This window comes from Carya illinoinensis, chromosome 7, assembly GCF_018687715.1.
Source record: "Carya illinoinensis cultivar Pawnee chromosome 7, C.illinoinensisPawnee_v1, whole genome shotgun sequence".
Taxonomy (NCBI): Eukaryota; Viridiplantae; Streptophyta; class Magnoliopsida; order Fagales; family Juglandaceae; genus Carya; species Carya illinoinensis.
In genome coordinates, this window is record NC_056758.1 from 1,774,230 (window position 1) to 1,894,154 (window position 119,925).

The 119,925-nt window shown below is 35.6% G+C and overlaps 10 protein-coding genes and 2 non-coding genes across 16 annotated transcripts; 7 read left to right on the top strand and 5 right to left on the bottom strand.

Annotated features, from left to right (window-relative positions):
- Positions 1–2,255: 2,255 nt before the first annotated feature.
- Positions 2,256–2,362, bottom strand: LOC122317574. Its single transcript, XR_006244503.1, has one exon. It is a non-coding gene; the product is annotated as a small nucleolar RNA R71 (small nucleolar RNA).
- An 8,879-nt stretch (positions 2,363–11,241) lies between these two features.
- On the top strand, positions 11,242–17,149 carry LOC122316050 (sugar transporter ERD6-like 5). 2 transcript variants are annotated; one of them, XM_043132535.1, is made up of 18 exons: positions 11,245–11,537; positions 11,890–11,952; positions 13,362–13,451; positions 13,566–13,625; positions 14,099–14,164; positions 14,250–14,315; positions 14,397–14,472; positions 14,568–14,632; positions 14,859–14,951; positions 15,047–15,127; positions 15,205–15,289; positions 15,373–15,416; positions 15,497–15,559; positions 15,643–15,705; positions 15,799–15,843; positions 16,429–16,488; positions 16,598–16,712; positions 16,829–17,149. In XM_043132535.1, the coding sequence occupies exons 1-18, from the start codon at positions 11,355–11,357 to the stop codon at positions 16,954–16,956; spliced, it is 1,446 nt and encodes a 481-aa protein (XP_042988469.1). In that variant the 5' UTR covers positions 11,245–11,354; the 3' UTR covers positions 16,957–17,149. The 2 variants fall into 2 exon arrangements, with proteins under 2 accessions (XP_042988470.1, XP_042988469.1); XM_043132536.1 differs by lacking the exon at positions 14,099–14,164 and having other exon boundaries at positions 11,242–11,537.
- A 1,484-nt stretch (positions 17,150–18,633) lies between these two features.
- Positions 18,634–19,230, top strand: LOC122315433 (protein DMP2-like). Its single transcript, XM_043131311.1, has one exon. It carries the CDS (start codon positions 18,634–18,636, stop codon positions 19,228–19,230), a length of 597 nt encoding a protein of 198 aa, XP_042987245.1.
- Positions 19,231–21,778: 2,548 nt separating this feature from the next.
- LOC122317094 (pollen-specific leucine-rich repeat extensin-like protein 3) lies at positions 21,779–23,546 on the top strand. Its single transcript, XM_043134012.1, has one exon. It carries the CDS (start codon positions 21,818–21,820, stop codon positions 23,258–23,260), a length of 1,443 nt encoding a protein of 480 aa, XP_042989946.1. The 5' UTR covers positions 21,779–21,817; the 3' UTR covers positions 23,261–23,546.
- A 15,254-nt stretch (positions 23,547–38,800) lies between these two features.
- On the top strand, positions 38,801–40,323 carry LOC122314824 (protein FANTASTIC FOUR 3-like). The gene has a single exon (XM_043130437.1). The coding sequence runs from the start codon at positions 38,990–38,992 to the stop codon at positions 39,941–39,943; it is 954 nt and encodes a 317-aa protein (XP_042986371.1). The 5' UTR covers positions 38,801–38,989; the 3' UTR covers positions 39,944–40,323.
- A 799-nt stretch (positions 40,324–41,122) lies between these two features.
- On the bottom strand, positions 41,123–41,204 carry TRNAS-UGA. The gene has a single exon. It is a non-coding gene; the product is annotated as a tRNA-Ser (tRNA).
- A 13,199-nt stretch (positions 41,205–54,403) lies between these two features.
- Positions 54,404–57,637, top strand: LOC122317375 (phosphoglycerate mutase-like protein AT74). Its single transcript, XM_043134441.1, has 2 exons — positions 54,404–55,019; positions 57,076–57,637. The coding sequence occupies exons 1-2, from the start codon at positions 54,536–54,538 to the stop codon at positions 57,510–57,512; spliced, it is 921 nt and encodes a 306-aa protein (XP_042990375.1). The 5' UTR covers positions 54,404–54,535; the 3' UTR covers positions 57,513–57,637.
- A 996-nt stretch (positions 57,638–58,633) lies between these two features.
- LOC122317378 lies at positions 58,634–61,338 on the top strand. Its single transcript, XM_043134444.1, has 3 exons — positions 58,634–59,302; positions 60,029–60,052; positions 60,890–61,338. Exons 1-3 carry the CDS (start codon positions 59,104–59,106, stop codon positions 61,180–61,182), a joined length of 516 nt encoding a protein of 171 aa, XP_042990378.1. The 5' UTR covers positions 58,634–59,103; the 3' UTR covers positions 61,183–61,338.
- Positions 61,339–65,088: 3,750 nt separating this feature from the next.
- LOC122316016 (sodium/hydrogen exchanger 1-like) lies at positions 65,089–72,297 on the bottom strand. The gene is made up of 14 exons (XM_043132433.1): positions 71,925–72,297; positions 71,712–71,830; positions 71,295–71,392; positions 71,073–71,132; positions 70,936–70,982; positions 70,654–70,848; positions 69,520–69,566; positions 68,631–68,697; positions 67,726–67,826; positions 66,941–67,042; positions 66,450–66,588; positions 66,307–66,369; positions 66,144–66,224; positions 65,089–65,664 (listed from the first exon to the last, which is right to left on the bottom strand). Exons 1-14 carry the CDS (start codon positions 72,108–72,110, stop codon positions 65,344–65,346), a joined length of 1,626 nt encoding a protein of 541 aa, XP_042988367.1. The 5' UTR covers positions 72,111–72,297; the 3' UTR covers positions 65,089–65,343.
- Positions 72,298–74,453: 2,156 nt separating this feature from the next.
- Positions 74,454–79,375, bottom strand: LOC122317446 (GDSL esterase/lipase At1g54790-like). 3 transcript variants are annotated; one of them, XM_043134552.1, is made up of 6 exons: positions 78,736–79,375; positions 76,753–76,978; positions 76,369–76,569; positions 76,068–76,234; positions 75,664–75,934; positions 74,454–74,981 (listed from the first exon to the last, which is right to left on the bottom strand). In XM_043134552.1, the coding sequence occupies exons 1-6, from the start codon at positions 79,024–79,026 to the stop codon at positions 74,713–74,715; spliced, it is 1,425 nt and encodes a 474-aa protein (XP_042990486.1). In that variant the 5' UTR covers positions 79,027–79,375; the 3' UTR covers positions 74,454–74,712. The 3 variants fall into 3 exon arrangements, with proteins under 3 accessions (XP_042990486.1, XP_042990483.1, XP_042990484.1); XM_043134549.1 differs by lacking the exon at positions 76,753–76,978 and having other exon boundaries at positions 78,768–79,365; XM_043134550.1 differs by lacking the exon at positions 78,736–79,375 and having other exon boundaries at positions 76,753–77,128.
- Positions 79,376–80,585: 1,210 nt separating this feature from the next.
- On the bottom strand, positions 80,586–86,108 carry LOC122315303 (kinesin-like protein KIN-1). 2 transcript variants are annotated; one of them, XM_043131146.1, is made up of 16 exons: positions 86,087–86,108; positions 85,488–85,640; positions 85,234–85,336; positions 84,925–84,968; positions 84,810–84,839; positions 84,604–84,726; positions 84,470–84,495; positions 84,201–84,282; positions 83,893–83,934; positions 83,785–83,818; positions 83,232–83,307; positions 82,943–83,159; positions 82,770–82,861; positions 81,575–81,689; positions 81,314–81,493; positions 80,586–81,023 (listed from the first exon to the last, which is right to left on the bottom strand). In XM_043131146.1, exons 2-16 carry the CDS (start codon positions 85,599–85,601, stop codon positions 80,856–80,858), a joined length of 1,446 nt encoding a protein of 481 aa, XP_042987080.1. In that variant the 5' UTR covers positions 85,602–85,640; positions 86,087–86,108; the 3' UTR covers positions 80,586–80,855. The 2 variants fall into 2 exon arrangements, with proteins under 2 accessions (XP_042987080.1, XP_042987079.1); XM_043131145.1 differs by lacking the exon at positions 86,087–86,108 and adding an exon at positions 85,745–86,068.
- A 6,938-nt stretch (positions 86,109–93,046) lies between these two features.
- On the top strand, positions 93,047–116,261 carry LOC122315566 (branched-chain-amino-acid aminotransferase-like protein 1). Its single transcript, XM_043131545.1, has 30 exons — positions 93,047–93,231; positions 93,489–93,558; positions 94,099–94,227; positions 94,337–94,400; positions 94,486–94,573; positions 97,502–97,586; positions 97,917–97,973; positions 98,170–98,286; positions 98,385–98,455; positions 98,677–99,173; positions 100,935–101,032; positions 102,176–102,274; positions 102,891–102,962; positions 104,497–104,589; positions 105,566–105,703; positions 106,916–106,974; positions 107,668–107,770; positions 108,067–108,255; positions 108,361–108,461; positions 109,189–109,243; positions 109,395–109,481; positions 110,145–110,196; positions 111,248–111,333; positions 112,557–112,610; positions 113,075–113,158; positions 113,569–113,640; positions 114,313–114,393; positions 115,032–115,067; positions 115,547–115,699; positions 115,972–116,261. The coding sequence occupies exons 1-29, from the start codon at positions 93,131–93,133 to the stop codon at positions 115,676–115,678; spliced, it is 2,970 nt and encodes a 989-aa protein (XP_042987479.1). The 5' UTR covers positions 93,047–93,130; the 3' UTR covers positions 115,679–115,699; positions 115,972–116,261.
- The last annotated feature ends 3,664 nt before the right edge of the window (positions 116,262–119,925 follow it).

A 119,925-nucleotide genomic window follows, 5' to 3' on the forward strand; every position in this document is an offset into this window, starting at 1 on the left:
CTCTTGAGTGGTGTTGGGATTCATGGTAATGGCTACATAAGTAGATTTTACTAAGAACCTCTCAGAAGAATGATGAATCCATTTCAGTTTATTATTTAATCTATGGAAGTCAGTTTGGGCTAGTGGTATTTTCAAAATCTTGGTCACAAAGTCTTGATGGAACAATGCTTGCAATAAGATAGTGTTCTATCTTCTAGACTCTTCCATAGTAAGCCCAGAGACAATAAGAGACAAATCCATGGAAGTGTTCTTTGAAATAGGTTGGAATGTGGGTTAAGTGGGAATCTAAGGGTCACACCAAACTTTTATGCTTATGCCATTGTTAATTTGGAAATACACTATTTTTTAGAAAGTACCTCTACTTTAATATGCATTTTGATGACTTGCAAAATTTCATATTGCAGATTTTACAAGTTCGCTCGAGCGGAGGCTTTTGGCTGCTCGAGCGAATTCAAACAGATTCAAACGCTCGACTGCCGCTCGATAGGGAGCTCGAGCGGGTTGCTGAAAAACGAAGATCGCTCGAGCAGAGACATTGGCCACTAGAGCGAAATCAGGCAGAGTCGAACGCTCGACGCGCGCTCGACACCCCGCTCGAGCGAACATCGTATTTTGACAGATTTTAGGTTTTCCGCCGTGGGACCATATAAAAGCCATTTTTCACTCTAGAGCCGCGAGTTTTGACTGGAGAACACTCTTTGGGACAGAAAAACACAGCTAGAAGGATTCAATTCATTTGTTTTGGAGACGGGATTCCAATTATTGCACGTACGTTGGAATCATACACGAGCACAGACGAGAGAAAAGCGTTGAATCGTTCCCCTGAGATTTTGACGACGAGTTGAGGCTGCAACGAGGATTTTTCAGTGTTTATTTTCTTCTTCCCATCTTCTCAGAACAATTATGGTGAATTCGTTTATGTTGAATTCCATTTCTAGCATGAGCTAAATTTTCTTCATTCTAGGAAACCGATGTAACCTATTTCCGAACTATTCTTGATTGTCTATGCTAATTTAATGCAATTCTCTCTTTGTTTATCTGATTTATCCTGAATTTATTGCTTCTAATTAACTGGGCATTGATTAGATGATACGTAATCTTGTGATTTGCTATCGAAAGAGGGAATCATAGGGTAGATCTTGGATATTTCAGCATAGGTAAGTATAGAGATCGAAAGACTTGTATGAACCTATGTAGTCATTAAATCATTGATCTCATTGCATTATTGATTATTGAATTTGCATATTCTTGTGTGAATTGATAACCAAGAGTAAATTTCAATTGACTATCGAAAGAGGCTTTTGGATTAATTAGAGAATTGCTAATAGACAAAAGAGGTTTAAGTTAAATTAGCTGGATGATAAAAGCATAGTGAAGAATTAGGTGAAATCGATTTCCTAGAAGTTTTCTTCCCTATTGAATTTGATCTTTGAAAGTCAGTTTTATTTTCTTTGCTTATTTCTCTTTGAGTTGATCTAGTTTTAATTGCAACTACAAAAACCTTAGCGATTCCTCTAGATAAAATTGAGATTAGTATAATTTTGGTATTTGGCAAGAGTAAGGTACCAATCCCTGAGGACGATACTCTTCTTATTACTTTACTATAAAACTACGATACTGTGCACTTGCAGTTTTGCACCGATCAAGTTTTTGGCGCCGTTGCCGGGGATTGGTTTATTCTTATTCTTTTTGTCAATATTGATACAAAGTAATCTTGGTTTTAATTTAGAATTTTGTTTTAATTTGTTCTACAGGTGTGTTCTTGACATTGGATGCGCCGTGCTAGATCTCGTGATATTATTCCTGTTGATCCGGAGATTGAAAGAACTCTTAGATCACTAAGAAGAAATAAGATACTAGCCATGGCTGAAGAAGATCGTGAGGTACTACCACGCACCTTGAAGGACTATGTACGGCCAGTTGTGAATGGAAATTACTCGAGCATAATGCGCCAGCCAATCAATGCCAACAACTTTGAGCTCAAACCAGCTTTGATTAGCATGGTGCAGCAGGCTCAATTCAGCGGATCGCCACTGGATGATCCCAATATTCATTTGGCTATGTTCTTGGAGATTTGTGACACTGTGAAGATCAATGGTGTTACTGAAGACACCATTAGATTGAGATTGTTTCCTTTCTCTTTGAGGGACAAGGCTAGAGGTTGGCTACAATCTCTACAACCGGGAAGCATCGTTAGTTGGCAAGACATGGCTGAGAGGTTTCTTGCTAAATTCTTTCCTCCTGCAAAAACAGCCCAACTCAGGAGTGAGATTGGCCAGTTCAAGCAAAATGATTTTGAGTCACTCTATGAAGCGTGGGAGAGGTATAAAGACTTGGTTCGACGTTGCCCACAACATGGATTGCCAGATTGGTTACAAGTTCAGATGTTCTATAATGGGTTAAATGGGCAAACTCGAACTATAGTTGATGCTGCTTCTGGTGGAACATTGATGTCGAAGACAGCTGAAGGTGCTACTGCACTTTTGGAAGAAATGGCCTCAAACAACTATCAATGGCCAACTGAGAGGACTTTGGCTAAGAAGGTTGCTGGAATTCATGACTTGGAGCCGATAGCAGCCCTTTCAGCTCAAGTAGCTACTCTATCTCATCAGATTTCAGCCTTGACAACACAAAGGATACCACAAAGTACAGAATATGTTGCATCTACAAGTATGATAGTTCCAAGCAATGAGGCGAGTCAAGAACAAGTTCAATATGTCAACAATCGGAACTACAACTATCGTGGTAATCCTATGCCAAATTACTATCATCCAGGGCTTAGAAATCATGAGAATTTTTCATATGGAAATACGAAGAATGTGTTGCAACCTCAACATCCTCCAGGATTTGATAGCCAACCAAGCGAGAGGAAGATGTCACTTAAGGATGCCATGGTTTCCTTTGTTCAGGAGACCAATGCAAGGTTTAAAAAGACTGATTCACGGTTGGACAACATTGAGACTCATTGTAGCAATATGGGAGCTGCTATAAAGAATATTGAAGTGCAAATTGGGCAACTAGCCACTACCATCAATGCCCAACAAAGAGGAGCTTTTCCCAGCAACACTGAAGTGAATCCAAAGGAACAATGCAAGGTCATCACACTTAGGAGTGGAAAAAAAATAGAGAGGTCACCATTGAAGAAGAGCAAGTCCACCCCTACAGCTGTGAACATTGGCCAAAGTAAGAATAAAGTAGAAGAAGATGAGATTGTCAATGATACACTAGAGGAGACCGACTTGCCTCCCACAATTTCATTTCCTGACAATCCTCCTATTCTTACTCCTCCACTTCCTTACCCTCAGCGTTTTCAAAAGCAAAAACTAGATAAGCAATTTTCTAAGTTTTTGGATATTTTTAAGAAAATTCACATTAATATTCCTTTTGCAGATGCCTTGGAACAAATGCCAAATTATGTCAAATTTCTGAAGGACATCATTTCCAAGAAGAGAAGGTTGGAGGAGTTTGAAACAGTGAAACTTTCTGAAGAATGCAGTGCCATTCTTCAAAAGAAATTACCTCAAAAATTGAAAGATCCGGGGAGTTTCACTTTGCCTTGCACTATTGGAGATTCATTTTTTGATAGAGTCTTATGTGATCTTGGTGCTAGCATTAATCTTATGCCACTTTCTGTTTGCAGGAAATTAGGACTTGAAGAGATGAAGCCTACAACAATTTCTTTGCAACTAGCGGATCGGTCCATCAAGTATCCACGTGGAATCATAGAAGACGTATTGGTAAAAGTGGATAAATTTATCCTCCCTGTTGATTTTGTGGTGTTAGACATGGAAGAAGATGAAGAAGTCCCACTAATTCTTGGCCGACCATTCTTGGCTACGGGAAGAGTTTTGATTGATGTTCAAAAGGGTGAGTTAACATTGAGAGTGAACAAGGAAGAAGTTATGTTCAACATTTACCAAGCCATGAGAATTCCAGAAGAGCCAAGCACTTGTTTTCGGATTGATAACATTAAGCAATGTGAAGAAAAGGCCTTTAAAGAAGATGCACTAGCCAATCACCTAGAACGAGCCCTGCAGCAGGATACATCACTTAGCAATGAAGTGGAGAGGAACTGTACTCTTATTCCTTTTGGAGATCCCGATTGATGAAGATTGAAAAGTTTGGTTGTAGACTTTAAAACAAGCGCTTATGGGAGGCAACCCATAGATCTACCTTCTTTCTTTCATTTATTTTATTATCTTGATTTATTTAAGTTTTAATAAATTGGTTTTTGATGCAGGTTTATTTAGCAAGAATAAAGAGCTGAAAAATTCTAATCTACGGAAGATTCATGAAACCAGGGAAGTTCTTTTATTTCTTCAATCCTTTTTACTTTTGCATCACAATGAGGACATTGTTTAGTTTAAGTTTGGGGGTGTAGACTCCTATAATCATTTGATCCTCTTGTTTTCTAAGTCTTGGGTTGTTGATGGGTTGTTTGAGTCTCTTACCAAGCATGCATTGGAGTAAGATTGAATTCTCTATGACTCTGAAATTTGTGATTGAAGATGGTTTTGAGAAAAATTTTCAAAAATTTCTTTTATGTCAAGTGAAGTTTTGTGGGTACTTTGGTTTAAATCTTTGACCTTGAACACAATTGAGCACATAGTCGTTTTTCTCTTATTCCATTTTGCTTATGAAGAGAAGAAGTTGAATTAATTGAAAGAGGGAGGTTCGATTTTACTTTGCTCTAGAATCCGTTGATGGGTCCTTGAGGCGAAATCCTAGTTGAGACCAAATATTAGAGAAATGATCTAGGCATTTCTTTGGCATAACCAAAAAGCTTTCCCAGCCGTCCTAAATGTCATGCCATCATTACATGGTGTGTTTCCATAGTCAACCCCCTTGAGCCTTCATGAGCCTTTATTGATTCTTTAAACTACATAAACCATGCCCGTTCTAAGCCTGAAAAACAATGAATCTACCGTTGATAGTTTGAGAAAATACTTTGGTGGAGAGTTACATTTAAAAGAGAAAATTGGTTTCATGATGAAACGTATTATGTTTGCTCTGTTTGATCAAAGAAAAAGAAGAAGAAGAAAGGAAGTGATTAGAAAGAAAAAAGAAAAAAAAAAAGAAAAAGAAAAAGAAAAGAAAAGAAAAAGAAGTCGCCAAGCGGAAAGTGAATTACCTCAAATTTTGTTAAGGGAAGTGTTGGTATTACATCAGTGATTACAGCAATAATAATGCCACAAGTATGAGCATATTGCCAAGAAAGAGCTATGATTTGAATCATGTGAGTTTCTCTTTTAATGTTCTTTTCACTAAGTATTTTCCCAGTTTGATTTAATTTCCCATATCCAGTTCTTTCTTAACCCTCACCTTGTGGCCTATCATTACAACCTTAATAAAGACCTTTTGATCTTTGATTTTGGTGTTGACTACATTAGTGGAGAGGATTTCTGAAAATTGGACTTATGGGGTTAAGTTTTAAGAGAATTCTTCTGATTTTGGTTGTTCTACTTTTATTTGAGTTTGCAGGTGGTTTGAGGTTAAATTGACTATATCACACACACACTCAAGGTCTTAGCTTTAGGTTGAAGTAAACGCCTAACTCTTGCTTGACAAATTGCAAAATTTTTTATTGATTTTCTTGCTATCTTTGATGTTAAAAGAGTAAGATACTAGAGATGAAATCTAAATTCATAAAAGCTTGGTGAGTGATGATACTTCTCTTTGGGGTCGAGTTGATATTGCCTAAACTATCATTTGTTTTTCTTTTTGTTTGAGGACAAACAAAGTTGTAAATTTGGGGGTATTTGATGACTTGCAAAATTTCATATTGCAGATTTTACAAGTTCGCTCGAGCGGAGGCTTTTGGCCGCTCGAGTGAATTCAGGCAGATTCAAACGCTCAACTGCCGCTCGACAGGGAGCTCGAGCGGGTTGCTGAAAAACGAAGATCGCTCGAGCAGAGACATTGACCGCTCGAGCGAAATCAGGCAGAGTCGAACACTCGACGCGCGCTCGACACCCCGCTCGAGCGAACATCGTATTTTGACAGATTTTAGGTTTTCCGCCGTGGGACCATATAAAAGTCATTTTTCACTCTAGAGTCGTGAGTTTTGACTGGAGAACACTCTTTGGGACAGAAAAACACAGCTAGAAGGATTCAATTAATTTGTTTTGGAGACGGGATTCCAATTATTGCACGTACGTTGGAATCATACACGAGCACGGATGAGAGAAAAGCGTTGAATCGTTCCCCTGAGCTTTTGACGACGAGTTGAGGCTGCAAGGAGGATTTTTCAGTGTTTATTTTCTTCTTCCCATCTTCTCAGAACAATTATGGTGAATTCGTTTATGTTGAATTCCATTTTTAGCATGAGTTAAATTTTTTTCATTCTAGGAAACCGATGTAACCTATTTCTGAACTATGCTTGATTGTCTATGCTAATTTAATGCAATTCTCTCTTTGTTTATCTGATTTATCCTGAATTTATTGCTTCTAATTAACTGGGCATTGATTAGATGATACGTAATCTTGTGATTTGCTATCGAAAGAGGGAATCATAGGGTAGATCTTGGATATTTCAGCATAGGTAAGTATAGAGATCGAAAGACTTGTATGAACCTATGTAGTCATTAAATCATTGATCTCATTGCATTATTGATTATTGAATTTGCATATTCTTGTGTGAATTGATAACCAAGAGTAAATTCCAATTGACTATCGAAAGAGGCTTTTGGATTAATTAGAGAATTGCTAATAGACAAAAGAGGTTTAAGTTAAATTAGCTGGATGATAAAAGCATAGTGAAGAATTAGGTGAAATCGATTTCCTAGAAGTTTTCTTCCCTATTGAATTTGATCTTTGAAAGTCAGTTTTATTTTCTTTGCTTATTTCTCTTTGAGTTGATCTAGTTTTAATTGCAACTACAAAAACCTTAGCGATTCCTCTAGATAAAATTGAGATTAGTATAATTTTGGTATTTGGCAAGAGTAAGGTACCAATCCCTGAGGACGATACTCTTCTTATTACTTTACTATAAAACTACGATACTGTGCACTTGCAGTTTTGCACCGGTCACATTTCCAGATCCATCAATAAGAGGCTTTAGGATGTGTAGCAAGGAAATTTGAGTTTTTCAAGTACTTTTTAGAAAGAGCAGATTTCCATATGGCATCAATCCCATTTATCATATTCTAACCTAATTTGCATGTAAGAGCTTTGTTGAAGTCATAAGTTAGTACTCTTAGGCCTAGGCCACCTATAGATTTAGGCTTGCATATTGATTTTCAAGATTTTGGTATGAAGTTTTGAGATTTTTTAGATGGGACTCCCCACCAAAATCTCATGAAAGCTTTGTCAATTTTTTTGGTGACAGATTTTAGAATCAAGAGGGTAGACATGACATAGGAGAGGATGAAGCTTGCAACTAAACGAATTAAAGTGGTTCTACTAGCCTGAGATAGTAACTTTGCTTTCTAGCCTGTTAATTTCTCAAAATCTTTATCTTCAAGTGATTTTTTTTAGAAGCTTTAAATGAGAAGAAAAGGCCCAGATATTTTATCTTAAAAGAAGTACGTAGTTTTATAATTGAAGAGCTCTATCACCTTTTTCCTTTTCTGAGATAAAGTATTGTTACTGAATTGAATGGAGGATTTGCTAGAGTGAACTTTTTGGCCTGACCAGAAAGAGTACTTGTACAAACAATTAAGGAAGTTTTGGGCAATTTGATGAGAGGCTTTCTAAAAAAGAATGAAGTCATCTGCAAAACAGAATGTGAGAAATAGAAGGGTCATTTATGCTAATCTTGATATCTTTGAAATGACCTAGATTTGCCTCTCTAGAAATTAGTCTATTGAGAGGTTTAGTTCCCAAAATGGAAAGGAAAGGGGATAAGTGATTCCCTTGTCTGGGACCTCTAGTAGGATGGAAAAAGCCACATGGATTTCCATTTATAATCACAGAGTAGGAAACAATAGTAATGCATTCCTTGATCTAATTGATCCAATTCCTATGGAACCCAAGTTTCGATATTATATTGATAATGAAGTTCCATTCCATAAAGTCAAAAACTTTTTCCATGTCAATTTTCACATCCATAAGCCCCCTTTTTCCCTATTTTCTTTTTTAGGTGGTGAAGGACTTCTTGAGAAAGAATAGTGTTCTCTTGAATTACTCTACTAGGGACAAAAACAGTTTGGTGTGGAGAAACGATCCTATGGAGCATTTTTTTGAGTCCGTTTGCAAGGATCTTTGCTATAACTTTGTAGCAGACATTGGAGAGACTTATTGGCTTGTATTAATGCACAATATTTGGGTTGATGGTTTTAGGATGAGAGCTATATGGGTGTGATTCAATTCTTTTAACATCTTCCATTAATGAAGAAGTTTTTATGTCAACAATGAAGTCATTTTTTATGATTTTCAACATTGTTTATAGAACAGGCCAGTGATTTGGATTTGAGTATACAAACATGGTTATTATATTACTATTTATAAATACTGGTTCTACATTCATACCTTACATCCACATAAACAAAAGCCCATCCTATCTATTATTGGGTAGAATATTTACATACAAGTTAAAACCTAGTCTATTCACAATGTTTCTTGTATTTACATCTAGCAAAATTTTCTTTGAGAGGAAGATCGCATCAAGCTTAAGGGACCTAATATTTGCCTTTAAACTTCTTATTGCACGAGGTCAGACAAGGCCCTTGAAATTCCAACACAATAATTTCATTTTCGATTTGGTGGCAGTATTAGCCCTGCTACTTCGGCCTCATTAACAAGAGAAAAAATTTGAAATTTTGAGTCTAAGACGTGTTACTCAAGTGCTGTGTCTCTTTTTGGTATGGAGAGAAGCGTGGTTTCTTTGTCCTCTTGCTTGATGTGTCGCATCTCCTTGCCTTTGTTGTGATTCAATTGTTGTTTGAATTGCGTGACTCTTCTTTAGGAGTAGCTTACTCCCCTTGTCCCTCATGAGTGTCTCCAACTCCCCTTGTCCCTAATGAGTGTGCCTCTTCTTAGTTTCACTCCCAAGGTATTCGACAATGGGGGTTAAGGATGAGTTCTATAGTTTTTGTGATGTGTCTTGGGGAAGAAGAGGATGTTTGAAGGCTGATTGAGCTAGGTTGGGTTTGGGTTTGTTGGGCTTTATTGCAAAGCAAGACCTGCCCAATGGGCTGACCAAAAGGGAGATAGAATGAGCCTTTGGAATGATTTCAGTTGGGCTTTTGAGTTATTCGAACTGGACTATTATATTTTTAAAATTGTGGTTGCTTTAGAAGACACTGTCTGGTCTATTTGGTTTGTGTGTTTTCCAAAGTTTTGTGGCGACTTGATGGGTGTTAAAGAGGGTGGGCTGTGTTTAAATAAAGGAGGTGCAATACTCACACTTTGATCTGCACTAATCCCTACACTAATCTCATGAAGGGATTGGCTGTTCTTGGTCAAGTGAGAGGGGGACAAACTTGAATTTTCTAATTTTGCAGAGAGATTTTTCAAGCCATCGAATTTGGACTTTTTCTGCTCTCAATTAATAAATTCCTCTCTTCAGTCTACTGCTGTAAAAACTGCCACGTATCTCCCTCAGCATCTCAACTCTTTCTGCATGCATGCTGGGACGATCTCCGTGGATAATTTTCACTATTGCTCCAAAATGGTTGCAATACTCGTAATCCTTTTGGAAACTTGATTGCATCAAGCTGGTTGCATAGTCGATAGTGTCGTTTGCCTTTTCTTGATGCATTTTACTTTTCCCTTTGTTAGAGTTTTGTGGAAAAAATTGTCTGGTCTCATGTGCTACCTGCCTATTTGCAGAAGCCACCATATCTAAATGATTAAACCTATCTATTTGCTAATGACTTTTAGCTTGATCCAACTGTCTTGCAATAGTATTTTTCGCTCTCATCCATGAACCGAAGTTTGTAATTTTGGTTTGGGTTTGAAAGTAAGGACAAACTTGTTGAATAAGACCAAGACAGTCACAACAATAGCAAAAATCAAATAACCTTTCATATTAAAAACTTATCCATGTTGCTAGTCTTCTTGGTCGTGTGAGAGGGAAGTTGTCTGGAAGTGGGTTATTAGCATTGATTTTCACTTGAATACGCATGTATTTTCTTAGAACTATTCTCATGTGAGTAGCTTGTTCTACCTAAATGAAGTTGCCCAGCTTTCTTGCAATTCTTTCTGCGTTTGCCATTATCATGTATTCCAGCAGAAGTTGATGTATTTGCACCAAAAATATGGACATTTTGAGGTCGATTTCTTGTAGACTCAGTCCGATAGGCCACTCCCGAGCCAGCATGTGGAAGCCCCTTATATTCCAAGGGCGCTGCTCAAGTACCCTATTTTTTTCATTTTGCATTGGAAAGATGAAGAGGAAAGTATTCACACTTAGGTCTTCTATTGTGAGCCCTAGAACGAAACTCCAGGTTGCCTTGATTGTTGCATGTAGTGCATGCTTGTTGAGAGGTTTGGAAGAGATAATTTAACTGATGAGTGCATGCTCTGAGAGGTAAGTTGCGGTCTCAGTTTCTGGTTGTAGTTTTAGGTCGCCATTCCATATTAAGGCATTTACTGTTTAATTTGATGGTGTTTTCCATTTCTGGACAATCGTTGCAGTTGTTTTTTGGAAAGTAGTGGTTGAAATGTTTGGAGGTGATGAGAATTGTGGTTGAAATGTAAGTTGTTTTGAAGTGTAATTGGAATGGAGAATGTTGATATGGAGTGGTGTTTGTGATTTGTGTAATGAGGGTACTGATGAAAGGCTAACGAAGGGATAGTTTCCGGTTTAGTTGCGAGAACTGGAATTGGAACTAATTAAGAGGGGTTTAACTCACTAAGGAGGAAGGGACAACTCATCTTGGAGAGAGAGAGAGTTTTTGGATTGTATACCAGTATTTCAATATATAAGTTTGAAAGCATGAAACTTTACTGCAATATTAAAGCCACGACGTTATCCTTTCCAACTAACAAATTCTTAAAAGTCTATCTGTTGTGATCAGAACTTCAATCTTAGACTCCAACTGATAAATTCTGAAAACTTCTTGTTATTAATTATTTCTACTCTTAAAAAAAAAAAAAAATAATAATAATAATAATAATAATAATAATAATAAAATAAATTAAAAAAATTTAAAAAAAAAAAAAAAAAAAAAAAAAAAAAAAAAAAAAAGGTTATACACGTACGTGATTTCATGGCATAAATTTAAAAGAGCATTAATCAGAATCCCACCAGAAAGTCAATCTTTTCACCATTACTCCACCTCGACCTGTTTGGTCTCAACAAACTCTCTCCAACATCATTTCTCTTCATCTCTATTCCACGATGACTTTTAATTTGTCTCGTCAATTTTATTAACTGGCCATCATGTGCATGTTTTCCCCATATATCTTCCATGAGATCGAAAGGGATAGGAGAGAAAGTAATGGAAGAAGGACTACTGTTACCACGGTCTACCATCCTGGAACCCAAGCTCAATATTAATGCAGAAAGCAGTAGTAAAGGTGCTTCAGCCACACCTGTTGTTGTGCTCAGCACCATGGTCGCCCTCTGCGGTTCTTTCTGCACTGGCTGCGCTGTAAGTACCATCATTTACCGTACATACCTTTACACACACATTAACACTGACGACTGCAGTAATTTCTCTTTATGTATACGCGCAGATACCATGATCTTAAATAACCGTTTCTCTCTCATACCGTTCCTAACCCAGCAGTCATTTGATTACTAATGTTTTCTTTATTATTGTTTCGGGTCATTTTTCTTGAAAATTAATAAAAAGAAATTAAAACAATGAGAGGGTGAAGCTCGTAACAGAAGTTCAAACCTCACCCCAGAATAATATTTGTATCAAGTTTACTGATTACCGATGATCATCATGAGTTAGTACTGACTGGCCGAGCAATACAAATTGGCTATTTATTTTGAAGTCAGGATATTCATCATCTACCGAATCCGGACTTGTGGAAGATTTGGACCTCTCTGTGGCAGCAGTAAGTTCAACAACTTCGTCACTTGTGTTTATTAAATTTTAGTTCTTATATTTATGTATCATGGGGAAGATATTGCTAATTAGTACATTAGTCTCAGCATGCATTTGATCCGTTTTCCTCAGTCTAAAATATTATCAACGCACAACATTCTTGAGTTTTCAAGATTTCTTAAATTGATTATATTTAATTGCGCCCATTGCAATTAGTACAATGTTAGGGATCCCGCACTTGTCCTGCTGAACCCTTTTTTTTTTTTTTTTGAAATTTTTTTTACATAAAGATTAAGAAAATTATATTTAATTATATTGTGAATTTTATTCATTTTTTCAAAATATTTAAAAGTGTTAAAAAATGATATGAGAAAAAACACTTTTAAATATTTTTTTCGAATCATTTTTTTAATACTTTTAAATATTTTGAAAAAATGAATAAAATTTACAATATAATTAAACAACATTTTCTTAATTTTTCTATAAAAAATTTTCAAAAAAAAAAACAAGGTTGAGGGGACAAATGAACGGGATCCCTATCATTTTCCTTGCAATTAATCAAAAAATATAACAAGAATATTGCACCAGTACACTGTGTTTACAGTCACGTAAGACTTCCTATATTATAGACGCATCGTAACTCTACAAAATAAGAAAAAATTTAGTTGCAAATATAGTTATATATGCATTAATATGTATACTAATCTAATATGATTGGTCAAAATGTAGATTTTATTAAAAACAATGCTAATTTAATTTTGAATATGAAAGAATCAGTATTGGTACGCAGATTAGTATGTGACTCTGCTTATACGTAGCAAAATTCACAAAATAATATCTTTAAAGAACTGCTACAGACACAAAAAGATTATGCAAAATAAACCCACAAACTGATGTAATTTCCTAGAATTCGTTAAATCTGTTATGTAAAAAAAGTAACTTTACAATCTGATGCACCATATCAAATCACATAAGTTTGTGGATTTACTTTTGTGTAATCCTTTTGTGGGTAAAGTATTTTTCATATCTTTATATAATCTCTCTCTCTCTCTCTCTCTCTCTCTTTCTCTCTCTCTCTCTCTCTCTCTCTCTCTCTCTCTCTCTCTCTCTCTCTCTCTCTCTCTCTATATATATATATATATAACACATGCAGTATACATATATACATATACACACATGACAGGCATCATATGAGCAATAAAAAATAATTTTACACGTACCGATACGATTAATGTTGCCACTTGCCATGAGGTCCGGATGAATGTTTTTGTTCATCGCAAATATTTTTTAATTTTATTTGGATTTTACACCTTGAATGAAGTCTCTATATATAATTATCTATATTAATAGTACTGAGCCTCTTCTTTGACTGAACTTCAGTGGAATGAGATCATGTTTCGTCGTGTCTGCCTTTTGTAGTTTTCACTCTTTGGTTCTATAATAACCATTGGAGGAGTGATAGGTGCATTACTGAGCGGAAAGATAGCGGATATTATTGGGAGGAGAGGTGTAAGTTTACTTTGTCACCTCGTAGCTCAAGCCACCTTACTCTAAATTTTTATATGAAAATCAAAAGCTTAATTTCTTTGATTCCCTTTATTTCTTGTTGATATCATAATGCAGGCAATGTGGTTCTCTGAAATATTCAGCCTTGCAGGTTGGCTTGCTGTAGCATTTGCAAAGGTTTTTTTCCACTTCTTTCCTTCCCCTAAATCATGCTGCATTTGACTGCCAATAAGAACCAATAATATCAAACCATCTTGTCTTTACATTTCCTCTTTATAATTGCTGATTAGGGAGTTATGGAAGCAACTATGCATGGAATGAGTTCTGGTTTCCAGCTCTGAAGAGAGAGAGAGAGAGAGAGAGAGAGAGAGAGAGAGTTCTGATTTCCACCTAAGTTTTAGAACGGATGTCTCCGTTCATGAATTAATTTCTAATTTCAATTTTTCTTTTTCAGTTATATGGCTATTTCCTCACTAACTCGGACAATTTTCAAAACTAGGATATTAGAAAAGCCTCCCTGTGATACCTATGTTGATTATTTTATTTGATGTTGATGAAGGGGCAGGCGAGTGAAAAAATCAGTCAAGTGAAGTAAATTACTGATAATTTTTTCTCTCCTGGGTAATAACAGTAATTAATGCTTTATATAGAATGCTTGGTGTTTGGATCTCGGGAGACTTTCACTTGGTATTGGCGTTGGGATTATATGCTATGTGGTAATTTCTGAGTTGACATTTATAATTGGTTTACCCATTTTGGAAGACATTATATAATGATTAAATGCTTATAACCTTACTGCAGGTACCTGTCTATATTGCAGAAATAACACCAAAGGATATTAGGGGACAATTTACATCATCTAATCAGGTATATATAGCTCAGTCATTGTAGCTTTAAATTGAACAGCCAACTTGTTGTTCATGTATTTACATCTCGCCAAGTATGCAGCTGATGATATGTTGCGGCCTTTCACTGATGTATTTCATTGGAAATGCTGTCACTTGGCGCACCTTGGCTTTAATTGGTACCCTGTTTATTGCCCCTTCTATGTGCAGATTTAATTTCAAGATGAGTTCTTCTAGAAGAGTAAATTTCAATCCAAATTTGTTTTATTTTCAGGTGCTACTCCTTGTCTGGTACAAATTGTAGGTTTATTCTTTGTTCCAGAGTCTCCTAGATGGTTGGTGAGTACACATACTTTGTTTTAAAAGTTTTATGTATGGTGTTTGGTTGTAGGATGAAAAAGAATGCAATGTATGCTTTGATATGTTTACGTTGGCGTATTCAAGTATGCTCTGACGAGAAAACAACTTAAACTACAAAATTTTTACTTCTGATTTTTTGTTTTCCTGAAAAGAAAAAGAAAACATTGATTTAGATGCTGAAACGATGAGTACAACTGTTTTGAAGGCAAAAATTGGTAAAGAGGAAGAGCTTGAAGTTGCTCTGCAGCATCTTAGGGGGAAGAATGCTGATATCTCTCAAGAAGCAGCTGATATCAGAGTAACCTTAGGATTTTTTGTTTCTTCCACACTGTATCTCTTTGAAAAACTGCACTGGAGGAATATAATTTTCTTACCCGTCATTCCATTTTGCAGGACTTTACAGAAAACTTTCAACAGCAACAAGAAACGAAAATTATGGAATTGTTCCAGCTGAAATATGTCCATTCTCTCATTGTAAGCTCACCCATTGTCGTTCCTTCACTTTTCATAGATTGTCCAATCGTTTGTTGTTATTATTTAAATTGGTTTAGGTTGGACCCGGGTTAATGTTACTGCAACAATTTGGAGGACCTAATGCAATTGCAGCTTATGCAAGCTCTATATTCGTAGATGCTGGTAAGGTAGTAGCTTTAAGGATTGTTTTCATTAAGCCATTGAAAAATGGAGAAACGATCGTTAAGAATTTTGATTCATGGAAGGTTTTTCAAGTAGCATTGGGACGATATCAATGGCTATCATCCAGGTACTTGGCTCATTATATCTGTGAGTGGATGTAGGATTCCGCTTGATACATCTCCCAAATATCTAAACCTTCTTTTACAGATTCCATCTGCTGCTGTGGGGGCAATCTTGACAGATAAATCCGGAAGAAGACCACTTCTTATGGTGAGGATGGCGAAATTCAGCTATAACTCCATGGTGTAAATCATCAGTAAGTTAATAACAGTGAAGTGAACCGATTGTTGCAGGTCTCTGCTGCTGGAATGTGCTTGAGTTGCCTTCTTGTAGGCTTGTCATTTGGCTTTATTCAGGTTGATATCAAAACCAAGTCCAAAGCTTCTGTGTCTCTGGTTATATTCTTCAGTATATGATTGATCATATTTAAGTTCTCTAATTATGGGCAGGGCATCTACTGGTTAAAGGGCATATTGGTGCTGATTGGGATCCTGGTAATCTAATATACCAGAAAGATTATTTTTTGCCCTCTTTTAAAGTTTGACTCTAAAGATTATATTTTGCCCTCTTCTAAAGATTATTTGATGGGCTTTTGACACTTGAAATTCCGAGTTCAGTTTGGAAGGAGCTCACTCCAGTGATAGTGCTACTAGGCACATTGGTTGTACAAACATCCAAAAGGCATTTTTCCCCTTCACAAGAAAAGAGCTAGAGATTCCTATATTGAAATCTCACATTTTTATCTGATTTATGCTTCAGCAACAAATAGGAATGTGGAAAAATATTACCTAAAAGAATTTAAGCTATTCTAAGCTCTGAGCTTATTTTCCATGGAAATGACATAATGGTTGCCCTACATATCATACGTAGTCCTGGGGATCAAAGCCTTCTGATCACCTATTGCTTTTCAAATACTAATATGGCCAACTTTGCACTTTCTGAAGTTGCTGAAGTTCAAATCCTCAAAAGAACAAGGGAGGTGTTTGTTGTTCTTTTATACTTTCAGTTCTGGAATAAGGCTTGCATATTCACATATCAAATTGAGATGAAAGTGATTGACTGGCCTATAATCCACGCAGGGGTATAGTGTGGCTTACTCAATAGGCATGGCAGGATTACCATGGGTTATAATGTCAGAGGTACTTTGAACCCTTTTACCAACCTTTCAGTGGCTAGAATCATGATTACTAAGAAGCTCAAAGCTTAAGAATCATATAGCTTTAATTCAAGGATGACTTTATATTCCAGATATTCCCTATAAACGTCAAGGGTACGGGTGGAAGCCTTGTGACTTTAGTGAACTGGTCCAGCTCTTGGATTGTTTTATACACATTCAATTTTATGATGGAATGGAGTGCAGCAGGTAACTGTTTCTATTGACACTCTCACTTCTAGTAAACTGCTGCTTTTTTTGTTTGCTGTTTCTTGCTTCATCTTCTGCAATTATACATGCTGCATGTTTTGGCCATGCTCTATCAGGAACATTTCTCATATTCTCTGGGATCAGTGGTTTGAGTGTTGTATTCGTGGCAAAACTGGTTCCAGAGACCAAAGGGCGAGCTCTGGAAGAAGTACAAGCATCAATTACCCATTCTGCAATAAGATGAAGTCCAAGAAATACTAGGGAATATTTTTTTCCTGATACATTTAAAATATATATGTTGTAATCATATTTCCATTATTGCGTATTTATGAAACTTCTTGAGACGGCAGTACTTCTCGTCTTTGCTAATTCATAATTAAACTGTCTGTACAAACTTCATTAGTAACAAAAGTACTTGCGGATTTATCACTTGTTAATGCTGGTGAATCATTTAACAATCTGCAGAATGCAGGTACGTTAATTTAATGCTTTTTTAATGAAAAATAATACCAGATCAGACAAAGGGCCAAACACTAGAAGAAATACATGCAACCATTAATCCATTTTCAGCACAAAGATAAATTTTGCATGCCCGGTATTACTGCAGCCATTATGATCTGTCTTTGAATGAACAAAATGACTGGGAAAAAAAAAAGGGAAGAAAAAGAAAAGAAACAACCATTGTGGCATGGTAAAGAGAAATAGGGCCTGGTTATTCCATCAAGTATGGTTCTTAAGGGGATATTTCATGTTCAACTTTTCCTCTCATCTCATCCCATCCCATCCCATCTCATCTCATTTCTTTCATAAACATCATTTAAACACAAACACTACTTTCAAACTAATCATTACAATTTTTTCAAATTTTTAAATAAAAAATAATTTAACTTTTTCAAATTTTAAAACAAAATTATATTAAAAAATTATATTCTAACAATATTTTAACTTTATCATATATTTTTTTTTTAACTTTTTCTCTTTCTTTTTTCAAAACCCAATAAATACTTAATTCAAACTATCTCACTACTATTCACAAACCATCTTATTTCTATTTACAAAATTCTCACTTCATCTTATTTCTCAAGCATCCAATTTAATCTAGTAAAGTTTGGAGACATCAAAATTTGTTTGTGGCTTAGACCCCTAACTTCGAGAATATTATTATTATTAGTGCAATTATTTTCTAAAGATTTTTGTGGGATTGATGATCTGATCCCAAAAAAATTTGTTGCCATTTTTTAATAGATTTTCAATGAAACTTGGGCCATAAAATGGACAAGCCGGAACACCATATTAAGCTTACTTATTACTTATTATATACCCTTCTACAACCAACATACCCTTATTTTCATCGTTTGAAATTTAATTATCTACAGCTCTGTAGGTGTAGATATATTGTCGAACTACGTAAATGTTGTATTGTGTATGATTAATTTTTCTTTTTCATTTTTCTTCTCATCATTCCTAACATCTTTGCCAAAGGGTCAAAAAATTATTAATTTGATGGCTTTCTCCGATTTATGATGTAAATTAGGTGAGAAATTAATGAAACCCTGATCAAGGAACCTCAGTCATTGCAGATTGAGAAGAAAACTAAATAGAATGAAGAAGTGTCCACATAGAGAAAACAGTTCCAACAAGCAAACAATTAGCTTTTCCTTTGTGATCCAAAGTTTATATATCAAGTAGCTTATGTAATTGATGAAAAGTATGTCATTTCGTAAGGCACACAAATTTAAGCAAAAAGTAGAAGTCCCTGACGCTATCCCTCTAAGTAAAAGGCCCCTAAACACCACACAATCCACATGCTTATGCCAATTAGGCACATCCGCGGCTCCGCCCAATCTCCAGTCCTAATTGATTTTCTATAAAGAATGACCCGAAATCATGTCTCTCTACCTCTCTTTAATTCTCTCCCTCCATGGCTGAACCATCTGTTTCACAACCACATGACCCGCAGCCAGTACAACCGCCTAGCCGTGGCACAAACCATCCGGTCAACAACACCCTAGCCAGTGTGGCCAATCTTGCTAACCTTTTACCCACTGGCACTGTCCTTACGTTTCAAGTACTCACACCTACATTCTCCAACAATGGCTCCTGCAATCTTTTCAACAAGTGCCTCACCGCAAGCATCATCGTATTCTGCGCCATCTGTTGCTTGTTATCGTCGTTTACCGATAGCTTTGCAGACAAGGATGGAAAGGTTTACCATGGGATCGCCACGACCAAAGGCCTGTACATATTTAACGCAGACAACTACTCAAGCTGCGAGGACACGAAAAATCTGGACAAGTTTAAACTCAGTTTTATAGATTTTGTTCACGCATTTGTCTCATTGTTCGTGTTCATGATCTTCGCTGTTAGCGACTCAAGTGTGCAAAGTTGTTTCTTTCCTGGAGCAGGAGCTAATGAGAAAGTACTGATAATGAATCTGCCATTAATAGCCGGGGTATTGTCGAGCTTTGTGTTCACTATTTTTCCAACTAGACGTAAAGGCATAGGATTTTCGCACTAATAATGCAAAATATAGGTTTATAATATAAAAATAATTATCATAGTACGAAATTTACTTATTTTCTCAAGAGAGTTGCACCAAATTTGCGCACTCTAGTGCATGACAATACATGAGTTATAGCTAGTGCGCTTCTCACACAATTAATGTATTTGAAAGTTGAATTCATGAAAGCTATTGGAAGGGATATTTCGTCCCCACGTATTAATGGGCAATTAATGCATGTGAAAGTTGAATTTATGAAAGCTATTGGAAGGGATATTTAGTCCCACGTATTAATGGGCCCAGTTTAATGAAAGCTCAATAGCTGAGTGCGAGTTCAAGCATGGGTCTTGTTAAAATACATTGTAAATAACAGATAACGGATTCTCTGATTGATCAATAAGGTAACTACTCTTATTAATATAGAGAGTCTTGATCAAGATATATTTTAGAGATTGGTCGTCATCATTATTATCACATTGGTCTCTATAAATAATACTTAAAGGTAACACATTTACATATTTATTCACATATTTATATTGAGATTACTTATCTAATTTAGGTATTGGAGTTAGATCCACTGGGCAGTCTGTGCTGTCCTCTCATTTCATTGTAGGTTATATGTACAGTTAATTGTATAAAACAAGTCCTTAACAGCTATGTATGCATGCATGTATCCTCGTTAAGGAATTTATATCCTAATATTTTTTCATAAAAAAAAAAGAAGGAAAAGAAAAAGTTTCTTAGATTTTTATACTATTTTGAACTTTTTTTAAGTTCTCAATTTTTTTTTACTGATGTATTGATGACACGATGCACATAAACAGTATATACAAAAGTTAATTAATATTTAATCAATTAAAGGTTAATACACAGATTGAGTTTAATCATCAAAGTGGAACCCATAATGAATAAATAGTAGAAAATAAAGGTATTTGAGTGAATCTGTCTTAAAATAAAACAAGAGATCAAGGTACTATTTTAGCATATAACCCGAAAAGAATACTAGAAAGATGATGAATCGAGTTCTTTGCACGATTATATGTACTTTATTCTCAGTCCATTAAATAGCATTTAACTATGACAATATGCTTAAAAAAAAAAAACAAAAAACACTGTGACAATATACGATCGAGGAGGATCAGTTCTCCCCATGTTGTATGGCTAACTAATTGTCTTAATCTGATAAATATTTTTTGAGATTCTGGAGTAGTGATATATGACAGAAACAAGCTCATGGAGCACCAGCTTGTAATTTAGTGGTTGACATGATATTGAATGATGATGGAATTAGTATATATACTTTCCCTCATGATCATGTGCATGTACATGATTTAGATTGAATTAACAACCATGGCTCCAAATCAAGACAACTTTTTAAAAATAGTAATATAATTTTTAGCAAGGTAATTAAAGAATTAGCAACTCTTCAATAAATTTTTTAAAAACCAAATAAGAAATTTTTAGGGAGAATGAATTTGAATCAAAGTGGAAATAAATGTTTATTCTCTATATAAAATATATAACTAGGTTTAAAAGAAAGTATTAATTGATCGAGAATCTTCCATAATTAATGTCACTTTTCTGAAACATAAAATAATGGAGTCTAATACTTATAACAATTAGTTCATTAATTAAGGGCCATCTTTTATATAACTCCAAATTAATGTAAATGCTTTATTGCATGATTAGCCCTTAACTCCAAATTAAGGGCCATTTGCTGACGCTGCACCTGGATGCATGAGGCTCAACGTCACAATGGAATGGAACTTTTGTTTTAATACGAGCAGTATGCATTTTATTTTTTTATTTTTCTTTTTGTACACATTTTTTTAATCATAATAAACATTTTTTAAAAAATAAAAAAATTACAACATTATTTAAAAAGATTTCCTTCATCATTAAGTACTAAAAAAAAAAAAAATTGGAGAGACACATTCGGGATACTAGGATTTCTCTTTTAATATAAAAAAAAAAAAATGAATTACACGTGCATTTTGTTAAAAGTAAATTGATAAATTTATATAATTTGAATTGGTAATTTATAAAGTTACGGTTGATTTATAAATTTATTTTTATGATATCACTTTGTTGTTGTAGAACTTCTCTTCCCCTAATTAACAAGTATTAAATCATTTTTAAATTTTTAGTCGAATTTGATAACTTTAAACATGGAGAAAGATAGACATCAAATAAAATAAAATAAATATTATAGAATTCAATACTTTATATATGGATCTATTTTTCTTTGTTTTAAACCTATTAAATTTGAACAAAAACTTTACCTTGTGTGTTGAGAGAAAATAAACAAAAATGTTAAAAATTAAGTCTCGCTCCCTCCTAATTTTCTATATAAGTTTTGCTACGTATAAATAAAATTACGTATTAATCTGTATATTAATACTGATTTTTTATATTTAAAATTTAAATTAATATTATTTTTAATAAAATCTACTTTTTGACCAACCATATTAAATTGATACATATATTAATATACAGTTATACTTACAACTAGATTTTTCTTTTTATATATAAAGCTTTCACCCATGCCAAGACACTTACTCAAAACTCAACCCTCTCTCTCTCTCTCTCTCCCTCGATCTCTCCAATGGCTGATTCAAGTACTCCTCTCAATCAACCAATTACGGTGCCATCTGAGTCAACTCATAACAATCAACCCCTGCAAAACCAGGGCTCCAGCCCCCAGCTGCCGCCGCAAGACCTTATCCATCAACTCTCAGGCGCAGCTGAGTCTATCATCAAACAACTAATCGCATCGCTGCCACCTGAGCCTAACTCGGCCCTTTTCCTGGCTAAAGTATTATCTCTGGCGTTGACACAATCAAACCCATCACCACCAAAACACGACGCCTCCGCAATCAACTTCAGGCCTGAACTTCCTTCATTGTCAGGCAGCCTTGGCTTGATTAATGACTTGTTGATGATATTGAACCAGAGCTCCAGTTCCCAGCCGGCGGCGGCAAACGTTAACAATCAATTAGTTCAAGCGTTGCTGCCGCGGCCTGCTTATAATTACCCCAATAGGGTTCTGCCACCAGCGCCTGCGGACGGCCAAACTTTGAACCAGGACAACAACCAGGAGCGGAATGTACCCCACTTCGCCATCGACATAGTTGAACCAGTACCTCTGTCACAACCAGACTCATCAACTGTTAATGCAGCGCCTAATTATCCGCCACCTCCTTCCGTATCCCCACCTACTCAGTACCAAGTCTCAAACCCCATGGTTGCAGCACCATCTTTTGGAAATCTACCGAACCCAGTTGCGACTGTAGTACAGCCACAAATATTACAAGATATGAAAGAAACCCAACAAAGCCCTGTTCCTCCTCAACCATCGGCACAACCACCGCCACCACCATCACCGAAACAGAGCCCAGAGCATCATCAAGAGAACCCAAACCCACCGTTACCTAGCCCGCATGAACCAATGCCAGTGCAAACAGTCCCGCAACAAGGACCACTAATAACCCGGCCTGGCTTCCGCAAAAAAAACGTAGCTAAGACAGCATCCAACCTGGCAAACCTTTTACCCACCGGCACAGTCCTTGCATTTCAATCCCTAGTACCATCTCTTTCCAACAGTGGAAAATGCAGTATCTTCCACAGGTACCTCATTGGATTCGTCATTGCAGTTTGTGCTGCCACTTGTTTTCTCTCTTCTTTCACTGATAGTTTCGAACATAACGAAAAATTATACTATGGTTTCGCCACATGCAATGGCCTTTGCGTCTTTAACTACGAAAATCGTGTCGAAGAAGAATTAAACATCAGCAAGGAGTTGGAGAAGTATAAAATGGAACCCTTAGACTTTATTCATGCATTTGGTTCCCTCTTTGTGTTCTTGATCTTTGCTATTAGCAGTTCCGATGTGCTAGCTTGTTTCTTCCCCGAAGCAGGTGAAAACGACAAGTACTCTGTTGTCGTGTATTTGCCACTGGTGGCCGGAGTTTTGTCCAGCTTCTTGTTCTCCATTTTTCCGACTAAACGTAAAGGGTTTGGGTACTCTGATCAGGGACGCCGCCCGTGATGGTATGTTCCTGCTTGCTTAAGATCAACATGATATTTGTGGTGCTTCAAGAAACAATATGCATGATTTTATATATATATATATATATAATGACGATATTGTAATAATTTCTTATATATCCATTAGTTGGGTTGTATGCATGTGGTAATTAATAGTGTTCTCAAGGATGCAATTCTATTATATAGTGAAATAATTTTTATAATTATCAGATAGATAAATTTTGTATAAAATTCTGTAAAAACAAATGGGTATATATATATATATGTATATATAAGTGGGATTTCAAAAAAAAGGGTATGAAATAGATTTTTTTTTTTTTTTTTCACCGGGGCATGATATGGAATTGAGTGTTATTTTACCCATTACAAACTAAAATCTTTCTTATCATGATGACATCTTGATTGATGAAAAATAAAATAAAAAAATCATGACAATGCACGTACGGTACTACTGAACCCTCGATGCTAGTTATTTTACGTAGGGGTGAGGCTACTCTGCCGCTCACCCTTACCGTTGGGCTTACCATCTAATCTAAAGTGCTTTTTTTTTTTTTTTAAACATTTTTTTAATTACTTTTTTAATCATTAAATAAAAAAAAAATACATCAATACATTTAAAATCACTTTCTTAATCACTAAATAAAAAAAAAATATTTTTTACCCAACAGTCAACCCGGGCGGTCAACCTCAGGCGGCAAAATAGCTTTTTCCTTTTACATAGGCAAATCCTAAACCCACCTAGCTCGATAGTGTGTCCCGTAACATTTTTATTTTTTTTTATTCTTTTTTTTTACTTAATAATTAAATAAAAATTTTTAAGTGATATTATGAATTTTTTAAAAAAATTAAAATTAAAAAAAATTAAACATTCTTGGGACCAAGCTCATCCAAGTATGTAGAACTACTTTTTTACATATGAGTAATGCTAGTATGCAGCCAACCAGCGCAGAATTAGAATTTGGTGTCTCAGGAGAGTGATTGGTAAAGTATGCGGTACGTGCCAGCATAAATGATATATATTTTTTGTACGTGATTATATAAAAAAATAATCATACGTTATAAAATTATATAGTTAGATAAATTTGCTGCCTCCCATGTGCAAGAATCTTCCAGATTTGTTTTAACTATTAGATAAACTCTAGAAACTTCTAGCTAGTTAACTGATTAATATGTGATTAAGAACATTTCAAATATTGTAAAGAAAGATTATATACAGGTGATAGACAAGAAATTTAATAAAGTCGAGAATGACCCAAATGAAAAAAAAAAAAAAAAAAAAAAAAAATCATGTAACTATATTATATGTAAGCTCAAAAAGACAAGAAAAACTTATATATATCATTGATGTGAAACTAAACAAACGGCATAATACACATCAAAAACAAATAAAGAGAGATAGAGATATCAAATCAAGACTATTATATTAATGCACTTAAAGATATTTGAGTGATATACTATATGTTTAAGTGTTGGGGACCAATATTAAATATTTTAAGAATATTTATATTGAAAATTATAATTATATAATATATAAGACTGATTTTTAAAATTTTTGGGGGGCCGTAGCCCCATCAACCTACAACATAGTTCTGCCCCTGCAGCCTACCTTTAACCGTTGGGTATTCTTACGAGCATAAATTTATTATCTTAATTTTCTTTTCTCTTCTTTTTTATATATTTTTAATATAGTTAAATATTTTAAAAAAATAAAAATATATATTAATATACTAAAAATTACTTTATTAATTATTAAGTAAAGAAAAAAATTAAAAAATAAATAAATACATGAGCAGTCAAAACGATGAGACAAACTTAGGCAGCGAACTAACATTTTCTTTTTATATATATATTTATATACTAGAGAACGGCTCCAGGTGCGTTAGCCCTAAAGTACACCTAACATAATGATTTAAATAAAAAAAATAACAAAATTCAGTAGCATATTTGTCTGGAAAATAAAAATACAGAGTTAAATAAAGGCAAAAAATAATGATAAAAAAAATCTAAATTTCAACAAAATATGAGTATTGATCTACATCCATATTGGATTATCTATTTACTCTCTATATAATAATAATTTTTTTTTTATTTTTATCAAATTTAATAGTTCTACTAATTACAATATTAATAATAATTATATTCTAATCAAATTAATAATATTAAATATTAATATTAATAATTATTATATTATAATTAAATTAATAATTAATATTATATATTGTGTGTTTTAAGTATTTTATTAGTTAAGTTTATTTAAAATTGAATTTTATAATAAGAATACTCTAAAGTATTCCTGTTCTAAAGAGTAAAGTCATTTTTTTATTTAAAAAAATTGAAACAAAAAAAGAAAAGAAAAATGAGTACACTGTCAAAACAAAAGGGACATGAAAAAGATATGTCAATTCATGTGCGACGTCGGGCTATTAAGGGCCTTTTAGTAAAATATTATCATTTATTAAATTCTATAAGGGAGCTACACGTCAAATAGTCAATTGTCTTAAGGACCTTTTGGTAAAACAAAATATTTCATTAAATTCTATAAATAAGCTATACATCAAATGGTTAAGAGTTTTAAGGGTCTTTTGGTAAAATATAACTTAACGGACTTAATAGAAAAACAAAAAGAAAAATAACAAAAGTTAATATTCACAATTAGATGAATACTTATTATAATAGCATAGATATATATATATATATAGAACTTTTCTATTCATCATCTTCACACACTCATATACCATTTTTATTTTTATATTTTTTCTAGACTATACAAAGTCTCTTTAATTATTATCATTTTTAAAAGTAGTATATCAAATGACTAGTAGTTCCATGTGTCACGGATTTAGAATTTCTTCACTCGACCCGTGCGGCCTTAGGAGGCTTTCTCTCCACAAAGCTCCTAAGTAAGCCTTCTAAAGGACTCAAGACAATAGAGAACAAACTAGAGAGAGAAGATAGAGAGAGATGCTCTAGAGAACTTGTTAGCTCTATTGCTTGGTGATTTACACAAATGAGAGCCCCTCTATTTATAGGGAACTCTTAGTACAAAGAATAGTTAGTATTGTGACACTTGTCATCAATCTAAGGGTAAAGAACTTTCTAGATTTCTACTCTAGAATTGTCTATAACGCCCCTTCTAGATTACTACTCTAGAATTGTCTATAACGCCCCTTCTAGATCACTCTACACAATTCTACAAGATTACAAAGGACTAGGAAGTTTCTAGAACGTTAGGAAATTCTCTAAAAAAATCTAGCTGGTGACATTCTCCCCCACCAAGCTTCGCGACGTCCTCGACGCGGTGTCTTCATGAAACCTTCAGATGTGATCTTCAAACTGCCACAATGACTCCTTTGGTTCCCAAGTTGTCTCACTTTCGGGCAATCCCTTCCACTTGATCAAGTATTCTTGGCGTGGCATATGACTCTTTCGCCTGATGACACGGTCCGCCAAGATTTCTTCTACTTCTTTGTCGAAAGTGGTAGTTATGCCCAATGGTGCACGCTTGGACTCTCCTCTTGTTGGATCCTCTTCATCACCTTGGTAAGGCTTTAAGCAGCTGATATGGAAGACTGGATGAAGTTTGAACTTGGAGGGTAAGTCTAGCTTGTAGGAGACCTTCCCTATTTTCTTGATGATTGGGAATGGTCCCTCATAACAAGCCCCTTGTGTAGCTTTTTTGTGAACTTGTGTTGGCTCGACAAGACCTTTACTAACACCAAGTCGCCTATACGATATTCCGCGTGCCTCCTTTTCTAATCAGTCCACTTCTTCATCTTCTTGGTTGCTTTGTCTAAGTAGGAACGGGTCACATCCAATTGTTCGTTCCAAGACTTAGCAACCTTGAAAGCTGTTGGACAATTCCCCGCATAGTTTGTCTCCAATGACTGGGGAGTAAGTGGTTGATATCCCATTACAATCTCAAATGGGATTTTGTTTGTGGATTCACTCCTTTGTAAATTGTAGGAGAATTAAGCGACATCCAATAACTTGGCCCAATCGGATTGGTTGGCACTTACAAAGTGCCTCAAGTATAACTCTAACAAGGCATTCACCCTCTCAGTTTGCCCATCTATCTGTGGGTGAAAGCTGGTAGAGAAATGTAGGGCAGACCCCATAAGCTTGAATAGTCCTGACCAGAACTTTCCTGTGAAGCGAGGGTCTCGATCACTAATGATGCTCCATGGTAAGCCCCAATACTTCACCACATGCTTGAAGAATAACTTTGCAGTTTTTTCAGCTGAGCAATTCTTAAGAGCCGGGATGAACGTGGCATACTTGGAGAATCGATCCACCACTACAATGAGGGTACCGCACCCCTCGGATTTGGGTAGAGCCACTATAAAATCCATGCTCACATTTTCCCATGGGTAGTGGTTCTAGTAATCCTATAGGACTTTGATTCTCCACCTTGTCTTGTTGACACACAAGACAAGTCTTCACGTATAGTTCCACCTTATCTCTCAATTGGGGCCAATAGTATGAAGCTTCCAGCAAAGCTCGAGTACGTCGTTGGCCCGGATGTCCAGCCCGCAAGGAATCATGGCATTTCTTGATAAGGTTCCTCCGTAGGTTTCTCCACTTTGAAACATAGATTCACCGCCTGATGGTATAGAGAAGACCGTCCTCTACACAAAATCTCTTGGTTTTCCCTTTCTTAGCCATGTTTACTAAGTTCTTGGCTAAGGGATCATGCTCCATGCCTTCACGGATCACATCAAGTAGCTCCCCTTGAGCTTGAGTGATAGCAGAAAGTTCCCCCTTCCTACTTAGTGCATCAGCAACAAGGTTGGCCTTCCCGGGTTTGTACTCCAAGACAAAGTCAAATTCTGCCAAGAAGTCTTGCCACCTAGTTTGCTTTGGGCTTAGTTTCTTCTGACTTTGGAAGTAACTAGTGGCAGTATTGTCTGTCTTGACCACAAAACGGGAGCCAAGCAAATAGTGTCGCCAAACTCTGAGGCAGTGAATGATAGCCGTCATCTCCTTCTCTTGTACGGTGTATCTTCTTTCAGTCTCGTTGAGTTTGCGACTCTCATATGCAATGGGATGTCCTTCTTGCATGAGAACTCCCCCTATGGCAAAGTCTGATGCATCGGATTGTACCTCAAAAGGCTTGGTACAATCTGGTAGGGCTAAGACCGGTTCCTCCATGACAGCTGTCTTCAGATCGTCAAAGGCTTCCTGACACCTTGATGACCACTCCCATATCCTGTTCTTCTTGAGCAAGTCGGTGAGGGGGGATGCTCTTGTAGAGTATCCCTTTATAAATCTCCTGTAATAATTGACAAGCCCAAGGAAGGATCGGAGCTCGGTAACCTTAGTGGGAGGATCCCACTTCTTGATTGCCTCAATTTTCCCCTCTTCCATGCTGAGTTTTCCATCTTGGATTTTGTGGCCAAGGAAATGGACTTCGTTTAGTGCAAATGAGCACTTCTCCTTCTTGACATAGAGTTGGTTTTCCTTTAAGACACGGAAAACAACCCTTAAATGCTCCACATGTTCTTCAAGGGTAGAACTATAGATGACGATATCATCTAGATAAACTACCACAAATTGATCAAGATAGGGATGGAATATCTTGTTCATGAGTGTGCAGAAGGTGGCTGGAGCATTTGTGAGGCCAAAGGGCATCACTAGAACTCGTATGCTCCATAGCGAGTCACACAAGTTGTCTTCGCTTCATCTCCTTCCGAAATCCTCACTTGATAGTACCCCGATCTTAAATCAAGTTTAGAGAAGTACTTTGCATGGCCCAATTGATCAAACAAATCAGCAATTAAAGGAATAGGGTACTTGTTTTTTATGGTTACCTTGTTTAGAGCCCGATAGTCAATGCACAGCCGCAAAGACCCATCATGCTTCCTTTGAAACAACACGGGTGCCCCGTATGGTGCCTTGGAGGGTTGGATGAATCCGACATCAAGTAGCTCCTTAAGTTGCCTCCTTAGTTCTTCAAGCTCTGGAGGTGACATGCGATAAGGTGCTTTGGCCGGTGGTTTGGCGCCGGGTTCCATCTCGATCTGGTGGTCCACCTCTCTCCTAGGTGGTAGTTGCTTGGGCAACTCTGGCGGCATGACATCCTCATAGTCCCTGAGGACTTTTTGGATCTCCTTGGGTGGAGGGGAGGAAATCTTCACTTCATTTTCCTCCATAGAAGCCAAGTAAGACACCTCGCCCTTCTTCCATCCTTTCTTAAATTGCATGGCGGATAGAAGCTGGGTGGTGTTTGGCTTGGACACGGTGGGTATCATGCACGGACCGCCCTCTAAGATACACACCGAATTATAGTGGGGAAGAGACACTACATTGAACTGTCTCAAGAATTCCATCCCCAACACGATGTTGAAGTCATCCATAGGGGCGACTGAGAAATCCACCGTACCTTTCCAAGTGCCAAGTTGTAGCTCCACCCCGTGAGCTATGCCATCAAGGGGTTTGGCCTCAGAATTCACGGTTTTCAGCCATTCTTGACCCTTCTTAAGAGAAATCCCTAGCCGTGTGGCCTCTTCCTTCTTAATGAAGTTATGAGAAGCTCCTGAGTCGACCATGGCGTGACTCTTCTTCCCATTGACAAGCACCTCTACAAACATCAAGGATCCATCCTTAGTGGTTGGCTTTGTGCTTGCCTTGAGGGAGTTGAGAAGTTGTAGACACCCCAGGTGCGACTTCTCTTGAACTTCCTTCTCTTCCAACATAGCGTTGAGGGCCTTCCTCTTAGGACAATCTCTAGCCCAATGTGGTCCGTTACATAGGAAGCAAGCATCTTTTGGCTTCTTGTCTTGAGAGTGGTCCCTCTTGCCCTCCTTTGATGTTAAAGGCTTGTCTCTTCGGTCTTTGTACTGTGGGGGCTTGAACCCCTTCGCTCCCCCACCCTTAGAGTGATTATCCTTTGAAGACTTGGGTTTTGAAGAGTTGTCACTCTTATGATACTCAAATTCTTCTAAGGTTTCTGCCACGGTCAGGGTGGTGGAGATGTCGTTGACCCCACGACGCTTGAGTTCTTGAGCCACCCAAGACTTGAGACCATCGATGAAGTTGAAGAGGAGATCTTCTTCACTCATGTTTGTGATTTGAAGCATGAGGGCAAAAAATTCCTCAACATAGTTGCGGATGGAAGAGGTGTGCTTCAACTCCTTCATCCTCTTCCGCGCATTAATGGCCACATTCTCGGGATAGAATTGCCTCTTGAGTTCACGCTTGAACTCTTCCCAAGAATTAATAGTACAAGTACCATTCTCTATCTCACTATGCTTACGACGCCACCAAGTACCAGCAAGATTAGTAAGGTAGAGAGAGGCAGTACGTACCTTGACATGCTCATCTTGCATGTTCAAAGCTTCGAAGTAGCGCTCCATGTGCCACATATAGTTGTCTAGTTCTTTGGCATCCCGCTTGCCATCGAACTCCTTTGGTTTGGGGGTATCTACCCTTGGTGTCGCCATCATTCCAGCTCCGACGGCGCCCCCATTGGCCACTACCCGCTTGCATATAGCCCAATCCGCCTTGGTCTCCTCCAGACCGACGAGGTGTTCCTCCATTTGCTCTTGGAGTTTTGTTAGCTCCCCCAAGACCCGGTCTTGGAAAGTAACGTTCTCAACACGCTGTGCCTTGATGGTGGGGTTGATGGTGCTCAGAATGGACTCCTTGAGCGATTCGGATTGTCCCTCCAATCCTAGCTCCTCCAAACCTTTCTCCACGATGTCAAGTCGGTCCCTGACATCCGCTACCGCCACCTCCATCCTCGTCACAGTGTTGTCAAGGGTGCTCACCTCCCTGTGAGACTGATCCCATTCTTCGATCATGGCCAATATCTTGGCCATGGCCCTCTCGATGCCATCAAGACGAGACTCCATAGATGAGCTTGAGTCTTTCGACTTCTTGCTCTTTCGTGTCTCCTGGTGCTCCATGGTGATCTCGCTTGGATCTACCATCCCAACCTGGATAGCTCTGATACCAACTGTCACGGATTTAGAATTTCTTCACTCGACCCGTGCGGCCTTAGGAGGCTTTCTCTCCACAAAGCTCCTAAGTAAGCCTTCTAAAGGACTCAAGACAATAGAGAACAAACTAGAGAGAGAAGATAGAGAGAGATGCTCTAGAGAACTTGTTAGCTCTATTGCTTGGTGATTTACACAAATGAGAGCCCCTCTATTTATAGGGAACTTTTGGTACAAAGAATGGTTAGGATTGTGACACTTGTTATCAATCTAAGGGTAAAGAACTTTCTAGATTTCTACTCTAGAATTGTCTATAACGCCCCTTCTAGATTACTACTCTAGAATTGTCTATAACGTCCATTCTAGATCACTCTACACAATTCCACAAGATTACAAAAGACTATGAGGCTTCTAGAAGGTTAGGAAATTCTCTAGAAAAATCTAGGTGGTGACACATGTCTCCAGTTGTTTCCTTTTGTCCCTCGCGAGACCCATAATCTCAATATTGCTCAAGCGCTTCTCCTTGCCAGTTTGTTTGCTGGAGAGGAGGGAGATCAGCTCCTTCTTTTTATCTACCTCCTCCTTTTTCTCTACATCTACCTATCATGTGATCTGTAGAGTTATTTCCAAATTTTGAGTTGTTTTTGTTGTTCATTTTCCTCCAAGAGCGAAAAGACCAATCTGTAACTTTTTGACTATCTTTGAGACGCACATGCATGCCATACAAGACAGGAACTCCCAGGCCGTCAATCCTTCAAGCAGAATTGGCAGGGTGCGTCGAAATGATGTACGCGTATCTCTCATGGGCAACTAAAAGAGTCGCATGATGCCTACACACCTCTTTTCCTAAACACCAATGATCTACAACACACGTTCGAACCAAAAACTTCCACACCCTCAAATCTTCTAGATTCAACCATTGTGGCTACATCGTCGTCTGTGAGTGTGTCTCACTCATTGGCACATATTCCAATATCCCCCAAAATTCATCCAAACTACAATCCATCCATCTTCTTCCCATCTTACTGATTTTACTTAATTTAGTTACTAGGATAATACTCTTATATCCAAAAGGCAAAGTTAAGAATCTGAATCGTATTAGTATGCACTAGGACAGAATTTAGTTTAATTCTTACAGCTAGTTTTAACAAATAATCAAAATAAGGAAAATAAGAGATTCGTCCAAAACACCAATAAAATAACTCTATTTTCAATTGGAAATTATCAAAACTTCAAAATCGTCTAACCAAAACCATAAGTTGGACTGCAATAGTAGTAAGTCCGAAAATATCATAATTTTACCAAAAATAGAAAAATTTCAATAAACACACCAAAAATAAAATACATAATTAAAGAAGAAATTTGTCAAATATCTGACCAAAATCGTGTTCAAAATCACTTCCTAATTGAGAAACAAAATAACACCATAAAAAGTTTTAAAAAAATATCTAAAAGTAGGTATTTGAATGGGAAAATAGCTAATTTTAGACTCAAAAACGATGCACACCAAGCGTAGTTGGATGACCACGGCATGTGTACCGAAAAGAGTTTTTCAAATTGAGTTCATATGCATGAATCTGATACTCGTTGTCCAAATTATGGTCAAAATATCGACATATGCTCAAAACTACTTCAAGTCAAGAAAAATCACTGTTTCTTGTTGTTGTTGCGCTGATATATTGTCTCGAGATAGTTTAGCACCATTAGTGTGCAATTTGACAATTTAGTATCATCTGACTTAGATCCTTTGTATCACTAAATAATCACCACCACTTCTTTTGTCCTTGGAGGTTTTTTCCTGCCACAACTCACAAGTCCAACCTTTTTCACTTCTTCCCTCGGTTTGAAAATCACATCTTGTACTCTTTCGAAAGAGTGGGGTTTTGCGACAACGTATAATGTAATGGAATTTGGATTTTTAATGTGATTTTTTAATACAAGATTTGTACTACTTTGCCGCATGATTGTGAAGATAAGAAAAAAGTAGATCTCTAAAGTAGTCACTCTACAACAACAAATTGTAGCCATACCAACCACCATGGCCTTCGGCCCTAGTTAACAATCCGTGTATAAAAACTACCACTTTATGTGGCTCTCCCTTATTGAGGAAGGATATGGACAGTTTATTTGTTCCCAATGCCTTTTTTATTTTTCTCAAGTGTTGTACTAATTGTGAATGACTGTTTATAAAATCCTCCACCCTTTATTCATGTATTCCTTTATCTATTAAATATAATATGTCGAGCTAGAAAAAAGATGACTTGCAATTCAATATAATGCAATAAAGATATTCATAATTAATTATTTGATGATACATCAATAAATGATGAAAATATTAATATGCAACTTAAGCCAGCTATTAATTAGTCATTCGCAACTATTATTTTAAGAGAAATGATTTGCACAAATTTTAAATAGATAAATTTTGTGTAAGTTTTTATATAAAAAAAATGTACTCTACTTTAAGAAAGTGTAAAAAAAATTATTCTTTATAGGTGAGATCTATTTTTTTTTTTACAAATGATCTGTATGAAACTTGTCTAGAGGGACCATCACAACCAAAGGGCCTTGAAATGTATAACAAAGTCTATAGTACAACAAAAATCAAGAAGCCCAGAGGATGGACCAGGGGGTCATTGAGGGATAGTCAAGAAAATTTGAAAAGAGATATGGATGGCACCACCTTTAATGGAAGGATAAAAACAGCAAGGATGGATGCGATTATTCAAAATCCTAAGCCTTATTAATCCATTACGATAAATCCTAAATAAGATAAGTATAACAAACGAACCTATATATACAGATAATCTTTGATAATTAAAGAGGATTCGAATACAATCACCTCTTAACTAACTTAAGCATCAGAGTGTTTTGAAGAAGGAGTCACTCACGTTTCATTCACGAAGATCGACTGCACAGTGAAAAATTGGAAGTAAGATATATCCTTAACATTATCTATTTAGAATTTATACCTAACATTACTCTTATTTTAATTATAGTTATATTTTAAATAATTAATGTATAAAATAATCTAAAATGTATTTGATTAAAGAGGATACTACCAAACATGAATATCATTGTTTAAGCACATGTATATCATTGTTTAAACGAGCGCAGCCCAAGAGTCTGTCTTCCCATAATTAAATTAAAAATAAAAAAATAAAAAGTGTCCAACATTTTGCCAGGTGGCGCCAATTGAACTAGACACGTTGTTGTTTCTCTAGAGGATAAGACGTGCGTGGTGGTAATAAGGCAGTGAACGTATGTGTGCAAAATCCACGGATGTGGACTTTTCAATACCACGGCAGTACCGTTGGAATTATTTGTGTTGGAATTTTCGAATTTTAATTTAATAAAGAATTCTAATAATTATTTTAATATTATATTATATACATAATTCTTTATTTTTTATTTTTAAATCAATTATGTGATATATAAATAATGAGAAAAAGAATTTTAAAATTAAAAAAAATAAAAATAAATATAATATGTTGTGATGAGCAACAAAATTCTAATTTAATTAGAATCCCCACACTGATGTGGATTGTCACAGTAGACATGGCATGGACAACCTTAATTATTCCGTTGATTTTTCTTTGAAATGTTCTAACGCTAACAGGACTCACGATTTGATCACTATAAAGAATCAAAGAAATTAATGAAACGTCATTAATATTTAGAAAAGCTAACTATTTATATAGAAGTAGTTATTAAAAATAATTACAATCAGATATTAGTGTAACAGGACATGCACATGATTCACTTCGAAGTGTAAGTAGAACTTACACTAAAAACTCATAAAATAGTATTAATAATTAATAACTTAAAAAAAAAAGAATAATATAACGTATAAAGAGTTATAAAGAGTTTCTTTTCATACTTAAATAAAAAACTAAAACCAAATAGGAATTTGAGTAATTAAATGTTGGACATATAAAATTATAAAAGTATCTAGGTTATTAACTTATTAGGTAGTTCATGTGACTCATGAAGTTACGTTATTATGGGTACATAACTACATATGGCCTATCAAATTAAATATAATCGTCCCCCAAAATTATATTATTATAATCTTAAAAAATAATGATTTGTATAGTTTTAAGTCTCATTTAGTTACGCAGTTCAAATGAAATGAGATAAGATATTTTGAATAAAAGTAAAATTTTTGAGTTAAGATGAAATGAAATAGTTTGAAAAAAAGTGTGTTTAGATAGTGAGATGAAATGATATAATTTTTACATTTTGAGATTTGAAAAAGGTGTGAGTCCCATGATATTTATAGAGTACCCGAATCCTTCAGATTTTGCATTGTTCTTGTACTGTTCACGTCAGTTTTCATGCACTGTTCGTGTACTATCCAACACTGTTTACTATCAATTTTTAATATTTTATACTGTTTATTTAAGTAGATGTTTTCAAAACTTAGAGATGAAATAAACTATTTGGATAGGTAAAACATTTGTGACATACAACTTCAGATGAGATGAGTTCATCTGAACTAGCTAACCAAACCGGGCCTTAAGGTGTGCAAATTTCGTATTATTATTATTTTTTTAAAGTAGGATACAATATCTTAGATTCACATTAGTAATAAAAAAGCTCATTCTTTTTTATAGTCAGCTCTAAGAGAGAGAGAGAGAGAGAGAGAGAGAGAGAATCTATTCATCATCCTATTTTTCATCATCTTCTCATTATCCTATGATGTGACATAGGATAATAGGTTCACAAGTGAAATATTATAAATAATTTTTAATAATCTAATGCCACATCGTAGGATGATGAGAATTGGAATATTAATGAGTAGCATTACTCATATATAAATATATATATATATATATATATAAGTTGTACGTACTTAATAATTTTCCAACGTACGTCCTAGTCAATCATAAGCGTATTTATTACATGATTGTGCAGCCATGAATGTGCCATGGATGGCTTCTAGTTCTAGCTAGCTATTCGGCTAATAGATCAAAGGTGGAAGCGACCATGCAGTTGCATGCACGCTTGATTAATTTCATGGTTGTTGTAACGTCACAAGCTAGATCAATCTATATATATGAGCCGTTTACACAATTCTATAAATTATCTCGACCACGCTAGGAGATCAGGATTGAATCTCCTCGTGAAAGACCACGTTACCCTAAAGCAATGCAAAATATCGCATGATAATTAAAGCTGAAAGAAAAAGAAATGGAATGGGATGGGGAGAAAGAAGACCACCACAACAATATATAGTGATCAAGTCAGACTAGCCAATATTGTTTCTTAATTTAACTAAAAGGTCACTTCTATATATATATATATATATATATATATATATATAATAGAGAACGTTATCTACACGACTTGGGATATTGCCATTAAAGAATGAAGTGGACTATGAAGTTTGTATAATATCTAACAAATTCTGATACTTGAGCAAACTTGCATTGATTTTGTTATAATCTTCATCTTCTAGTACAGTTGGACGCGAAGGTACGTTGTTTGTGGCAAGAAGCATCAGCCATCTTTAGTGACGATGAACATCGTGCGCGCATGTATGCAGTCATATACTTCACAATCAAAAGAAAGCTAGCTAGCTACCAAGTTTGATCAATGGATGATCACGACCAATTATTTTTTGAAATACATTACTGGATCACGACATATCAGATGCTCATGAACTTCTATATGTTACATCCAATTTTACGCCTGGTGGCCAATCACCGGATCAATCCAAAGAGTACTGCATCATCATGTCAACCAAAAAAAGAAATATCAAATGAGTAGTAGTACTGCATGGTCTCGATCGTCCATTACTTGTTGGCTTTGAGACAATATTTATTTTCAAGGAAAATGTCGTTTTTTAAACAATTTTATCTATTTAATATGGAATGCAACTAATGTGCTGTGCTTGTGCGGGGGGTGTAGATTCAATTATTTTTATCATATTCTTAATATATATGGAGATAGGGTCTAAATCGACGGTGCATACACAAATTGACGTGGCGCCAAGTCCAATCAACATTATTTAGATAATGTAGGTTTATATATATGTGTGTGTGTGCGCGCTGACATTACATGAATATCTCTTTGTGTAGAAAGCATTTTCTTGTAATTAATTATGGTGGAGTTGCAAGTTAGGTTGAAACATTATGGTTAACGTTCTTCATACACCGTAAACATTATGTGTGTCACAAGGAAAGAATGAAAACCCTGTAAGAGTTCTTCTACTTATCATTCAGCTTACACCACATACGTACTTGTTAAAAAAATAAAAAGATAAAAAATAAAAGTAGGTGTGTTGTGCAAGCAAACAAGATTATATTGAAATATCTAGTTAGCTAACTGTTCAATATGACTAGGGAGCCTAGAGGTATATAAGGTTTGAAATATAAGTTCATGCATGTCTTAGCTAGCTGGTACCAGAAATTTACACCACCTCTTGTTCAATATTTTTATATATAAATGTGTCGTGCCAGAAATTCACTCAACCTCTTATTCTACAAAGAGCCTGCGTGGGTCATGTAACGGTCATAGATAGACCAAATTTGTTTGTTATATATATATATATATATATATATATATATGCATGCAGGATAGGTTTCCAATTAAGCCAAACATACAGCCGAGATTCTTCTTTTCTGCATGTTCCATGAATATCCTTCATACACCAGAAAAATATCAATAATCCAAACGTCCCCACCCAGAAGCAAACAAACAGCAGATCAAATGGTTTTAATCTTTCGAGGTATTTTCCCCATCTTTTTCCAGAAAACCCCATTTTCTTTTTTCTTTCTTAACTTTCTTATGGTTATAACTAAATCGTTGGCATTGATCTTGGTAGCAAATATATATATATATATATATCCTTGATGGATGTCATGTAGGTGTCTATATATTTATATATATTGGAACTGTCGTTTTCCACAATATTTGCATAGTGGTGTGGCAGCAAATAGAAGATTACATTTCCCTATTTTGGTTTTCTTTTCCAGGATCCGGAGCTAAGCGAGATGGCAATTCATGCTCTGGATCGATGAGATACCACCTTTACCTTTTTCTATCCTGAGCTATCTGGCCTCGAGGCGGGAGGTGATGCAATTGTATGGTGTTTGATTCTCTCTCTCTCTCTCTGGTTTATTTCCCAAGCATTTTTGTCTTCATGATTTCAACCATTTGGGAACTGCCTTTTACATAAGGCAAAAATATTTCCCATTAGTTCTACGGCCTCCACATGCCATATGAACCCATAAATTAACCATAGATAGCAATAATGCATTAATGCCAGCCCAAGCCAGACAACCTCAAAATCTTTCTATATCTGATCTCAATCCAAAGCTTGCCCCGATCTCCCTTATGACAACACACATGACAAAACTAAAAACCAGATAGAGATAGCAAAAGATGAGGATGTTTTAGCTAAGTTCATACCTAGCTAGAAAAAGATACCAAAAAAAAAAAAAAAGGTAGATGTGATTAGCGGTCTTAGGCCATCTTTCCAACGTGGGACCGGGCCGCACCGTTTCCTCTATCGCTCCAGCTCATTTCTCACAGAACTTTTCGTCTCGGTGGCATTTCCTTCACCATTCCATACCCACCCTCTGATCTCTCTCTCTCTCTCCCTCTCCCTATCTTTGGCATGCGGATATTATTAATACCCTCATCCCCTTCTCCCAACTTTCTCCACAAAAAAAATGACCAAACCAAACCATTTCCACAAGCCTTCCCTTCTTCTTTCTCTATACATAATGATTACCCTTCCATCTGTCTGACCTCATACTTTCTTTGTACCTTTCTTGTTAGTTTCAACCATGATGATGAGCTTTTGCAAGAAGAGCGTTCACTCTTTTCTAGGCCTCACTACCTCCATAGATACCACTTCTACTTCCTTAAACACCGACAAACTCCCTTATAGATTTTACGGCCACCATAACCACCAACACCATGTTGTTTCTTTGCTTTCAGGAGGCTTAGGTCTAGTCACTGCCACCGAAAGTGACGTCCAACGCTCACCCAACGTTCTTGAATCATCGTCGGTTAAGTCCACACAGTTTCCATCTCTGCCTCCGGCTCCTCCGAAAAAGAACCTTGGCATAATAGGTTTTATCGATGATATGGGAGGCGGAGTCGACGGGTTGATGTCGTGCACGGAGAGTCTAGGGTTTGAGAGCTCCGACGAGAGGCGCTTCGACGACAAGATTGCTGAGGGGATGGTTGAGAATGAGGGTAATTCATATAGTTTCCAATATCGGAGGAGCAAGCCAAGAATGAAATATTGGAGGAAGCAGGCCGGAGGCGAGGTGAAGAAGTTCCCGCCGCCGCTTTCTTCGTTGAGGCCCAACGGCCAGCGGAATTTCTTTCTCCGAGCTGTGAGGAAGGACGGGCGGCTCGAGCTCAACGAGGTGAGGATTGATCGGACAGAGGTTCTCCGGGCTTCGAGACAAGATGGACGGTTGAGATTGCACCTCATCAGAGAGAGCGATATCCAAGACTGTGCAGAAGAAGTAGAAGACGAGACTCAAGTAGTACAGCAAGAAGTAGAGCCAGAACATGAAGAGGAGGAGGAAGAAAAAGCAGTAGTAGTAGAAAATGAAGAAAAAGAAAATGTAAAAGGGATCGAAGAAGAGAAGGAAGAAGAGAAATTTGGGGAGTGGGAGTTTCCTGTGAGTGGGGAAGGATTCAGGTGGTGTCACGAGCTCGTGAGCCACCATGAACATCACCGCAACTTGCATGCGTGGAGGCAGCATTGTGTGACAACCGGGTGAGGTTAACTATCATTTTTCCTTGCATTTCTGGGAGCGCGATTGCAAAAGACATAAAGTTGCATGTCTTTTTGGACCCTGTCAGCAGTTTTCTGCAATGTGTTATCTTCTTGTTGAATTTGGCCGCCAGGTATGTTTGATATGTCCCAGCTGAAATTTGGTGCAAATAACAGTAGTATTAGAATCTCTGGGGTCGACAGCAACTGAAGGAGTCTGCATCGCTGGCGGAGGAGAGATCAGAGAGAGAGAGAGAGAGGGACAAGAGATGGTGCCAAATTTAGAATTTTTCTGTTACAGCAGAAGACAGTTTCACTTTCATCTGTCCAAAGCTCATCTTCAATATCAAATAAAAAAAAAAAATTAAAAATTAAAGAAAGAAAGAACAATATATATCATCCACCACGGAAACCACCACACCATGATCAATTTTCTTTGTAGAATGATTGTTTAATTAGTTTGATGATATATATGAGGTTTATAAGTGCTCAGAATTTGCAGCGGTGTACACAGTACTACTCAGGCCAGCCACTGATAGCCTTGTAGCAATTAACAACAAAAGTAAAACACATACCGTTTCAATTAAGAACAAGGAGTATAATTGGAGAGAGATTTGTTTTTAATTCCTATTTTTCGAATAGAAGTTGCATGAAGTTTTTATCTTGAATCCAAGAAGTTGGTAGGGTCATATTGAAATTCACGTGATTTTTAGGGAAGTTTGGTGGGGTGACATGGTTTTGGGTTGGCGTGATTTTTGTCAAAAAAGGGTGAGGCCAGAGAGGATTTTTAGTTGCCAAGAAAGTGGGGGTGCACATATTTTGATGATAAGATGAGCTTTTTGAGCTCAAGTCATGTGATTACTAGTCAACATAAAAAGGTTTGGAGAGGGACAGCTTGCTGTGAATTGACATATTAATCGCTACACTAGAAGCTGAGGATCGAACTTGGGAAAATAGCTTTGATTAAATAAATAGCTTTGCTATATATAAGTTTACACATTATATATTTTTTTATTTTTTAAATTTTTTTTGAGTTTATTATTCTTAAATTAATTAAATTTTTTTACTCATTATCTATATACTAAACATTTGATAAAACTAAAAAAATTAAAAAAAAAATGATATAAAGAAACGTGTCGTTTTAGCATATATACAATGAATATCATGGAAAAGAACGTGTAGTCATCGTCGACAGCAGGGATCGAACCTGCGCGGGCGCAGCCCAACAGATTTCAAGTCTGTCTCCTTAACCACTCGGACATATCGACTTTTGCTAGTTGAATTTGTTGTCACGATACTTGTAAGCCTTCTCCCACAGCCTACAATTTTTACTGCGCGTCCCATTCTTTTCAAGTTGCTGGATATTCCGCACGATTTGGAAAGCCCATTTTCCCGCTGGCCTGCATGAAAAGAAAAGGAAAGCTCGATGATCTAGAGCTCACAATCTGTGATAATCTGGCATGCAAAGTTGGGCTAAAGTACAACTGGCTTTGATGTGAGCTGGTTAATTCTTGCTTCAAGATTAATGATCGAAGGTGGATGTAAGTAACTTTATAAAAAGAACGGGACATGGTTCGCGTGACAGGTTGTACTGGGTCAAGCTTATAATTATATGCTTATATGCCTTTGATCACAAATAATAAATGAATGGATACATTTAATTCCTATCATGATTTTTAAAGATCTCGGTCGCTTGCAAAATTTGAATGGTTTATGTTACTGAGATAATTTCTAATAATCTGTAAATAATAATAATAAAACAATAAATAGTAATAAAAAGATAATTATTATATATGAATAATATTAAAGTAGTCTGAAACTACTTTCCGTGACAAACATAACTCTCTAGAAGATGACCGTCATAGCTAGATTTTTGTGAAATTTTCTAGCCAGCAAAGCCCGAACTAATGTATATATGGAGCTTTCAAGGCTGGAGGCTGGTAGTCTATTCGAACAAGACGGAAAGGTGATATATAAATCCACCATTTTCCGGTCAAAAGTGGAAATGAAATTTCTCTGTTTGTGGGCTTCGCAATTGGCTTTCCTTTGACCTTTCTCTAGCGGCTCGAAGGCAGGCGTACAGCCAGCTAGCTGCATCCACATTGCTTTCTGTGTTACTACATGCAAATCTGTATAAATCTTGAACAGAAACCGAGGAGATTAATTTACAGGTACTTTCCCGATATAAAAATAAGCATGCATTCTCTAATTAGTAAAAGAAATGCAAACGGACGAAAAGAAACATTACTATTCACTACAAGAGATATGATTTTTTGAGACAAAAAATTTTGTCTCAAAAAATGGAAATTTCGTCCCTAAAAGTTTTGGGAGACGAAAAAATTTCGTCTCTATTTTGTCTCAAAAAGGCTGTCTCAGAAAGTTTTCGGAGACGAAAATTGATTTTCGTCTCCGAAAAGTATTTTTAGGGACGAAATTGGGCGGAACCGGTCGAAACCGTTCGAACGGGAAATTTTTTCTGAGACAAAAGAATGTCGTCTCAGAATCTAGTTCGAACGGAAATATTTTTGTTCGAACAACATGAAATGTTAATTCGAACCAATAACCATATCTGAACAAGTTTGTTCGAAGAAAAATATTAACTGTTCGAACAAATAATCTATTTACAGAAATCTTCTGTTCGAACGGACTTTTAGAAATGAATTTATTCGAACGAGTATTTAGTTGTTCGAACGAACGCATGGATTGTATTTCCCGGTAAATTCGAATGGGTATATTTTTGTTCAAATGGGAATTTATTGGTTCGAATGGATATGTTTTTGTTCGAATGTATGCATAAATGGTAATTTACCATTCAAACGGCATTGATCAAACAAAATGAAATTGATACTAATACAAATTGTAATCTATATACATCAATTGTTCAAATGTTTACAAACATCGTAAATATAAAAGGCTATTAAAAAAAAAACAAATGAATTATGATTGTGGTGGTGGTGGTGGTATAGGGTTTTGGGACATCATTAATTGAAATTGTTCAAACATTTTTTGGTTATTTAATTGTAGCCTCTCTTCTAATCTTACTTCTAAATCTGCTGCTTGATCTAATCGGGTCAACAACTCTTTTTCCTTCGATCTCAATCGTTCTATCTCAAGTGCAGCTTCCTCTAATTTTTTAGTGTTGTCGTCATTCGATCTGGCTTTAGAAGATGATGAAGATGTTGAGGATGGCTTCACGCAACGTCCTAAGCCCCTCAAATATCCAGAACGTGATCCAAGAACTTGAGAAAAGATTTGAGCATCGTTGACAGATGATTCATCAGATGGATCCGCAACAGTGTCTTTAAGAGATTTCATCTTGTCCTGGAAAAAGAAAAACATTAAAATTAGTATATGTAACAAAAATATATTTAGACAATGAAATTAAATAAACTTAAACTTACATAATTTGCCTCTGCTTCAGGATTGCTCCAAACACCATCACGATTTTTATGTGCTTTAGCATACAATTGGGTCAGATCATAATCAGTAGGATTTTCTTCTTGCTGCAAAATGAAAATTAATATCATAATTTATACGAAAAAAGTGTATATATTAAGATTTATTGGAGACAATAAGAACTAACCATTTTTTTTGCCAAGCGATGAAAAGATCGAGAACCCGCGTGATGGTGTATCGTTAAATTTGATCTATTTGTTTTGTTCACTGTACTCCGTTTCTAAAAAAAAGAATTATAATTTTTATTTAATACATCTATTATATATTATTAAAAAAAAGATGGTAGCGAAATTACCTGATAAGCAGGATCTTCAAACAGATCACAAACTTTCTCCCATTCGTTTGGTGGCATTGCTTGGAATGGATTTTGACGCGCCTCTATCGTAGTACTGAACTTCTGGTAGTGTGCATGGCATCGACCTTTGTACCTCCGAAATGCATTCGACATGAGTTCTTCAATCGTTAGTCGATCCTCCCGCCGACCAAAATTTAGTTCAAACTCGTCCTTCAAAGAATTATAAACAATTAGTATAATTTCAAACATTCGCATTTAAGTAAAAATGTTATACAAAGTAACTTATTACCAGACAACGATTTTTGATGTGGTCTTTCACATCTTGGGGAACTTTAGCCCAGGATGATGTAGCCATCGGTGCATACGTGCGAGTAAGTGTACCAACATAAGAAGCAAGCCAAGCTGCCGAATCCCCAGAGCCACCGGTGTGATCATCAGATATATCAACTTTAATTTTACCCACTTTCCTTACTTTTTCTATGCAGACACCCCTCGTAATGCCTCTAACTCGGCGCTGGTTTACAACAGCTATATATACAAATGGCTTAGAATATATTTTAATTAAATTAATCTTATTTGAAAGATATACATTGAAAAAATACTTTGTTCTGGTTCTGTTGACGGTGGCCCACCATTGTTGGCAGGTGAAGCACAGGGGGATTCGCTAAGTGGTGGGGATGGCTCACGTGTTCTTTTGCGTTTAGGAGGCATATCTGTTTGAAATTACACAATATATTATTATTCGAACAAAATACATGAAATATTTTTATAAGAATTTTACCTACACAAATATCTGTTTGAAAATCATTCGGTATCAGTATTGCTGGACCAATCGCTCTCATCCTCAGTAGACATTTCAGTTGATTCATGTTCTTCCGACATGTCACCTTCAATTACTTCGGGTTGAACATCTTCTCTGCGCAATGGGACCATGTCATAATGGCTGAGATCAACAAATAGATTGATGCCTGATTCATTTTCTTGATATGCTTCTTCATGGTCTGGACTATCAACTTCTTCATGTGGTTTGTCTACCTCTGGAATATAATCATACACATTTCTCGGCGCAAATTTCTCGACTATTCTCCATGGATTTCCGAACTCCGGATCATCTAAATAAAAAACTTGATTTGCTTGGCATGCGAGAACAAATGGGTCGTCCTCATACCATTTGCGAGATGTATTGACACTTACAAAATATTCATCCTTACGCACTCCCAATCTAGGATTCGAGACATCCCACCAGTTACATTTAAATAACCAGACCATATATCCCCCCACATACTTTAATGCTATGATATTCTCCACAATTCCGTAAAAATCAATATTTTCATCCCCATGGCTTCCTTCGACAACAACCCCACAATTTTGAGTTTTCCTATATCGTTCTCTGTCTGCTGTGTGAAATCTATATCCACGCACCAAACATCCTGAATATTGGATAGCCCGCTTAGACGGACCACATGCCAAAGCATATACTTCTGGTGAGATTTCACCTGAATGTTCATTATATTTCGATGCAACCTACATAAATAAATTTTATTCTACTTATATCAATATCATATATAAATATGATGACACCTACAAATTAAATAAAGTTTAAAATACTTTCAAGCATAATTTTTTATACTATCAATACCGTATGTTCAAACCATGAGGCAAATTCTTCTTCATGCGTCTTTTCTACGTCAGTCACACCATTCGTGCGAAGTAGTTGTATATGTTCGCTGCATATGTTAATGTGAATTATTAATTTGTATCAATATATACTATATTATTAGAAATGCACTTAATACTACTACCAAATTAGATGATCATCACGAACCTCAAATACTGTTCAATCTCTTCACAATTATTTAAGACATACCATCGAGCTCTTTCAAACTCTCGCCCACATAGGTCATAGCCCCCTTGTGCACCTATAGGACGTACTTTCTGGGAAAACACGGTAAATGCTGACGAAACTCCCATTTGTCCACCTTCATAATTTCGATCCGGTCTCGTAAATCTAGTATCAACCCCACGAAAATACATTGAACAAAATGTATGCCACTCATTATGAATATATGACTCTGCGATCGATCCTTCCGGACGAGCCTTATTCCCCACAGATCGCTTAAGTTTTCCCAAAAACCGTTCAATAGGATACATCCATCTATACTGAACGGGGCCAGCAACTAAAGCCTCACGAGGGAGATGCACAGCCAAATGAACCATTACATCAAAGAATGAAGGCGGGTACAAACTCTCCAATTTACACAATATCAATGCAATGTCAGCTTCCATTTTTAATAAGGCATCAACTTTCAACGTTCTACTGCAAATATTTCTGAAAAATCGCCCTAATTCTGTGATAGCTGTACGAACATCTGGAGTAAGCTTTCCCCGCACACCAACTGGCAACAATCGCTGTAAAAATATATGGCAGTCGTGACTTTTTAGACCAGTTATCTTCCAATCATGAGGTCGGACACATCTTGACATGTTCGAAGCATAACCATCGGGTAATTTGATTGTCATAAACCAATCACAGAATTTCTTTCTCTCATCACTTGAAAGTGTATACCATCCAATGGGCATATAAGCTGATGACCCAGTATCTTGCAAATGCTACTCTGATCTGTATTCCCAACTCTTTCAAATCTTACGAGAGTTGACTGTATCTTTTGTTTTTCCTTGTATTGACATCAGGGTACCCAAATATTCTCACATATATTTTTTTCAATGTGCATTACGTCTAGATTGTGACGCAGTGTTAAGGTAGACCAGTATGGCAACTCAAAAAAAATACTTTTTTTGGTCCAATTCAATTCCACTGCTTGTCTTTTCCTCTTTCGGCATCTTGCATTCTTTCCAAATCTGTTGTCTGGGACATCTGCCAATTGAGTGAGGAATATCACTGCCAGAATACTCTGGTGGTGATGACCTACGATCAACCGTTCCATCAAACATTACCCTATTGTTTCGCCATCTATGATCATGAGGTAGATATCGACGGTGTCCCATGAAACATAATTTTCGGCCATTCGCTAACCACTGAGACTGTGTATCTTTGTTACAAACAGGACAAGCCATTTTTCCCTTTGTGCTCCACCCAGACAAGTTCTCGTATGCCGGAAAATCATTAATTGTCCAAAGTATTGCAGCATGCATTTTGAATTCACGCGAAGCGGCCACATCATATGTATTGACACCCTATTCCCACAACTCTTTCAACTCTTCCATCATTGGCTGCAAATATACATCTATTTCATTTCCTGGTGACCTTGGCCCTGGAATCAATAGAATCATCATAAAATAAGGATCCTTCATACACTTCCATGGTGGCAAATTATAAGGCATTACTATGACAGGCCAAGTGCTATGAGAAGTGCTCATGTTGCCAAATGGATTAAACCCATCAGTTGCTAAACCAAGACGTACATTGCGAGGTTCTTCAGCAAACCATGGATACTCGTCATCAAATTTCTTCCATTGTAAGGAATCTGCAGGATGAGTGAGAAATTGATCATTTTGAACTCTTTCTGTGTGATGCCAAGTCATATCTTTCGCAGTCATCCGGGAAGTAAATAATCTTTGAAGTCGAGGAATAAGCGGAAAATGTCTTAGCACTTTCTGGGGTACATTACGCTTATCTGATGTCCATCTTGACTCAAGACACACCGGACATGATTCACATTCTGCATATTGCTTCCAGAAGAGAACACAATCATTCTTACATGCATGGATGATATTATAATCAAATCCTAACCCTCGCTTCAATTTCTTCGCTTCATAAAAATTCCGAGGTACTACGTTATCCTCTGGCAGAGCCTCTTTAAATAATTCAAGCAGCATATCGATAGCCTTTGCAGAAATACGACAAATAGACTTTATATGGAGCAACCTGACAGTGAATGACAACTTGCTATGACGGGTACACCCTTCGTACAATTCTCGTTGTGCATCCTCCCACAATGATCCAAAGTCTTCATTTCCCCCAAATGACTGGGTAGATGTTCCTTCTCCAACCCTGGCACCAAATATGCCAGCGCCAAGATCTCCTAACATTTCAGTCATATCTTCTCCATTATCATAACCATCATCAGAAATATCAACATTTATGTCCTCCGTGTCGATCTCGTTACATTCACCCATCTGGTTGGTGTGACTGCCAAATCTAACTCCTTGGGGAAATGGTTCTCCATGTAAAACCCAATCTGAATATTTACCATCAATTCCATTTACGAATAAATGATCCTCCACAACCGTCATATTATAAGAACTAAGGTTTTTGCACTTCTTGCATGGGCATCTTATAAATCCTCGACTATCAACACTCCCACAAGCAAATTCTAAGAAAGACTTCACCCCTTGTGCATATTGTATATAGTCTCGACCAAGTCTATCTCCCAACAACATCCAACTTTTATCCATCTATAAAGGAAAACCACAATCATGGGATAAACACTATCATTCAACTATTACAATACATGTGTTTAATTACCATGTACTTTTAAGGTAGTTGGTCCTATCCCATTCGAGAGACTATCATCTATATCGCATATATACTCAGTCTAAAACTCGTATGTTAGTTTAAATTTCGGCAGCATTTCCCTACAATTCTCCAAGTATGCTAGTCACGATAAGTCGTCGACCCTATTCATGAGCCGAGAAACTTATGAACTACATACTCGAAGAATGTAGAAAAATGTTAAACCAAAATTTAAATTGACTAACACAGGAGTTATAACTAAGTATATATGCCATATAGATGATAGAATCCCAAACTGTCCACTTTGGACAATTCAAGAGTTATACCCAAATATTCTTTAAGAGAATATTTGGCCACAACTCTCGAACGGGTCTAAGGTTTAACTGCATGTAAAATAACTACAAAATCCAAACACTCAGTAATAAACATAACAAGCATATGTCACAAATACATGGGAAGATTACATTACAAGTATACATGATGGGCCTTGAAATATTTAATACTTGAGTACTCAAATATCTTCACATATTTAATTATAATTTTTTAATTAAATATCTTATTATTATATTTGGAGTATTAAGCTATTTAATTAGTGTACTTAGATATAATTAATTATACATTAGGTATTAATCATCTTATTACTTGAGTACTTACTTATGTTCAAATATGTAATTATAATTTTTTAATTAAATATCTTATTATTATATTTGGAGTATTAAGCTATTTAATTAGTGTACTTAGATATAATTAATTATACATTAAGTATTAATCATCTTATTACTTGAGTACTTACTTATGTTCAAATATGTAATTATAATTTTTTAATTAAATATCTTATTATTATATTTGGAGTATTAAGCTATTTAATTAGTGTACTTAGATATAATTAATTATACATTAAGTATTAATCATCTTATTACTTGAGTACTTACTTATGTTCAAATATGTAATTATAATTTTTTAATTAAATATCTTATTATTATATTTGGAGTATTAAGCTATTTAATTAGTGTACTTGGATATAATTAATTATACATTAAGTATTAATCATCTTATTACTTGAGTACTTACTTATGTTCAAATATGTAATTATAATTTTTTAATTAAATATCTTATTATTATATTTGGAGTATTAAGCTATTTAATTAGTGTACTTAGATATAATTAATTATACATTAAGTATTAATCATCTTATTACTTGAGTACTCAAATATCTTCACATATTTAATTATAATTTTTTAATTAAATATCTTATTATTATATTTGGAGTATTAAGCTATTTAATTATCACTGCAAATAATAAGTATTTAATTCTGTGATACTGTTCGAACAAACACTCTATAAGTTCGAATGGAACGCTGGTGAAGTTATATTCTGTTCGAACAAATAAAAATTAATTCGAACGGTATTCAGAGCGTTCGAATTAAACCAACCCAGAAACCAGTCACGAAACAGAGCACAAAACTGATAAACAAAACACAATTTCTGCATTCATGATGCCATATTTCAATACAACAAACTCAAAACATCATGAATATCTCTAAATATGATTATTAAAAAACTTAGAAAACTAATAAAACTTACCTCTTGTACTAGCAATTCAAACTTTAGTCAATCCACAATACCTATATATACATAAAACACATTAAACTGTTGTTCTATCCCAACAAATAAATGCAAAAACTCTATAGATATTTGTAAACGAAAATCGGAATGAAACATACAAAAAAACACAACTTACCTCTTGTCCTTCTCCTTTCTCTCTCAAGAATCTCTTCTCTCTCAACGCTTTCAAGCTCTCTCTCTCCACAACACTCTCTCACAGCCTCTGCCACGCTCTCTCTCCTTTTCTCAATCTTCAATCCGAGTGAAAAATGAAGTGAAAGGATCGGATTAATAATATGTGCATTTCAGTTCGAACTAAATTTTAATCAGTTCGAACGCGAAAGTCCAAATACCGCTAATTTTTCCCACAATTTTTTCGCGTTCGAATTAATATTTTTCCAGTTCGAACAGAAAAAGGAATATTCTCCAGCATATACTGATAACTTGGCGCGAATTTTCCCTCCAAACAAAAAAAATTCGTTCGAACATGAATTATCTCTATTCGAACTAACATTATATTAGTTCGAACAGATAATTAGATAAATATATAACTATACACATAATACACCCAATATTATTATGTGTATATGTAAAAATTATATAGACTATATAATACTAAGTGTCACTAATATCATAATACTAAGTTTCTTATCAATCTATAATATTAAGTATTTAAAATAGTATAATATTTTATTTACAATCACTAATAGTGTTATACTTATAAGTTAGTATCACTATAAGTATAATACTAAGTATCACTAATAGTATAATACTAAGTGATATTAAAGTATAGATACCATCAAAATATGAAAACTAATAATACTGTAATATTTTATAATATAGTCCAAGTACTTGGTTTATTATTAATATACAAACTAAACATATTAGAAATATGTTTTTTATACTAGTATAATTAATGCAATGTTTTACTATATACTTACTATATTTACTTTATAATGCAATACTTTAGACAATACTATTTTATACTCATCTAATCCATAATATATATACTATTACATATATATATACTAGATACTTACAATATATATAAGTAACTAGTATAAAACTCTATACTATCGATATATAGTTATCTAATATATATTATTATATATACTAGTGAGAAATTTGGCCATTAGTACTAGTATACTCTGTATTATATACTATTATTACTAATACTTCTCAATTGTTTTACCTCTTGTACTTATATATATATTTTTATGAAGTATTATATAATTCATTCGAACTTATACCCTTCTAGTTCGAACTTATACCTTTTTAGTTCGAACTAATTATACTTCCGTTCGAACGAAATCACGTTATTTAAGCCGCGAACCAGTTTCTTCCCCAGGAGATTTCGTGCCTCCTCTCATTCGAACTTTTCGATTTCCTCCGCCGTTAGCAGCCACAACGCCGCCACCAACTCCGACCAACTCCTCAAATCTCCTAGAACAAGAGGTATGGGTTAAATGTTAATTATTTTTATAATTTTTTTAGTTAGTTTTGGGGGGGTTGGATTTTGAATCAATCCGACCCCATTTTGTTGTTTTGGGGGCAAATGACACAACTATAATCGGTAGAAATGATAGGGATTTACTCCTAAATCATTTCTACCGATTAAAATATTGGATTCCTTCATAAAAATGAATGTGTCGGTTCGGTTCTGAGTCGACTCAGCCATGTCTGTTTGGCTCAGGTCCGTTCGAATGAATACAAATTTCATTCGAATTGAAGTCAAGTCCATTCGAATTAAATTTATGTTAATTCGAATGGAATATAATTTTATTCGAATGGATTTTAGGCTAATTCGAATGGACATATCTGAGGTCATTCGAATGAAAATTATGTTCATTCGAATGAATTTAAATTTCATTCGAATGAATATAATTTAATTCAAATGGAATTAAAGGTCATTCGAATAAGCAGTTGTCAACCATGATAGCACAATATCATCATTCCTCTAATTCACTTTAATTAGATCACATATATCTTTTATACATCAACAGTATACTAATGGCAAGCAGCAGCGGAAGAAAACGTTCCAGACCCCAGACAGTAGAAAGTACCTCCGCATCTCCTTCTCAGCCGGCCGTCAGGCCTATACTAGTTGAGCGGGAGATCATTTTAGGTGACTTCCGTGACCTCACTTGGGAGGGGCGGAGCATACATGACATCATCACCGATCGTGGATGGACCCCGATCTGTCAACAGAGGGGCACAGCATATCCTGAGATGGTCGGTGAGTTTTACCGTGCCATGGGTGAGCAGCCTGGTGATGCTCTATGCTATAACTTAGTAGTCCGGGGAGTGAGTATTATATTCTCTCCTCGCGTTATTGCTGAGTTCCTAGATTTGCGGCGAGAGCCCGGTGCCTATCCTGCAGCAGCAGCAGCGAGATCAGCGACTGCACCATCTGGAGAGGACACTACAGTCGCATCCTCATCGCCAGTGCCGGATAGACAGACCGCAGAGCTGGATGCTAGCTCGGATGATAGCGAGAGCGGTGATGAGGTACCTGATGATGGTCTCACAGACGATCAGGTTCGTGACCTAGTGCGAGACCCTGAGGCTCCTCCATATGATGGCGGTAAAGTGATCCGACAGGCCGACTGTATAGCATTTTTCAGAATGCTTAATTTGATTGTTGGGTATAACATTGATCCGAAAAAACACAAGACTGATTTCGGGATCGAGCGGGCCAGATTTTTGTTACGGTTAGCACAGGGGGAGCCGATTGATCTGGCATTATATTTCTTCCTCCGCATTCGCACAGAGTCACGCTATTCGGGTGGAGGTAGTCTACCATTTGCGCTTTTGATATCTAACCTCTTACTCCATTCAGGGGTTGCAGTGACTTTGACTGAGCGGAGGTCGCCACAGATGGGGCCCGTTAACAAGATCACATTCAGTAAGAGCAAGGGTCACTTGTCGAAGACTCGTCCAGTCCTACAGGATCAGCCTCCGCCTACTGATCCAGCTTCTACTGCTGCTGCCCCTATTGAGAGACACCCTGCTGGGGCTACTCCAGATGAGGTACGAGCTATATTGGCGGACCACCGCGACATTTTATTGAGGGACTTCATTCAGCCCATGATGGAGAAGCTTAAGGACCTAGAAGGACGGTTGCAAACTTTACAGGAGGATTTTGATTTATATAATAAATAAATATTGTTAGTAATTTTTTTACTTTTTTATATTGTATAGAACGTCTAACTCATTTTGGAATGTAATTAATGCAGTATAGTTTTTATTTTTAGTGTTTGCTAGCCTCTTTATTGTTAATAACACATTTCTTCTCATTATACTTAGTGTTCACGATAATTGAAAAAATGACACTATCTTTAAATTAATATTTAGTTAACTAAAATATTTTTAAATTAATTACATAAAATTAATTATTTATGAATTTGTAAATATTTTAATTCATTGTAAATCATAATATATAATATATAGAACTTTTTATTTACTTTGGAAATGATAAAAAATTAATAGAAAAAATATGTATTCTTACAATTTTAACAATATATCTTTTCAATTAAATAATACCGTTCGAACACGTTAATACTAATTCGAACAAATAATATTGCATTCGAATTAATTAATTTTCTGTTCGAATTAAATTTAATTAGTTCGAACGGCATAGATTTTTGGAGACGACCTAATTCGTCTCAGAATCTCAAGTTCGAACTAATTTTTTTTAGTTCGAACGGATTTATAAGGTTTTCCATGTTTTGAGACGAAATTAAAATTTCGTCTCAGAAAAGTACTTTTAGAGACGAAATTAATTTCGTCCCTAAGAAATTTCGTCCCTAAAAATTAAATTTCTTGTAGTGATTTATAGACATGTATATATATATATTAATCAAATGTAAATAATAATCTATGATCACGTTTTTCCTGATCAAGTTCTTGAATTCTATCCATGCATGCATGCATCCAGCTCTGTCGTCATGCACGTTCTTATAATAATCTATATATCGCGTAGATCATATGCATCCAACTTAATAATGTCGAGCTATTCATAATTATAAGTGACTTTATAAATCACCGTCTTAATTAAAACATCACTTATGACAAAATATAAGATGAATGCCATACTTAAAATAAAGGATATAAATTTTTGCTTCTCATCTTGGATTTTATTATTAAACTGATTTCTTATATTTTTATGTGACTCTATTGGTGAATACTTAAAATAAATAAATAAATATTTATTAAAAATATTAATATATAATAATATGAAGGAAAATGCTAAATATATTTAAGAAAAACTTATAAAAAAAATCTTATTTCTTTACATGTCAGCTATTGATATATTGAAAATTACGAAATTTAAAATTTAAAATTTTTTTAAATAACAAAATCTTGTTAATAAAAATATATATTTAGAGTAATGCAACATACAGTTATTTTTACGTATTTTTTACACATTTTATTGATATAATTAGTTATATTAATTTTTTTTAATATATAATTATTAATATTAATGAAATACATTAAAAATATATATAAAAACAATTACACATAATTTTGTGAGGTGTAAATACGTTGGCAATATAATAATATGAATAATGATATCCGCTTGCAAGATTACTTTGAACGTTGAATGATGGACCGAAAGGTCAAAGTTGTGATATATAAAGGAATGAGAAAAGCAAAAGTAAAACCCAAAACAATACATTACCAATCCATCACATCATCTCCCCCAAACCAGCCATAGCAACAAAAACAATCACTCCATTTCTGCAAATTTATCTCAGATAAGAGGAATCATGCAATACCAACATCAACAACATGACCATCAACAGCAGCACAAGAAGCAGTCAACAATCCTCCCCAAGCGCATAATCTTGATGCGTCACGGTGAGTCAGCCGGAAACCTCGACACTTCCGCCTACACCACCATCCCCGACCACCAAATCCCTCTTACCTCCGTTGGCCTGACCCAGGCCCACCGCGCCGGAGCCAACCTACGCGACCTTATCTCCGGCTCCTCCTCTTCCCACTGGCGCGTCTACTTCTACGTCTCCCCCTACGCACGCACCCGATCCACGCTCCGGGAGATCGGCCGCTCCTTCTCGAAGCGCCGGGTCATCGGGGTCAGAGAGGAATGCCGGGTACGAGAGCAGGATTTCGGGAACTTCCAAGTGGAGGAGAGGATGAAAATGATCAAAGAGACTCGGGAAAGATTTGGCAGATTCTTCTATCGCTTCCCCGAGGGCGAGTCCGCCGCCGATGTCTTCGACCGCGTTTCCAGTTATGTACTTTGCTTATTATTATATTTTTATCTTGCTTAAATTGTTTATTTTGCTTTTTATCTTTGTTTTCTAGTGTTTTTTTTTTCCCCTTTTCAATATCCCTTCAGTTTTTGTCCTTCTCTTGTTTAGTTAGTGATTTAGCATTTTGGATTTTTTTACTAGAGAGGGCGCTTGCTTCGGTTTTTTCCTTTTTCAAAATTTTCTAGTTTGGGACCTGATTTGGATTAAAAGTTGTTTCCTTGATAACTAGAATGGAACATGGAATGAAGGATCTGATTGAAAAAAGGGGAGCTAATTGAGAAAATGGGAAATCAAGAAACTATTTGAAAATGGACAAAGTACAATGTTAGTTATTTAGCATCTTTGTAAGACCACTTTCTATGATTTATTTTGGTCCCATGTTGTCATGCCCCTTCTTTTTTATGTGTTGTTTACTTGACGTAAAAATCTAGGGAAGGAGAAGAATCGTAGATGGAAAAATGTGGGAAAGGAGAAGAAAAGTCGGAGCATATAACTATCTTTTGGCTTCTAACCTTATTAGGAGGCAATTCAAGGGACCGACCACGTGTCTAGCATAGTGGGTTAGAAGTACTATAGACTGCCAGAGCTTGTTCAGAGTTCGGGGTCCAAACTCACAACTTTGAATCGAGGTTGACTAGCCAATCTTTATTGATTAATCTTGAATCTAAGGGTGCGAGAATGGTCCCCTTTAAAGCACTTTTGCATTAAGCAATTCCCTTTTAAGAAATGTAATTAGGTAAGGAATTTAGTCAACCAAGTTCATCTAGATGCACCATTGATGGAAGTTAGCTTGCACAGCACCAAGCATGTGTTCTCCTATCTTTTACTGCAGATGTGATTCAAAATTTTCTGTTGATCTCACCTAATCAAGCTACAATCTGCACAATCGTGGTTGCTTATGCATGTTATAGTAGGCAGGTTCTTTATCCCACGGTTCCATTTGCACATGCAGAACATATCTTGCCCATTCTTCTTGTATTAAAAATACTACTATACTAGGGCTATGCATTTGGCATATAAGTTAATTGACACGGAGCCTTATCGATGAAAGTTGCCTTCCTTGCGCATATCCATTGCTCAGTTAAGTGCTCACCAATTGCATGCTTGGTCGCTTGACATGACTTGTATTGTGGTAACTGTAGACTTACCAGGCAGGCATGCCTTTGAAATACTTGGTGAACATTTGAATGTCAAACTTTCCAAAATCTCTACGAAAAAACTTCTAGGATCCTCCATTAGAGAATTTTGATGACTTTGTAAAAAACAAAAATAAAAAATAAAAATAAAAATACAAACAAGCAATCAAAATTGGAAAGTTTCATAAATTATGAAACATTGTTAACTCTAGATTGCTTTGCTTGGGAATTTACATATTAAAAAAGACATTAACAATAGATCCACATTTTCCAATTTCCTATTCTGCAAATTATAGCTTTTGCTATAAAAATGATTGCTGAAAATTTAGAAAATGTCAATGTGCCTTCATTTGCAAAAATGTAAAATTCAATTATAAAAGGTTAAAAAAAAGGAGACTGGCATCTGTTGATAACTTTGTGCAAAGAAAGTTATCATGCATATCACATAGCAATTTTAATGGTTTTGCTACTACTTTAGAATTAGTGTCTTGTAACTACGATAATTACATGAAATCAATTTGCATATGCAATACTACTTTTATTTCTTAAGTAGGACTTAGTAGTTACAATTTGCATGTGCACTAGCTCTATACTTTCTAGGCATAGCATTAACTGGCCTGAACCATGGAGCAATGTAGAATCTGCAAATCGATCATAACCTGTATGCCTCTTGGTTTTATTTGGATTTCACGGATTGTCACATTTTGAAACATTTTTTTAGTAAAGGGGAAATTCAAGTCATAGCCTTTGCAATCAACAGAATCATTCCTCTGTTATGATGGTAGTTGGTGGATTGTGTGAGTCTGTCAATTGGAACTATACCTGAAAATGGGAACTTGTTTTTAAAATTTGTGTCATTGAAATGGAAATATTGAAGAGATAACTTGAATCTTGCAGGTTTCCTTGAATCTCTGTGGAGGGACATAGATATGAACAGGCTTCACCATGACCCTTCCCACGACCTGAATCTCATAATTATATCGCATGGGCTAACGTCACGTGTCTTCCTCATGAAGTGGTTCAAGTGGACTGTTGATCAATTTGAGCGCCTAAACAATCTCGGGAACTGTGGATTCCGAGTACTAGAGTTGGGGAGTGGTGGAGAATACAGCTTAGCCATCCATCATACAGAGGACGAACTGAGAGAATGGGGACTCGACTCTGAAATGATAGCTGACCAAAAATGGCGAGCCCATGCTAACAGGGGTGCTTGGAATGAAAATTGTCCCTGGTATCTTGATGCTTTCTTTGACCATCTAGCTGATTCGGATGAAAATGATGACGACCACAAAACTCCGAATGAAGCATATTTGCATAGGTTGTCCGATATTTAAGTTGACATTGTTTTTGTTCACTTGATCGTAGTTTGTGCATAGTGAATCTAAATAGTAAAAGAGAAATTTCAATGTTGATTTGGTGGTGAAGTCATATAGTAAAAGATCAAAAGTTAGGATTCCAATTTGAGAATAGGGAAGATGACAATCAGCCTTTTTTTTTTTTCGCCGAGTAGGGATGATGGGGCCCCAGGCTTCCATGTTACGGATTAACCAACAAAAGGAAAATTCTATGTGCAGTCATTTTTGCGGACTCTTTTGTGCACTCCAGTGATATGATTGGTTGTGTATTAAAAAAAATTAATCCAGCTAATCATATCAGTGGAGTGCGCAGGAAGTGCACAAAAATGACTGTATGTAGCATTACTCTAACTAAAAACAGATACTGCATCAGAGGATATTTTGATTTATAGTCATTCAAACTTGATTGTTGTGCTTTTTATCAGTAAATTTTGCTTCAAATGCATCATAATAACTCAAATGTACGAATGCAGAATAAGTTTATCTTGACAGGCGATGTTCTGTTCGTATCATACAAGTTCTTGAATATTTTGAGAGGATTGCATGCTAGAGACGCATTTGCACATGTGCAAGTTGGGCAGTTTCTTCCAACCTCATTATAAGGAAGTTATTCAAAATCGCATAATATATGCCAATATCATCAATGATCACATGGGAAAGAGATTGAGCAGGCAAAAACATGTCTTGAATATTCACATGGATTGTCTAAACCTTGAGTTTCCCAAATTTTCTCTTCCCCCCCCCCCCCCCCCCGGGGACAATCCCACCCCTTCTCTCTCTACCAAAACGTAATTATTTTATAAATAAATAAAATTTATTATTAAAAAATAATTTTTTACGTGAATCTTATATTTACTTATTCACTTTTAAAAAAAAAATATTACGCAACGATTACGTAATTAATACAAATATCATTTCTCAATATTTTTATTCTTGAGATCGGCTGTGTTTATTCAACTCATCTCAATTTAATGAGATATATTTATTTTTTTATAAAAATATTTAAATTTATCTTAAAATTATTTTATATATTTTAATTTATTTATATTTAAATTCATGTCAATAAATTTATAAAATATTATTATTCATAATAAAATACGGTGTCTAAATTCCAAAGCAGACTCCTCCTGGGTTGACACAAATCCCAGAGGAATCTCTCTCTTTTCCTCTTTACAGCTACGGACCCACGTAATTTTTGTGAATATACACTTTCTCGGATCTGGGACATATTAGATTCTGAAGTTAAGGCCCTTGAGTCATTAGTTTCAGTTCCTGGATCTTGAATGAAATGGGCGTCTGATATCTAATCGTGGGTATTTTCTATTTTCGCTGTAAAATTCAGACCCACTTCTAGAAGACACCGGGTTGGTTTAATAACTGTGTTGTGGAAATTTGATACCCAGATCTAGCATTGTATTCCTAGATTCTAATCTGGGGCTCTCTTTATTTTCTGTTTTTGGTGTAACATTCACTCGCTTTTAGTGGACATCAACGTCTGAGTCATGCTCACATTTTGAGTATGTGAAATCTTGGTGTTTTTTGTTTTGGGGATAAACTCACAGTAAGGTAGATGGCTTATTCCCCCGACCATGCATTCTACACTAAAGGTGTTTTGAGGTTGGTGCTGGTTTTGGTGGGTTTGAGTTTGGCTGGCTACATAGTTGGGCCGTCGCGGTACTGGCGTTCGAAGGGGAATTCAACTACCCAAGCTCCATGCCCTTTATGTGTTTGCGATTGTTCCTCTGAGGATTTCCTGCCCTTACATTTAGGTGAGTTTCAGTTTTCATTGCTCGTTAAAAGTATTTCTAAGTATTGTAACATTGGTCGTTTTGCATATTGAGGTCTTGACTCCTCCTGTCTGACTTTGAACATTTAGTACTCCATTACAAATAATGCCGCTTTGGTAGTTGTGCTTCAGATGATGACTTGCCTAGTGACTGGTGAATTTAGTTTTAAAATGTTATTTTTAAATCTTGGTCTTAGAATATGTCAACCCTGTATGATAATGATATTGATTATGCTCTGGATAAAATCGAAAAATCCAAAATCATAGACCTAATTGATACATCAAAATTTTAAAGAGAATATTAAGATTTACAACTCTGAGGAACAGATGGTTGAAGAAGACCACTTACGGTTGGTCTGCCAAGTGATTTACTCTATTCAGACATCTTTATTAATTTGTTTTTTTTTCTTCACATAAGTTTAGCGAACCCCCCACTAGGTCTTTTCTTTAATTAATCTAGGGGATGGTTAGAATTTTGAAATTTCTACTTCTCTATCGTGTTTAACTTCTGTGCGAGTGTACGGCAGGAGTTGAGGCCAGTAATACTTAGTTCCCTTTTAGGTGCAGATCCTTCTATTAATAACTTACAAAAAAAATAACTTATAGTTCGTCGCATTTTTCTTTTTCGTGTCTATCTTTGAACTTGCTGATATTAGTTATATTTTGATGCCACTTGAACTCATTGGTTTGTTCTTTATCCTTCTTGCAGAAATCATCAACAGTTCATTGCCAGGTCAGTTCATGCGTCTTATTTCTGTTTTATTTGTGAAGTGGTATTGTGAGCACTCCAGAGGGATCAAGTGGTTTTGGTAGTTGGAACTGCTAAAATTTGTGATCACGTTCTTGGCAGTTCGTGTATAACTTTTTGAAGCATTCAATAAAACGTAACATTTCCTTATCCAGAAAGTTCTTAAAACAAATCATACTACAAAGATACTCAAATAGGATTTTAAGTTGATAGTGTTTTTGAAGTATTCTTAGAAATACTTTTGACCTTAATCTTCATATTTTTAGCATATTAAGGTAAACTAGCCATCCCATCTTCTTCCATGGATAGTAATGCTTGACTGAGATATGGTTAAATCCTTTTCCAAGTCGGGATAAGATGGTTGGAAATTTGAGACATTTTTGCTAAAAGACGCTTATTGCCTTCAGAAACCCCTTGATGTTGAAATGGAATATATAGGTTCTTAAGAACTCAAGTCATTTTCTTTGAATATTAGTGTAGAGCTTAGTATCTGTTAGTGGAAAGTGAATATGGTAAGAAGGCTCCCATGGTCTAAGAAAGATTGGCGTTGCCATGAGACTGGAGGTGGGTTAATTGCAAGAGTATATCAATGAACCTGAAAAGCCCTGCATTAGGGAGCACATGGATAAATTAGTAAAAGGAATGAAGCTCACTGCTACAATTACACATGTTTGATGCATGCCCTCTTGGCCTCAGTTTTCAAGCAAACCCACAGCGGACTTGCTGCATAACTGTGAAAGAAAGTACAGGTCAATTTCCAACACGACCATTTAGCAATTCTCTTGCGCATGTTTGTCTAACTATTTTCTTCTCCATGTGCAGACTGTGGTAAAAATGATCCCGATATGAAGGAGGAAATGAAGAAGGATTTTGTAGCTTTACTGTCAGAGGAGCTAAATTTACGGAAAGCTGTTGCCAATGATACCATAGAACACACCAAAGCATTAGTGATAGATGCTAGGAAAACCTTTTCACACTATCGACGGGAGGCAGAAAAGTGCAGTACTGGAGTGGAAACTTGCGAGGAAGCCAGGGAGAGGGCTGAAAGAGAACTTGCAGAGGAGGTTAAGCTTTCGGAATTGTGGGAGAAACGAGCTCGTGAACACGGGTGGTAGGATAGCAGAAGAATATACTTCCTGAATCTAGTTATTACGTTTTTGTCTTATGCTAATGTTAGGTTTTAGATTATGACGTAGCTTCTACATGAACTAATGCTTAGAGGTCTCTCTTGTGAATATAGATTACCTGACGTTACCTTTGACCTTTTTTAACCTCTTAAGTGGTCTTCTGTCTGAGAACTAAGCATTTTCAGGCTGCTGCCTTCAAACCAAAATGAAAGTACTACAGTAATCAAATCAATCAATAACTTGTGAAAATGGAATTCAAAACCATATTTTATTCCTTGAAACCACCACGTACCCTTTTGTCACCAAACCATCTAAGTTATTACTTTGCTCTCAATATGAGACAAATTGCAACCGTTGTCATTAATATTTTTTAACGTTAAGATAGGATGAAAAATAGGTAGCACGATGATACAAAGTGCAAAAGGAACAACAAATTGGAGGTGGAGCGATAATTGTTGACCGAAGTTGCGAATAATCATATTAATTTGTAACTACACAATATATGCAATCAATGTCGTGCATATTCCATGACATGCATGAAGAACAGTACTCATCCATCGCCACAAGGATTCACAAACGAATCTGATTTCTCGTTTAGTTTAGACCCCACCTTCAGAATTGATCGCAAGGGCTTTGGATCCTCTTCACGTTCTAACGAAGTTGACTTTTTGGTCGTTTTATTCATCTTCTTGTTCTGTTTGGGTTTACTGCTCATCTCCTCGACCACGTCATGGAAGCTAACCGCTTTCTTTGGAGCTTTTGGTTGTGATGCCGCAGCAGATAATGTTTCTTCATCTTCCAGCTGCCTTTTAACAGAGTTCATCCGAGAATCATTATTGTCTTGAACTGGTTGGAGTTCCCTACCATGGGGATCACCAAAAGGCTCTAAAGTCTTTGAAGCGTTGTCTTGCTCGAGTTCAATCTTGGAGTCAGCCCCATCTTGTGCAGCACTGGGAATAGGCACTCGGGAAAAACCATGATTCATTAATGGAAGGGGCCCCAAAGTCGAGGGGATCTTGAGCGCTTGTGATGCTAGGCTTTTCAAGAAGTTGAAGAGCCTGATGCAGATGTTCGAATATTGGAGTTGGTGCTCCCTTTGATCCATCAGTTTAATTTTGTCCAAAGATGTATTGGGGGTCAAATGGGCATTGGTGGGAGGGTTTAAGTTGGAATCTGCTGCGGATAATGTGGGTACAAACTACAAACTTTGAATTAAGGGGAGTTGTTTGGGAGAGATCCTTTGCTTTTCTAGAGGAGAAGCTAACCCGGCCCTAAAGCTTTCTGCACTTTTAAAGTTGTGGTCATGATCAAAGTAAAGGAGCTTTAGAGAATATTGGTAGGCTTTGCCCTGAAAAATGGCATCATTTTATGGCGTTGAATGTGTGGCAAGATTGAACTTGCATGTATAGCATGGTTGTGTCTTTGGAGAAAAGTTAAAAAAAAAAAAAAAAAAAAAATGTAAATCTCAAAGCTCCCAAGTTCATCTCCACCTAAATGTCAATGCCTGCGGGTGAATAGATGATTGATGCCGCATGTTCAGAATTTGAAGTTCGAACTACAAAAATGAGATCCTTCTTGCGAACTGGCAGCCATAGTAATTGAACTCGGGCTTTGGGCGAAGACAGTAATTCAATCATAAATGGCGGCCTTTCTTGAAAGTAGTGTTAGAAATATTTTTAAAATAATTAATTATATATTATAATTATTAATAATATTTTTGGGTTGTTTTTAGAAGTAGTGAATTGTGAGAAGATATGGAAAGTTTCTAAGGTTTATTTTGTTTTGGGTCTATGTGCTTACCGTAAGTCTTTAGGTGGCTTGGTGGTTTCGTGGCTTCCAATTTAACCCCTGGGTTCAATCCACACCTCTATCAAAGGATAGATTTTTTATGATTTATGAGGAGGCTACTCCTAGGCGCCTCTCATGCACTGTGCAATGGTTGGGGCTCAAGGGGTGGGCTGCATGAAAAGCGCTGCAACGCATGGGCTAAGGGGGCACGATGCACTGCAACGCATGGGAAAAATTAATTTCCCAATGTGCACGCTGTGATTCGAACCAGTGCCAGCCGATTGGAAGAGAAACAAGGCAAACCATTGGACTAAGTTGTGGCGGCAGACATAATGTATATACCTGTTCCAAACAGTTCAGCAAAATAAAGAGTAATAACTTTTCATTCACATCTTTTGGTCATTTATAAATAGACTTATTGGCCCACCATTTGAGAATCATAGAATTTAATTTCAAATTCTCTCTCCCCCAAATATTTCATTTATTTAAAACTTGTTAGAATTTGTTTGTTTTCGAGAGAACAAATTTTTAATTTTTTGGTTGAATAGTAAAATTAGAGAGTATTTTGGGTCTAATTTTGTGTGTGCATAACGCAGTTAAACAAACAAACTTGTTTTAAGTTTCATTGTATCTTGGAAATAAATTCACTTGTAACTCGTGTGCATATCGTAATTGATGGGGACGAATATTGTCTTAATGAAAGTGACATTTATAACACAACTTGAAACAAACTTTCTCTCACTATTTTTGTTTTGCAACCCCTTTTGTTCCAACAAGTAGTGGCATGGTAAAATGCAGAACCAACCCAACCTCTATCTTTCCTCTAGAAGAAAGCAATGGTATCTTCTTCCATCTAGAGGAAATTCTAGTTTATTGCCGTTTGATGCTCTACACATATGTGTACAGGAAACACATGTATAAACCTAGCATCAGCACGACAACCTCGAATCTGAGATTCCATGGAAGCATATTGAGGACAAAAAAAGTAAAATTCTGCAGTTTAGTATCATGTATGATCATCACCACAATGTTTAATTCAAGGTTTTTCAAAGATTAAGGTCTCAATGATTTTTTGACTGAGTTGAAGATCAGACCCCGCACGTATTTGATATTATCCATATAGAACTTGAACCCTCGTACTATATTTTTCTCTTTTTAAATTTGACCATCCACACATAATTAGGGACACTTTTAATCCTTAATATTGTTAGGAGGTTTTTTCTTAGGCCCATTAGCAGCCCAATATCCAGAGCCTGTACCCACCGAGCCACTTGGTAACTCGCCCAAGGGCTCTCGACCCGTATAAATTGGATTCGGGGCTTCAGAGCAGAGGACAGTTAGCACAAGTAATTTGCCCTAATGAAAAGGGAATAAGAACATGTCATCTCAACGAGATTAAACTCTAGGACAAAACAGAGGATCACGCTGCATTAAATGTACTCTCCAAAGGATCATGTCGCATTAAATACATTCTTCAGAGGACCACGCAACATTAAATAGGTATGGCGAAAGGAATTTCGAAAGAACATCTCTAGCCTTAGCCGTAGAGCATGGACGCCTGACCCTTAAGCCAAGATATAAAAGGGAACCCCTAAGTATCGAAAGGGGGTTATGTTCTATACACTCATTATATTCACTGAGTCATCTATTTCTCTCTACTCTCCCACATACTTCCTGAGAGCATTACTAATTTAGACATTGAAGTCTCTCCCGACCGTCCAAAGACCAACACCTACCAATCTCTTTTTGTGTTTGCAAGCTACAAGCCCGAAGACTTGGACTACTGAGAGCTTCATAGGTGTACGAAACATGACGTCAACAAATATAATTAGTGATCGTGTTATGACATAAACAACCCACATGTTGATTTATGAATGTTGTGGATTGAATGAGCCAATAATCTTGATATATATAAAATAAATAAATAGAGAGAGAGAGAGAGAGAGAGAGAGAGAGAGAGAGAGAGAGAGAGAGAGAGAGAGAGAGAGAGAGAGAGAGAGAGAGAGAGAGAGAGAGAGAGAGAGAGAGAGACTCATAACAATACAAATCACAAAGCATACATTTAGACACTTTGAGAGATATAATTCATTCAATTAAATCCTATGATACAATTAAATCAGTAGCCACATTTCTGTTTTTATTATTGCAACAAAATTTGTGTACAGACACATACATTAATACACATACATAGATGTACATACATACATACATACATACATATATACGTGTATATAAAGAAGTCTTATGCAACTCTTCCTAGCAAATACCATCCACCCTTCTTTTTATGTTGCAGAATAATTATACATTTTATTATATAACAAAATTATAATAAAGAACAAATTCTAAAATGAACCATTGACTTCAAGATGCTTCGTCTCTTGCACCAGTTGGAGAGCTAGGAACAAATGGAACAAAACCCCGTCCTCCAAAAGCTGGTCTCATGAACCTGTCATCAAATTTTCTCCACCAGTAATGGACAGTGTGAGTGGGGTTACTTATCAGCAATCTTAAGCTGTTCTTGCGGGGGGGTGGATTGTTGCCCTGCTCACTTGGATCGTCATTTTCAATGAATAAAATGTTCAAGTCTTCTAGACTTGGAATGTCAGTTGCATCTGAGATTGCAGGTTTTGCATGGCGTAACAGCACTGCTTCAATTAGTGGCTTTGTTACGGAACCAAACACCTATTTTGAAAAAAAAAATAGTTTTAATAATAATAAGATAATCTCATATAATGTTGAAGAAAACGATTCGTATATGTTCTGTTTCGAGTCAAATATTTAGTGTAAAATAAAAGGAAAATGAGTGTGATAAAAGTTATTGGAAAAGGAGTATAGGGCGATATAAAACAACAAGACAGACCATTGCAAGAAAAATTTCTCTTTTTTTAGCACTGGAAAAGTGTACCAACTTTTCTAAATAACTTGCGCAATTTGAAAAGGCTGTCTTTTTTAATTTCATATCCTTGGTTCTCTTTCTGACAATTTTTTTTCCTTGATGAAAATCTTCTGGGATCCCAAACAGAAGCAGAGAATAAAAAACCGTTTAATTTGCCAAACAGAACCAAAGACTTACGGGTTCAATGGACGGCGCTAGTGTTACATGGCAGTCTACTTACAGTTACTTTAAAGCAATGATTTCACGGAAATACAAGAAAACATACCACGGTACTAAATAGAACAACAATTATGGTGCAAGTTATCATCAGTGCATATTCCGTCGATATGTCTTTAGAACTTGAAAACTGCATGTAATTTCACAAATCAATATCTGCCTAAAAACTAAACGATTTAAAATATTATAGACATGAAACGCCAGCAACTTACCTGATTATAGGACAATGCAATAGTTACTGCACCTCGCATTAGGCCTGCCCACCATATTATAAACTGAGATTTCAAATAGTTAGCACAGTTTCAACTAGACTCAAACAAGAATATCCATGCACCTAAGTGCCTGCCGTTGCTACCTGTTGTCGAAACTCAATCTTCGTATTGTTTCGTTTTTTCACACAATTTGTAATATTAGAAATAGGGAACACAAATGCTGCTCTTCCAATCAACACTAATGCAAACAATGTTGAACTGACAGCGATTGAAGTTCCTGCACTGAAGAAAACAGAATAATACCAGTTAGAGAGCAGTATATATCTCGTTTGCTTCCTGAGAAGATACATCTCTTTTTCTTGTTATCCATATATTAAAAAGAAAAAAAATAATAAAAAATAAAAAAAAGTGTGGTGTGTGGAGGTTGTGTAAATAGTAGGAGGTTGTGTAGCTTTTTGCGAATGGCAATTGTTAAAACTCACTTATTTGGTAGCAAAGTTTTATGGCAATGGCAGCATTCAGGATACCTTATATCTAAAAGTGGTAAGTGTCGTTTCATTTCACCTATAACGATATTTGAACTTTCAACAAACTATTAGGTATCAAAACTGAAGGAGAAAAGTTGTATAAATACCTTGCTTTGCTCTGTTTCCATTTGTCAATGTCCAAGGCATCCATACCAACATACAGAAATATAAAAGTTTCTGCAATAAAGGAAATTGTTGCAAATGCATGCCTGAAATCATAAAACCATTTGCAAGTTAGGATTTATCAACATAACTCAGTTGTTAAATGAAACTCACTCATGGTTATTGTCTTGACAACCCAACTCATTAATTTTTTTTATCTAACTCATAAGAACCTTAACTCATCCTAGTAAGAATCAGGACCAGGGAAACAAAATCAAAGTTTCCAAGCAATTACACTAACGAGCTTATCTATTCTATTTCAGACAGACAGATTACCTTCTTTGCCTGTCAAACTGCTCTTTGCAGGTGCACCCTAAATCTTTGTCTTTTGCAGTCTTCTGCACAATTTACAAACTGTGATTTTTTTGTGCCTACGGATTAGTTTGATCTGTTTTTATCATGGTTACTGAGTTTTACGAGCATTTATTACTCATCTTTCTCTAGGTTTTTAAGGGCCCTAATGAAGGATATTACAATTCTTAGTTGGAATAACAAAAGCAAAATCTATATATATTTTTCCATGTACAATGAGTATAAAGAACCATGGATTCCCAAATATGGGAACAGATCTTAGTAATATGTACTAGGAGGCCTCTCTCCTTGTAGGCATTTTTATGCTTCGTATCTTCACTAGAATATGATCCCTTTATAATTCAAATTTTCAGACAATCATCTTACATTTGATACAGATATCCAATGCATAAAACAGATTAAGGGATTATGTTCTTACTTGGTTGTTATCCGTGAGCTTTCTGTTACATTGTGCCATGTGTAGTGGGACATGACAATGCCGCAGAAGAATATTGTCAAGATCCCACTAAGATTTAAAAGCTGCAGGAAGAAATTAGGAATTTATTAATTTCAATGAAATTCACCACAAAGCAACGATCTGGCCTCAATTTTCCATTCTGCTCGTATCTGTAAACATCCTATTTCTGAAATTATCTCATATATTGTTATTACTTGGGTGGTCAAATTCAATATTTCTCACAAAATTGTATATTGAGTTATAGCTTTTTCAAGTATAAAACCTACGGCATGATGTGAAGACATAAGAGAGCAAACTGTCTACGCATGGGTTCTATAAGAACCTTCAGCAAGTGTAACTTATTTGGTTCCAATTGAAAGTCCAAGATGCCAGCCAAAAGTGATTAACCACTATAAATGCATCACAAGATATAACATCATTGACTGCTGAAGTGCTGCCAAACCTATCAATGGACATGGAACAATAAATTTAGCCCATTGTGTCAATGGGGACTAAACTTTCCCACACATTAATCGGAAATTTAGGTTCAGTTTGGCCACTCAGACGAGAATTCTAAGTTTTAAGATGAAATATTGAATTTTAATATTATTATTGTTTTGAGATTTAAAAAAGTGAAGAAAAAATTGAATTGTTTATTATATTTTATATGGAGACTTGAGAAAGTTGTAATGATGAGATGAAAATTTTGTGTTTGAGATGAGAAATCTTAGTGGCCAAACCGAACCTTATTTTTACGGTTCAATCACTTGCTAATTTTTCATTATTTTACTGGATATAAATTGCAGCTCTTTTTTAAGGGTATGGCAATCACAATAACTGAGGAAACAAAAAAGAAGTGACTTTAAAGAAATACAAGTAGATGGTACCTCAGCCAACATGTATGACAAATAAGCCATAAGCATCATGAGTGCAACTTCACGGTCTGTGGAATGCCTGTGGTGTAAGAACAATAACGTCAGGGTATACTCAGGCTTAAATAATTAGGGGTCATTTAACCTGTGATCTGGACTCCTTGTTTGCCATTCATCTCGTTCTAGAAAATGGATCCTAACTTTTAGCCTTGATGTCTTTTACACTACTCTTTAGCCACATTGTTTTGCCCGCTCATATTTCCTAGCAACTGTCTTCAATTTATCTAATTGTCCATTCTCCCTTTCCCCAACTAGTTCTGTGTCACTATCCAGGATTTGAACCTTAATATCTTCAAATGTGTGCAAGATCATGTAGCTTCTTCCTGGATGAATATAATTACAAGCTAATTTTTGTGTAAATGCCTAAATATGCAGTAAAACTCGTATGAGGATAGAGATCCAAGAATTGCCCAGGTTACAGACTGATATTGTGTAGTTCAGTTACAAGTTGGAAACTTATCCACATGCAGGGAAGATATGGTTTCATATTGCAATAAACTCTTCAGTTTCCTTTGCTTTCTATTATCAATCAGAATAAATGTTATTACTGTAGGTTATGCTACACTTTTCTTCTTTACAGACTCATTGTTTCAAACTTGATACTGACACCAATTATGAATCATAAGCCTAACTTAAAGTGCTGAGGCGGGGCTCCAAGTTCATCAATTTTACGTGACAGGAAGCCCACGCAAATATGATGGGGCCATGGGGTTATAGGTCGGCAAAGATGCGACCTATAACCCTGTGGAACAGTGTCAAAGTATCAGGGATGCAAAAACATTAAAAGAAATATGTAGAATAGGTAAATACTGTGAATGAAGAGCCGTAACGCATATGTTTGTACCTTCCAAAGTAAAGTGTCTTGATGATAAAAGCACTTACAAGACCCGCCTAAAACATGACCATAGAGAAAGTAAGAAGATATATAGATGGACAGCGAGTTTCCAATAAACAGTGTAATAAAATTTAGCAAGCCCACAACACACCAAAAATAAAACCGATTTGATGGCCAGTTGCTAACATATGAGCTCATAAGTCCAAGCAAGGATATACTTGAACGAGCTGCAATGCTGGTGAACCACCATAAGTGTTGTTGATTTAAACAAATGGCATAATTCTTCACCATTATGAGGAATATAATTGTGTTCATGTATGTGAAAATTAACTAGGATTAAAACAAATTATATCTGGACATTCACAAATACAGAAAGTTAAGTAAATTTGCATTAAGAATATCTGCAGAATTTGTTCTGCCTAATGTGACCCCAACAGAACTGTCAAAATCTCAAGTTGCTTCAGTGAAAGAAGAACAAAATATCTTTCCATATAAAATAAAATAGAACATCCAAGACATTGTTAAGATATAAAAGAAATAATAAAATTTACCTTTTCACATGAGCTTAAGTTTTTGGGACAAGTGGTGAGTTTACATGGTATTAGAGAAAAAGTCTTGAGTTCGAATTCTGACTCTACACTTTACCCCATTTAATTAAAAAGCAATGCTACGTATAGTCTCCATTTGGGGACTGCAATGCAGGCATAGACAATTTCATCTTTAAAAATTTTTAAAATTACTAAAATATCTCACTTAAAATGATGTTTTTTCTCTTTTAATAAAGAGCCTATACATGCAGTCTCCAAGTGGGGACTGCAAATAGAATTTTTCTTAATTAAATATTTCACGTGTCGGACCCACTCGTTCAGAGAGAGTCTGACCCACACGTGAGGGAGAGTGTTAAGATATAAAATAAATAATAAAATCTACCTCTTCCCATAAGCTTAAGCTTTTAGGACAAGTAGTGATTTTACCTACATGGCCTCAAGCATACTGCACAGGTTAACATTTTAGCTTGATACTTTACAATCCGTACAATGCAATTCCTCGCTATAACAGTCATGCTTGATTATCAGCAATGCACTCAATGTGCACCAACTAAACAACTTAAAAAAATAAAGAGGAAATGAAGAAACAACTTACTAATACACCAAGAGCAGTACTGCTGAAGAAGAGATAAAGGAAAGTCCACAACAATTTCAATGCCGTAAGAGCATCAATGTTGCTGAAATCAAGTGTTTGGACTGCATTGAAAAGCACAATAGAGGTGGCGTCATTCACCACTCCCTCACCGAATACAATACTGTAAAGTAAGGGTGTTTCATCTTGACTGAGAACCTTTAACATGAGAAAAAGATCATGGATTAATCACATATGTCAACAACCATATATTAATAAGTATGAGGGTCGAATTGTCAACTGCACCTGCAGAGTGCAAACTGAATCAGTTGCCGAGAATATCGCACCAATAGCTGCACATATAGGAAGACAAAATACTCAGTACTAAAGAATAATGGAAACCATCGCATGAAAAAATTGTTTCAACAGTAGTTATTAGTCACCTAGGAAATCTTCAATATTCAGGTTTGTCACGCCAATCCTCTTAAATAGCAAATAGGCACCTAGAGAGTCCAAAAAAAAAAAAAAAACTGATAGACTTAAGACTTATTATTGAGTAAAAATATAACATCGTATACCAAATATGAGTATATGGCAAAAGATCAGTATCATGCTTGAACAGGAAAAGCAAACAGTCGAAGTGGATGGAAGATTGCAGATCTTACCTAGTGATATTATGCAGAATGAAATTATTGTACCGAATACTCCGAACAAAAATATCGTTGTGAAATTCTTGAAAAATTGCTTTTTCTTGACCTGAAAACTGGAAACAGATCAAGAACTGATATGAATCTACGTTGATGTAAGAATCAATACACGTTTAAGAAAGAGGACATTTCGTGGAAATAAAAATAAAAATAAACTTAAAAACTAGTTTCCAGAAAAAGATTCCAATGAAACAGCATTTAAGAGTTTTCTCTGTTACTCTATAAGAAGAATTTTTAACCCCACATCACTATCTTCTCTTTTCTTGCGTTGCTTGGAATTTCGGACTCCAAAACAACCCAACCATATATATAGTAAAGGCACGGTTTTTCTATGAACCAATCACAAGGACATTGAGAGATGGGAAGAGATCATACCCGGCATTGAAAATGATTGGGGGAAGCAGATAAAGGAAGAACAAATCCTCACTAAAGACTAGTATTTGAGAACTCTGAAACTTGCTCACCAGCAACACCACCACTCCAGAGCACAACCCCTAGATCCAACCAATAGCAAAAAACAAGAAAACCCAAATTTGAGTTGATCATCTTTTACCAAAAAACCAATCATATAAACACAGTTCCAAGTACCAGCAGGAGGGCAGTGATGGATTCGTTGGCCCAGCGGTTCTCTTCCAGAAGATGACCGATAACGATGCAAGCGCAGAGGAGCGCAAAGAAGACGGTGAGTGCAATGATGGTGCTTGTGCTAAGAAACGAAGATGATGATTCTTGGAGTTCGGGGAGCAGAACCGGTAAGGTTTCGAGCACAGCCATTTATTGGATTCTGTAGCTGGATTTGGCATTCACAAGATGGGTTCGGTTCGTTTCGAGAAAGGAAGAGACACGCGGTGTGGGATTTGTAGGAGTTTGGAGCTAATGATTGGACGTTCAGACCAAAGTCCGACGTTGTTTATGACCTTGAGCTCTCCAGACTTCGATTCGTGGATGAAATGGAGGGAAGAATGGTAGTTGGTACGGGCTCGGATTATGTGCAATGAGATACAACCTTTATATCTGCATCTGCCAGATGTCACTGCCAGAATTTTTCTTGCTCTGCTACATTCTACGTATAAAGAATTTTGAAACAGAATCCTGCAGGGTACGAGGATTAGGATCTTAGGATTGTAAATTGTTTGTCCAGCAGAGACCTACTTTAAGGGCTTTTGAAATTTAGCTCAATTCAAATTAATCTAATTTTAAGTTAAACATAATATTTAAGTACTTAATTTTTAAGTTAATAAATTCATTTCAATTTAAAATTTCTTTCTTTACACGTCAAATTTATAATATTTTTCAACTCAACATATCTTTATATGGATGGCTTATAATCTTTTCAACTTTCTATAAATATATTTAAACTTATCTTAATATCTAAACACATTTAAGATGTTGAGAAGGGTTGTAAATAGTAGTAAAAAGTATATAAAAAGTAATGAATAGTAATAAAAATATGTGAAAAGTAATAATAAAGTAATGAATAGTAGTGAAAATTGTTGAGTACATAAAGTATTCTCAATACCCAAACGCAGCATTAAGCTCATCTTAAGTAGGCCACACAAAACTTATTTTATCATCTCAATTCAGCTTAACATCTAAATAAAGTCTAAGAAATCTTGTTTTGTAGAATGGATTTGGTGGAGAAAAAAAGAATAAAATGTTTTTGCAACAACAAAACTTACCCAAAATAAAAATGCTGAACTTGTAAATTTATAGGAGGGATGATGCTAGAGTCACAATGAGTGGCTCCCGCTAGGCTTAAAAAAATTTTGTTTTTTTTTTTTCAAATCATTTTTTAATATTTTTAAATATTTAAAAATATATAAATAATTTATAATAATATTAAATAATTTTTTCTTAATTATTAAGAAAAAAGGGACAGCGGTAACCCTAGCGGAACTAAAGCATTTCCTTTATAGGAGAGTTTGAACAGCAAGGCTAAATTTGGCAAGCACATTTTGCCCCATAGGTACGTTGAAACCTTACCTTTTTGAGAACCATTGAGACTAACCATCCATGGGATATAAACTACAATATTAATTAAAATATTGTCAGATCTGCGCATCATAACGATCTGTTTCATTATAAAATGACATTTATGAGCAAAGAATTATAAGAGATAATCAGATAAGAGTGCGGGCCGTTAGTTGGGGCCGGGTCACGTGTTCAAATTTACAGAACATTAATATTGGAAGTCTGTACGAGGACAAAACTCAAACACGTAGTGTGCGTTTCAGAAGGTGAGAATAAGGTAGAGAAACGTGGCTTTCACAACAAAAAACGAAAAGAGTGTACCCAGATCAGATGGATGCAACATGGCCTTCAATTAGTGAGTGTTGGATCGCACGATTGATTTTAGGTACACTGTCACACTCACGTCTACTGTTGTCTATTATATCAAAATCACATGTTTCATCACGTGTTTCCGTGGGTATAGATAAGTTCTGGATTTTATGATAAATATATATACATAAACTTCATTAAATATTGAGTTGGGAACTATAAATTAAATTAAATTAATGATCTAAAAAAATGGTTAAAAGGTCAAAACCTAATTTAGATCTGGCATGAATGTACGACGCTCGTGATAAACACGGGTCTCCTAGAAAGTTCATGAGAAATGTAGCTACCAATCTGACGCAATCTGAGGCAAGATGCCCGAGTTTGAAGATCATGAAAAAGGTTTTGAAAAAGTGGGGGTGAAAGTGATCATGTAAAATAAAGAATAATGTCCAAGTAGCTTTGACTTTGAAGTGGCCATGAATTCTCATTAGCCTTTTTATTTTTTAAATATATTTAAAATAAAATAAAAAAATATTTGCACCATTGTTCTCGATCATACCAAGGAATCTTGATAAGCCATGCAAGTTGGCAAGTTGCAAACATGGAACTGAAAATGACTGCTTTGACCGTATCAATTATTTCGTTGATGTGATATGTTAGCAGCCACTAGTGCTTCTACCCTTTCCCTCAAGTTGCCATAATGTTGCGTAGAGGGCTTTTATTGCCAGCTAAGCTAAGAGACCTTGAATTCCACATCTCATCATTTCTTACTTGAATTAAAAAGCACTTGAGCATAAGCACTTGGGCTCACTAGTTCTATCAGTATGGGTAAGCCCATTGCAACAGAACAAAGTTTTAAATAGGCTTGATGACAAATTACAAATCCAAAGTCCCCTCAATCAAACCACATAATTCAGACAAATTTTAATTTTTTTTTTCCCAACTCGTATCCACGTGGATATATCAAGATCATTCCAGTTACTAAATATACATATTGGTGGAAGTTTTGAATGATAGCTTAGAATTACATGTATGAGACAATATTTAAGGTAAACAAAAAGAATTAATAATTACAATAATAGGCTGTTTTGAACTTTTAAAACTTGAGCTTCAGAAGGAAAGGCATTTCATCTGAGAAAGGAGGATCAGCATATTTTCCGGTGAGTATCTGTGATGACACAAACTGATTTGCAGCCTCAGTGTAATGAATTCCATCCCAACTGATATATTCAGTACTGTCCGGGCACCCTTTGGCAGTGACCCAGGTTCCATTCAAGTTCTTCGTCTGCCCACATCTAATGCGGCTGTTGTAGTTCAATGGTGGACCTCCATACCCACAGCAAGCCATTATAGGTTGTTCAAATCCTGAAAATTAATATCCACCACCCAAAAAAAATGAACTTTTATTTTGGGAAGAAATTTTATCTGTGGGGACATGATACCAAACCACCTCGATTTATTTGACTAAATTTGGAATAACCACCCTAACTAACCAGTTTGATCATTTACAGGAAAGAAAGAGTTAAAAGTAGGTGTCTTTATCATGAAGACGAAGTAAAATAAATGGGTGAAGAGAATGAGTGTTTCTCAAGTATTTTGTGATGTAAGCATTCTCTCAAATTAAAAGGCGGTTCTTTTACAAACATGGACACAAGGCCCATCATCATGCCTACTGATGCTAGTTGCTGGGTTCTCAAGTATCAATGTGTACACCAAACAAGTGGATCTGAAGTTAAGGTACTGAAATGAAAAGAAGTAAAAGAAAAGAAAGCATGAGTAAGAAGAGCATAGGAGAATGCTTTCTCGAATCAAGCCTTGTAATTTGACTGGTGAGGAGCTTAATGTTTGAGTGAAAGGTGCCTCATGGTTAAGAGGAGAGAGGAAATTTTTTTTTTGAGTTACGGTCCATTTGCAGCCTCATTGACTGAATTGCTAGTTTTTAACAATGCTAAACTGAATGTGAACGATTGTAATATGCTGAAATTAGGAGAATATTCTGTCCTGGAATACTGAAGATAATACGAAAGTACTGAGACGTAGTACTTACCGTATCTGGAATAATCCGCAACGAGGTTCGATTTTATGGTAAAGATATCAATATAGGTGACATTTGCATCCAAATATTGGGCCCGGAAGTTTTTGCAGAGAGTATGAAGCTGCAGGTTGAAAAGTTTTGCAGCTTGGTTGTGCGAGCCTACACATCCTAGCTCATCAAGCTTTGATGTGTCAGTTCCAAATTTGGCAACATTCTGAGTCAAGCATCCAAGAGGACCCGTGTTGTGTATCCAAAAATTCCTGGCACCTTGATCATATAGTTTCTGAAAAACAAGCCAATGAATTGAAGGGGACTGTGAGAATTCGATATATGTTTCTTGATTTTGAATCGTGTTTGGTTGAACTTTCAGTATATAAAAAAAATCATTTGTTTAGTAAGAAATCGATGAACCTGACCTTTATTCCCTTTTCAAACTCAACTAAAATGGTCGGAATTGAAGCAAGAATTTCATCCAATGACTTGGAATAAAAAGCACCAGCAATATCGTTCTGGCCTATGTCAAACATGTAAAGTGCCTGCCCAAAATATTCTTCTTTCGGAAGGTACTTCTCAAGTTTCTTATCTGAAACAAAATTAAGAAGATTGGTGATCTGACAATATTTCTTATTTGTGGTTCTTGCCTTCCTCCTAGCAATTATCTCTAGCCACTGAACTTCCATAAATTGGAAGTTTAAATATGATAATGAATGTACTTACTTTTAGCTCGCAATTCGAGAGCTCGAGCTTTAAATCGGAGGAACTGAGCCACCTGAATCCCAAATGAGAATGGGCTGACAGATGTTGCAGTTGCTGGAAGTATAGTCGACCCTGCAGTCGCAAAATTGCACCCTTTTCGGAAAATTGGCACACCAACTGAATCCAGATAAGCATTTAGAAATGGCAGATCCATTGCATCCACTGTAAAATCGCACCCAGAAATGAGGAAATAGCATGAAAAAATAAAAAGCCTTCAAGCATAAGAATGAATGGAACGGTAATACTTGAAAACAGATCAAACAGGGGAATCAAGAGAACCAAAACAGAGTTTAGATGGATATAGAAGAACAAAGAAGCAAGTTTAATGGAACACAGGGAGATTACTGAGAAAATCAATGATGAGACGGCCATCACAGTATCTCCCAGATGGAGTTTTGAAGTAAATCTGTCCATTAGGAGGATCAAGGCTCTCAATCCCGGAGGCAATAAGCTCACCCGTGTCAGAATTTGAGTCACCAAAGTTGAAAACAGAAGGAAAGTTGAAGTGAATGGATTTGGAAAGAGGCAAGCAGATGAACATAATCAAGAAAAGAACATGGAGAAAGCATGTCTTGATGGCCATGGATGGACAATACAGGAAAGAGAAAGAGAGGGGGGAGTTCTGTTACTATGTAAGCCTTTTAGTAGAATTCTACTGTCCTGTAACAACCGGTTGCAATTGCAGATTAGTTTATGATATCTCTTGCAATGGAAGTTTGTTTGGTGTGCCATGATGGGTATGGTGGAAGTTTCCTTATAATTATAGGAAGCCAACAGGACCCACAAAAAATAAAGACAACTCATGAATATTTAAAGTTAATTTTGAAATCTAGTCATTATTTTACTAAAAAGATTTAGTGACGTCGACATGTTTACGTCCCATATTTATCACGCTTTAGCTTAATTTCAACGAGTGTCATGGGATTTCCACCCCACCATGCGGAGCCACCTTGACATTGCATGGGTTACGTACCTGTCAGTATTTTCCTTATCTCAACAAACGTAAACTCTCATGTTGTGTTGTAACTGTTGTTTTTCAGCGCTATGTCAAAACCGATCAATATTCGACACGTCACTTAAATAAAGAAAACTTAAAACTTACAATTTTTTGATAGATACCCTCCCTGTGCAGGGAGGGGCCAGTGGTTGGTGGGGAAGCGAGGACGGAACGGATCCTCTCCCACCTAGGCCACCGTGGAGGTCAGGTGGCTAGCGACAGGCCGGCCACTTGGCACTGGGCACTGGTGCATGGCTTCCATGTGTGGAGCGATTTTCTAAAACAATAAATTTAGTTTTTGTTTTTATTTTTTCAAGTTCTTGGTTTTTGAAGGTTTTTTAGTTTTTCTATTTAGGTCACAGGTGTCTAACAATATTGACCTAGTGCTTTTAATAGTTTATTTTATGAAAAATGATTAATATATATCACGTTTCACATCACTTTTCACAACAATATTTTAAAAGAAATTGTGTTTTTGTAAACTACCTTATAAAACTAACATTATTTTACAAATAAATAATGTTACATATAATCATAGAGTGTGCGAGCGTCGTGCATTCACTTTAAAAAAGAGTAGAGTCTACTATTAAAAAATTAATTTCTTTTTATGTAGGTATCATATTTATTCACTTTTTTCAAAAAGATTTCACTACACTTATGCACTTACGATTGCAACTATAATTTCTCTTTATAAAAACACTCTTATTTTATAATATGTGTTTTGAAATGTGTTGGGAAATAGATTGTGTAAATATCATTACTCTTATTTTATATGGATATTTGACAATGGGGATAAATTTGATCTTTATTAAAATCACAGTGAGTAAAAAGTTCAATAAAAACACTAAAGAGAGTAATTAGATTTTGGAGCAAATTAAGGGACTAGTTTTATATATAACCCTAATAAAGATGGTTATAATTAAAGTTTCTATTTTCTATTTCAATTTCATTATATTTTTAACTTCTATCATGGTAGCTAAGTGCTAAAACCATTTATTATATTTTTTTGTGAAAGTTTGATCCACAGTCTTAAATATAAAATTAATGATTAAATTTACCTTTAAAATCAGTCAAAATGTAAGATATCATCAACAAGTGCCAGAAAAAATGATTAAATATATGGGTGGCACTGTAGCAACCTAGTTATTTTTATTTTTGACTTTTTTTTACATGTAGTTTTTAATATTTTTAATTTTTTTTTTTAAAAAATCACAACATTATTGAAAAATACTTCCTTATTCTAAATATATATATATATATATATATATATAAAGAGCATAGTTAACCTTGTATATAGTGAAAAACATAAAAGGTGAAAATTGCAGCATTACAAGCGTTTGCAGATAATGAGTGAAGAAATTACCGAGGAAGTCTACGATGAGACGACCATTAGAAAATCTGCCTGTTGAAGAAGTTTTGAAGTACTTTTCTCCATTTGGGGGGCCAAGCAAGAGTCCAAGCCCAGAAGCAAGCCCGCCTGTGTCAGAATTTGAATCTCCAAAGTTGAAAACCGAGGGATAATGGAAATCGGTGGAATTTGCAAGAGAAAAAAGAAAGATGGAAAACAAGGCGAGAGTCGAGAGAATATTGATGGTTTTCGTAGCCATGGGTATGGCTTGCATGCAGCCTTTACTTCACTTTATGTGTGTTTAATGGTTCGTGGCACTTCACCATGAATCAGGTCGGTATTTATGCACGTAGTGAGAGTTTGCTTTAGATTTTGGGAAGGCAAAGAGAGCCAAAAGCAAAGGTTTATTTATTTTTATTTTTATTTTAACAACTCATCGGGAAATTATTGCTCTAAAAGCCCCTTTAACACATCAGTCTCAGGTGATGGAGTTCTTATGGGGACAAACAAGAGGCATGGAGTTTAGTGTTTACTGTTTATAGTTCACAGGGCCAATTTAGAAGATTGTGAAAAAAGCTTTCGAGTGAGTTCCAAAAGCCAGCCCACATGGAGGGAAGGGGCTTTACCGTTTTGTATTGAAACTGAAAGCAATAGGGGTTTGAGTTTTCCTTTCACGAATGGCATTAATGTTGCTTCTTCCTCCTGAATTCCAAACTAAAACCCACACGTCTCCAGAACGGATGTTTCTGTCTAACTTCATTCTTTCTTTTTTTAAATCAAACACTAATTCGCTTTGTTCTTTTCTCTGCCACGCACCCTGCACAGAACCATGATTTCTAAATCAAAAACAGCCTCAATTATAATTATCATTACTCTTATCTCTTCATCTTTCTACTTTGCGTGTTCGCCTGCCTTACCATCAGGGTGAAAAAAATAATCAGAACACATCATTATGAAATAATCGTTATAAAAAATTAGTTTTTCTTTAATAATTTCTAGAATATTTTATAGTGTAAATCTCTTCTAATATCAGTCATACTTTTAAACTAAATTGCCAAGATTTTATCGTACAAAAATTTTATATACAATCATTTTTTAAGTAATTTTTATGTATTTTATTAATGTAATTAATTTCATTATTTTTTTAATATAAAATATCTATTTTGATCAATCACATTAATAAAATGTATAAAAAATATAAAAAAGTAATTGTATGGAAGATAACTCTTTGACTAATTAGCAACTATTATTTATATTACCATACCCCTTATCATTTTTGTATTATTTATAGGAAAAGATCTCAACTGCTATAGTTTAAAGATAATATCCCTTATCATACTTCTTATCATTTATTTTTAGTATTATTTCAAAAAGAAAAAAAGATAATGCTTGAGTTTAAATATAATTTATATATATATATATATAATTTATACCATAGAACGGTAAAAAAGTATGAATTTTTACAGGAGAGTAGAGCTAAAAAGTTTGTACCCTCGCTTGACCCATGCAAGTAAGGCCGTATCGCACGCAGGGAAGCTTGGTTAGAGGATGATGAACATGATGATTCTGCAGTTCTATAACTCTAAGGAATTTGCGCAACTGCGCAATTGAAGCCCAACTTCACAGATAATTTTAGTAAGCTAGTTTCTTTGAGATAATCTAGAAATAAAAAGACATTATTTTGATGCTTAAAAAAAAAAAAAAAACCATTCGCATAACCAACGCAAAGCTTCTGGATTGGAACAAATAAGAATTGTATGGATGATTTGAGAGATGATCATCTAGTGGTATTTTTTTTATCAATAACAAATTAACAAGGATGGGAAAAGCATGAGCTGCTAAATCATACTTATTATCATTAAGCACGTACATTTTTACATAATACCTGTGTTTTTTCAGTTTTAGTATTGTTTTGTTTCTGTACTGCCTTGTTTTCCGGAGTCCGGACTTTTAAGGGAATGAAGAAATAAAATTCAGATTATGGAAGTCATCCGGTCATGTGGATATCACAAGTGCATGAATTATGCTATATGTACTTCCTTTACTTGTATGGCGTATACCTACTGTTTGTAATACAACCCCCATGGAATGGCAATGAAGTCTTCACTTCGGGACCTCTACAGAAGACAGTGAACCCCAGAAGAAGAAGAAACTGAAGATGCCTGAAATCTTGCGCAGAACATTTGAAATTATGGCATCTTCTTTGTGCAGCGTATCATGCTTTTCAGCGGCTGCCATTCTGGCTTTGAGAGCTCTGTTCTCCCTCTTAAGCTGTAAAAGTAATAAATATGAAAACGTATGTGTACGTTGTACCAAAACACACACACACACACACACACATACATATATATATATATATATATGCGATAGATTGTTAATCCAGCTTCTCAACTTTCTGAAATCTCTCTTGACAAGGAGTAAAAGGAATGCTCTCTCTCTCTCTCTCTCTCTCTCTCTCTCTCTCTCTCTCTCTCCCCTTTATAGAAAAAAACGCAACCAGAAGTTATTGAAATGATGCTTATCAGCCATTATTTCATAAACTTGTAAAAATTTAACACTACCTCTTTCACACTAGATACAAGTTCTTCCACGTGGTGTTGTAACGAGGAAATTGTCCGCGAAGTAACATCTTCATAGTCTGATTCCAGCTCTTCAACCGAATACGGATCAAAGAGAATTCCCTCCAGTATGAACAACTCTTCGAGTAATTTTACATCTTCAATATCCAATCTCTCCCTCAACTTTACGAACGAAAAGTGTTTTAGAAACTGTTGAATGCAATACTCTAGATCACATTTAGAGTTCCACAGTATACTTCTAACCTTGTTTAGAATTCTATCGCTCGACTCATCTTTATTCTCGAAAAGAGTTTCGTGCTTCTTGGCACATTTATCCTCATTGCAGCTAACACGTGGTGATGACTTGATATGCTTTGCCCTGCATCAATGTCCATTCCACAATCAGAGGAAAGGTCATTAGATGAAACCAAAAAATGTTGATAACTAGGAAAAAGTAACGTTTCGTTGGTGGCATGGTTTCAAGCTTGTCTGAAGAAACTACCGCACAACTTTCAGTTACCATGGTTATCATAAGTTTAACAAATACCATACGTTCAAAGAGTGGGTGCTCCTCACTTTATTGCTCTGGAATGAGCTGAAGACAAAGACACAACAATCTTCATATCCTTCTTTGCGTCTGCTCTAGTTCCTAGGTAAGAATACCACTAGGATCTCTTAGATCTTGTCCTCTCTTTCCGGCTGAAACTAAATGTGCTTTGGTGCTTTCGTTCCCTTCTCTTTTCTATATTTTCTTTCGTTCCCTTCTCTTTTCTATATTTTCTTTCAACAAGCTAGTAGGCTGCTCAGTCAGCAATCTTGGTTGCCATTGGTTATACTCACTCACTGTTTCGGAACCTAACTCTTTTATTTTTGAGTAATGCTACGTACAGTCATTTTTGCGTATTTTCTGCGCACTCCACTGATATGATTGGCTGGATTAATTTTTTTTTAACAAAAATTCTATGTGCAGTCATTTTTATGGATTCTTTTGTACACTCCAGTGATATGATTAGTTGTGTATTAAAAAAAAATTAATCCAGCCAATCATATCAGTGGAGTGCGCAGAGAATACGCAAAAATGACTGGAGTGCACTGGAGTGCACTGTAGCATTACTCTTTTTTTAATATACAACTAATCATATCATTGGAGTGCACAAAGGAGTCCGCGAAAATGACTGTATGTAGCATTACTCTTTTTTTAATATACAACTAATCATATCATTGGAGTGCACAAAGGAGTCCGCGAAAATGACTGCACATAAAATTTTTCTTTATTTTTCTATTTTCTTTTTTAAGGGGCACATCCCCCCAAACACCCGGTTTCGGAGATGCTTCCCCCGAACTCCCTCCGCACTGACCTAGTTACGTAAAACAAAAGAAGGCCATTTCTTGTACACCGTCAAGGGATTTTTTATTATTTATTTGACATAAACACATTAAATAGAATTTGAATTAGTACCTCCCACCAAAACGTAGGGTGGATAGGCTCTCCGATGCATTTGAAGGGCTCGGTGAGCAACAACATAATATGGCAGTTCTGGAGTTCCCACCCTGCAAGATGAGAAGCTGAAGATCATATCTTAACTACAATTTGATGCTGGAAAGATGAGAACAGAAGGGCAGGAAACCAACAAGTGCATCTTGTAGAATCCGAGTAAGCTTGGAATCGCGATATGGGATGTGGTTTGCTCTGCCCGAGCCACATGTCAAAGCATTTATCACATTCCCAAGAGCGGATAGGGACTTGTTGATCATTTTAGCTTCTTCAAGAACTCTCCCTTCAGCTCCAGTTTTCTCCACTTTCTCCGATCCTGCCAAGTCTACGAGGACTAGTTTTCCAGCTTTCATCCTGTCCACAATTTTAAAGTTTTAAATATTAATTCATTGGCGATACCGGTACCGACTCAATAAATACTACTACCTCTTATCTCCAAGGGATTCTTTCTGGATGGTAAACATGTACACTGAGTGACTTCTACTGCTGGCAAAGTTCATTTCTGCCTATATTAAGCTTTGTAAACATGATTAGGCCTTCTTTACTTAGGCAGATGAGAAATTTGTAAATAGTAATGAGATAATTTGTGAATGGTAGTGAAATAATTTGAGTTAAGATTTTTATGAGGTTTGAAAAATGAAAAAGAAAAAATTGAATAAAAAATTATAAAATTAAAAGAGTTAGAATATAATTTTTGTTTTAAGATTTGAAAAGTTAAATTGTTTTTTGTATTTTGTTTAGAAGTTTGAAAAAGTTGTAATAATTAGGCAACGATTAGATAAAAAATTTTAAAATTTGAAATTAAAAAATATTTTAATGGTGTTTGAATGTTGAGATGGGATGAGATGGTTTCAAAGGTTTGTGAAACCAAACCCGACCTTTGCCACAATAAATCCAATGATATTTACACCTAGAAAACAGGCTTCTTATATATCACTTAATAAATAAAGAATTGAAAAACAGTATTAAGGCAGGATACGGGTCTCTCCAACTGCTCTGTTAGCTATCCCTGTCTGCGCATTTCCAAAGTCAGCATTAAAGCTTAAAATAGAATGAGAAAAAAATTATCCAGCAGTTCTTGACTTACTGACAGGCTCTGTAATGCTTGAGAAGCGTCCGATACAGATATCTGGAATGGGAAGGTTCTTAAAATTGATGATACGATATCAAGGAAAACCCAATATTGAAGGACATAAACAAAAGAGATCTTATTTGACTTGGCATTTTTATCATAGTAAGATAACGAGCTTTAGTGATATAATGGTTTGGAGGGATCTTATTTGACTTGGCATTTTTATCATTGTAAGATAACGAGCATTAGTGATAAAATGGTTTAGAGACTCAGCGGAATATTAACACAACCAAAAGTAAGATTGTGAAAGAAGATAGGTTCACCTCTGTTGCGCCGGACAACAATATCCCCTGTACTTTGCTCTCCTTAATCTGTATAATGTCCTTGGATAAATCAAAAAGGTCCCTGAGTAGAGCGAGGTTGAGTTATGGTGAAATGAGTAGGAAAGGTCGGTAATCTGAGGTAACCTCCCAGATTTTACCACGTACAGTTAATAATCAAGTCTACTACTAAGGTGTATAGTAGGTAAGGGAATCAACCATCATGTTTAGAAGGACCATGTAAGTAAAAATGCCATTTGCGAGATAAGTACCTTACTTTTTCCATGTAGATCTCTACCTGTTCGAATCAATGTAGATTCATTCAGAAAAACGTATGAGGAGATACTGACATATTACAGCCAATGCAAGCGATAGCACAAGATAAAAGGAATGTGTTTCTCGATACCATTGACAACTTGATTGAATACTTCGTCATTTCATCAAAAGATTTAATATGCTCGAAAATTCCATCTACCACTCTTGGAAGTAACCCTTTCTTCTTCTCATCAACTTCCAGAACACTTGGCCCCTGATCCAAAATGGCATCATGTATGAGCTTAAAGTAATATCTATAACTGCCGTTCTAGAACTTTTTTCAGTTCATTGCATTACCTCCATACTATAAGTCTTTCCAGCTCCAGTCTGTCATCAATGGCACAAAAAGAGGCAAACACAGATAAGCAAGAATCGAGAACGGTTTTTAGAGAATTAACAAACTATATGTTACCTGTCCGTAAGTAATAATTGTCCCGTTAATTGCATTAACAGCATCTGTTTCAATCACATAAACATAAATACACTCAAAGGCACAGCATAAGAACAAGGTTTTATCTCAATCTGTATAGATTTGCTTTAAATAAACCAATCAATACCGACTCAGTTTAATCTTTTCCTCAATCTAATAACGATAAAGATGAGAACAATAAAGGATTATGGCAATGAAGTTTCAAAGTGACTAGATGCAAAGTACTTTTATGCTCTCTTATATTTTCTGAGAAGGCGAAACCAAACAAATAATGAAGTTTATGAGATATACCTCGAACGATAGGCAGGGCGAGAAATTCATAGACCTCGGCTTGATTAGATTCCTCATAGAATACCCTATCAAAGCTGAAAGTGAAATCTTCCTCCTTCTCATCCTACATCACATTTATACATATTTCTTAAACAATCAAACTTAAATGCGCGCACGCAAACACACATTAACTCCAATTTACTAAAGAAACAGATTGAAGCGCACAAATTCATATTGCTAAATTCCAGACAATATAAATTCAAGCCAAATGAAACCTTGAAAATGAAAGTTTCAGTGTCTATGCGTTGAATACAGATTCTGTCGCCATCATCTCTTCTCTCCTTTGAGCTTAAGGGCCTGAAGCGAGCACAAACCGTTATGTTCGACATACTTTGTTGGCGCTCGAAAGTTCAACTTCCAACCTAAACCTGAAATAAAGAGCGTGAAATTGCTAATGAACTTAGATCGACATTGAAATGTCAAGAAATAACAGAATCAGTTGAAAAAAAAAAAAAGGAAAAATAATTCATACGGTCCACTGTTTTAATCCTGAGAAATCGGGTGAAAAGAAGAGAAAACGAAGGTTCCACCAGTACAAAATTGAAGCAATTTATTTCCCTGAAAGATCAAAAGTTCCATTTTTTATTTATTTATTTTCGTCCTTCATCTACGGAACCAAACAAAGTGAAGAGGGAAAAAAAATCAAAGAAATAAATTGGACGCCAAGTAAACAAAGAAATAGACACAAATATATTGGATATTGATCATTGAAAATTGAGTTGGCTTCTTTGCTTTCCTGATATTTCTTTGCGACCAAACAAGGAAATGAGAGAGAGAGAGAGAGAGAGAGAGAGAGAGAGAGAGAGAGATGCACTTTGGGGTTTGCGCTATTCGATCCGTTTGGCGGGGATCAGGAATTGAAAAGTGGCTTTTATACGCGCGAGAGAATGAAGGCGATGAGAATTATGCACAAGAGAACGCCGTCGTATTTAAAGTTCCGCAGAAGGTTGTGCACGTGCCATGCACAAGTACTTAAACGCCAGACTCCGAGATAAAGTGACTAAAGTCCGTAATAGTTTTCCCAAAGCAACTAGGAATTCCCATAATTACCACTTTGCCCTAACGGCTATACATTCTCTAGAGTATGTATATATTACCTACGTACACATCAGAAGGCTAAAACCGCGCACGCTCTCTTTCTTGCTTCCTTCCTAGTCTTCCGCTTGGCAAAGTTCTTCTTCTTTTCCTTGCATTCCAATCTGAAACCATGACAGAAGTCTTGCTAGACTACGCGGAAGAGAAGTTTATCGAAGGCAGAGGGAAAGAAGCCTTCGATCTCGTGAGTCTGGCCAAGAATCTTGATCCCTACTTCCGTACCGTCAACAATTACTACGCTACCTTCCGGGTACATTACGCGGCCACCAAGAAGAACAGGTTTGGGCACACTGATCTCTATGCCATTCTCGGCCTCAAGGCGGACCCATCTCTCAGCGTCGACTTCATCACCAGCACTTTCTGCAAGCTGGTTAAGTTGGTGCATCCCGACGTGTTTTGCTCGTCAGCAGCGCCAGGTGCTCTTCGACTCATCAACCAGGCGTGGGAAGTCTTGAGCGACGAGACGAGTCGAAAGGCTTACGATGTTCGCATGGGTCTGCGTCCGCCGCCGTCGACGAAACCAAAGACTGATCAGAGACGACTCGTCGAGATCAAAAGATGCGCACCTAAGGTACTGGCCGAGGGCGATGCGAGTCGGGTGGTCCGTGGAAGAAGGGTCACCGGCTAAGACACGATCGATCTAGATCTTTTTGGTTTCTTTTCGTAGAGCATGCTTGTTCTTGATCATGTATAGGAGTTAATTAGATCAGTACTTAATTTCTTGCCGTGCAAGGATGGATGGATTAGGGTTTGAGGGAAAATATTCAAGATCAATATTTTCTCGTCTTCATTTTTGTGTAAAACATCGGAATAAATATTTTAATTTTACTTTATAACCTCTTTGTGATTCTACGTAGAATTTTACTACATATAAATAAAATTATATATTAATCTACTTATTAATAGTAATTCAATTATATTTGAAATTTAAATTAATATTTTTTTATAAAATTTACATTTTAACTAATTACATTAAATTAATATACATATTAATACGTAATTATACTTACGACTAGATTTTTCCTTCTCCATAACCTCTTAATTTGAAACGTTTGGTTTGGGATCGTGTACGCATGCTTTCTACGTAAAAGATATCTATATTTATATTTTAGCTGTCATCGTATTTTAACTACCATCCCTTTTGTCAAACGCCTCTTGCCTGATTGGAATAGTCATCAAACTTTGAAAATGGAGTTCTTGAGTTGAAACCCTCTCTTCAATTGTATTAGAAATAAAAATAAAAAAATCATCCTTTCGTACGTAATCTTTGATATGGTATTTTATTAATTATTACAAAATTATTTTATATATTTTTTTTTGTTTCTCTATCAATCATTTAGTATCACCTCAAGAAATAATAAGAACTGAAATAATAATAAATACTATTTTTTGTTGTTTTTCCTTTAGACACAAAATAGATCAAGACACTTAATTATTTTGTCAAGCCACTTATTTTTTTCCTGACGACATTTTGTTATTTTGTCAGGCTACAAAGTCTGAAAATGAGATTCTATGGTAGCTTTCATGCACATACGAATATGCTTCTTAGCAGCAGTTGAATTTAGAGAAAACAGAATTGCTGATTAGCATAAATGTGGCCAAGAGGAAGTAAATCGCATTAAGGCCCCGGTTAGATACAATGAATATTTCATCTTATCATTACAATTTTTTTAAATTTTTACATAAAATATAATAAATAATTCAATTTTTTCAAATTATAAAATAATAATATATAATATTAAAAATTAATATTCTAATAATATTTTATTCAATTTTTATCTCAATTCATCTCATTTTAAATCACTATCTGAACCGCACTTAAGTCGATTTGGAAAGTACAATCCATCTAATACTATGATAAGTATTTGAGTCTTCCGTTATTTATTGGTCGAAACATAAATGTTATTTTTGGGGAGCTAAGACATGGGTTTGGAATAAACGGCAATGCTGAAAAGAGAAGTTACTTTCACAAGCTAGTTGAGAAATTCTAATTAAGGCAATTGTGCAAGCATTACCAACTTACATAATGTGCTGCTTTCAATTGCCTAAATTATTTTGTAAAGAATTGGTGAAGATGTTTGCACAATTTTGGTGGGCCCAACATGGTATGGAGTGGAAGATGTATTGGGTGAATTGGAATAAATTGTGCACCTCTAAATTTCAAGGTGGTATGGATTTTAAGACTTAGGAATGTTTAATTTATCTTTGTTAGCAAAACAATAATGGAGGCTTATATATGATTCTGAATCATTGTTTTTTCGAATTTTTAAGGTCAAATATTTTTCTCACTCTACTTTTTAAAAGACAACTTTGGGCAACCGTCCATCCTATGTTTTGCGAAGTATATTTGCTGCCAATGACATTCTTTCTTAGGGTGTATTTGGAAAATAGGACGAGGTGATTCTATCAAATATTTGGCATGACAAATGGCTCACAACAAATTTGGCCTCTTATTTTGCAATGGGTTTTGCTACACAACACCCCAACACCCCACTTTTTTTTTAATTTTTATTATTTTATTTTTTATTAAATATTTAATATATAAATAATGAATAAAATAATTAAATTAATTTAAAAAAATAAATTCAAAAAAAATATTAAAAAAATATTAAAAATTTGAAAAAGGGTGGGATGTTGGGGTGTTGGGAGGTTGTGTAGATTTTTTCTTTTGCAATTGCTGATCCGAGTGTACAAGAAAGTTTTACTGTTAGTGCATTGTTTAATAGTGATTCTTGTAAATGGAATGAGGTCCTAATCCATAACATTTTTCCTCCATATGTTGCTGCCCAGATATTGAAGATTCCTTTATGTTTGAGAAATGATGATCAATTTGTATGGAATGGGAATAAAAGTGGTGTGTACACAGTGAAGTCAGGTTACCACTTGTTTCTAATGTGATGTCTACAAATAATAGAGTTGACTATTCTTATGTACAAGTCCATTCCGATTTTTGGCAAAGGCTATGAAATTTTAAGTTACCAAATAAAGGGAAGAATTTCGCATGGAGAGCATGTACTAATAGTTTACCCACCAAATTGATTTTTTTGCAAATAGGTATTCTACCTATAGCGACTTGTGATCAATGCAAGATGCAATATGAGAGTTATATTCATGTTATTTGGGGAAGCTTAAATTTGTGACAGATATGGAAACTTTGATGTCCTTTCATTTTTCAGTTCTTGCATGTGAATCTGGAGTTTTAGACTTTGTTAAGGATATTAGTGGAGGAAGCTAATTCTATAATTCTTCATTTCCTCAGACTTTCATGGGGCATTAGGTAGTATAGGTATCTCTTGTTATTTGAAAATTCAGACTGTGATATTCAAGAGATTGTTAATAATTATATTGGGTACGTTGAAAGCTTTATTACCATCAAGGCTAATCAATTGATAATGCATAAGGAGCGAGTACTTTGTTGGAAGCTTCCACCATTAGATAAGGTTAAATTGAATTTTGATAGGGCTATATTTAAAAATTTTGCATCTGCTGAAATTAGGATTATCTTACGAGATGATATGGGTGAAGTATTGATGGCATTGAGCAAGAGAGAAGTGGGTGAGTTTGAAGTGGATGGGATTTAAGTTCTTGCTGAGCTTAGAGGGTTACAAATGGTTCTTCATGTTGGTATGCATGGTTTAATTCTAGAAGGTGACTCTTTGTCTATTATTGAAGCTATGATTTCTAGAGAACAAAATCTCACTATTTTGGGTCCCTTAGTTATCAGATTACATCATTTGCTACGAAGATTTTAGGCATGTTGGGAGAGAGGGTAATGAGGCTGCTCACTTACTGACTAGTCACGCTTTGCTAGTGAAAGATACAATCCAATGGTGGCATCAATGTCTTGATTTCCTTATATCTCAAGTTTCATTAGATGCCGTAATGTAACTGAATTATGTATCCATGTTTCATTTTATATGAATGAATTTATGCTTCTTATAAAAAAAATATAGATCAAACACAAATATATCATGTATATAAAAGATCAAGCTTGACACCAGAAACCCCATAAGGTTGGATATTTATGGACCACCATGGTAATAGTTTTGGGGTTTCAAACTAACGTAGAGGCATGCCAATATTAATTTGAGGTAGATTTGACAATATTGTAATATTGTATCAATGGATGTCATGAGGTTGACGTATAAGATGTGTTAAAATAGTACCGGCCGAATTTAAAGAAATTCTTGATTTACAAACAATTATGATAAAATCAAAATTAAAAATTGTAGTGGTTTCATGTGATATATTATAAATTTATATATAAATAGATTCAGTGCTTCAAATCAAATCACGTTAGTATGTAAATTTATTTTTTTATAAATATTTTTGTAAATGTAATATTTCTCAATTAATTTAAAAGAGGAATATATATGAAATACACACAACTCTTTTATAACCAATTAATATGATAAAACCCACAGCCGTCCCAATAGGGTGAAGCTCCCTCCTCCCTTCCCCTTCCCTCCTCTTTCTGTCTTAATGTTTTCTAGTTAGCTTGTTTTTTTATTTTGCTATGTCTGGTGTTTGGAATAAGGTTTCTCAGTGATGGACTGCGGTGAAAGCGTGATGTCGTAGCTCATGCGCCTAGCCTAAGATCTCAATGGCTCATCTCTCTCTCTCTCTCTCTCTCTCTCTCTCTCTCTCTCTCTCTCTCTCTCTCTCTCTCTCCAGTTGAAAACAGAATTGAAGTGCAGTTAGGGCTACGAACGAGAAGTGGTCGAAGAAGTGGATGGAGAAAGAACGGGATGGCATTGGTTTCTTGGGAAAAGTGGCGATGAGGAACAACATACATGACCCCTATTTTGGAGAGGGGAGGTTGTTCTCAATCGGTGGGGAGGTTGCTCCCGGTTGGTGGGGTGCAACCTGGACTAGCGGCGTTTTGGGTTTGGTTGATGTAAATGCTCTGTTTTCAGAGCATAAAATAGAGAAATAAGTATTTTTGCAAACGTGGCTAGTCTACCCAGTAGACGGAAACTCCATGGTGGACATTACCGAAAGGTAACAACGGCCTTTGGAGTGGCAGTATGCTGTGCAGGGTGGGATGGGTCATCGGCCGAGGGTGAACATGCGTGCGAGAAAGGTGCGGAAACGTATGACTCATGGATGTGCAGAAGCCAGTGCTTGTGCCGAAGTGCAGCTCTAATGAACCTCTTGCGGAAGCCGGTGCTCGTGCATTGGTGGACTCGCTGAGGAATGGGAGGTGGCGGCATAAAGATTATGACGAAGCCCTAAGATCTCCCACTTGCAATCAAACTTGGTCCATGTGTTTTGTTGTTTAATGGGCCCATGTGTTAAGGCTGGCTTCCATGTTTTGTTTTAGACTGGGTCATGTGTTTTGTTTTTTTTTTAAGTAATTTGTTTGTTTTATTTTATAAATAAAAAGAAATAGGCTATTGGACTTGATGTCCATAGCAGTAGAGCCACACTCCTTCTTTTGAAAGAAGGTGGGTGATTGTCTCACTCCTCCGCTAGAAGAAAGTGAGTGTTTTTACTCCTCCTCCTTAGGAGGGTGGAGCGTGGTAGGATTTCTCTTTTTTCGAAAGAGAGATCGTTTCAGTTATGTTTTTTAACAGATGATTTTTTCAACTGACTGTTGTAAGGAGAGAGTTTATAGAATTAAGTTAAGACAATATCCGTCATAAAGAAATTTATAGGCGTTGGCTAGTAATCTGGATTTTTTCTGTATTGATTAGTCACAATTATAACTCTAATTTTATTAAATGGAATGGAGTCTATTTAAAAAAAAAAAATTAATATGATAGTGCCACCTCATAAAAATGTAAAATTCTCTTTATCTGAATATTTCAATCTTACATAAATGTTATCATAAAAGTCGAACCAAATCTTTCTTGGTTATGATGACATCGAAATACTTATGTAATTCTTATTTATATGAACCAGCCCACGACGGAGTCGAAGTTTATTGAAGGGAAGTATATAGTAAGGCCCAAAAGTAAAGTCTAAAAAGTAAATTGTGTGTGGTTGTTGAATTAAATTTAATTTATTTTAGATAAATTATTAACAAGTTTTACTATTTTTTTAATTTTTTATAAAAAAATTAAATTCATATCAATTAGAAAAGTTAAATCATCTCAATTTAAAAAAGTTAAACTCGTCTTAATGGGACCCATAAAATAATATTATTCATAACTCAATTCAATATCTACACGTGGCCAAAAAGCTCAAAAGACATAATAAGTCACATGAATTTTCTTACAATTTAAAAAAAAAAATTATACAAATTCTAAATACACAAGTATTGCACAAGCCTTGGTAAAAGAAAAATAGATCTCACCTTAAAAATATATAAAAAAAAAAAAATTAATTTTTATCAGTAGGATTCACTTTTAATTTATATATTTATAATTAGTACCCAGTGTTACTCTCATAAATACTGTACACAGAGCAATAAATACCATAAATCTGATGAATCATTTGTGATATAAATACTGTACACTGAGCAATATTTTGAAATTATATTACGTTTCAAAATTGTTATATAAGATTTTTAACAAATATGATAATTATAGCCTCGATGAATCATTTGTGATGAAAATATTTATTATAAAAGTATAACGTGATGAATTAATATATTAAAAAAATAGTATTCAAATAAAATACTGAACGATTATTTGTTTTCTCTTAAACGACTTGTAGCACGGGCGTCTCTTTTTCCACAAAAAGGCTCGTCTCGACGTCTTCTTCATTCTCGCTCTCTCTCGAGCCCTAAAACCAGAAAAACCCTGACCGTTGATCAGCCATGGCGGCCCAAGAGCTCCATCCCTCAACCCCTTCATCTCTTTACATGCTCTCAGCTTTCCTTGCCATGGAGCCCGCCGAATCCTTGGTTGCCTTTGCCCGGTACTCCTTGGCGTACTTTGACACACACATGCACAAGCGACACGCTTTAGCTAATCACGGCACATGTTTAGCATACACCACCATAGTATCCCCATTCTATGTCACCATTACACTCTGTCGAGCACCAGAGCATTCTAGCATGGCATGTTGCATCTTAGCCAATTATGACGCGCGTTGCTAGATTGCACCTTCTTCGTCTTGATTCTTGACTATAACAGCTAAGAATTTTATGAATGTATTGGTTTGTTGAACTTTAGGGTATGCGGTGAAGGATCAGTTACCGAGAAAGTACAGAGGTTCATATGGGACCATTGCCTGAGCAAAGCAGTAAAAACTCTCCAAACTCTATTTTATTGATTTTTTTATATCAAAATTTTAAATTTTGTATTTATCAATTAATATCTTGAGTTTCAAATTGTATAACGTGTTGTAGGACTTGGTGGCTTAGTTCTTAGTATGAGATGATACATTAGGCGCAAAGTTTTGTCTGGTAGATGAAAAGTGGATGAAAAGAAAAGTAAATAACTAGGGGCATGAAAGATTTTTTCCCCTTTCCTCGTGAATCTGAGCATAAGTTTCTAGTCAATGAAGTTCTGAAGTCCCCATCTTTGTCTCTCGTCCAATTTTTTTTAACTGATATTTTGGTGTGAATAGGCAATGAAATAGTCTTAAATTTGAATATACGTTTCAGGGCAGAGTCTAGTTGCATTGGGCTCAGTAGACGGGACGTTTTACTTTTATGATCTTGAACTACATATCAATATTCATTCAGGCTAATAATCTCCATGACCTGCATGGTCTCAGCAAATCCTATGTCTTACTAGTTCCTCAAGTATAATGCTTTGTTTAGTTGAATGGTCAATGCAGGATGGAAAATCTCATGCGCCTTATGGGAGGAATTTTCTAAAGAAGCTTATAACTGAAGTTGAGCTAAACCATGGTGTTGTTTTGGATGAATTATATGAACAATATGCTTATTACATGACATCATTGAAGGTGTAGCTTGCGAATACATGGTTTCTTAACTAATTATGTTTTTTTTTTTTTTTCCTATTTCAGGAATCGTATTACTTGAACTAGGCTGACAAATTTGTTTGTTTGGTAGGATGATAATTTGGTGAAAGGAAATGCAAGGGTCTGCAAATTCATTTCATTTCTTTTTCCTGATGGTAAAACTACTTGTTCATTTGATCTTGGTTGCTATTCTGATTCATTTGCATCAGCTTATCTTAAGTTGATTTTTGGTACCTCTAGGTTGTTCTGGGCTTCCAAGTTGTCCTAACTCAAGGAAGTTGGTGGTCCCACTACAATGTTCCCTCAACATGCTTGAAGGAGATACTGGGTAAGCTTCATTGTTGATGCCTATATCTTGCAGGTGATACCTGCAAAACTAAAACATTGATGAGTTTTTTCAGTGTGAAAGTTTGATTATAAACAAGTATCAAACTGTAAGAATTTTGGAAAAAATTTTCAATCATTGCCGAGAGAAGGGAAAAGAAAAAGAATTTGGATGTGATTCATTAATTTTTTGAAACTCTTTTTTGATCATATTGCATCGGTTGGAACAATATTTTTTTTTCATTAAGAATTGGAACCATAATGTGATTTTTCTCGCAAATCATTTGTAAGATATCACTAATTCCCTGAATTTTGTAAGTGTTTATTAAGTTGGTCGGTAAGAACGATGACTAGCCATTGAGGAAAATAAAGAACGAGGCAGCAATTTCAAGCCTGGTTAAATGAATGAAAAGGATTGATTTTCTAGTCTTACTAATTTCTTTAATCTGTATGGATTTAGTTTCTGCTACAGTGGTCAGGTGGGTTTTATATGAATTTGGCCGGCTAACACACTTGGAAACACATTTATGATATAAATTTGTGTAAGACCAAGTTGCTAGAACAGGGAATTGTTGTAAGCAGCATGTGCTATTTAGGTGGATACAGTTAAAAAGGATTTTGACAATGCCGTGAAATAATTGAGATATTGGTTTGATTGGTTAATCTTTCGAGTCTGGTTTTTTTTTTTTTTTTTTTAAAAAATAGAAGGAAGTCACATGTCCAATAGTAACCCCGTCCCAAATTTATTAATCAAACCCTCACTTATGACGGAGGAATACCATAAAAAAATACATCAAGAATGAAAAAAGGAATTCCCAATTTATCTAGTTGAACTAGACCCTGAAATTTGCCGTTAACATAGGTTTCCCCCATAAAATCTTCTATCCTTCCTTTCGCTCGCTCCTTAGCCAGAAAATCCGCGACCATATTTGCTTCTTTGAAATTGTGTCGGATCCAAGGCCTAAGCAAGCTTACAAGCACCTTAACTTCCTCCCAAAAATCCCATAAATACCAATATTTACAATTACCCGATACCAACCAACCAACCACTACCTTAGAGTTGGACTCAACCAAGAAATCCCTCAATCCAAGAGCATGACAGCCGTAATCCATCAATTAAAGCACGACACTCTGCAATTGTGTTCGTCGCTTGACCATAAAAATGTGCAAATCCGGCCAAGACTCTCCTCTGTGCATCCTGAACAACACCTCCACCACCCGACATTCCCGGATTACCCCAAGATCCACCATCCACATTTAACTTTAGCATTCCTATATCCAGTGCCGTCCACCTTATCAACTTCGGCACTCTCGAACTCACTGGTGCAATGGGACAATTTAAATCCTGCAGCACACGTAAATCCTGTGTTTCAATTTTTCTAAACTGGCGCACTTTGCTTGTAACCTCCATTAACGTTACCTTCACCATCCGGATCAAGTTCCTCCAGTCATAAGGTGTATCTTCCATCTTAGCTTTGCATCTGAATTTCCAAAGAATCCAAGAAATAATAATTGGTAGAACTCCTTTAATCCAACCAACCTGAGAAGATCCCCTCGCACGACTCCACCAAAAATTCATCACTCCTACCCAACTTCGAATTTGTGGCATCCGCACTCCACAACTTGCTGCAAAAAACCTCCATGTTGCCGTGGCCCCCTCCGCTTCCCAGAGGACATGATTTAATGTTTCTACTTTAGGTTCAACGCAGCAGCAACATTTGGAACACAAAGGAATCCCCAGCTGTTGAACCACTGCATCCACAGGCAAAGCCGTCGTCTCGCTCTCCAACACATGAACGACATCTTAGCTGTAACGTAATCCTTCCACAACCATCTCCTCCATGGGCACATAGTCCCCTGTTTTCGAATCAAATTCCATACTGATTTTGTGGTGAAGCTACCATCAACGGTATGAACCCATATGCATTCATCAGCCCCTTCCCTCAACCGAAAGCCTGCCTGCAAGATTCTCTGAACCACCGGTGCTGCAACAAGAGATCTCAAGACATCCACAATGCACCCGTTTGTATCCATCACCTCACGCACCTTCAAGTTCCCATTCCCAACCATCGAATGCTCCTCTGCCAAAGGCCCATCTCCCAGCCAATTATCATACTAGAAACTGACCTCCGCATTCCTGATCTGCCATCTTGAATTACATAAAACAGTTGGCATTAATCGCATAACTCCTTTCCAAAAACGAGTTCGTCTGCCAAAGGACATGACTGAAGACGTGTACATTGCCCACATATTTGGCGGAGAAAAAATCCGACCACAGCGAACCTCCCATAATTAATTTCCAGGCGAACTTCATAAGTAAAGAATTTTGAACCTCCTCCAAATCTCTTATTCCAAGTCCACCTTCCTCTACTGGCAAACAAATAGTTTTCCAAGATATCCATTTCCTCTTTTTATTTTTAATGGAAGAATCCCAAAGAAAATTTGGGAAAATTTTTTTAATCTCCGACATTACCCCTTTTGGAAAGTTCATTACTGAGAGCATATGAATTGGCATACTGTTTAGAACATGTTTTATCAAAATAATTTTACCTCCAAAAGTAAGCAATTTGCTTTTCCAACCCGCTAATTTCTTTTGAATTTTTCCCAACAACGGATCAAACATTCTTATTCGCATACTACTAATGGTTTGTCTGCTTCCCATGGACTTTAACTTTTTCTCCTAGAACGAAGCATGTGTGGAGAGGAGGCAGTTTCAACATTTATACTCCATCTTGCTACCAGAGACTGACCTTTATACCATTTGACAGTGTGACTAGTTTTGGATTCTTGCATATTGGACCCATCTGGATTTAAATAAAAAAAAATTCAGTTTTTCTTCTTTTTCTTTTCGAGTAGGGAAATAAAAGTTATTTCATTTAGTTGCATTAACATCTTGGAAAAATATTAATTAATTATGGCTTGGATTATGCAGGTGTTCAGTTTGGCCCTCGAGTCTATTTTTGTCAGAATTCATACTTTCTTTTCCTGAATTAGTCTCTAATAAATCCTGTTTTGAGGTAAGGTCTGCGCTTAAGGTTTTTTCATGGAATTGAATCTATATACTGTGGTCTTTGTAACAATCACAAATTATTTAAGCAATGAGATGGATTTTTTCATATACTACAAAATCTTTTAAGACAATCAACTAAATCACGTTTTAGTAGGAAGCATCTTGGAAACATTTTCTTACCTGCTTTAATTGGCTTTCCCACCTTTTCTGTATTATTAACTTGAACTGCATTTATTTAGTCTTTTCTGTTTCATTTTTTTGGACCATGTATGTCTCATATTTTGACGGTTTGAGCTTTGATTGCTGGTTGCTTTGCTTACCAAAGATATGAAAACAGGTTGGTTCAGGTGTTGGTTTGGTTGGCATTTGTCTTGCCCATGTGAAAGCCTCAAAGGTAGGCTATTTCAAATTTAAATTTGATGAATATAAGTTAGACCTTCTACTACAAATTTGACATCCTTTATTAAAATCTGCTGGTTTGTTTTTAATAGAAGTTCCTAAAATGTACTATTTTTCTTATTCGACAAAGATATATTATCTGGAGATTCCGTGTGGTTGATCACCCGTTGAAGAATTTGTGGTTGACACAGGTCATATTGAGTGATGGTGACCTGTCAACATTAATGAACATGAAGCGTAATTTGGAGTACAATAATTTGAACATTGGAACTGCTGGTCCAGGAAGAGTTACTGAAGGTCCAAATATGGTGAGCCCCGGTCATGGTGAATGGAGTGTCTTATCATATTGATCACATAATAAAAGGATCCTATAGCAGTTGAAGCTGAAACAAATATTAATTATCAGGTGAAATGCATTCATCTGCCATGGGAATCTGCATCTGAAAGTGGGCTTCAAGACTTAAGGCCTGATGTTATGTGAGTATTCAACTCAATTATCTGTGCTTCACGTGAATATTTAGAACATCTTAGTTTTGTGCTCAGGATTTCATTGCAAGGTTTTCCCATAGATGGTTGAGTGTGCTGCTCGTCCAACTTGGAACTTAGGATCCATGGAGGGACTCCAGATTCTTTCCACTTGTGTTTATCAATTGTTTTCGTATTGAGCCAATGCTATTCCCTTCTTCCCTGTTCTCCAGTTTGGGTGCAGATGTAATATATGATCCTGTATGCCTCCCGCATCTTGTTCGCCTACTTAAAATTCTTTTGACCCAGAAGAAATCATGCTCCCAGAAGCAGAATGACAGTTGGCAGGGCTCTTTGTCAGATAGTATTTCTGTTGATGATAAAGTCAATCACATTAATCGATGGAATGCCAATGAAAAGGACGACAGATTGGATGGTAAAGTCAATGGTGCTAAGCAAGCGAATACCAATGCTAGTGGCGATGGATTTGATGCTTGTGGAGGCAAAACAATTTGGGATAGCACTTCAAGTTGTGGGGCAAGGGAAGGACCATTGGCTTATATTGCTTTTATTATTCGCAATGTTGACACATTCAATCAGTTTCTTTCTCTGGTAGACCAAGCCAACATCACTATTACAGACCTAACTGAAACTCTCAAACCCATCAATTTGCTTCCTTACATGCAGTCATATGATAGATCCAAAGTAAGACTACTTGTTCTGTCATGTAGTTAAGCAACCTCGCGATATTTTTAGATGCTCGCTTGGGAGTCTGATTCTCCTCATTTTTTGTTTCAGATATCAATCTGGTTGACATTGTCAATAGCTTTTTGACTTTTATCCATCAGAATGAAATTTTGTTGTATTCAGATTTCTGACTTTTCTTTCTTGAATAATTAAGATTTCGATATCCAACCAAAATCTTTGTAGTGTGACGTGCGCTCCTTGTATATTTTAGATGGAGGCTGGTGGGGAAGGGTTTAGAATAATGCTAGATTTAATTTTATGGTGTGCAAATCCAGGGAATTTCATTTGAAAAAAAGTAGAGTCTATTATTAAAAAGTGATTTTTTATATGAATCTCAGATGTATTCACTTTTTTTAAAATGAGTGCAGGAGGCTTACACATTTTAGGACTGTAAATATCATTTCTCAATTATTTATAGTTGGATATCCAATCCTATGAGTTTCTTTGGGTATGAATTATTCTATTATTAAATTAGTGTATAGAGCATATCATCTATATTATTTAAATTATAAAATTTGATTTGTAAGATTTAAATTTTAAAATTTATCTTTCAAATCAAATCATGTAATGTAAGTAATTTATCAGGTGTGCTTTATTTGCAGATTTGATTATTTCCTTATATTTTTAATTAAAAATTTGTCTACAGTTGAAAAGTTGGTTGAGTTTAATTACGTACAAGCAAAATCGCGTATTAATCTGCGTACCAATACTGATTCTTTCATATTTAAAATTTAAATTAGTACTGTTTTTAATAAAATTTATTTTTTGACTAATCATATTAAATTAATGCATATATTAATATATAGTTATGCTTGTAACTAAATTTTTATATATTAAAAAAAGTAATACTACCCACACAAGACCTCTCTCCTACGTATGAATTTGCCCCTTCCACATGCATTTGGTAATTACAGTAGAATCCAGGATGGTTCCAACTTCCAAAAATGCGCAAGCGGGATTAAATAAATAAAATTTTTAATTATAAAATAATATTTTATATTTTTAAGATATATTTTTAAATTCACTATAATATTTTATCTTTAAATATTTTTGAAGAGTACCTTTGTCTTTTCTAAAAGAAAAATGAGATAGATATAAGAATGTAATTTTCAAGATTGATGTATAAAGAATTCTATCATTTACAGGTCGACACGTAAATAAACTGTTTATTTTAGAATTATATTAATTAATAATTTATTATATAATATAAAATTATTTTATATAATATTAAAAATTAATATATACGATCATGGGTTAAAAAAAAGAAAATAAAAATCGGATCAATTTTAATCAATTTTAAAAAAATAAAAATAGAATCAAATAGAACCAAATTCGATATCAGACCAAACTCATCAGTTATCGATATTTTTTTGACCCCTGCTAGCACTAATTTCTCAAAATGTCTTTTTTTTTAAAATTTTTCTACTCATAATTTTCACACATTATTTTTTTAAAATTTAATTTTTTAAATTAATTAAAATTTTTTACTCTCCATCTATATAACATTAAAAAATAAATATAAGATACGTTACGAGGTGTTGACAAATAGAATTTTTCCTCTCTCTCTTGTCATTCTTCATTTTAACAGTGAAGCTTCCAGTTTCAACACCACAAGCATTGAACCGTGCGTAAAACCAAACCATAGTGTTAGAGTAACAGTACCTGCTGTTCCTTGGAAGTTCGGAACAGCATCTCTCTCACAAAAAAGTCGAAGTGATCACTTATATTCCATCCCATTATCAAGAAATGGCAGAACAAAAGGAAGAGATGGAGGTGGAGGTGATTCACTCATGGTCCGCTCCGAGATCCCTCAGTACCGGTCTCATGTATTCTTTTGCTCAGGTTATTCTTCCGTCGTTAACTCTCTCTGTCTGGTTGCTTACAACATATAAATAAAAGGAAGGATGGGAAAGGAAAGAAAGTCAACTGAATTTTTTGTTGCGTGATATGGTTGAGTGGGGTGGTGGTTTTTCTTAAATGGGTTCTTTTTGTGTTGTGCCTTCCCTCAGCTGCCTAACGGAGCGTAGGTGATTTTTTCTGGATTTAATATATTATTTGCAATAAAATGAGGAATGATTAATGTTTTTCGTTTCCAAAGAAATCTTGGCTAATTTTTCTACAGATGGGCTTATATGGACGAGCTCAAGACCTTGTTTTCCATACTTTACTCCCTGGAACTTCCATAGACTTTAATTGGTAGAGTTTACACGATTTTATTGTATCTTTTCCTCTTTCTAGATAGGCATCTCTTTTGTATACTGCCCGTATACTTGGAGCACGCATTTTAAACATTTTAATGATTTTTTTTTATAAGTACATTTTAATGAAATTTTGAATCTTTGATACATATAATCTTTTTATCAGTAGCCTTAGTTTTGATGAGAATTAAAAGTAACTTTTTTTGGTTCTCAATTCATGTGTTGGGGTTTTCAGCCTTGTGCACTAGACAATCGTGTTTGACATTGTTTTAAAATTTGATTTTTCTTTGTTGGGTAGCATTTTGAAGTTGATTATGCTCTATCGGCAATAGAAGTTACCTTGAATTGCTTATTAAAAGGAACAAAAAAACGTTGGTCGTTTTTTATTACAAATCTTTCTTTTTGAAAATCGATTCAGCATTGTTAAAAAAGTCTCTGCTTTAAAGGGAATCCAACGTTAATTCTCCTTTCATGAAAATTTTTCTTGAACCACAGCTGAAATTTTCTTTTTCAGAACTCCATGATGTCCCTTTGATACCTCAGTCTTTCCTTTATTATTTTTGGTTACTCATTTTTCTATGTATAATGTTAGATATGGCTTGGGCTAGTTAGTAATGATAGTTACTATGAGATTGCCTCATGAGCACAGCTTTATGCCAGTTTCTTTTGGGTCCTGAAAAGTAGGCAACATGTTTTAGTTTTTTTTTCTTGCTTGCTGAAAGATGAGAGCATATTTTCTTCTTACTCATGTACTTTTTTTATGGTTTAATTGTCTACTTTATTTAAGAGAGATGACATGGAAGTGCTTGATGAACCCCTATATGCACATTTCCTGCGGGTTACTGGCATTCATAGGCCCTACAGGGAGGAGCTACTCTCCAAAGTGGTATGTTAATGGAACACTTGAAATTTGTCTTCAGACTGTTTTTCATGCATCGACCAACTACGTCATTTTGGACTTGTTAGATTTGGCTTCATTGAGGAGGTTGACTACCATAAGAGATATAAAAACTAGCATACACATGAAATGAAAAGAACTAAATTTGAGACTGGTGTAGGTCAGGAAATTACGCTATGTCAGGCTAATTTTCTGAATTCAAATTGCTATCCTTGTACATGTCATATGACCAACCAAAACAATGAAAACAAAACTTTTAATTTTTGAGGTTGAGCAATTCTTTGGTAAAAAATTCAAATACAGGACAAGTTGAGATCAAGAGAGGAGTTTTTTTCCTGATAATTCTATCATCACAACTTTAGGCTGGACCATGTGATTTCCTAATTAGAATATCATGTTCTATAACTCTTCCCTATATTTCTGTTGACTGCATTCTATTATTTCAGTGAGATCTGATTATTTTTGCATCTTAATTTCCTACATTTAGATCATCTTCTATTGGCTTCCTATTTTTTAAATTTCCATTTATTTTAATAATATGTTATGTTCTGTTGCTCTTCTTCTCTTGCATGAAATTAAAATTTAAGTTGTGTGATTGGACTAGGAATCAGACGGAAATAAGGCTGTCAATGAGGTCATCTATGGCCTGGGAAGAAAGAAGTATCGATTTTGTAAGGTAGGCAACAGGATTTTCCATGATTCAATTAGAATGCATTATTTATCAAATTAATTAAAATCATTTACTGTTTCAGATGATTGTTATTTCAACAATACAGTAACTTTAACACAACAATATGGTAGAATGTGCAATTATCCAAAAGACAAAAAGAAAAACCAAATCTCATAGTTGGCAAACTAACTATTACAAATATGTAGTCAGACTACCTGTTACCAGACGCAATATGAAACAATGACATTCCGATTTTTTTTGAAATCGTGCACATATATTTGTTTCCTTAAGTGAATCCTACACACATATGATGTATGACAGAAGGAACAGAATATTTCCAGGGATATTTTATAGCAAACCTTAAGGATCCTCATAGGTGATAAACTAACTATTACAAAAAAAATTTTGTTGTCAGACTACTACCTGTTACAAGATGCAATATGCAAGAGTTGCATTTCTCCACATATATGATGTATGCCGGCAGGAACAGCATATTACCAACAATATTAAACAGCAAACCTTGCCTTAGTGCACCTTTTAGGGTATCTGCCACTGTCCAATCAATTCAGACTTGGTTGTGGAAGTCCTTCAGATCTAAAAGTTGCTCCAATAAAAGGATCGTTTTCTGCAATAAATTATTGGATTATTTTTATTTTTTTGATACATACCTGGAGGAGGTAATTACATTATTGGATTATAACCTGCTGCTAAACGTTTTTCAGAGATGGATTTTAGTGGTTTCAAATGTGCTGATGTCTTCTGGTACTGTCTTGGTCCCGCTTCAAGTCTGGGATCACTTTAAGAACCTAGTTGATGAAAGCTTTGTTGATATTTACATTCTATGATAAACTGAAGGATACCTAACCTAATAAGAGTAAAAAAGATCTATCAACATTGTGTGGCCGCGAACTGTGATGTAAAAGAATTCTCATTATAATAATTTCTTTTTTTCCAGTAATTAGGAAGAAGAAAAACTAAAACATTATTCAATCAGTATATGCAGACCTGTTCTTGTTGACAATGGTGATAGATTGAAACAAAAGTTTGTTAATTTAATGGTCGTAATTTTTGTTTCACTAATTATCACAAAAGATGAAATGAACTGGACCTTTTTGAAAAACATTCGAGTGATAGTTTTCCCTTAATCTATTATTAGATCATCCTCACATATAAGAATTTATCATTGCTTTAAAACATCTGAAGCTTGCAATCCATTTATCTGTGTATTGGATCATCCTTAGACTGGATCCTTGAAGAGTAGAATGAACTTAGATATGCTAACCATAGATAAATCCTCATTGTTAAAATCCACATTACTATTTTTTCAAGTTTATGATATATGATAGATAATTATGTGTTGGATTTTAATCAAGATTTTTATCAGTCATTTCCTCTTACTACCTTTAGTTTTTGCTCAGTTGCAAATCAACCTAAAATTTGTCTGAAGATTTTCCCAAGAATTTATCTCACTTACTTGAGTAGAATAGTTGAATTTGAATCCATGATTTACATAAAATTATCCTCACTTCCACTTTTTCAGCATATTGCAAAACAACGCCTCTCTGGTTTGCCAAGTGATTTGATGAAGAAAGGAAAGCACTTTATACTGATCCGAAATCCTCTTGATATATTGGTAAGTACATATGCAATTGATTTATCTGTAATTTGCCTCACACTCTTCAAGAAGTATAATTTTATTACAAGAATCTAGGCTAAACTTCAAATTGGTCCCTCTAAATTTCCCTAAGCTATCTATTTGTTAATTTTTTATTTTGTCAATTTGGCCCTAAAATCTCAGACACTTGCTGGTGTTGTCCTTTCTGTCAGAAACTGTCAGGAAGGCTGCTTTAGATGTCCATAATGGCGGCATTTGGTGCCAAAATAACTCTTTTCAAATATATTCTTTTTTGGTTCGAAAAAAGGGGTCTCATACGTAAGAAAAGGCAGTCGCATCTGTTGGCTCCCAACTGATGCACAACTGATGCACAGCAAATGATGTTGCCAAAAAACCCCCAAATTATGCAAAAAGAGAGACATTGGTGATTCTCTAGTGTCTTAAAATTCTTCTCTGAAAATTTCTATTCCTCTTTAAAAGTTTCAGTTTCTTTACTTTTTATTTGAGTTGGTGTTCTCAAGAGTAGATGATTCTGGTAACTTGTAAGGCTAGGCTTAATGGCTACACAGTGGCTATCAATTTGGCTAATTTCATTTTGGAGCTTTAGCATGGGGTTCATGAACGTCGAACAATTCTATTTGATGGAGTCATACTGAAGGCTGATTTCATTTTACCAGACGGCATATTAGTGCAGGAGATCATGCCATGTAATATGTTGGACTTTTCTCTCATCAAGGGTCATCAGAGTGAAACAAAACTGAAAAAAGAACTACGTATGCTTGGATGTAGCTTTCACATAGTTGAACTTATCAGTTGCTTGGATGTTAGCTTGCATGTAGTTGATGAGCTCGATCTTTGAGCTTTTATCTAGTAGTGCTGTTTTTTTTTTTTTTTTCGTTATATATGGGTTTTAAAGACTCTTATGGTAATGGTTTGTTATTCCTCCTGCCACTAACTTCCATATGCTACATGTTCGATCGGGAATGCATTTCAGCCATCCTTTGACAAAGTAGTGCCTCCATCATTTCGTGAGTTAGGTTTGGCAGAACTAGTCTCCATATACAATGAGCTCTCTGAGTTGGGAAAGGCCCCGCATATCATTGATGCAGTAGATCTTCGGCGTGATCCTGAGGTATTCTTGCTATATAATTATCATGATTTATCATGAAGTGATTTTTCTGCATAAAGTTTGAACACAATTGTATATTGCTCATGGATTTTGCTTATTCTGGAATTCTGTGAGTGCTGTTCTAATATATTAATGGGGTGGTGCAATGGTGAAAGGTATGCTTACTGTGAGTTAATTGCGATCCTGCTTAAACAAGAAGATCCGTGTTGATTTTCAAGCTTTTGGTGAAATTTAATTTGGCTCCAAGTGATAAAAGTCTTTATTATATTTTTGCTTGTAGACCCATCAGCATGTAGTCTAGTCCTGTTAAGGTGCGGCCTAATGGTCAAAGGACGGGCCTGAAATGAGCTGTAGACTTAGATATCCTAGGTTACTCCTCACTACGAGTTTCCTTGATTACCTGTTGCATGGTTTTGGTGGGGTTATTACTCCCCAAGGGCTGTCTGAAGTCTCTGCCTTGGTGAGGTTCCATGCCTCAATGGAATTGAGGTCTCATGACGCTTACTAATTTGCATGAAGAACTTGCATATTTCCATATGCAGTGGAATAGAAATCTCATGACACTTACTAAGTCTAGAAAAACCTTGACTCTATAATGACCCAAGGGAATGCCTTCTAAGCCACAAATGCTTGTTGTACTAACTAGTCATCATTGGTGCAATAATAGGAGGATGCAATATAGTCAGCTATCAGATAACAAGTGCTACTTCCCTGAAGTAATTATGTTTATAGATCCTTACTTTCTTGATTGTTTGACCTGTTCATGCATTAGCATATGTGAAAGACGATCAAAATATTCATGATTCACTAAAAAAATAAAATCATAGTTAGATGATGTTCTCTTGGCCTTAATGTTGGAGGTTTCTGCTGAAAGAATTTATATTTTTTTGAGTATTTAGTTGTGTTTTCTTACTATTCAAGCCCTTCCCATTTTATACATGAGAAGGCATTAGCTCCATGGGCGATAGACTAGTCTAGATCTTGGACTGTCTTCTAATTAGGTTTGACTAGTCAGCTTTGTCTAGCCTCTTTTCATATAATGTTGGAAGTTAGTTTTATGACTTGCCTGTTCCCTTTCTCTTTCTCTCTCTACCACATATTTTTTACTTTTCATCCATTATCCATTGCTTACTGTTTTTTTATCTTTAGAGAACATGGTCAATGACTAAAATATTATATCTTGTATATATTGCATACTGATCTTATTGACGGCAGGCTACTTTGCGCGGTCTTTGTGATGACTTGGATATTCCCTTTCAAGAGGCGATGCTCAAGTATGCAAAATATATTCCCTTTAGGAGTTAAATACTTTCACATGGTTTATTTTAGTGCTCTTTGTGAGTAACCCTAAGATGCACGTGCATGAAAAAACTAAGAGTTGATCTTCATTATTGATTTTTTCATCTCCAATCACACTGTTTATGTGGTGCATTAAAAGTGGTTTTATACGTCAACCACTTAAAATGTGCCCCCAACAAGTGTGACTAAGGATGACAAAATAAAGGATGTAGAGTAGTATTGGTCAAAAGCTAATAGGTGAAGTTTTAGTTGGTATATGACCTTAGGTGCAATAAAAGCTCAAGTATTTTTGCTCCGTTCTTTACTGGACATGCAATGAAAATTGTAAAATTGAAATCATTAAAGCCCTCTCTTTATAATTTATGGTTAGTTATGTAATCTTCTTTTACCATTCAACTATGCACATTTGCAATTTAACATCAAATTCCTATCTTATGCAACTTTCTTTTTTGGCCTTCGTCTTGACAATATTCTTCAAGGACTCTTCTTTTCTTAGTTGACATTTGCATTAAGTGTTTCTTATATCTTGGGGTTCCATGAAATCCATCAATTTTTCCCTCAAAATTGTTGTAAAATGCATTTGGCAAGATTTTCTTTCTCTGAATGCAATCCTTTTCATTTCCCAAATTATGTTTTTATTTTTCAAATTTACAATCCAACATTTTCAGATGGGAAGCTGGCCCAAAACCAGTAGATGGCATTTGGGCACCATGGTGGTATAAAAGTGTACATAAATCAACAGGTTTTCAAGCAGCAAATAAATATCCTGCGGTATGTGGCCTATATTTCTGCTAACATGTTAATTTGATAGCATGCTTAGGCGATATGCTTGTATAAGTCCTTTATACTTGTGTTCTTGCCTATTCCTATGATCAATAAAATTTTGTTCACTGATTAAAATAAAAAAGAAAAAAAAAGGGATTTTATGTGGAGTTCCATTAAATCATCAATATTGAGATAGATAAAAGCAACTAGAGCATTGAAATAAGCATATAAGCTGAGAGATACTGAAAATTTTGTGTTTATATATTAACGAGCTTATACTCAAACTATTAAGTCTTTTTCAGACATTTCCTTTTTCTCTATATGGCTTGCTGGAGCAAAGTTTACCCTTGTACAACATGCTTAGGCGCCATGTGAAGCAGACATCATCCCTTCTAAAGGCCCCCTTGCCTCCTCCTAATCTTCCGGTTCCTGCAAACAAGAAGCTGCTTGCATGGGTTGGTGATGAGATTTTACCCCGTGACAGTGCAAAGGTATGTGCATACAAATGGACATTTTAAGATCTGCTCCACTGTATAGTTGAACTTACATTGCACTGGCTTTCTAGGTTTCTTATTTTTACTCTCTTACCCGTTTAGGTTTCTGTCTTTGACTCGGTTGTCCAAGGCGGTGATTCTGTTTGGGAGGGTCTTCGAGTTTACAGTAGGAAGGTATTTAAGCTTGATGAGCATTTAGACAGGTTAGTAAAAACTGTAATAGAAAAGAGAGGTTTAACGAGTAATGCATAGTGGTGATTCATTATCTGGACATTCTTGATATGGTTCAGACTTTTCTAGCATAATATGTTTACAATGCTTTTGTTTTAGCCAATTTGAAAAAAAATGAAGATCTTGAATCCTGCAGGCTGGAAATTGGTTTGAAGAGTTATAATCAATTAAGGACAAAGTAATTAGTGTCTTAGTGTCTAGGAGAATATATTCACGATGCTTTTGTATTAGCAAATTTGAGCAATTGATTGAAGTTCATTGAGCAGGATATTAGTTTACACGTTTGAATCAATTATGAAGAAAGCAAGTAGTCTAAATTATTTGATAGACATTTCTGAAATTTATTTTGTTGCCAAAAAATTTGGCGAGCAGCTGCTGAGTTTATAAGAGTCATGCATTTGTTGGGAGATAAATTTCTGACTATTGTGTAATGATGTAAATGAACCATGAGTGCAATATTCTTTTTCCAATAGCGGTAATCATGTACTCTTTATTTTTATTGCCATCAGCATAATGTTTATTTTTCTTAAATCTCTCACAAAGTCATGAATAATCATGGAGTATTTGTTTTTTTCTTTCATTTCTGTGGTGGTCTTTTAAATAGATGGATGGAGACTAAATTTTCCATGATGAAAACATTCTGGGCTCCTTCATCAACGATGCCTGGTGAAATCTTTGATATCTTTTTCTTTTCGTTAGGTTGTTTGACTCAGCAAAGGCTTTGGCTTTCAACAATGTCCCTACTCGAGAAGAGGTTTGGGTCTTCAGACAACTATTATTCTGTCATTCTTTTAATCTGTTACTGCCTTAACTGTATCCTTCTGTTGTATATGGTCAATCAAACTGCATCTTGGGCAAAAGAAATTAGTTCCAGGGTACATCCGGTAACCATTGCATCAATGCAGGTCAAGGACGCCATCTTCGCAACTCTCATTAGGAATGGAATGTTTGATAATGCACACATCCGGCTATCTCTAACTCGTGGCAAGAAGGTCTCCCTCCCTCTCTTTCTTTTTTTTTTTCCCTAATTCATGTTGGCAATAGTTAGCATTTTAGTGTTTTGGCTGGAAAACAGCAATATAAGAGGCATGTGTTCCAAAAATCACATAAAAATAACATTAACACACTACCTGTTTGATTTCTTTGTTAAAAAACTAGTATATACTTTGTTGGAACCTTCGTGTGGATTACACCGTTTCATTTCTTTGTTAAAAAACTGGTGTATGCTTCGTTGGAACCTTCACATGGACTACACTTCTTAGAGGGTCCATTAAACATGCTGTTTTGGAGACTATTCACTGTCAAGTCAATAAGCTATTTGTTGAACAACTTTCTTTTGGTAGTGATCTTTTCACCGTATTGAAGCAGGGCGATGATAGGATTAAGAACTTTTAATTCTTGAAATTTAATTTGCTTCTTTATTTTAATATCGTATAAACACTTCACTGGTGACGATGCCATAATGGCCAAGATATCATTTCAGTCGTCACCATGTTATTGACCCTTCAATTGTTGCTCACCAACATTTGTTACTTCCGCTGTTACCTATTAAAAAAATAAACATGACGGAGATAATAAAATAAGGAATTTCTTGTTTAACTTTCTGGCTCATCTGTGCTTTACTTATTTGCCATATTCATCCCTTCATTCTTCAGGTTACTTCTGGCATGAGTCCGGCATTCAATCTTTATGGATGCACCTTAATTGGTAAGAGGGAATTCCGAGTCCACTGCAACAATAAAAAAGAAACTACTGTATATTCTTCGTTGTCCTGTACAAGATTTGCATGTTGGACCCAAATGTGCACAATCATGTGTGGAGCATAGAGAGGTGTTTGAATTTGCTTGTGTGAGAGAAAAAACTGTTTTGAGTGTTTTGCATGGTTGACTAGTTTCTCAAAGAGACCAGCAAAACCAAACACCGAAATCTTTTTTTCCCCTTTTTTTAAGTAGGAAAAAGCCTGGGAGTTTGAGAACCTGCCTCAAAAAGGTTCTTCTAGGATTTTGGCCTAGTTTTGATTAAAAATATAATCCTTTTGGCATGGATAAAAATTGATGGATTTTGCATGGTTTGTGTGATTTTGACCGTTTAATATGTTGGTTGCCCAATGAACTCACTGTAGTTCTAAAAAGTCTTTTGTCAACCCTTCTGTTAAACTGTCTTTTTTTCCGTGCCAATATACAAACTTTGGGGAGGATCCCTAAATCACCCCTGCTCAGTAGCTTTCAAAACGTAGTTATCCAAATTGTGATCTCCAGCTATGGTACATCAAAATTTAAATATTAATGGCTTTAACCGTACTTGGTGGTGACTGGCTCCTCTACTTTAACTGCTGAAGAGATCATGGAGACTCCCAAGTTTTTCTGAAATATGAATTCTGAACACGAGTTTTTCATCCATGGGCTTGATAGATTTTTCTAAATCAAGGTTCAAACTTAATTTTTATTATCAGATCCATTATAATCTTTTTCAAATTATTGAGGATATCTACCCGTATGCTAGGGTGTTTTGTTGAGTTTATCTGTTCCATCATACTCAACTTGCCAATGGAGCTAATGTTGGGCTTCCGGAGCAGTTCAGAATTGGTTTGCCTGCAACGCTTTAGCTGTTGTACATAGTTTTCATTAGACTATAATTTTTTTTTCGTCCTTGCGTGATAATTATGATAAAATGATTTTTTTTTTTTTTTTGTGACAATAGAATTTTCTATGATAACCGTAGGCATAGGCTATTCTTGCTGTTCTTTTGAAAAATGCAGTGTTACCTGAATGGAAGCCCCCTGTCTACGATAATACCCATGGTATAATGCTGGTGACTGCTACCACGCGTCGGAATTCGCCAAATGTAAGGTTCTTCTCCCCCCCCCCCCCCCCCCCCCCCCCCCCCCAAAAAAAACCCCAAAACAAAAAAAGAAATGTTGTTGCATGGGGAAGATTAAAAAAATCCTCTTTCTATTGTCTTAACACGGGAAAACTTTCCCCCTTTTCTAATGGTTATTACATACATAGTGAAGGTAAAAAAAAAACCTTCGCAATAGTGATAACACAGGAAAGCTTAGATTAAAAAAAAAAAAAACCTTTTTCCCGTGTCTTAACACAGGAAAGCTTAACCTATGTTCTTCTTGAATATCTTTGGTGTCAGTTCATTCTCTTCCGTTCACAATAGTGATATTTGACTTTCATTAAGATATTTCTCATTTAGGAACCATTACTTTGAGTGCTCTAGAGCCCTTAATATGGGAATGTATAAGAGAAAACAAAATAATTGAGAGCTGTAGAGCCCTTGCTGTGGCAAGTATAAATAAAAAAAGGAAATCCTAATAACTTAGGAGTAGGCTAAATGTTGAATTGAAGTTACTCTCTAAACCAGGCATCAAATGTGATCAGTCAGTTTCAATTCTTGGCCTGGAATGAATCCGCTTTGTATTATGTGGAAAGATATGCATGGGTGGAACATCATATGCTTAATAATGTTGAGCTTATTTGGAACTTCCCTAAATCAATGGTTTTGCCTTCAAATAATGAAGAGCTTTAGTTGGAACTCTCCTAAATTAATGACTTAGGATCACTGTTGGTATTTGGATGTTGTAAGTGGTGGTTGGCCTCTTGGATTGTTAACACAGTGATCCGAATGAGACAAAAATGTTAAAACTTGAAAAGGGGTATATAGGGTATGAAGAACAGGTTTCCCCTTAAAAGCCTCCAAATTCTTGGACCCAATGTTGTTGTGTACACCATATGAAACAGTAATTATTTTATTTCATTTTTAATACTTTATTACTTTAGCTAAATTATTGATTTTGTGTTAACTAAGTTGATTCTCTTTGGTATTATACATTGTTCTCAATGCTGGTCCCTGAAGGTTTGATTCAACAAGTAACTTTTTCTTTTTCAAATCGGGTGATGCCCCCTGCTTTCATTTAAAAAAACAAAGGCCTCGCTTGTGATGGAGGAAAACCGTGGTTACATCTAAATTCAACTATAACTCAAAAGAAATCAAGGTTATTTTAGGTTGTGGTGGCTTGCATTCATCTAACTTGATCGACTCTTTGCTATTGCCCTCAACAGAATCTGGATTCAAAGATTCATCACAACAATCTCCTCAACAACATTCTTGCAAAGGTATTGTCCTATTTGTGAAATTTTAAGAGCCAAGACTATGATGATACTCAATTTTTGTATAAATGATGATCCTTTAACTTACCTTGCTTGCGGGTGAGGGAAAAATTCCCCTTAGATGTGTATGGAAACGGCAAGCTATCCTGGTTTGCACTTTTAATCTAATCAATGCTTTGAATGGCATTAGCTCTATGAATTTCCCTGCCAGATAACCTGCACTAAGTCTTTTGGCCAACCACACCGCCCCCGGGTTGATCCTAAGATAAACCAAAGGGTGGACAGTTTGATTTTGTTAGAATTTGACTCACTCAGTATATGAAAGCATGGTAGAAACCCTTAATTTGTGATACTCTGGTAGTATACACTTTAATAGATGCTCTCTCTTGAGTTTCCATCTTCATTAATTCGAATCATCTTTTTTTTTTTTTTTTGATAAGCATTAATTTGAATAATCTATTATGGTGCAGATAGAAGGCAATAATGCAAACGCTGATGATGCGATCATGCTTGACAAGGATGGTTATGTCTCTGAAACAAATGCTACAAATATTGTAAGCCTATGTTTTTCCTACAGTTTCTTGGTTGAGACCTCCATCTATTAAAGGGCGTTTTTTCATGTTCCAGTTAATCATATGGATGAGCATTTATGAATGTCAAAAGAAGTCATGATATGGACTTTTTGGAATGCTTATTTCTAAAACATCCATGATGTGGATTGCAATGAACATCTATTATGCAATCACAGTGAATATTTTTATTCATGGATGCATAGATGGTAGATCCATGCTCCCTGCATTATACAGCACAATGTTACCATTCTATTAGTTAATTATTTCCTGGCAGCCTCTATGGGCAGGATTTCCTCTCAAACCTCTTGATTGAAGGAATACAGTATATGATATTGCATGTATGTTGAAAGTTAAATTCCTGATGGAAAAGGTTTATCTGTTTAATCATGCAGTTTTTAGTGAAGAAAGGTCGGGTTCTGACGCCCCTTGCTGATTATTGCCTTCCTGGCATTACTCGAGCAACTGTAAGTTGTGTGTTCTTCTTTCTATCTTACAGTTTTATATTGTACCATGAAAATTTGAACTTTGCTGGTGAAGTCTCAAATTGGAAACGGGCAGTCACACCATGTAAATCAATGTAGAAACCTTGCATTGTCAATTGCGAGTCTAGTTAAGCTAATCGTGGTTTTGTACAGAAAAGGGACATAATTAATTAATTTATAATAATAGGTTGACTAGTGATCTCTACCCACTGTGATGTTGACATGGATGGGGCTAATAATGTGATATATGGCTATGCTATACTATAAAATTCAACATGAAGTATGGTGTAGTGGTGCAATACATACAGGATACAAATTCATAAAGCTATTGGACTCTAAATTCAACTATTTAGTTGTACTCCAGTCGACATATTATACTTCTATGATAACAACTAAGCATCTGTTCATAAGACAAACAAGATGAGGATCTCGGAAAATGATACGTCATAATGTAACATGAACTGGGGTTCTGAACCCATTCCAGTTGAACCAAACTGATCATGACTTGCTTGCATGACTGTTTGCTTGCTCTTTTGTGTCTATATTTACCAATAGATGAACAAATTTTCAACCTCAGTCACAAATACATACTTGATCAGTAAGGCATATTTTATTTTGGGATTTATATGAGCAATTTGTTCTTTGAGTTTGCAGGTCATGGACCTTGTGATAAAGGAAAAGTTGGTCTTAGAGGAGAGAAGAATCAGCCTATCAGAGTTCCACACTGCAGATGAGGTTGACTTATTTATTTATTTTTTTGGTATTTCTGCTGTGAAGATCCCTAACAAGTTTTGGCTTAGAACTGTAGGAATGTATGAAGAATTGATGGATATGTTCATTTAGATTACAGCCAAGTGCCTTAGTTTTATTTATTTTTCCTACCAAGGCAATAATGCTCAAATGTAGATGTTTATGTTGTCAGACTAAGGTGCCATGGCGAAGGCGATTAACTATGCTTGGACCTGATCACTAAATAACTGAGCCATTCCTGAACATTGTATACCTTATAACATGTACATCATACTATGTATGATAAGTCCAAGTATATCATTTGTCCTTGAAACATAGCTATTTTATTCTGATTAGTTGCACTTTTAATAGTAATGTTCCCAGTTATTTGCTTGCAAATTAACAAAGCACAGATGCACTGAATGGGACGAAATCCTATGATATATGATAGGTAAATATGGCTTATTTTCTGAGCAAACATCCAATTTTTAACTTAAAACTCTTATGGACGGAATATGGGTCAAATGCTAATTCAGTCAAATCTAGTTAATATCTTGTTCATGACTGCTCTTTTTAGTTGAGATCCCTACCACCCTTTTCATTCAAATTTATGTTTTAAGTTAAAGCTGGGCAAATTCCTGCAGGTATGGACGACAGGTACGATGGGAGAACTCACCCCGGTAGGTGCCTTTTTTTCCCATAAATTAAATGTTCTGAAATACTAAAAGCTGTGTGGCAATCACATAATAAGTGAAACAATTTGCACCGATGTTACTTAAAAATAAGTGAAAATAAGATATATAGTTTGACTATATATCTTATTTTCATTGTTGAACCTTGAGATTTTATTTTTAAACCTTGAAAGTCATAGCATTTACGTTACCCAAGATAGACTCGGGGCTTAGTTGTGCCGGCGACATAGTCTATATGTTGACTATCGAAGTTACAAAGCCAAACGGTTAACCAAAATAAAATACATTAGCAGGGAGTAAATGAGAGAGCTTGGTCACAATCAACTGATGCCCTATTAAGAATTTGACTAGCAGGATATGATACTGCAGAAACAAAAGATAGAAGACTTGTCAGTTTTCTTCAGTGTCCTCTCAATGTTATAATGTCTTGGTGATAAATAATGCGTAGATGAAATTACCTTATTCAGGTGGTAAAGATTGATGGCCGCATCATTGGCGATGGACAAGTTGGGCCTGTGACTCAAAGACTGCAAGATGCTTACAAAAAACTGACAGAAGAGTCGGGAGTGCCAATACCAGCCCATAATGAGACTGGATAGTTGATACTATGTTGTCAAAAGGTGAGACTTCTCCTATTTGTGGTTTGGGATTTTTGTGACTGATATAATGCTGGTGAAAACACTTTCAGAAGCAAATAAAACTTATGTTATAGTGGATTTGTCCAAGTACTAACTCTGCAAACACATTAAGGAAAAACAAGAAACCGGATGAAATAACAAGCATGAGTTGGTCTGAAAGTGTTTTTCAGTTATTTTCTATAATTTTAAACTCACGCCTCAACTTACATCATGCTATTGTGTCTTTGTTGTTGTGCACGGGAATATCAATGGAGTGTGGGAGTCATGGCCGGAAATTGCTGCAGAGAAGGGGGAACAAAGATGTGGGTGCCAATCCCTTCAATTTCTGAAATTAAGCTTGCTAGGTAAATAATGTTTCTACCAGTTACTTGGGGATCCTTGCATCGGGGCCCTGATGAATAAATTTCTTATTCCAAGTACGTACATCTATATCCGACTTCTTTTTTGGGTGTGTACTGTATTGCTGAATGCAATATTACAACAGAAGGAATTGCAAACATGCTTAAGGTTATGTAAGCAATAAAATCTACAGTTGCTGCTTCTACTGTAGAACACTTTTTCTTTTCTTTTCGCAACTTAAATTCTCGAAGCTTTTCTTAGAATCCCAAGCCATCTGAGACCATGTAAACTCGATAACACAGTACGAAAGCAGTGATCCCGACGAAATACTTAAAACATATATATGCCAATGATAACTCTCCATCGGAACAACGAACACTTTCAGCGTGCAAATAAATCATAATTAGCAGCATGCATGAATATATGCTTCCTTAATCCTCAAAAAAAGTGTGAGCTTCTCTTATAATCACTTTGCATACGTTATATATCCATGCAGCCCCCTTTAGACTCGGATCAGCTTCCATTGCTTTGTAGCACGTTAGACTCCATGAATGGTCGTACGTATATGCATTAATAACCAAAGCACCAACAATCTTCACTTAACTATCAATTAATACGAGCATGATATCATGTGGTCTGTCCCATTGATCTTAGCTCCGACTGTTAAATCAAGTAAAATTACCCATCTTTTATTATCAATAATCCATTTGTTCAGGTAAAAAACACCAAGAGTCTCAACTTTTTTCAATTACTGTTAATTTGGATGTAAGGTCATCTACTTCAAGTAACAATTAAGGCGTTCGATGCAACAACTTATAACAAGTAACCAGAATATTAGAGCTAGCAAACAAATTATATATGCAATCAAATCTACATGAGAAATGATCACATTATTCTTAATTAAAGAGATTCTCAAAACCCGAGATGTGGTATATATATACCAACAGCTGGGAATATTCTACATAAAGAGCCATATATCCGACAAACGAACAAATAAATATAAGATCCATATAATATGCATGGATTGCCTGTCGATTACATCTGTAACTAAGGCGCGCGGCAAATTCTGATTCTCTCATTGGAGATGAATCTGTGGTTTTCCTCTCCATATATATATATATATGATTTTATCTAAATCATGTCTTGGAATACAAGGAACAAAAGAGAAACTATATTCTTATTTTTCAAACAACGAGCTGGGACGTAGTGTAACTTCTCATGCTTGGACGAACAATCAACTTCATATACGACTTACGAGGTGGTTGAATCCCGATGCTTAATGCAGTGTCACCTCAGAATAGAGGTTTTGAATCCCCAACTATATATATATATATATATATATATATATATTCAAAATCATTTTATGTGTAGTTTAGATCATAATCTTTTCCATTACTAGGGTTGGTCAGCAATATTAATTATGGGCCTAACTAACCAATCCCCCAACCGATACGTAATCGACTACCTCTTCATACTCTTTTTTTTTTTTCAGTATTTTATTCACCCAAATGCTGCAATATTTAAGAACCTTCCAAAAATGCAATGACGAAAACCAAAATTATATATGCAAATCCAGCTTGCACAAATATTCGTAGGACCGATATGCATGGATTCGTAGAATTATCACATCACTTTTTGTCAATAATAATTGTTATTGCATGGTTCTCTTTTTATTTCCTGTTCAAGTAATCGTCATTGTTTTATTGGGGACTTCAACTCTTTTGCTTTATTCTGTTTGATCAAAATCAGTCGCTTTCTGCATCTGTTTCTCTATAAATTGTGCTATATTTCTGTGTAGAAATAGTTCATTTGCATAATCGAAGCCTCTTGCATCTGTATTTATTGTGTTTTTTTTTTTTTTTCCTTTTTTTCTTTCTTCTTCCTGTGTGGGACAAGCCCAATTAATCTGTGGCACCTACGATGAAGAGCTTACAGTTTTGGTTAGAATCCTTCAACCAAATGCAGTTTCCCACTAGAAAACAAGAAGCTAAAAACAGAGACAGAGAGAGAGAGAAGAGGGGGGGTGGGTAGGGGAATCTTCTGAAAAAACCCTAGAGCTTTCTGAGAATCAAGGAACCTGATTCTGTTCACCTGTGGTGGCCTAGGCCTTCTCCAGTACTACTGCATGTGAAATCTGATATAAAAATCCAGAAAAAAATAGAAAAGAAAAGAAATTATATATACGATGGATAAAAAGGTTGGTGATCTTATTAATGACTGATGAGCTGCAAATAATGTTCAATTAGAGAAGCAATTCCCTTGGTCCACATGCAAAGCAATACAGTAACTCAGTAAGAGACATCCTCTTTAGTTCATTTTCCATTCATTCGTTTACAGGGACTTGTGTCGATATTGCAGGCTGGCACAAAAGCACAAAACCTAAACTTGCTTTCACACCTAGACCCTAAAACTCTAGGTGTTTGTTTCCCTTAAATCTTCTGAATCCAAGAAAATCCAAGGGAAAATAATTTCACTTTTGGATTTTCACTGTGCAGGCAACTGGCAAGCTCATAATTGCATCTCAGCCTCTGTGGCCAATATCTAATTAATTGTCCGATCAATTCATAATCAATGTTTTAATTGGAAAGAGAAAAATATAACGTACATTAAAAGTCTTAAATATGCACCATTCATCTATTTTAACCAAATAATTTATACCCAAACCCAATATTAAATGATCATGTAGATCAGTTTATATTATATCTATCAATTATCCAGGAACACTACTGTTGCCTATAAACTGGATTATTCATGAAGAACATGCATGCATGCATGCCCACTTAATGAAATAATCAGAGGTTTATAAACATGGTTAATTGGACTAATCGATCAGAAGTAGGTAGCTAGCCCAGTAGCTAAGGATATAAGAGAATAATTTATGCCATCTTAACTTTTTGGGTTGCAGGCTGATCTGATTTAAGATAGATATTATCAGTACAGCTAACAACCGTCCAAAGTGTAAAAAGTTTTACTTCGAGGTCGACAAGGCTATGTTTACAAGAATCCTGTTGAGAAATTAACATTAATCATATAGTACTACTGTTCCACAAACATCCATCGATCACATAATTGTCAATTGTCTATTCAACATGATACAATTTACACCCGTATATGAAAAAAAATTATTCTCTGTTGCTCTTTCTTCTGAAAGATACTCAAACCCCACCAGCATATGATCAACTTTTTTCACATAGGGGGATGCAACCGTGAACATCGTACGACTGATCATGGTCCACAATTGTCTTCAAAGCGCAAATCATGATGATGATTGGAGGGTCGTCGATCTATACAATATTAATGATGCTAATTATTATAGACACTTAAATTCAAAAAGGAAGTAATATTTCCTTCCTGCATGCATGATATAATCGTGGTCAATCTTGGCTTCTATTCGGTCTTGTGATCGCTATAATAGAGGAATGTATAGTTGGCATCTCATGAAATACTACTGAGATATTGCAGAAAAGCTTATATCTAGCTCTTCCAAAGCTGTTTATGGCAGCCTTCTCTTGCGCTTTAATACCTGTCTTAGGGGCTTTCATGGGTCTTTGAACGTTTGTAAAATAATAAATTTTGATTTGATTTTCTGACGTTTTTTACGATCGACTAATTTCTAAATAGGTAGTGGCATTAGTTTTGAACTCTTCGATTATAATTTGTACAGCGTCTTTATGATCTTCTCGCGCTTGAGTCTGATGGCTTGGCCATTTTTGGACCAGGAAGCTGTAGGAACGGTACTGGTAGGAAAAAAATTAAATTAAAATAAAGTTTTCTACAATAATATATACTTTTTGGAAAACTCAGAAAAGAAAACGATAACTTGTGCTTGATTTTTAAGATTGTTGCTGGTTGGCATTGATATATAATAT

Excerpts from the sequence above, each read along its gene's own strand:
- LOC122316050 (XM_043132535.1), top strand. The coding sequence starts at position 11,355 with ATGAGATCGAAAGGGATAGGAGAGAAAGTAATGGAAGAAGGACTACTG. Across the intron at positions 14,633-14,858 it reads CAGAGTCTCCTAGATGGTTG|GCAAAAATTGGTAAAGAGGA; the intron begins GTGAGTACACAT and ends ACTGTTTTGAAG. Across the intron at positions 15,560-15,642 it reads GAAGAAGACCACTTCTTATG|GTCTCTGCTGCTGGAATGTG; the intron begins GTGAGGATGGCG and ends CGATTGTTGCAG.
- LOC122315433 (XM_043131311.1), top strand. The coding sequence starts at position 18,634 with ATGGCTGAACCATCTGTTTCACAACCACATGACCCGCAGCCAGTACAA.
- LOC122317094 (XM_043134012.1), top strand. The coding sequence starts at position 21,818 with ATGGCTGATTCAAGTACTCCTCTCAATCAACCAATTACGGTGCCATCT.
- LOC122314824 (XM_043130437.1), top strand. The coding sequence starts at position 38,990 with ATGATGATGAGCTTTTGCAAGAAGAGCGTTCACTCTTTTCTAGGCCTC.
- LOC122317375 (XM_043134441.1), top strand. The coding sequence starts at position 54,536 with ATGCAATACCAACATCAACAACATGACCATCAACAGCAGCACAAGAAG. Across the intron at positions 55,020-57,075 it reads TGTCTTCGACCGCGTTTCCA|GTTTCCTTGAATCTCTGTGG; the intron begins GTTATGTACTTT and ends TGAATCTTGCAG.
- LOC122317378 (XM_043134444.1), top strand. The coding sequence starts at position 59,104 with ATGGCTTATTCCCCCGACCATGCATTCTACACTAAAGGTGTTTTGAGG. Across the intron at positions 59,303-60,028 it reads TTTCCTGCCCTTACATTTAG|AAATCATCAACAGTTCATTG; the intron begins GTGAGTTTCAGT and ends TCCTTCTTGCAG. Across the intron at positions 60,053-60,889 it reads CATCAACAGTTCATTGCCAG|ACTGTGGTAAAAATGATCCC; the intron begins GTCAGTTCATGC and ends CTCCATGTGCAG.
- LOC122316016 (XM_043132433.1), bottom strand. The coding sequence starts at position 72,110 with ATGGCTGTGCTCGAAACCTTACCGGTTCTGCTCCCCGAACTCCAAGAA. Across the intron at positions 71,393-71,711 it reads CCAATCATTTTCAATGCCGG|TTTTCAGGTCAAGAAAAAGC; the intron begins GTATGATCTCTT and ends ATCTGTTTCCAG. Across the intron at positions 70,983-71,072 it reads GAATATTGAAGATTTCCTAG|CTATTGGTGCGATATTCTCG; the intron begins GTGACTAATAAC and ends CTATATGTGCAG.
- LOC122317446 (XM_043134552.1), bottom strand. The coding sequence starts at position 79,026 with ATGCAAGCCATACCCATGGCTACGAAAACCATCAATATTCTCTCGACT. Across the intron at positions 76,570-76,752 it reads TCTCATCATTGATTTTCTCA|TGGATGCAATGGATCTGCCA; the intron begins GTAATCTCCCTG and ends GCGATTTTACAG. Across the intron at positions 75,935-76,067 it reads AGTTTGAAAAGGGAATAAAG|AAACTATATGATCAAGGTGC; the intron begins GTCAGGTTCATC and ends CTTGTTTTTCAG.
- LOC122315303 (XM_043131146.1), bottom strand. The coding sequence starts at position 85,601 with ATGTCGAACATAACGGTTTGTGCTCGCTTCAGGCCCTTAAGCTCAAAG. Across the intron at positions 84,496-84,603 it reads ATTCAATCAAGTTGTCAATG|GTAGAGATCTACATGGAAAA; the intron begins GTATCGAGAAAC and ends TGATTCGAACAG. Across the intron at positions 83,819-83,892 it reads AAGCATTACAGAGCCTGTCA|ACAGGGATAGCTAACAGAGC; the intron begins GTAAGTCAAGAA and ends GGAAATGCGCAG.
- LOC122315566 (XM_043131545.1), top strand. The coding sequence starts at position 93,131 with ATGGCGGCCCAAGAGCTCCATCCCTCAACCCCTTCATCTCTTTACATG. Across the intron at positions 111,334-112,556 it reads CGCGTCGGAATTCGCCAAAT|AATCTGGATTCAAAGATTCA; the intron begins GTAAGGTTCTTC and ends TGCCCTCAACAG. Across the intron at positions 112,611-113,074 it reads TCAACAACATTCTTGCAAAG|ATAGAAGGCAATAATGCAAA; the intron begins GTATTGTCCTAT and ends ATTATGGTGCAG.